Source organism: Bos grunniens, chromosome 4 (assembly GCF_055505025.1).
Source record: "Bos grunniens cultivar Pamir isolate PY7600 chromosome 4, Bosgru_T2T1.0, whole genome shotgun sequence".
Classification (NCBI taxonomy): Eukaryota; Metazoa; Chordata; class Mammalia; order Artiodactyla; family Bovidae; genus Bos; species Bos grunniens.
Window position 1 is genome coordinate 98,085,538 of NC_141168.1, and position 144,179 is coordinate 98,229,716.

At 37.2% G+C, this 144,179-nt stretch overlaps 1 protein-coding gene and 1 non-coding gene across 6 annotated transcripts; one reads left to right on the forward strand and one right to left on the reverse strand.

Annotated features, from left to right (window-relative positions):
• Window positions 1-20,374: 20,374 nt before the first annotated feature.
• On the forward strand, window positions 20,375-118,248 carry ETV1 (ETS variant transcription factor 1). Of its 5 annotated transcripts, XM_086398579.1 has the most exons (14): window positions 21,267-22,208; window positions 22,307-22,503; window positions 22,643-22,774; window positions 23,608-23,695; window positions 25,066-25,113; window positions 34,360-34,413; window positions 75,620-75,749; window positions 78,842-79,030; window positions 83,388-83,635; window positions 101,581-101,647; window positions 103,198-103,268; window positions 106,566-106,735; window positions 112,605-112,706; window positions 117,899-118,248. In XM_086398579.1, the coding sequence occupies exons 3-14, from the start codon at window positions 22,730-22,732 to the stop codon at window positions 118,118-118,120; spliced, it is 1,434 nt and encodes a 477-aa protein (XP_086254705.1). In that variant the 5' UTR covers window positions 21,267-22,208; window positions 22,307-22,503; window positions 22,643-22,729; the 3' UTR covers window positions 118,121-118,248. The 5 variants fall into 5 exon arrangements, with proteins under 5 accessions (XP_086254706.1, XP_086254705.1, XP_086254707.1 ...); XM_086398580.1 differs by lacking the exons at window positions 21,267-22,208; window positions 22,307-22,503 and adding an exon at window positions 20,375-20,684; XM_086398581.1 differs by lacking the exon at window positions 22,307-22,503 and having other exon boundaries at window positions 21,872-22,208.
• LOC147374573 (small nucleolar RNA SNORD36) lies at window positions 61,221-61,299 on the reverse strand. Its single transcript, XR_015163288.1, has one exon. It is a non-coding gene; the product is annotated as a small nucleolar RNA SNORD36 (small nucleolar RNA).
• Window positions 118,249-144,179: the final 25,931 nt, after the last annotated feature.

Here is a 144,179-nt window from a genome sequence, read left to right on the forward strand (position 1 = left end):
CAATGCACAGAAAAATTTAAAGCTTTCAAATTTGTTTTTACAAAGCCAAGGGGTGAAGCCTAACATAAAAAAAATACAGCATTCTTTACTCCTTATCTTTGTACATTACTATGCATTCAAGAGATTTGCCTCTACAAAGCTTAGTTATTTTGAGAGACAGCCCAGTGAACTTGTCACCATTCATGAAGCCGTTGTGGGAAAAAAACTCTCTTGTGTGTCAAGTATCCTAATTCTAGTCCTAGTTTCTAATTTGACATCTGCGTACTTGGTTAAATTGCCTAACTTTTTTCTCAGAAGTATTGTCTCTAGGTTAAAAAGATCATAATGAGATACTCCAAAGCTTCAGCCAGCTTGAATTTGCTATTACAATGATTATTTTTTCCAAATAGTTTATTTCCCTAGCCTTTAGCCAAATATGCTAAGAACTGCCATCTTGACTGCCATTCATGTATTAATGTTGGCAGTTAAAGGAGTCACTACAAAGATTCTCTCATCAGCTAATACTTCTAGAATTTTGTTTGCTTATGTGTTCAGAGTCCATCTGAGTTACACAACAAAGTGAATCTCATTACTGGTATGTTAAACTCATAGCAGTGTTAGAAGAAAAGCAACATTATCAACTTTGTTTCAATCACAAGATGCCCTCCAAAAGATATAAGTTGTTTCAAAGAAAATCCACACTCTAAGACTCCCCTATATTAAAATTATTCAACAAGAATATGCTGCAGGCATTGATGCCAGCTACAAAGGATGAGATCTGAAAGTGTTTTAGGTGATGGTGGTTATCTTTGAAATAAACAACATCCTTTAGTCGATATATTTAATTCACTAAATATAAGGCCTGTATGTTTGCCTTATTTGCTATTTGCTTCTAGAAATGCCCTTTTCTAGAGGCATCTGTTATGTCATGTGCCCACCACTAATAGAGAGCCGAAATATCAGGGCTCCAGCATTCTTCTGAATGGAAAGATCTAGAATGTTTGCTGGAACTCAGTTCAATAATAATACGCTCAGAATGGGCATACTTTTTTTATTTTATTTTTTTGCACATTAGCCTTTATCAAAGGACTGTTTGCAATACTTCAATGAGACTAAAATCAAAGGCATTCATTTGAAACTCTGAATAATCAGATAAGTACACAGGATTTGAGGGCAGGAAAGAAAAACTATTGGCTCCATTTTATAGCTAGGTGAAGCAGAGACATAATTTTAAATCCAAAAGTTATGGAGGAGGCAATGTTAAACCTAGAGCATAACGAATTTTTTTAAAGACGTAGAGTCAGCTACAAATTGGCACTTGCCATCTACCTCTGCAAGGATTAAATCATGTGCTGCCGCAGCTGCTGACCTTGAACATTCCCTGAAGGAGTTCAGGGTGGAGAGCAGAAATGAGGCACTCTGTGCTTAGGGATGCGGGGGAGGGGCAAGAAACTAGCAGGACAGGTCTTCAGATAGTTAGATATATTCAGGAGCCGAATTAATGAGCCCAATTTTTAGATCTCCCCATATCTAGAATGGCACTAAAATCTTTCATAGTAATGACTGTTCCTTGTGACTAACAGAAAGCTTCATGAGACTGGTAGAAACCTAGAAAAATATGTGCTTGATTGCATGTGTTCCTCCTCCCGAAAATCACACATATATACTGACCTTCCACTCTGGCTCTTCAGAACAGTTTCTCAGAGCTATCTGAGGTGTTGTCTCCCAGGCTGCAGTCCTCATTTTGCCCCAAATAAAGTTTAACTCGCAATTCTCATGATGTACATTTTTTTAAGTCAACATCAGTTTTATTCAGAAGAACACTGCATGCATTTATCAGTTATACTACCTTAATAGGTAGCCAGCAAGTCATTTCTTTTTGAAAAATTGATAACTATCAAAGACACTTAATAGAATATTGACAATGGCCTTCCTTTTCTTGTCTTTCTATTTGACTGGAAGACTGATGTCCCAAGACACCCTAAATAAAATCTATATAAGAACATTATGCTTGTGAGGCAAAAACACTACACGTTACACTGCCCTTCCTCTCAGTCAGAAGAGATTGTTGGCTGATTGTCATCTGAAGTCCTCCCATTAAGACATTCTGGAGTCCTCTTCATGTGTTAGAACCAAGATAGTAGTCTCGAAGAAAAAAAGAACAATCAATGCAGACTTCAGTTAACATGTGACATCAATAGGATTGGTGAAAATTTCAATGGCAACACCCCTGAAAATGTTGTTTAGCAACTATATTGTTGTATAATAACTATATACTTAAACACTTATCTTCCGTTGGATGAAAAGAAAGTCAGATGGGTTAATTCTGTCAGTAAAATGTTCTGGCTGTCCTTTATGCCTACCAAAGTACAAGAATATTTAGCAAATAAAGTTTTTGTCTACTTCTTAAAGAAAAAGAATAAGAATAACTGACATGAAGTAGGTAATAACAGGCGGTGGGAGGAATGCAGTCTGCCTTGTGAAGCATCTATGAAATTTTTACATCTAAACAGCAAAGAAATCTTATCTTTAGTTTCTTTAACCCACAGAAGATAAGCTAAGCACTCAGATTGTAAAAATTTGTGTGATTAGACAAACATGGCATAAATATTTTTTCCCCATATTTATTTTATTTTTTAATGTTTACTTATTTATTTGCCTATGCCAGGTCTCAGTTGAGAGACATAGAATCTTAAGTTGGCATCATGTGAACTCTCAGTTGCATCATGTGGGATCTAGTTACCTGACCAGGGTTCAAACCAGGCCCCCTGCAGTAAGAGCTCAGAGTCTTAGCCACCAGGGAAGTCCCTCATCCCATATTTAAATATATATAGGAGATCAGCCCTGGGATTTCTTTGGAAGGAATGATGCTAAAGCTGAAACTCCAGTACTTTGGCCACCTCATGCGAAGAGCTGACTCATTGGAAAAGACTCTGATGCTGGGAGGGATTGGGGGCAGGAGGAGAAGGGGACGACAGAGGATGAGATGGCTGGATGGCATCACTGACTCGATGGACGTGAGTCTGGGTGAACTCTGGGAGTTGGTGATGGACAGGGAGGTCTGGCGTGCTGCGATTCATGGGGTCGCAAAGAGTCGGACACGAATGAGCGACTGATCTGATCTGATCTGGTATATATGTGTGTGTGTGTGTGTGTGTGTGTGTATGTGTGTGTACACTCAGGTGTGTCTGACTCTTTGTGACTCCATGGACTGTATCCTGCAAGGCTCCTCTGTTCATGGGATTTTCCAGGCAGAACTAGAATGGGTTGCCATTCTCTTCTCCAGGGGATCTTCCTGACCCAGAAATCAAACCTGTGTCTCTTATGGTTCCTGCATTGGCAGGAGGATTCTTTACCACTGAGCCACCTGGGAAGCTCCTATACACACATACTTATTCAACATTCAGAAAACAAAGATCATGGCATCTGGTCCCATCACTTCATGGGAAATAGATGGAGAAACAGTGGAAACAGTGGCAGACTTTATTTTTGGGGGGCTTCAAAATCACAGCAGATGGTGACTGCAGCCATGAAATTAAAAGACGCTTACTCCTTGGAAGGAAAGTTATGACCAACCTAGACAGCATATTGAAAAGCAGAGGCATTACTTTGCCAACAAAGTTTCATCTAGTGAAGCCTATGGTTTTTCCTGTGGTCATGTATGGATGTGAGAGTTGGACTGTGAAGAAAGCTGAGCACCGAAGAACTGATGCCTTTGAACTGTGGTGTTGGAGAAGACTCTTGAGAGTCCTTTGGACTGCAAGGAGATCCAACCAGTCCATTCTGAAAGAGATCAGCCCTGGGATTTCTTTGGAAGGACTGATGCTAAAGCTGAAACTCCAGTACTTTGGCCACCTCATGTGAAGAGTTGACTCATTGGAAAAGACTCTGATGCTGGGAGGGATTAGGGGCAGGATGAGAAGGGAACGACAGAGGATGAGATGGCTGGATGGCATCACTGACTCGATGGATGTGAGTCTGAGTGAACTCCAGGAGTTGGTGATGGACAGGGAGGCCTGGCATGCTGCGAGTCATGGGGTCGCAAAGAGTCAGACACGAATGAGCGACTGAACTGAACTGAACTGAACTCTAAATTACCCATATTTTCAATCCCTGATTTAAAATTCTCAACTTTTTCCTTTCTAGACTTAAGAAATTATACACGTATATATGACATCTTTTTGCCTTTTTATACTGTTCATGGGGTTCTCAAGGCAAGAATACCAAAGTGGTTTGCCATTCCCTTCTCCAGTAGACCACGTTTTATCAGAACTCTCCACCATGACCCATCTGTCTTGGGTGGCCCTACATGGCATGGCTCATAGCTTCAATGAGTTAGACAAGGCTGTGATCCTTGTTATCAGTTTGGTTAGTTTTCTGTGATTCTAGATTTCATTCTGTCTGCCCTCTGATGGGTAAGGATAAGAGGCTTGTGGAAGCTTCCTGATGTGAGAGACTGGCTTGGGGGAATCTGGGTCTTGTTCTGATGGATGGGGGCATACTCAGTAAATATTCCAATTTTCTATTGATGAGCAGGGCTGTGTTCCCTCCCTGTTGTTTGGCCTGAGGCCAAACTATGGTAGGGATAATGGTGACCTCCTTCACAAGGGCTTATGCCAGCACTGTTATTCAGTACCCCTGACTTTGCAGTAGGCCATTGTCAACTCACACCTCTGCCTGAGGTTCCTGGACACTCATGGGCAAGTCTAGCTGAGTCTCTTGTGGGGTCACTGATCCTTTCTCCTGGGTCCTGGTGTACACAAGGTTTTGTTTGTGCCCTCAAAGAGTCTGTTTCCCTAGTCCTGTGGAAGTTCTATAATCAAATCCCACTGGCCTCCAAAGTCAAATTCCTTTGGGGTTCTCAATCCTTTTGCTGGATCCCAAGGTTGGGAAATCTGTTGTGAGTCCTAGAATTTTTGTAACAGTGTAAGAATTTCTTTGGTATAATTGCTCTCTAGTTTGTGGGACATCTGCTGGGTGGGCTCCATGGTGGGGCTCACACACTGTGACTCCCAGCTCTGCTGCAGCCAGAGGCCCTGTCCTTGAGTCAGGCCACTGCTGATCACTCAAACACTCTACAGCAGGCCTGGCTCAGTCTTTGTGGGGTCTCTGTGTCCTGGTGTGCACACAGTTTTGTTTGAGCCCTCCAAGCATCTCTGGTGCATAGGGGGTTTGATTCTAAATATGATTTCGCCCGTCCTACCATCTTGTTGAGACTTCTCTTTTGTTCTTGGACATGGGGTATCTTTCCTTGGTGGGATCCAATATTCTTGTCGATAGTTGTTCAGGAGTGAGTTGTAATTTTGGAGTTTTTGCAGGAGAAGATGAGCGCACGTCCTTCTACTCTGCCATCTTATTCTCTCTCAAATTGGAAAAGGAGTATGTCAAGACTGTCTATTGTCACCCTGCTTATTTAACTTATATGCAGAGTACATCATGCGAAATGCCAAGCTGGATGAAGCACATGCTGGAATCAATAATCTTAGATAGGCAGATGACATCACCCTTATGGCAGAAAGTGAAGATGAACTAAAAAGCTTCTTTATGAAAGTGAAAGAGCTGCCTTAAAATTCCACATTCAAAAAAAGAAGATCATGGCATCCAGTCCCTTCACTTCATGACAAATAGTTGGGGAAACAATGGAAACAGTGACAGACTTTATTTTCTTGGGCTCCATAGTAACTGCCGATGGTGATTGTAGCCAAGAAATTAAAAGACACTTGCTCCTTGGAAGAAAAGCTATGACAAACCTAGATAGCATATTAAAAGTGAAAGTGAAAGTTGCTCAGTCATGTACGACTCTTTGTGACCCTCTGAACTATACAGTCCAGGGAATTCTCCAGGCCAAAATACTGGAGTGGGTAACCTTTCCCTTCTCCAGGGGATCTTCCCAACCCAGGGATCAAACCCAGGCCTCCCGCATTGCAGGCGGATTCTTTACCAGTTGAGCCATAACGGAAGCCCAGCATATTAAAAAGTAGAGACATTACTTTGCCAACAAAGGTCCATCTAGTCAAAACTATGGTTTTCCCAGTAGTCATGTATGGATGTGAGAGTTGGACCACAATCAAAGCTGAGCACTGAAGAATTGATGCTTTTGAACTGTGGTGTTGGAGAAGATTCTTGAGAGTCCCTTGGACTGCAAGGAGATCAAGCCAGTCAATCCTAAAGGAAATCATTCCTGAATATTCATTTTAAGGACTGATGCTGAAGTTGAATCTCCAATGCTTCATTATACTCCAATATTGATGTGAAGAACTGACTCATTAGAAAAGATCCTGATTCTGGGAAAGACTGAAGGCAGGAGGAGAAGGTGATAACAGGAAATGAGATGGTTGGATGGTATCACTGACTTGATGGACATGAGTTTGAGCAAGCTCTGGGAAAGGAAGCCTGGTGTGCTGCTGTCCATGGAGTCACAAGGAGTCAGACATGACTGAGCAACTGAACTGAACTAAACTGAACTATGATATCAGTTGGAAAAAAAATCTTTCATAATAGTTTATAACTAACTCCTGACAATTATAGCAGTCATTTCCTAAATTCTATATATGTTATTCACTTTAGCAAAAAGGAAATGTCATTCTTCTTCTTTATTATTATTGCATTAAAGATATGCCACTTCATTGAGTTATAGAATTACATTGAACATAAGTCAACCATTAGAATGAAATTATGAATACCAAATATACATATGTATATTACCCTTTTTATTCTTAAAAGTTTGGGAGAATATAAGAGAAATGTATGCACGCTTAGTTGCTCAGTCATGTCCGACTCTTTGAGACCCCATAGACTGCAGCCAGCCAGGCACCTCCAGGAGAGAATACTGGAGTGGGTTGCCAAGCTCTCCTGCAGGGGATCTTCCTGATCTAGGGATCGAACCCATGACTCCTGCAATGCAGGTGGATTCTTTATCATCTGAACCACCAGGGAAGCACAAATATATATATCTCTCCTACCCTTTTCATTCTTGAAAGTGTGGGAGAATAGAAGGTAATAGGAGAGACTTACAATGCCTCCAAGTAGTCCTGTCCTCAGAGAAGGCAATGGCACCCCACTCCAGTACTCTTGCCTGGAAAATCCCATGGACGGAGGAGCCTGGTAGGCTTCAGTCCATGGGGTCGCTGAGGGTCGGACACGACTGAGCGACTTCACTTTCACTTTTCACTTTCATGTATTGGAGAAGGAAATGGCAACCCACTCCAGTGTTCTTGCCTGGAGAATCCCAGGGACGGGGGAGCCTGGTGGGCTGCCATCTCTGGGGTCGCACAGAGTCGGACACGACTGAAGCGACATAGCAGCAGCAGCAACAGCAGGCCTGTCCTAGACAAGAGGGGACTCAGCATTTAACAAGGATCCACATACTTAAATAGACATTCACTTGTATTTTTGTCCCTAAATTTTATTTTGCCCTGAAAAGATTGATTGATTTGCATTTAAACATCACTTCAGTTGTTCTTAGTAATGATCTTTTATCAGAGATTCTTCTTTATAACAAACAATATATACAGCAAATGTTGTTAGAAGTTACCCTTAATACTTACCTCTCATTGCCTACATCCCACCACTTTAGTATTTTAGTCATGGCTAAGTTGATAATACAAATTAAGAAGGGATTTGTGCTTGTGGAGATTAATGAGAAAATGGAGAGAAAGAATCTTTTCAATGATGAAAATTATATTTATACTGTAGGATTTCCTTAGTTTCATAGTTTCTTATACAGTTTGGATCAGAGGATGAAGCAGAGGACACTATGGTTTCCCCATCTATAGCTACAGCTGTCACATCATTGGAGTTGAGGCCAACATTCTGGATTCCAAGGAAAGGTGGCAGTAATAAGGGAGAAATAAAGTGCAAAACAGCTGGTAGAAAATTAAATAAAAATAATCTTTGATAGTATATAGCTGCTATTATAAGTATTAAAAATTGGTCATTTAGACTATAACCTTAATAACAAAAACCTTATAAACTGGATGTTACATTTCAGCAATGTAATAACAGGTCTTAGAGAGATTAAGCAAACTGCCTGGGATCACACAGCTGTTAAATGGCAGAAGCAAGGTTGGAATCAACAGGTATAGCCCGAGGAATTTATCTTTCTCAGTGTCCACCTCTTCTCCCATCTTCTCTATGTTCAATGCAACCTATTTCCTTTTTTTGTTAATATTTATTTATTTATTTGTCTATATTGAAAAGCAGAGACATTACTTTGCCAACAAAGATCCGTCTAGTCTAGGCTATGGTTTTTCCTGTGGTCATGTATGGACGTGAGAGTTGGACTGTGAAGAAAGTTGAGTGCCAAAGAATTGATGCCTTTAAACTGTGGTGTTGGAAAAGACTCTTGAGAGTCCTTTGGACTGCAAGGAGATCCAACCAGTCCATTCTGAAGGAGATCAGCCCTGGGTGTTCTTTGGAAGGAATGATGCTAAAGCTGAAACTCCAGTACTCTGGCCACCTCATGTGAAGAGTTGACTCATTGGAAAAGACTCTGATGCTGGGAGGGATTAGGGGCAAGAGGAAAAGGGGACGACAGAGGATGAGATGGCTGGATGGTGTCACTGACTCGATGGACGTGAGTCTGAGTGAACTCCGGGAGTTGGTGATGGACAGGGAGGCCTGGCGTGTGGCGATTCATGGGGTCACAAAGAGACACGACTGAGTGACTGAACTGAACTGAACCAGGTCTTAGTTGTGGCATGTGAACTCCTAGTTGAAGCATGTGGGATCTAGTTCTCTGACCAGGGATTGAACCCAGGTCCCCTGCATTGAGAGTGTAAAATCTTAGCCACTGGGCCACCAGGGAAGTCCCAATATATGATTATTTGGCTTCCTAGGTAAGTAGAAGCCTATTTCTATTCAGAAGAACTTCAACTGCAATATCAGTTATTTTTAAGATGATAAAATACATTGGTATAATCTGCTAGAAAATGAATGCGCCATGCACTGATCTAGATAAGAGATAATTCCTTTTATCAACTCTGTGATGGAGGTATCTAATTATTCCAATTTTTCAAAAGAACAGATAAAGGCACAGAAAAGTAAAATAACTTGCCCAAGGTCACACAGCTGCTAATTAGAGAAGCTAGGATTTGCAACAAGTCAATCTGGCTCAAGACCCTATGTTCCTGAGCAAGGCTGATTTCTCTATTAGGCACATAGACACAATGCCAAGGGCCTGCCATATTTTAGAAGACCATAAATGTGCTTTAATCTGAGTTTTTTTAAAAGAAAATAAAAAAATGGAAATAAAAATGAAGTTAATAATATCAAGTATATAGTAAATATAATATCAAAATATAATACATATAATTAATGGTTTCCCAGGTGACTCAGTGTAAAGAATCTGCCTGTCAAGCAGGAGACCCAGGTTTGATCTCTTGGTCAGGAAGATCCCCTGGAAAAGGAAATGGCAACCCACTATAGTATTCTTGCCTGGGAAATCCCGTGGATACGAGCCTGGTGGGCTATAGTCTATTGGGTTGAAAAGAGTCGGACATGACTTAACAACTAAACAAAAACAACCCAACAATAATGCGGTAATTCTGAATATATAATAATTATTTCTTATGCCAACACAATCTTAAAATATAACAATATAATTATATATTTTATTAATAATATTTAAAGGAGGAAGGACCCCATGAAAGCAAAGATGATCAGGATCCACAGAAGTCAAATTTAGCCATGTTCTTAATCACTGTGCTATGATGCTTCTCATTATAAATAAAGTTCACAGTCAAATGCTCTTAAGTTTATTTGTGGAAATAACTTTCCCCAATAGTTATCTGCCTATTATTTAGCATCCTTCATATTTATCAGCAATGATATGTCATTATCTCTTCCTAACTAAAACAAATTAAGAAATGAAAATCATCCTTTTCATGCAAATATCAATTTTTACTTCTAAACTGCATACTGAAATCATTTTTAAAAAGCAGACACAGTAAAAGGTAGCTGAGGTCAATTTCACAAAGCCTAGGAGTAAAGTCAAACAAATTATTTTACTAGGTCTCATTAATTTAATGGAGATCCAGTTTTTTGTTTGAGGGTGGACAGGTGATATAGGTTTGAAAATGTTCTGAAAACTAAAAAGTAGTTTATTATCATTTTTAAAAAACTTTTCTTGAAATAGAGTTGATTTACAAAGTTGTGTTAATTTCTACTGTAAAGCAAAGTGATTCAGTTGTCCATATCTATATTGTGCTTGTATTCTGGCTCTACAGCTTAGAAAGCTAAGAAGAGGACTCAGTATCAGTTCAGTTCAGTCACTCAGTCGTGTCCGACTCTTTGCGACCCCATGGACTGTAGCATGCCAGGCTTCCCTGTCCTTCACCAACTCCCGGAGTTTACTCAAACTCATAGAGGATAAAAATCAGTGATCAGAATGTTGAAAGGTCAGAACTTAAGTGAAAGCATAAATGAAGGAAGTAGAATTTTAGGCCTTGTTATGGATAATGAGAGAATTTATAGAAAAGCATAATAGATCTCATGTTGCCTTGAGCATGCCTCTAGTTAACTATTTATTCAGTGTGTATTTGGTGAATGCTCAGTGTGGGCCAAGTCCATTTCCAGACAGGCTTGTACATAAAATAATGAACAAGAACACCAGAACCCGCCCTACTCCACGAAACAACTAAGCCCACCGACCACAACTAAGACCTGATGTAGCTGAATAAATAAATATTTAAAAAAAAAATCCATACTACTTTCCTGGAGCTTACGTCTTGGAGTGGAGAAGGAAGAATCAGGAAACAAATAAAAACTCGGGCATATAAGTAAACAAGTGGGAACATTTTAGACAAGCTAAATGCTATGATGAGTAAAGCAGATGAATATGCGGGAGAGATGAGGTAGGGGAGACACAGGGTGAGTCATGGAGGGCCCTTCTAAAAGGCTGTTTTACTGTGCTGTCTCTGCTTCCAGCTTATGCTTTCTGTCTGGCGGGGGTGCTATGTTATTTGTGTCTTCCTCATATAACACAGTGCCTGGCACACTGTGATGATGAGTGCTGAGACCTGCTGGTAGCAGCTGCACTTCTCCATTTGCTAAACAGAGAATTTAACAAGAGGAAATAAGTTTCCACTTCAGCAGAAGGGATTTAGTTTAGTTATTACTAAGCATATCCCAATCCTGAAGTGTTAAATCCCTAAATGGTGTTGTAATTTGCAGTTCTCGATTTCCTCTGGGTCTTAGTTTGCTCAGGCTGCCACAGCAAAATACCACAGACTGGCTAAACAATGGAGACTCATTTTCTCACCATTGCAAAGACTGGAAATACAAGATGTGGGTGCCAACTTGGCTTCTCAATGTGCGCTTGAGTGAAGTACCATAAGTCCCCTACCCACAGACAAGCTTCATTCCAAAAGTGCATTTGTAAGTCCAATTTGTTCTAAAGTCCAACAAAGTTAGCCTACATACCCAGTTAACACAGTCAGCTATATAGAACTGTACTGTCATAGGTTTATAATACTTTTCACACACAAAATAAAACATTTTTAATCTTACAGTACCTTGAGAAGTACAGTAGTACAGTACAACAGTTGACATACGGGGGCTGCCGTTAACAGTCAAGAAGAGTTACTGACGAGCAGGAGAGGAGGTGGGAAATGACAAAGCTGAAGGATTGTCAGCAGTAGGACACAGGGCAAACTAACTGTCACTTTCGCCTGACATTGACGGCACAGGTTCTGGTTCCCTGGCGGAACCAGATGCACATTTCCATCTTTGAAATTTTGCAACTTGAATGTTCGAATGTAGGGCACTTATTGTAAAGAAAGTGGGAAGGGGCAAGAGAGAGACAGAATGAGAGATAATCCCTCTTTCTTGCCCTTCTTACTCTTTATACAAGGCCACTAAACTCACTGTGAGGGCCCTACCCTCAGGAATCATCTAATCCTAATTACAGAAGGCAATGGCAACCCACTCTGGTACTCTTGCCTGGAAAATCCCATGGACTGAGGAGCCTTGTAGGCTGCAGTCCATGGGGTCGCTAAGAGTCGGACACAACTGAGTGACTTCACTTTCACTTTTCACTTTCATGCATTGGAGGAGAAAATGGCAACCCACTCCAGTGTTCTTGCCTGGAGAATCCCAGGGATGGTGGGGCCTGGTGGCCATCGTCTATGGGGTCGCACAGAGTTGGACACGACTGAATCGACTTAGCAGCAGCAGCAATCATCAGATGGGGCTTCCCAGGTGGCGCTAGTGGTAAAGAATCTGCCTGCCAATGCAGGAGACTCAAAAGACGAGGGTTTGATCGCTGGAGGGGAAGATCCCCTGGAGAAGGGCATGGCAACCCACTCCAGCATTCTTGCCTGGAGAATCACCATGGACAAAGGAGCCTGATGGGCTACCATCCATGAGGTCTCAAAGAGTTGGACACGACTGAGCGATTTAGCATGCACACATGCAGCATCAGATTAGGGGTTAGAGTTTCAACATACACAATTTTTTTTTTTCTTTTGGAAGGGGTGAACATAGATATTCAGTCCATATGCTTTGTTTTAGCATCTTTAACAATAGGATGTATTTAGTAATTCCCTTAAGAGTCATTCCTCAGCTAGGTGACAGGAATACAACCATGAGTAAGAGGAATTCCTGTCTCCTGGAGCCTTGTGTCTAATTGTAGCATAAATTTGAATGTCAAATAAATGGATTCAGTCTGTGATGGACTGGGCATTTGGAAAGAGAGAAGTTCTTATAGTCACCCTCTAAGGTGGCCCCCAATGATCCCACCCTCCTGTTATTCTTCCGCTTTCTGTACCATCCCTCTCTCATGAGGTATTAGTCTGTATGACCAGTAGCCTGTGGCAGAACTGTTGGTTAGTCATTTTCAAGATTTGATTGTAAAAGACGGATTTCCATCTTGAGCTACCTCTCTTGGATTATTTGCACTGGGAAGCCATGTCATCAGCAGCTCTGTGGAGAGGAACACATGGTGAAAATCCGAGCTATGTGGCCAATAGTTACAAGGAGCTGAGATGGCCAGCCACCACATGAGTGGACTTAGATGCAAATTTCCTAGCTCCAGATGTCTGCAGCTCCAGTCTACAGCTTGAATCTCAAGAGGGACCCTGAGCCAGAAACACTCAGCACGTTTCCTCCCAGATTCCTGACTCACAGAAACTGTGAGATAAATAAATGTGGATTAACTTAAGCCACTAAATTTGGGGTAGTTTGTAACTGTGTGATAGATAACTAATGCAGATCTTTCAGTGCAGATGATTTGAGAGACAATGATCTAGAGTGTTCTTGATCAATGGTCAAATATGGAAAGCTTAAGTGAGAATTGATAAGCTCTCAATAAGCTAGAAAAATAAGAAGAGTAGCAATGGCGTTGATACCAAAATTGATGCACTATTGGCGTCTGTTTGAGCTGTAAGATTGAGTTACCCAGGATCCAAGCATTGATATCTCACATTTATGTCACGAAAGAGTCAAGTAACAAGAGCTATTTATAATGAATGTCATGGCCTTTTCCTCTGTTTTAACTGATAACACTTATTATTTTAAGAATTCTGAGTTATCAGTAGGAGTGGGTGTCAGAATGTGTATATGTAGAAGAAAGAATATCGTTGTCTCAACTCTAAATGCAAAATTATTTTTAGTTCTCATTCATATACATACCTGCTTCCTGAATGCCTTTCTGATAATGCCTTCCTTTATGGACTCAAATGATGTCTAGAGCATCAGATACAAATCTTTCCTAACAAAGGTAAGGCTCTCATCATAAAAAACTTATTTTTCTGGGTAGACTATGTTTCTCCAAAATACATTTGATAAACCTATGAGCATTGATATTATTTGACACCAGAGAAACAGGTAGTAATTTCAATTTAGAACATAAAAATGAACCAAGAATAAAAATCCAAGTTGTATTTAGAGTGTGTCTTACAGATACAAAGAAGATTTGCAGCTTTCTTTGATGTGCTCACATGAAATGCCTGTAGTCAAAGGGCTATTTTTAAACTTGAGAAGAAATTCGGGACAAAAGGAACATTTTAAATATAAAAGAGAACTCTCGGGAAGATCACAGAGAAGTGAAATCACTATTACAAAGTTCAAAGACACATTGTTCTTCAAATACCAAGAAGCTGACTTAAGGATCATTGGTGACCCTCATTCTGGGACGACTTTTCTAGCTTTTAAGGAAGTGATGGACATGAAGCTGTTCTTTTGCCCCTTTTCAGAAATCACTCTGTTTTGGACCACTTTTCTGCTTTACTTTTTTGAGACTAATCCCTCTGTTGTCAGGCAACATTTTCTGTCTCCTTCAACTACTAGGCTAGAGTTTTTGAACTCAGTGAGGAGATCCGAATTGCAGGTAATTAGCATGTGGTGTCAGGCATCAAGTTGGCCGATCATAAGAGACTAGGGAAAGGAATCTGAGGTGTCAGTCCCTGGTTGGAGCAGGAAAAATATCAGAGACCAGGAATTGCTCCCACGTCGATGGGAAGCTGGAAAATTATTTTAAAACATGGGCAGGAAGCCAGGCAGACCAGTCCCATGTATTAAGGACCATTCTAAAAGTTAGCTGGAAGGTCATAGGGATAGATCTGTGACCTCAGGCCAAGGAGGACTGACCCAGAGAGGCGGAATCTATTGTTTGATGTCAGAGAGAAGCTCTAATAAACAGGACATGAAAGGCAACTTCTATGAGTACCAACTCTGAGAGGCAATTTGAATACATTAGCTCATTTCTTCCTCATAGCAATTTTGGAAGATAGGTTTTATATCCATTACATAGATGTGGCAACTGAGACTCAGAGAGATGAAGCAATTTGGCCTTTGTTGGAGCCACCATTCATGTCCATGACTGTCTGATGCCAAATCCTCTTTCACTACACAACTTTTTATTGTCCTATGAGTGATTTTATTTAACACAGTCATTGACTAAAAATAATAAACTTAGGGGACTTCTTTCATAAGGGATCTCAAGAGCATCAAACTCTTTATTTAATGTGCTTAAAAATGAAAGAAAGGTCACAGTGGTACAGGTTATGATTCTGAATTATATAATTCAGATACTTTGCTGTTGGTCACATATCAGATCCTTAGAAATCACAAAGAATGTTTATCTGTGTCAAAAATAAAAGAAACCAATACATAGGAGAAATATATTTAGCTCAGTGCATCTTTTAATTTTCTTTTTGATGATAATTTTAAGAATTTTTATCTAAAAGCCATTTGTACGCAGGTAGTCAGTCCTTTGGAGAAGGCAATGGCAACCCACTCCAGTACTCTTGCCTGGAAAATCCCATGGATGGAGGAGCCTGGAGGGCTACAGTCCATGGGGTCTCTAAGAGTCGGACACGACTGAGCGACTTCCCTTTCACTTTTCACTTTCATACATCGGAGAAAGAAATGGCAACCCACTCCAGTGTTCTTGCCTGGAGAGTCCCAGGGACAGAGGAGCCTAGTGGGCTGCCGTCTATGGGGTTGCACAGAGTCGGACACGACTGAAGCGATTTAGCAACAGCAGCAGCAGTCAGTCCTTTTCAACTATCCAGTAAATTTTGGTTTGTTTTCAGAACAGTCACTGCCTACAACATTGCTTAGGGAATATTTGAAATGCATTTATATTTGTAGAATAAGGCAATTCAGTAGCATGGTGTCCATTCACTGGTTCACTCATCCTACAACACCTTCTATATGCCAGTAGCTGAGAACGCAATTGTAATCACAGTACGAAGAAGTTTATTGAATGAAGGATGGTAATTAACATTTACACAGTATTTAGAGCTATCAAAAAATGCCAGCTCTGAGAGGCCACAGGAAGGAATGCTCCTAATTCTACCTTGGAGTAAAAAAGCAAACTATACTTCCAGAAAGAAAGCTATACTTCCAGAAAGTACTTTGGAAAGCCCATCTTGAAAGCCTCTTCCCAATGTGTAATAACATTGATAATAAAATGATTAACTTGTTAGTCATTAGATTGTTCTAAATCAAGTTGTGTCCCAGGAGAATAAAATTCCATTTCTAAAATGGACCTTGAGAATCCCTTTTTCACTAACTTGTCTTTTATATTTGAGGAAAGCACCTCCACCACACCTGCATCTCCCACGGTGGGCCAGAAAACAACTATGAGGATAGAGACTGGTGACCTCTGCTGACACTTTACTGTTTAAAGTTATCAGTGCCATGCCTTCAAATCTAGAGGAAATGCCAGTGGTCCTCTTTCCAAAGAAAGGTAAAGGATTTATGTTTTGCTCTTTGTTCATTATTTATTTCAAAATTTACAAGTCACTCAAAGTTAAGATTCATGACTATCTAGATATATCGTTATTCTATGTGAAAAGTTCTGTGGTTCTTACAAAACTAACTATAAACTGCTAATGTGTTCATCCCTTATATGGACTAAAAATGACCATGATATGTGCGTGTTGTAATAAACCATTCCACTTGCTAAAAGAAAAATGTAAAGATCTTTTGTATCACAACTCTAATCAGACTTCCTGTAGGTACATGTAACTAATAGTAAGAGATAGGCTGTGTATTCTTCTTTTAGATGATAAAAATCAATATTTCTGGGTAAATTCAATACTTATAGAAAGAGAAAAATATAGGTATATACACTATACATTATAGATTGGCAGTGGGGCTGATATTGCCCCAAGTGTTGAAAATTGGTTCTTGGAAGGATGGATGCTAGTGTTACACTAATTTGTGATCTTACAAAGGACTACAGGATATAAACAGATAAATAGTGTATCCATAATATCAAAATTTAATAGGAGGGAAGTTAGGAATAAAAAATATCCACAAAGGCTCTTTGGGGGGTAATAATAAAAAAATGTTGAGTAACACTAGTGTATAAGTATATATACACATGTCTCATATATGTATATATAGGCATCTTTATGCTCACTATTTTTCCTTTAGAACAAAACAATATATGATATTCTGTATCTGTCCCTTGCTTTTATTTTTTAATATGCTATGTCACATATGGCAAAGAATTGATGCTTTTGAACTGTGGTGTTGGAGAAGACTCTTGAGAGTCCTTTGGACTGCAAGGAGATCAAAGCAGTCAATCCTAAAGGAAATCAGTCCTGAATATTTATTGGAAGGACTGATGCTGAAGCTGAAGAAGCTCCAATACTTTGGCCACCTGATATGAAGAGCCAACTCCTTAGAAAAGACCCTTACTCTGGGAGAGGTTGAAGGCACGAGGAGAAGTGGACAGCACAGGATGAGATGTTTGGGTGGCATCACCAACTCAATGAACGTTGAGTTTGAGCAAGCTCCAGGAGATGGTGAGGACAGGAAAGCTGGCTTGCTGCAGTCCATGGGGTCACAAAGAGTCGGACACCGCTGGGCGACTGAACAACAGCATGTCACATGTAAAGCAGGATTTACACAGGCCAATACTTGCAGGGATCAGGTAGGTAACATAAATAAGAAAAACAGGAATTAGGGAAGAGGTGTGGACGACAGCAAAACTGATACCCATGCTCCTGTACACAAGGGGGAAGTGGGATTCGGCTCCAGTTGAAGGCTGCTATGTGGGAATTTGGTCTCAGTGTTATCATATCCTCTGATTTGCCAAGCAATAGTGGAAATACAAACTTTACGTGTTGACATTGAATTTTCCAAGTGTGTCAACATCTTGTGGGTCAAGTGAACCATGTCCGAACGAGTAAACATCGCAGGTCTCCCTTTGGACTTCTGGTAGAGGTCCAACCTGGGGTTTCCCCAGATTGATTCAGAAGCCAACTACAACAAAATTCCTTGCACAGAATTTTCATGTGATGTGCTTGCTGGGCTTCAGTTCAGGTCTACTGAATCAGAAACTCTATGGATCCATCGAGGAACATGAATTTTTAACAAGGAGTTTCTTATGTAATCTCAAGTTTGATAACCAAGAACACAGCATACTTTTTAACAGATATATTACCTCCATAATTGGATGCCAAAGTAAGAAATGACCATACTGTATTAAAAACCATGTCCTTATTGGTGGGTATTGAAGTTGCTTCTAAATTCCCCCCTCTATACATAATACTTCAGTAAATGTCCTTTTGCACATTGCTTTTATTTTTATAGATTTAAAAAATCAGGATTACTGGATCTAATTAAGGTCTAATAGATATTGTACATTTTAGGGTCTAGTAGATACTGCAAATTTACTTTAAAAAGGGTGCAGAAAGTTACATTCCAACCAGAAATATATATGAGTGTCCTTATCCCAACAGTAACATCACTGGACATTAGAATTGTTTTTCTTCTTGATAGAATAAAGATTTAAAAATTTTCTTTTTTTAAATGAAAAATGTTCTGACTTCCAATGCAGTTAAGCATATTTTTAGAAAACACATGTTTACATTTTCTTTATTTGAGGAGTTTGGAGATATATCCTTGCTGAGAATAGCAGGTTAGAGTGGAAGCTAACACCTTGTATACAGTGTTAATTTTATTGACACCTTTACCTGCTTCCTAGGGTCTACCCTCTTCTCAGATCGCTGCTTCTCTTCCCACAGGGAGCCCACTATAGCCACTAATTGTCTTTCACCATTCTGGTATATGTTTCTGAGTTTTATGTTCACTTGTTCATCCCTATCTCCACTTGGCTATTTTAATAGTCTATCTTTTCCTTATTTATTTGATGTAGCTCTGTGCAAACTAGGCCATTAGCAATTCACTATAAAAAGTATTTAAAGAATTATACAGGTTACTGTTTTACTTAATAATCAACCCAATTTGGACAAAATTTTACTTAATTTCAATCATATTCACCCATTGAATCAATCAGTACCCTTAGTTTCTCTTTTTGCTTTTAGAAATGTGCTCTATTTACCACCATGCATTTTCAGTATAATGCTATAATAAGTTAACTCCAGAATAATAGTGATTTTTATTTTATTAAATAACAGCAAAGGAACTATAAAGATTTAAATAGCTTTATATGCAAGTTAAAAACTTTCCAACCTCAGAAATGGATTTTTATGGGGGGAGGGGGGAGAGAAATGGGCTTTCTCTCAAGAGTTTTAATTTCAAAACCCAAATGGAATTTCAAAATAGAAGTAAATAAATGTCAAAGCCTCTTGGCCTCTGCTCTGCCATTCTATGCCTGAAATCCTGCCAAAATGAAATTTTCCATTCAAGAAGAACTGGCATTTACTAAGCTGATGTTTAAAGACTCACTTTTAAAAGTAGTGGAAACTTTGTGCAACTTTGGACGTTCCTCTGTGAATAGAACAGCTGCCTCTGTAGACATTTTCCACAATGGTAATGTTTTCTGAAAAACGAATTTTTAGCCCTTTCAATGTCTTCAGCCACTGGGTCTACTGGTTTTTCCCAGCGCCAAGCATAGAAGATAAACAGTAACCAAACTACAAGCTAGTGTCTCACTAAGTATCACGGCACAAAAAGGACAGAGAGAAAAAGGACAGAAGAGAAAGAGAGAAGAGGGAGAATAGTCTGATAGTCCATTTGCTATACAGAAATATTTATCTCAAAACTGTGTACTCTTTCAACAAAACTGAGCTGTAGCCTGGCTTGAATATGTATCATCATATTCCATTGCTGTTAAGATCACACAGTTAAAAGCTGAGTTCGTTTAAAGAATCCAAAGGGGGAAATATGGAGCCCCTGCAATACGTAATCAAATCCGAGGATTAAGTCTCCGCTTCTGTTGGTCAATCCAGCCTAGGTGGGGAGAAGCGGCAGTGCTTTGGGGTGCCTATGAAAGAGTGAAGTTTTGGGAAATGGAAACTAAAACTGTCAGCCAGCGAAAGCCTGCAGTGTTCGTAAAGGAAACTTTAAAAAATTAATAAACTATGGGATGCATCTAAGGTAGAAATGAACATTACAGAATGTTGTGAAAAAACTGAAATCCATTTTACTGCTTGTCAGTCTAAAAGCAGTGACTTGCAGCAACAAGCAAAAGTTCCTAGTTTGTCTTTAACGCTTTCTCACACCTCTCCTTAAATTCTCTTCCTTTCCTCTTTTGCAGCTCTTCTCATATGCAGTGTACCCTGGAATTAACCCCGAGTCTTCCTTTGATTTCTAGCTCCCGCCGCACTCCCCCCACCCCACCCCCAACTCCCACCCTTTATGTTCCAAGACCCAAGCCTACTTTTCCTCATCTTCTAATATTTGTTGGTTGACGGGGCTTGGAGGAGGTAGCGAGGCAGAAAAAAGTTTTGTGGTTTGGAAAACTTGGGCCTTTGTTGTGTCATTTCCCCCACCGCTCCCCGCCCCCACCACGTGACCAAGACAGGCCGGAATTTTGTGAATGGAGCTGAAAGGTGGGTGCAAGGGAGGGAGAAGCTCCGCCTCCTTCCCTAAAGCGGCCAATCTCCTAGCGGAGCGCTGCGGGGTCAGCAATAAACAACAATGGGCTGGGAACAGACGGTACGTTATTGGCTGCGGAGAGAACCTCGCGGGGGCTGAGCCCGAAGCTCCGCCCCCTCCTGTTACCCTGGTTACCCGTCCGGCTCCAGGCGCAGAGAAGGTCTTTGGAAACTGTTGCCCAGATTAGAGGGGCTGGGCTATCCCGGGAGTGTTGGGCGGCGGGGCACGCTTGCTGCCTGATTGCACCCTGGGAAAGTACCCGAGAGCCTCACTGTGCCGGCCTTGAAGCCAGGCTGCGCCCAAACCTCTCCCTGGCCGGGGTAAATGTGCGGTTCCCGCTTAAAATACTTGTAGGTGCGCGCCTTAGGACCGGCTAACTCTGATTCACTGCTTTTAAAGAACTCACGGTGTGTGCCCTTGCTGTCCACAGTTATTGGGTGTTTCCCCAGTATTAAGGTTTTTAATATTATTATTATTAATTAAAAAAATTGACCCTTGACTTCCATGGGTCCGGAATTGCGTCTTGTGCACTCATACTGCAGTTTAATATGGCTCCATAATGTTCCATTTAAGGAAAAACTTTGAATTAGAAATTGAGAATTGCAGCACGTTTCCCAACGGGCTGAACAGCTGCCGAAAATTTCCTTTGGTCTTTAGCTCTGGTCGCCACCAGGATCACAAATGAATTTTAACACCGCTGAGTCCCCGGTGCCATTCCGCGGCCTCTCAGCCCCGGTTGGGCCGAGGCTTTCTTAAGTGACTCTTTACAGCTCTAAGCCAGGTTGGAGGGTCAGGCAAGTGGTTTCAGAATTGCAGCCCTCCCTTTTTAACGTCCTAGTCATTGTCCTTGAAACCCGACCCCCCTTCTCCCCTCGCCACCAACTCCCGGCTCTAGCAGTTTAAAAACTGGAGAGGAAGTGAAAGCGTCAAGTACAGTAAGTGACACCCTCCGCCTCCGTGTATACATAACAAAAGCTCAGGAAATGTGCGAGTCCCTAGGATATCCGAGCTACCCCAACCCATCCCTGCCCCTCCCCACCTCCACTGGGGACTCGAAACACCTAGTTGGAGTGCACACGTGGGACACATTTTATACTTTTCCTCACTTAGATAGCTCCGTAGTTCTCTCAGTTCCCCCTCCCAACGCAACCCCTTCTAAAAAGCAATTCCTCTGCTTCTCCTAAGAGCTTTCCCCACAGATCTTACTGTCCCATGAAAGACTGACTTGAGGATGACGTTTTAAAAAAAATGTTTTTGATACATCATAACGGTGATGGTGGGCGTTGAAAAACGGGAAGAGAACTTGGGCCAAAAGCTTAGTAGGAACGAGGCTGTATTGCGAGGTGGGTTCCTTATCAGGTTCAAAGTGGAGGGACTGGAGATCTCGAGGAAGGTGAGGTAGGAGACTACGGACCCACGGTCTTGGAAGATCGCGCTTCAGAGTATGTATCTGACGCGAACGAAAGTGCTTTAGGAAAGTGCTTCAGTCCGATAGTGGACCAAACACACCAGTTAGGAGAACTGGCGACTCGATACACATGGCTTCGGTGTCCCCAGGCGCCTTAACAATAAGCAGCAGGTTAGGACGGCAGCCGATTTGCTCTGTGGAGTTTCCAGGCTGTGGTCACAGCGCCGGCAGGCACAGCACCAGCTTGGGCAGAGGGGCGCGGGAGATTCACGAGAAGGGGCAGCGAGCCTCCTGATTGACAGCCCGAAATCTGATCTTGTGAAAGAGACGCGGAGCCAATGGGAGGCAGCGATCCATCAGTTTGGATTGGAGGCCCCTGGAGGAGAAGTAGAGGAAAAACCACCGAATTGAGCTCTGTCAGAGGCGCTTTCGGCTTCCAAGGGGGAAGTGCTGGGCAATAATTAATGTTTTTATTAAAATTGGAGGGAATTTTTTGCAGCCGTTCGCCTAGCGTGGCTTTCAGGTGGGTCTTTCCGACAACTTTTTATGTCTCTCCAGATAATTGCATGGTTGTGGGTTGCAAAAACTATCCTTACGAAAGAGGTGTCTCCGTCTCTTTAGTCCCGTTAGGTGCAAAGCAAGTCTCGCTGATCGCCATTGCTAGTTTTGCACACGTTTGCGAATCAGAGCTGCCCGGGGTACACCGACCGCGCAGGGAAACATCGAGAGTGAAAATAAATACATCGCCTCTTGTTCGAATTTTTGCTACTGAGGAAAATATGTAAATTGTGAACTCTCTTGGCTCTCTTTGGATCCAGGTGAAGGAGGCTGTGTAGGGAGGGTTATTTTTGTGAATGGGACTGTCGGAGGATAATTAGCTATGCAAATTCAAGAGCTTCATTCATGATTTTTTTTTTTTTTTTTTTAAAGCCTAAAAGCCATCTTGTTCCCCTCTAGGTTGATAGAAGTCCAGATTCCGAGGAAATCTCCAGCTAGATGCTTAAAATATAAAACACTGAGCTGAGATTTGCGAAGAGCAGCAGAATGGATGGATTTTATGACCAGCAAGTGCCTTACATGGTCACCAATGTGAGTGATCAGTTCGAAAGTTGCTGTTTATAAACTTGACTCCGACGGAGGGGAGAGGGGGGAGGAGGGCGAGTGAGAAGGTGGGGGGGGAGCAAGGGGGTTGGGACTGCAGATACTTTATCTGCTTTGTTGCCACTGTAGGGCGACTCTGCTTCTAGAAGCCCAGTCTTCAAAATGAGCTTACCTTTCAGTGATTTGGATAAGGCATAGTTTTGTTTTTAAGACCCCCCCCCTTTTTTTCTGTTTAAAGTGCTCAAGATGAGTGGAAGAAGAGAAGGAGGGCAGCAGCAGCTGCTGCACTCAAAGTTTTTGGCTGGGTTTGTCTGCCACATTGAAAAGAATGAAGTTGAGACAAATGCTGACACTTTTTTGTTTACATGGGTTTTGTTTCTTTTTTCTTCTTCTTCTTTCTCATTGTCTCTCTTATGTTTTTCATTTCATCACTCTCTTTTTGTTCTTTTTTTAGGGGATTATCTGAGAGAATAAACTTCAACTGTGTTTTAATCTAGCTTCGATCTAGCCTAAAAACGACTTTAAGTGTAATTGCTTAATGTTGTTTTGATGCTGAGATACCATGAATCTATGACTGATACACAGTGTATTCAGATCCGCACAGGGAAGCAACTCTCCCTGGCTGTTGAATTCTCAGCATATGCTTTCACTGTCAAATGAATGCAGAAAATGGATATTGGGATTGATACCATGGACTTTTATTTTTCTGTTTAAGGAGAGGATCCAGTAGACTTCTGTATGCCTGTGTGTGTGCGTGTGTGTGTCTGTGTGACATCTGAGGTTTACATTCTTTTAAAAGAATTTTATCTTTCCCTTTGTAGAATCAGCGTGGGAGAAATTGTAACGAGAAACCAACAAATGTCAGGAAAAGAAAATTCATTAACAGAGATCTGGCTCATGATTCAGAAGGTGAGGTTTGATTTAGAGCTGAATTCCCCCTCTTTACCTGTACTTCCCACCCTCATAAAGAAGAGAAGCATTCAGTCTTACCTTAAGAATAATAAACTTTCAAATGACTGCATTTAAGCAAGACTTGTATTTGGAGCAATTAATGTGATGTGACAGTTTGCTGTTTTATGGCCCTGTCACAAACTAATGAAAGAAGGAAATAATAAGAGTGACATCCTTCTTTTAACCATTTTGTGTTTAAATACCTTTGTCCATATGGCATATAAGCAATCCTATACACTAAGGTAACAATTTGAAAATATCCAACACAGAGGAACAAATTAGACAGCTATGCGCACAGCTTAATTACTCTTTTCTCCTCCATTAGAAGTTGAGCAATATAAGTTACTGTTTGGTTTCCCATCTCCTTACACTAAAACATATACTGTTACCAAACTTTTCAGAGATGGTTTTGATGACCACATGGTATGGTCATAATACCTTGTTTATAGGCCTTTTAAGTGGTCAATGAATCATAATTAAGACCTAATTAATAATTATAATACATATTTAGGAAATTAAGTTGCAGATTCTTTCTATGAACTATTGATAGGAGGTCAATATGTTATCAATTATTCCAGCCGTATGGGGGCATTCATAATAAACTTAATAAACTTAGATTTAATTATCAAAGTTCAGTTTGCCATTTAGATTAGGTATATTGAATTCTCAAACTTCTTCAAATCTTCATATAAGTAGGAATAAGTTACACATACCTCTCCCTCCCCAGTGACAGAATACACAGTTTTGCACTTGATAATAAGCAGGTGCCTGGGAATTATCTATTTACTTTTGTAAACCTATTAGTGTACAAATTTTCTTCTAAAATCTTGTATTTAATAGTTGTCCCTTTGAGTTCTGAAGCACTGAACATCAAAACATATAGTACTTTGAAAATTATACCATGTCCTGTTAAATCTTTGATAGAAGATTTGGAAGACAGAAATAAAATGTTATTTAGTCTTTCTGATTTTTCCCCTAACACTATTTTATCAAGAATTGAATATGTTTAAAAAAAGTTTCTGAGGATAGACACACCTTCATCTCAACCTTTTTGAGTTCTACTGTAAGTGTGTTGTTTGAGGTCTCTAGGCTTATTTATTAAGCTATGTATTAAAAGGGGGTAAAAAAGACACTGAGAAGCATTGCTTAGTAGGCATCAAAATGGGCAGGATTGTTGGTATAATTAAGTTATGAATCCTCATTTCTTTATTGATGCCTCTCCCCAAATTAAATTGATCTATAGGACTAATTTCATGACAAACATTTCTATTTAATGTCGCCTAAAAGGTTTTCAAATCTTTTGTTTATGTCTTTGACTTGTTTTTTAGAACTCTTTCAAGATCTAAGTCAATTACAGGAAACATGGCTTGCAGAAGGTAAGGCAAAAAATTGCTTTCAAAGGAGGGGAAAAGCAACTCTAGAAGGGAAAGATAAAAAAAAAAAAAAAGTCCTGAACTTGCTGTCTTAATGTTCAGCCCAATTAATTGAGCTCTAAAAGAGCCACCTCATGTGTCATGCATACATTAGAGCCTCTGATGAGTTTGTCTTTGGGGAATCTGGGACTGCACTACCCAGTGTCATCACAAATTACCAGGAGAAATTGCTTCCAGCTCACAATCACATCTGCTTTTGGCAAGAACTAATGCACCAAGACTTCAAGTTCTAAGCCTCTGTTCAGATTTTAATTGCAATTGATCAGGTTTATATTATTGTACCTCGAGAGACCTCCTAGAGCCAGAACCCGGCTTGCTGTTTCCTTTAGAGCAGCGCATATCATTATTTGGTGTTCTGGTGGAGGACTTTTCTGATGGCAGAAATTAGTTTCACTGGGTTCATCGGGACGGGATGCTTCAAGATTTAAGTGCAAGTGTCTTCTTTCCACCTTGCTCACAACACAGAACGTTAGGTGTGTATCCAATGCTAAGGATATCTATGGCTTTAAAATAAATCTTAGGGGGATTGGAAGATTTTTAAAATGTTTCTGTGTGTTACTATGATGTGATGTTTGTTGAAATTGACTTTTGCTATTTTGTTGCTTGTATTAGGATTTATTTAATGTAGCAAGGAGACATTTAAAGGCATTGCTTTTAATTTTGATTGCTTTTGGATAACATTTTGTGTTGCCATCTATTGTATCTTTTATTGTGTGAAACTTTATTTTATAGGAACAAGGGGATACTGCTTCAGTACAGCTTTATGCAACTTGAGATATGTCTAATGCTGAGGGACTTTTGTTGGTGTCTATAATTTGAAATTTTTCCTTTGGATTTGTTATGCTAAATGTGAAATAATTTTATTATATTATGTATCTTGTGGGAAACACAAAGAGAAAATTATAGATATTTAAGCATTGAGTACAGTTGTGTTATTTCTATCTTTACATTATATGGGAAACATGCAATTTTTGGAACAGATTTTTTTAAAGATGGTTCAAAGAAGAGAGAGGGTCTTTAAAATGGAATTGAGCATTGCTGTTGCTACTTTGAGGCAGACTGATGTGGTTTTTCGGTGGTCTTGCTTGTAGTTGATCAAATTGCTGTTAGCATATAAAATAAGTTTCTTTGTGTTGCTGATATCCTAGTTTTTCCAAAGAGCTCCTACAATCTTTATGAAGCTTTTAAGTTAAATAATAGCTTTTCCAGGAGCCCTTTGAAAGAGTCACTGTACTTGTATGTTAATGAAAGTTTTAGTTATATTTAAAGGTCATTTTGCTTGTCTCTGTAAATGAAACTGCAATAGATTACTTATTATTGCAACATAAACCATATATTCAAACATAACTTTCTCAGCAAAAATCTGCACAGAGGCTCTTGCATGAACTTTTGTCTGTTAAGTTTTGCAGAGTTGAAGGTTGTAAGAACATTACATTTATGAGGGAATTTATTCGCTTTTCCAAAATACCTTCTAATATCTATTTTAATTGTTCTGGAAGGTTTGTTGGTTCTTAAGATGTTTAAGTCTCACTGATTCCAAGTCAGTGCACTTGCTGGCAGATTTTGAATATGCATAGCAACTCTGTTCCTGGAATTTAAAAATGTGGAACTGTGACAGACTCTTACCATTTTATAATCAGTTTCAGTGCAGTGTTTCACTTTTGACTTGTTTTGTTTCTTTGTTACTCAGATAAGTGATTTGGTAATTTATCTGAGTTTATTTTAAAACTCTGAGCTGAATATTCTTACCTGTGATAATTAACTTAACCTATAAATTGGATCTGAAGATTTAGTTTTCTATAAAATAAACCTAGGAAGTGATTGATGTATTTGAAAGAACATGGACTTTTATTTGGAAAAGAATTTATAAGCTTAAATAAGTTCAGGGATTAATCCTTGGAGTGTTTTATTGAATAACCAGGTGGGCTCCTTTTACAAACCATGAATAAGACTGTATTTTAGAATAATTTAATTCTATGATGATATAAGCATTAACAGTAACTTGATTTTTTAAAAATCTAATAGTAAGAAGAAAGGTGAATTTTTCTTTTTATTGTTAATGGGCTGCACATTTATTTTTATTTTTAGCAATTTTATATGATATTTGCATTAGCATTTTAACTTATTCTACATCTTGATCAACATTAGCTGAGATCTCAAAGTTACATTAGTTTATTCGTTGGTAGCTAGATCTGTTCATTTATGTCCTTCTGGACATCCAGAAATTAAAACATTGCCAAGCTGTCAGACTGTGAACCATTTACTTATTTCTTTTCATAATGTTTTATCTCTAAGAAGGATACCATAGAATTTAAGGCATCTTGACCCTTTAAAAAAAAGATCATTAGCAGTTAACCAAGATTCTCCCCTGAGTAAGAATCCCATTGGAAAGTTAAACAGGTCTAAAAATGTATTAGACAGGAAAGTCAAGTTAGTTCTGATATGTCATAGGAATTTTTAAAAAAATAATCAGAGTCCCTAAATACTTGGGAAACAATACATTCTCTCAGGTTTAATTTGTTTTTTTTTTCTATAAGACTTTTTATAAAGTAGACCCAAAGTGCACCATGAATTAGTCATAAGTAGATTATTATAGATTATGAAATGTGTTGTATGTCCAAGGAAAAATTTGGGGTAGATAAAGCAGGATTTGTTTGAGGGTGAGATTGGAACCAGTCTTTTCGGTTCACTAAAGTGTTCTCCAAAAATACATACTTCCATTCCCCCCATCCTCCCACCCCCCACCGCAATTTCTGAACAGGGATCAAAAATATATTTTTGAAGAATATAACTTTATATTAGTATCACTTTTGAAGTACTAACATTGCAATTTCAAGGTTTTTTTTTTTTTTTTTTAAACATATATGCCACACTTTAATCACATCTCATTCTGAAGAAAATTGAAAAGGTTATGTCTTCAGTGGCCACAGTAGCAGTTAAAAAATGGAGAATGTGCTTATTTAAAATTTTGCCAAAGCCACTTACTTATGTTGTCATTTTCCATGTACAACTCTTTATTGATTCTTTGACTTTTGAATTAGATTGCCATTGACAGGCAATTCCAATTATTTGATCCATGGAATAATGAGTTCAAATGTCCATTCTAATAACATCTTGGTAACATGCTTTTTTAGTGGTGCTTTAAGGAAATGTATCCTAGTAATTCATCATTAAAATGGAACCTTTTATATGTGGAGGACAGAAATAGAAGGATGTAGAAGTGAGTTAAAAGAGGCTCACATTTTTAAAAGTTACTCATTAAAGCTTACCTGCTAACACAACTTAGAGAGAAATGATACATTTCATATGTAGCTAATATAAATATATAGCAACTTTTGAGTGTTATTTTTGATGTTGGTCTAGATGTCCGTGAGGTTTCCTTTCGTTAGTAGTTTTAAGGATAAATGTCAACAATGATTCGCCCCTATCAGGGCAGAATGTTTTTCAGTTGTGATGTAAGTTAAATTTCATGCTGCCATGACACTTGAGTCAAAGTTGTATCTCTAAAAATAACTTTTCTACTCTAAAGGTTATTATTACCTCATGCCCTTGTGCAGATAAGCTTTTTCCTTTTGTTTTCTGTGACCTTCCATTAATAATCAGGTTTGCTGAAAAGCAGAGATATCATCGTATCTCCTCAACTTTAGTGGTTGATACTAAATTTATATTCAAAATCATTTATCATGAATTTCTTTAAATGATATGTTGTTACTCAATGTGCATAATGTCACCCACAATACAAAGCTATTACAATGCATTCATTTTTATTTTTCAAAAATTACACTTTCTTTTTGAAATCAAACATAAATTGGATATGTACTCATAGATTTTTTTTTTTTTCCTCCATGTGATGCAGTTAGGAGAAAAGGCTTAAAAACTTCATTATTTGTGTGTTGTTTTTTTTTTTTAAAAAGAGGAATTGAGAATTAGACATCAAATTACAGAAGTCCATACTATTTCTAGTGTTGAGCAAGAGTCATTGTGAGGGGGCAAAAGGGAGCTACTGCCCATCTTTTTCTTGTACCACGAAATACTCTAAACTATGAAACAAAGACTTCTTGTTTGGACCTGACTAAGGGATAGCAGTTGGAATAAACATATTATATTTTTCAGCATTTATTGACAATATATAAATGCATTTCATCTAGAATCTATTTGCAAAATAGAAATATTTGTTAAAAAAATAAAATTTGGATCTCGTATAGCCTAGATATAGTTTTTCCAGAAGGTCTTAATATATGTTAATAAAATTACTAAGCTAATTCAGTTACAGAAAATGTGTACTTTGTTAAATTTCATAGGAAAACTTTATTCCCTTTGTTGTGCAACATTGTAATTAAAATAATAATAATAACAATAATAATATAAGTCAGCTCTCAGTACCTTATAGAGAATGTTTTGCTGACAGCAACAGCTCTGAGCTATGCGTAAGTTTTCAAACCTCTATATAAGTTAAAGTTAGGAAATTGAAGTTGATTTAAGGCTAAAAACAACTGAAAGTTACTGGTTTCTTTCTCTTTGAGCATACACAAAGCATGACTTTATCACTATAAAAGATTTTTCTGCCATGGAAGAATAGCCCCCTTTTTGGGCTGTTTAAATATATTTATACCTCTGCATTAATTAATGCTTATACATTGGTACAATCATTTTAATGTTAAAAGAGGATGTGGTATAAAACCTGGCTTAGAGGTTTCATGATTATTTCGTTCCATGGCCTGACGCTTCATTGTAGAATTAAACAAAATACGACTGTGTGAAGGTTGATTTTCTTATTGTTTTATTTAAAAGAAAAGTTAAATTTCTTCAGAGAAACTTGTTTCTTATCCTGTGAGAGGGAAATGCTATGAAGTTAAGCAATAGGCTATTATAATCTTAAAATAAAAAGAGCATTTGAAGAATAAGCAAGAAAAATAAAAGGTATTTCTTTAATGCTTTGTCATTTTTTCCCCTTCCTCTTTCCTTCCATCCTTCCTTCATCCATCCATCCATCCATCCATCTGTCTTTCCCTCTTCTTAGTTTTATGCATTCAAGTTTCTGTGACAAGTTACCCTATAGAGCAGGATGGATTAAATATATGTAAATGTATATATGGATTTCATTTTGCCATTTATTTAAACATATACCTTGATGGATCTGAGCTGTATTTGAGATAGAGCAGTAAAATTGGTGTGTTTATATTGCAAGTTCAAGTTGACTTGCCTTAACTCTCTGGAAGGGTGTGACATGAAAAGATTGCGGTTGAGCCACATGGCTCATGCTGGACTGTGTTTTTGTGAATGGAGGCAGAACTCCAGTTCTGCCTGCTTGTCTGGAGGAATTGCCGAGGAGATCAGCTGTCTCATTCACGGGCAGAAAGAATGACTCATACATCTTCCGCCTTGTTTGGCTCCAGGTCATTGTTACAGTGGATAGAACTGGTTTTAATTAAATATTAACCCCTTTTCAACTTAACATTTGTTTCATTTGTAAGTTTTCCACTTTTTCCCTAGCTTTAAAAGAAAACCCGACAGGCGCCTAGTTTGTAAGAATAAGACGGTTTTTCCTTGTCTGTAGCCAAACTTGGAAAATATTTCAACATTCACCTTTTCTTAAGTAATGATTACTGCTTTATTTGAACGTTAAAAGCAAGCACAAAAGAGAGACAAACTGTTTAAAGATTGTCTGCTCTCCACCTCACCCCCTTGCCTAGGCAATGTCAGTTAAGAAAGTATATATTAAAATTCAAAATAAGGATTAATGATTCTGTGACATCAAGGTTGTGGTTAATATTTTCATGATTTTCTCTCTTATACTATATATTGCAATGTAATAAAAAAGAGAAGGAGAGAGGGGGGAAGAAAAAAACAACTTTCAATGATAATCTAGGTAAAGCAAGTAGCTGAGAGTGCACATACTATGCTTTTAAAGCCGAAGTCCTGAGACTTGATGGCAGCTTGTCTATTAATGTGCAAGGAACTGACAGAGCGCTCCAGCTATTACCAATAAAATCCACATGCTTCATCTTCTTGAAAGCCTTTTATTGGTCTTTTGGTATATACTTTCTCTTCCCCTTTCTTACTCTTCCCCTTCCTCTTTAATTACAGAGTGTGGGAAAACATTTTCATTCCCCAAAGGTGATTATTCCAAGCATAGTTTATAATAGATAGTAGTAAAATAACTATATATATATATATATATATTTAGGTTGGCCTCTATTGTTAAATTTTCCTCTTTGGAGTGGGTATGGCTTGCCACAAATTTTCAGGCAGCTGTAGTTTGCTACTTCATAGAATTTTCGTGAATGGAGGCAGAAAAGGAAATGTATGATATGAGTGTGGCAATACTTTGTCATATTTTCCTTGCCCAGATCCAACTTGTGTTTTTCGTTAACTGCTTTCCTTTGACTCTAACTTGAAATTAGAGATAGACTGAAGCCTTTGTCTATTTAAGTGGCATGCTGCTTCATTTGGTCTATTCGGTTTCTCAAGATTAGCTTCTGTGAAACTGTGAGTCATATGTTTTTTGTTAAAATTCTGTAATATGTTCAGGCGTAAGTGTGAAGTATTTATTCAGTATGTTAAGGAGTTAGACTAGAAATAGCAATTCTTATTCTTTTTACAAAATTGTTAGTATGTAGCTATTTTCTGTCTCTGTGAGGTATAACTTCTGATTTCTTCTCTTCCCAAAGTTTTACCTCTGCCCCCTCCACTCAACAACTTCCCCCCCGCCGACCCGCACCCCACACATATGCCAATATATACTACTTATCCACCAGTTATTTTTATACCTTTCTTGCAGTGATATATATCATGGAGTTGCAAATTTGTCTTATGATAGTAAGAAAAAAAAAAGTTTGGCCTTTAGGACATTCATACCAGCATATTCTGTTACAAATATATTTGTTACTCATTTGCTATTTTTAACTATTCCTGTAAAGGGATATTACATTTTTATTAGATTCTTGTAAATGTTGGCTTTTTAAAAGCGTAGTAATTGCTGTGGTTGATAACTTCGCATCTCAATGGTTATCTCTGTTTAGCTGTGAATTTAGAGCAAAAACCAAAACGTGTAGATATGATAGAAAAAATGTATAGGGTTTGATTCTGTCTGCCCACTGTCATTTATTAAATAAATATTTAAGACATTTTTGTACTTTTTTTGGTGAAAACACTTACTCTAAAGGGCATTCCTCTACATAATTTGTGAGTCTTCGAGAAAAGTGAGGCTTACTGCAATGTCAAAAAATGATTATAACTAAGAGAATACTAATGTACAAATTTTAGCTGTGATTTTTTTTTTCATATCCAATCTAATTCATTAGAAGTAAGAATATTAAACTTGCATTATAGTAATTTGAGTAGTATTTCGTGTGTGAAAGGAAAAAAATTGTGGGTGGTGGAGGTTGGGAAAGAAGAAAATATGTAACATTTTTTGAGTATCTGATATTGTGACTGGCATTGTGTTTAAACTATTTCATTTAGTCTTCATGAAAAATATGTATTATCACTGTTAAACTGATGAGTGAAATGGAGTTCAAAGAGATTAAATAATGTTGCATAGTTTACACAGCAGAGCACAGAAAAATGATTTGAAAGTTGCTTGATTTGATTAACCTTGGTATCAGATGTTAGTGGAACCTGAAGAAAATACACCTTTTCCTCCAGTACAGGCTGGTGAAACAGGCATCAGTTCTAATTTGGAAAAAAAGTTCTTAATTTGTCTCATTTCCTTTAGTGGCAGGGGATGTAATTTATCTATAATAAACTTAAGTATTGGTGAACAGAAGAAAGTTGTTAGAAAATAGTTGAATGTCCTGCTGCATATATTTTGGCAATTTGCAAGATTATCATTTATTCTGCTCTTGAAATATAACAAATTTTTTTCAAAAGATATGTTTTTTTTAAAAATCCTATTACATAAGCTGACGTACCAGACATTTGAATTGTGTGTATATTGTATTACTTTCTTATATAGAATTTTTTAAATATCGAATTTCTCTTTATATGGATTTTTTTCTTAACTCTATTGCCAACCCAAAACTTTTTCAACAAAGACTGATTGTTTTCACAGAATAGGTACTTAAAAAAAAATTACATCTGTTTTAATATGACTTGATTAGATAAGTTTCAGGATTAGGTAATATTAGTTAAATAATACTAGCTGATCAGATTATACCTAAAGTTAACTAGGATGATAACTCATTATATTTTTGCCAAATTAAAAGTGACCCCACTTTTATGTAGTTTGTATGTGTGTAATTGTGCATATTTTTGTGTGTATATGGAAACTTGTTTTTGTAATGTTATGTCAATTTGGAGTAGGTTATTTTGATGCCTGAATTAACTGTGATAAAAATATTCTAGAAGTAAAATATATACTTCTGTTTTGATTGCTGAATACATTAAGTTCTTGCTATATTCATTGTTTTATTCCTTTACTAAAGACAGGGAAGTCATTTGATACTAAGACTGATGAAATAGTGATATTCTTTTTGTTAGTGTTGAATGGTCACCTGGAAAATATTGTGAATAAAAATATGAGGTTTATTTTTGTTAACTGTTATTTTTATGATTGTGACCATAATCATTGAGATATAATATTTTATTCCATATGACCAAAATCAATGACTGTCTTTCATGTAAAAAACATTATCACGTATTTTGGCCAAATTTAGGGCAAATGTTAATTATGGTAGTCTAGCAGTAGGTCAAACACATCAAAAACAGACATTTCTGAAAGGCAAGAGGGGTTTGTGTAATAACTGCACATCGTTTGAAAGAATTCTCTGATAAATGTAAATGGGCTGTTTAAACATCGGCAGTAGGTGAATTGAAATACTTCTTACTCCATTCTTGCAAAAAAAAAAACAAACAAAAAAAAAACACTGCAGCTAATAGAATTCCTGTAGCTGCTTTTATTTTCATGTTTTTTTTTATTTCCATGTGGCAAGTAAAATGCAGAGAAACTACAACTGCCACCATTTTATTTCTGATATATGTGTTTGCTGGTTGACATTGATGATTGCTTCTATTTCCCTTCTTGAATTTTGCTGTCAATACCATTTGAAATAGGAGCTCACTGGCAAATAATGGTAGATTTGGTCTCAACCTAAAAAAAAATCTCCCATGAGAGATGTTACTTGACATTCTTTATGCTTTGGCAGTTTCTCTCTTAATTTTTTTTTTTTTTTTCATTTTTCCCTTCAGCTCAGGTACCTGACAATGATGAGCAGTTTGTGCCAGACTACCAGGCTGAAAGTCGTAAGTACAGTATGACTTATCCCTTGGATTTGTCTTTGTTTCCTCCTTTGATTCTTTCCGTGTGCTTGGTCTCCTCTTCCAGTGTCTGTTCTTGGTACTTTTCAGCTTACAGTCATGAGGTAACTGTATTTGTTAGGTTGTACAGCAGAATTCCTCTGTGATCTGAACAGAGCTTGGGGAAACTGGCTGGACTAAAAGAGGACCCTGTTCCCTATTTGGTTAATATCCTTGGAGAAGAAACAGGGTGCCATCCATGAATGCTCAGGTGTTTACTTTCAGCTTTTCAGTGGGTCCACCAGGAAAAGTCTGAATACCGATGGCAGACAGTCAGTAGTTAAAATCCTGAAGACATTTGTTGTATGACGTAAAAATCTTGGAACAAGCATTCTTTGGCTTATTGTATTATTTTACATTAATGAACATTCACTTGCTCGGATTTCATTTTTATCTTCATTATTTGCTTCCTGGATGGACACAGTGACACAAATGAAAGTTGCCATTGGCTTCCCTTAGAGTCCCTTCATGTTTCTTTCCCTGAGCCTCATTCCAGGGCCTTTCAGAGGATGCAAGAGAACTGATTCAGGGGTTCTGCCCTCTAATCGCCCAGTGAGCATTTTGCCTGTATAAGCGTGGTTGCCTCTATTAGCAAACTGCAGCTATTGGCCTGAGTAGGAATAGTAAAGAAAAAGGTATAAATGCCATCCTGATTTTAAAACTGATCTAATACATTTTGTTCTCTTATTTATTTTTTATTTTTAAAATTTTTAAAATGAACATGGCGTACCATGCCTTAGTTTTATTTATTTTACTTTTTATTTTTTTATCATTTTTGGCTGTGCTGTGCCTCATGTGGGATTTTAGTTCTCTGACCAGGGATTGAACCCGTATCCTTTGCATTGGAAACAGGAAGTCTTAACCACTGGACTGCCACAGAAGTGTCATTTTTGTTCTTTTAGCACCATTTAAAACTCTAACTTGTTTCATTTTTCCAGACCATTGACAGTTTCACAGGAGGCAGTAGCAAGAGCAACAACAGATGCTTAATACCTTATAACTTATCAAACTCGTATTTTCACACCTAATATCATAAATCTAATACAAATACCTACGTTTCTTTGAGGAACAGATGTTTGTGTGCAATGTTTTCAACTTTTATGTTTGAAATCTTTTATTTCCCAGGTGTCAAGGGTTGTAAGTGGTTTCTTCCAGGTTCTCTCCCATTTTACATAGTTTAGTTCAGCATCATTAAAGTTCTTTTTCATTTGTGGTAAAATATATGCATTCCAGAAAATTTGTCTTTTGAACCATTTTTAAGTGTGCAGTGTGGGGCTTCCCTAGTAGCTCAGTTGGTAAAGAATCTGCCTGCATTGTGGGAGATGTGGGTTAAGTCCCTGGGTCAGGAAGATCCCCTGGAGAAGGGCATGGCACCCCACTCCAGTACTCTTGCCTGGAGAATCCCATGGACAGAGGAGCCTTGTGGGCTGCAGTCCATGGGATTGCAAAGAAGTGAACACAACTGAGCAAGTAACACTTAGGGGCAGTCACACTGTTGTGCAAACATGAACACTATTTATCTGAACTTTCTCATGATCTCTACTGAAACTCTCTACTGTACTTACTAAAAATTCACTCCCTACTTACCCTGCCTCCAGCCCCTGATAACTGTTGTTCTATCAATTTAACTTTTAATCTGAGAAAATAATGTTCTGTGCTGTTTGTTGTCTGAATATAGTTATTAGACATAGGATTTCCAGAAACCTATTCAGCTAAGATACAGACCTTCATTAGAGACTCTCAGAAATTCCCAGAAAGATGATGGCTAAGGATAACAGCTTGGCAAGGTTTCCCCTTCTTTGATAAAGTGTAGGAAGAGAATAGTCACATTTCTGCATGTCCTTTCCTGTTAGGAACTAGAGTTCTTTCTAAATACTGTACCTGTCATCTGAGTAGGAGAGTTAGCCTCATGGAGTCACTTTACATCTGAAAAAAATTGGTAATTTTAATACTCTGCTCCCTGGTGGCTTAAACTGTAAAGAATCTGCCTGTAATACAGGAGACCCGGGTTCAATCCCTGGGTCAGGAAGATCCCCTGGAGAAGGGAATGGCAACCCACTCCAGTATTCTTGCCTGGAAAATTCCATGGACAGAGGAGTCTGGTGGGCTACAGTCCATGGGGGTCGCAAAGAGTCAGATAGAGCTGAGCGACTAACCCTTTCACCTTTCACAAATGCCTAAAGATAACTGTTTACATCTTATTTGCCCTCTCTTAGTTTTTCATATCGGAGAAGGCAATGGCACCCCACTCCAGTACTCTTGCCTGGAAACTCCATGGACGGAGAAGCCTGGTGGGCTGCAGTCCATGGGATCGCTAAGAGTCGGACTGAGCAACTTCCCTTTCACTTTTCACTTTCATGCATTGGATAAGGAAATGGCAACCCACTCCAGTGTTCTTGCCTGGAGAATCCTAGGGATGGGGGAGCCTGGTGGGCTGCCATCTATGGGGTTGCACAGAGTCCGACACGACTGAAGCAACTTAGCAGCAGCAGCAGTTTTTCATATTCTTGGTTAATTCATCTTCCTGAACTCAGTTCTCTTGGTTCACAGCATATGATTATTTTTCTTTCTCTTTTTACTCCTCTGATTACTCCTCACATCACTTATCTACCTTCTCTCTCTTGCCCAGGGTTTTGTCTGCAAACCTTTCCTCTTCTGTTTCTTATGCCATGCCTGCACAGTTCCATAGACCAACAGTCTATATCTGTTCAGTATAGTAACCACCAACCACATTTGTTACTGAGCACTTGAAATGTGGCTAATGGGTCTGAAGAAATTAATATTTAATTTTGTGATTTTAAATTTATGTGAACATGTGGCTATCGGCTACTGTAGTGGTCAGCACAGTTCTGTTGAAATAGGTTTCCTACACTGCTTATTGTAGTGTTGCTCTCCAGTCTGCTCCTGTCTATTGAATATCTGCCCCTGATCCACCACTGGGGTCCTTGTGCAAATTATAACTACACAGCACCTCTGGACTCATCCCCTCCACCCTCAGCTGAGCATCAGCATAAAACACCATTTATGCAACACCCCCTGTTCTCATTGTGAGGCTTCACTGCGAGTTCACATTCCCTAAGGCCAACAGTGAAGTCTTTCATTTTTTTCTGCCCAGCATCTTTCTTCAACTTCTGTTGCCTAAGTTGATGATATTACCAGTCCAAGCTGAAAACCTTTATCTTCAAGCCCTCCCAGTTCTTTATCATCACTCCCTTAGGTTACCAAGTTGTTAATTCTACGTCTCCTCTCAGGAGTATCTTAATTTCATGGTCTCATTTCCATTTCCCTTTCACTACCTTAATTCACACCCATATCTGCCTCCACTGAACTTGTGAGTCAGCCTTTCTATGGGGGCTCTTGCCTTCAGATTTCCTTCCATTCTGCTCTCTGCAGTGATCCTGACGCACAGCCATCTGACTTCGTTAATTTTCTTTGAACTTCTTTCAACACAAAATTCTAATGTAGCTGTACAGAACATAGTTCCATGTCCTGGGCCTTGGCTACCTTTTCAGTTTTAACTGTTGCTTTCCCAGTACCCTGTCCCTCCCCATTCTCTAAACTTGAAGCTTTCTAATTTTTCAGTTCCCCCAAAGAGTGAGCTCCTTTATGCCTCTCTACCTTTGCACATGTTCATTTTGCTTTAACGTTTTTAAGATCATTCTTTGCAGTCTGGGGCATCTCCAGCTTCAGATTCAGCTGAGACTTCATCATACTGAGATCTTTCTTGACCTTTCTTTTCATCCTTAGCCTGCAGAGTTAAGACTCATGGCATCTTGTATGTTTCATTTATTATTATATCTTAGATACATGTCAGTAAGACTGTGAACTTCTTGAGGACTAGGAGCATGTCATATTTCAGTATGCCTGGCCTATTTTAGAAGCACAATAATTAAAATTGTCATAACCACGATCAGAGTCTTAGTGTTTATTTTCATTCAAGTATTTTCAAAGTCCCAATTCCCTTCTTAAGGTATAAACATATGATCACGCCTTAAAGAATATATATAGCTTTCATCTGGAAAACATGCTGAAACCATGAATGTTTAGCCAGGCATTTTCAGAATGCTGAAATTTTCCTTCAATTAGTGAATATTTACAGTTTAACAAATATGGCTCTGGGACTTCTGAATAAAGAACGTCATTATAAAGGGAAACCTATAAACACAAGTAAAAATAAATCTGAAAGAGTCTACTAAAAAAGAAAGTAGAAGTGCAATTTATTCAAGTTTCACTGAAATAAAGGACTATTGTTCTGATGATGGTGACCAGCTAATTTCAGTCTTTGCTGAGGATGGAACAAGAGGGATATAATTTTAAAAGAGGAATAGGGCATATGGATTAGATTCTAAAGAAGATTTCTGGGTGGAGAAGTTTATCAAATATTGGAACTGAAAGGCTATATTGTCTCCTAAATGCCCTTTATAAATGTTTGATACTTGTCTGTCTGGAGAAGATTAGTGGGGCAGAGGGACCCTATCTCTAGGAGCAGAAAGAAGCTACATCCTCTCTGTGTGGCCCATCTATTAATTCTGTGGGGCTATTTTTTTCCATTGTGAATAATCAGATTTCCTTACATACCTCAATCAAATAAAATGCTTCTGTTTTTGCTTTTATTGCTTTAGCTGTTTGGTAAATGTAGGCTAGATGAATGAATGGCAAATTCCTTCCCAACTTTGTATTCTAGAACATATGTTTGACTGTAACACATATAAACATATATAGAAGAGTAGTGACCAGAGCATTCAAAAAATCTGAAAAATGAAATTAAACTGTAACACTTGGGTGTTTTTCTAAAAATTTTCCTGAGCGTTCCTTATTTTGTTTATAAAGTATTTCACTCAGAAACCTGGAATTTTAATGATGTCATGCTATAGTCTGGTAACCTTTCAAGGATGCTGACTTTCTAAGCATGTATAGACATTAAAAACAAGTGAAAACAAACAAAAAACCGCCTACAAGCCCATCCTAGGAAATGAATGGAGGCTAAGAAAAACAACCTGGCTTGAACAAATTGTTTCTTAGAAATGAGTCCAGAATTCAGACATTGCTGACAAAAAACAGAATAACTATAGGATACACTTTCGTCCAGATGAAGTAGAATTATACTCTTAAGAGAATTGAAAGAGTGCTTAGAATATAGATCAACCTTATGTTTCCAAAGTAGATACAAATTTGTGTACACCTTGAATTTTTGAAAATCATGTGTTTTAAATACAATACATTGATAACCTTATATTTTAAATAAAATATTTTTACACAGCTAATCTTTTAAAATCTACCACCCCTCGTTTTCTTCCTTTACAAAGTTGTATTATTATTTTTCTAACTAGCTTGTTTCCATTTGATGACATTAGTTCTTTTTGTGCTTGCTCTACACTGATTCACACAATAGATGATGTTCACATTTACATTTTATGTTCTTCCAGAACATTCCCACGGGTATAGCCAGGATTAGGCACAATTCCCAGTAGCACAATTCCTTGTAACTATACTTCTTTCTTTTATACCTGAGAAAAAACACTGGAATGCAAGTCAATTAGAAGGATGTCATTAAAGGAATAATATTGCCTAGATTCTTCTCTGGTTTATTTATGAAAGTAAATATAAAAAGGTTGCAATTTACTTTAACTGAAATTTGTAACACAATAATACTAGTGACCCATTCAGAAAATAAAGACAAACCAGTGTGTGGGAACTTAACTGTTTGAAGTCATTATTATATGGGTGATACTTTGTGTATGTAAATTAAATTCATAGCTGCACTTCATTTCTTATTTTTTTTTTTTTTTAAGAATAGCACTTTGGATCCCTTTTGCAGTGAAGGAGAGATAAAAATACCTTAACAGATTCTTGTATAAATCTGCTTCTGAAAAAAAGCTGAAGTTAGACAGGTCTATGCAGACCCTAACTGAATAATTCCTTTTATATTAACATGTATTTCCTAGATTGGAAAGTCCCATTTGTGTTTCTTAATTTTCTTTTCTACTAAGCTACCTTCCTGCATTCTGTTCCTTTCTACGTGGACAATGAGTACTTTATAAAGTTTACTTTTTTGTGACTACTTTTGAAACCTTTCTTACCCAATTCGTTTTTTGGATGTGACTTGACAGGAAGGTTTTGTCTTTCATTTTTCTTTTACCAGAGGTGCGTACACACTCAGGCTTCCCTGGTGGCTCAGTGGTAAGAACCCGCCTGCCCCTGTAGGAGACAAAGGCTTTATCCCTGGGTTGGGAAGATCCCCTGGAGGAGGAAATGGCAGCCCACTCCAGTATTCTTGCCTGGAGAATCCCATGGACAGAGGAGAGGAGTCTGGCAGGCTACATCCATGGGGTCCCAAAGAGTTGAACACGACTGAGCCACTGAACAACAAGAACACACGTTCACAGAGGAATTCCGTTTCTGGGATTGGAGTGCATGATTTTGCAACTGTGTCCTGTCTTCTTTTTAAACATTTTCTGAGGAAAATTTGAGTATGTTGCTGTCCTCAGACTCAAACTCTCCATTTGAAGGATGAAGTGTCTCCTGCTTTTTCATCTGAGATCATCTGTGTGCCTAAGATCTCAGCCGTCTCCAGCCCTTGAAAGGTGTTTGCTTTGTGCTGCTTTTTGTTGTGGTTTTGGCTGTTCTTGGTCTGTTTGTTGCTTTGTTTTTTGTCTTTTGCTTTTTTTTTTTAAACATTTTAAATATTTTATCAAAGCAATATATTGATAGAGGAGGAGAAAAAGCGCAAGTCAGATCAGTCCCCATTTTCACAGTCCTCTTCTGTAGAGGCATAGAGGCAACCATTTTTTTTTTTTTCCCTTTGTAGTTAGCTCACATACTAAGTGATGTAATTGTACTGCAACTTATTGATTTATCAACTTTATATTTTTTTCTTTTGCCCTGTTCAGATAATTATTTGGGGTAAATTTTAAATTATTTTCCTGAAAGTCATCAGTTATATAATTTTATATGAGTACAGTAATCTTATTCTCATTTGAGTATGAACATGAATTACTTGGGAAGCTTGTTCAAATACAGCATCATGGTCCCAATCCTGTGAGAGTTTGACCTTTTAAGTCTGGAACTGAGCCCTGGAATTTCTAACGAGCTGTTAGGTGATTCTGATACAGGCCTTCCATGGAAATAAGGTTAGACATTTTTTTATCCTGTCATTTACTTATTTGTAAAATAAAGGCAGCAACATCATTTCTTTTTTTTTTGCAATTAAATTGTAAGGTGGACTCAATTCATTATGTAATAGATACAGTTTCTGAAAATGTTAACAAGTAATATTTTACCATATTATTACTGAAAATACTAGGAAATTAAGTCTATATAAAAATGATATTATTGAAGTGGTTTCTTCATTTTCATTTTTGCTTGAGTTATTTGTGTTTCCCATTTCCAAAGACTATTTTCTACTTATTTTCTCTAACCTTTAGCTGTAAGTCATTGCTGATTGTTCATCCCTGTCATCCTAGAATCAATTCTACATTAGAAGGCTACCTAGTAAACTTTGAATCTTCCCAATCTGGTTAGAAAAAAACAAACACTGTGCCCTGTCCTGTTCCAAGTACCTCCGTTAAGGTTTCTTGTTATTGGAGAGTTCACTCTGACATTGGTAGTACACATCTGCCCTATGTATGTCATTTTGGAGTCCAGCAGCCACATTTTCAGCAAAATCAATTTTTAGTTTGGTGCTTGGTTGTTTCATGCACTCAGTGTGTTTAGTCACTCAGTTATTTCCAACTCTTTGCAACCCCATGGACTGTAGCCCATCAGACTCCTCTGTCCTTGGAATTCTCCAGGCAAGAATACTGGAGTGGGTTGCCATTTCCTTCTCTATGATTGTTTCATAAGGAATATATTTTTCAAATCAAAATAGAAACCCATTGGAAAATAAGCTGCATCTTGCAATAATTTTCATTTTAGATAACCCACCAGGAATCCACTGAATTCAAGAGAAGTATATCTAAATTATACACCTTGGCCCTGTTTTTTTTTTTTTAAACCTTTATTTACTTAAACATAAAATGCAAAGAAATAATCTCTCAGGCTCATGCCACATTATGATTCTGTGACATTTTTTTCTACACTCAAGGGAGAAAAAGGAAAAGTAACATCTAAATATGGTAAATGCTTGCTTGCATTTAAAAATGAACTTTAGAAAAAGCATAATTAATGGGGAAATGTATAAATAGAAATTATAGTAGATGACTATGGACTTACAAGTAAAAAGTTGCATCAGTTTTATTAAAATATACTCTAGTAGATAGATATTTTTAACAGTTTTTGGTTTTACCAGTTTATTCTTCATAAGATAGATGGTTGAGACTCAATGCCAAAATGAAAACCAAAAGACAAAGCAAAACAACCACCCTCCAAAAAAAATTGGGGTTTTTATAGCTGACAGCTAAAATTAGGTATCACAACACAAGATTTTTGCTTTTTGTTTCTGATTTTATTTATTCTTTAATTTGGCCTTCAGCATAACAAATTATCCTAGAAATTAACTTCAGAAACACATTCAAAGGGAATATGTCAACAAATACTTTCCAGTCACCCTGCCTATAATTAGTATCAAATTATTTTGAGAAAAGTGATCTGTGCCTTCTTTGGTTGAACTTTACTCAATGTTAAATAAGTATACTGTTATGCAGTAACTGGACTTATTAGTCTAAGAGCCAAACCATATCTATTGGAAAATTTAGGTAAGGGATGAAGGTGGAAAATTATTTGCAGAACTAAAATTATGTTCTTTTTTTTAGTATTTTTAATATATGCAAGACACTTATGTATAGTGATGAATAAAAAAGCAAAAACAACATTGATTAGTAGTTACAAATAAAGCCAAAGCAACGATGAAAATAAGTACATTTTTGAGCCACCAAATTTTGTATGTAAATTTCATGTAATCAGATGTAAAGGAGACACGAAGAGAGAATCTGAGCTAAACTAGTCTATGTGAATCTTCCTGTCATAATTGTATGTTTAGTGTTTTTATGGAGTTGTATTTATATCATTCTTTTTCCGTTTTTTCCCTTTTTTAACGTTAACTGTCTGCTTAATATGCATAGTGCATATTTGCTTCTGTCTGTTATTGAATTTTCTCCTAATGAGAGTTTGTGCTGTGTTTCACTAAGTAAAAGTGGTTGATTTAATGTAGTTGCTTTTTTAAATCTAATGAGTTGTGCCCTAACAAGTATTACTGTGATTTGGCTTTAGCTGAGGCTGTTGTTAACTCAAGAATGTATTTATTGAAAATTTGTCAGGAATGGCTAAATTAAAAATCCTACTTATATAATGTCTGATTAAACTTTAAGAAAAACTACTTGTGGAATGGTTTTGTATGCCATCTTTAAAGCTTATTTAAATCTAAGTTTTAGCCAAAAATCCATTTTACTGTAGATGCTACATTGTTAAACCACTTAGGTTTGTTTCAGTTACTCCTATTTGTTGGATTTACAGTCATGTTAAGAGTAATTATTAGATCCCATGGAATAGGTTTTGAACTGTGATTGTTCCTTGATGTGTATAGGAAAATATTATACTCATATTTCTGTTTGCAAAATTGGAGTGCTTGTATATGCTTACAAATGTGAGCCATATCCATTATATTCATTTTTATGATTTGAAATATGAATAATAGATCTTAGTGGTAAACATTTTAATTTTTCCTATGAGATTTTAACTTAGTTACTGGTACACATGTCTATATGGTTTTATATTAAGGATGCTCGATGGGTTTAGTGCCTGTGCTCAGTTGTGTCCACATTTTTTGTGACCCTGTGGACTGTAGCCCGCCAGGTTCCTCTGTCCATGGGGTTTTTCAGGAAAGAATACTGGAGTGGGTTGCCATTTCCTCCTCCAGGAGGTCTCCCCAACCCAGGAACTGAATATGTGTCTCCTGCCTTGGCAGGTGGAATCTTTACCGCTAAGCCACCTGGGAAGCCCATTAAGTAAGTTTGTAAGGCACCAAAGATTTATTCATTCAACAAATGTGTTTTAAGCCTATTATATGCCATGCTTTGATCCAGGCATTGGTGATAACAGTGGTGGGAAAACCAGAAAAAATTACCTCTACTCTCATGAAGCTTTTGTTCTTACCGAGTGTAACTAATATAAAGTCTCACTCATCTCATGTTGAGGGATGTGAAGTTGTATCAGGGGTCAGTGTGTATGCATAATCATTGTGTGTTCAGACTCCAATCTGTTATGTTCTGAAGAAAATATACTTGGGTATTTTTTCAAACTTTGTTTATTTCCACAAAAAGCACTCTGCTTAAAGTGGTAGCCACTGGATTTCCCAGGGGATGTCTCTGTGTTCACACCTCTTTATTCCTAAACCTAAATTCCTGTGATGGTTGACTAAAAGAAGATATTTTTATCACTTTTTAAAGTTTATGTACTCTCATGTTAATAGCATACATTGTATATTACCATATACAATGTATTAACCTTTACTTTTTGAGATCATACTCGAAGATTCAGTTCATTTGTCCTTTATTCCTTAATTATCTTAGAATTGATGACTTCTTTGTGCTCATAGATGCTTTGTATACATCTCAATTTAAACAGGATTTCAATTGACTTGTAGAGAATGGATCATGTCCTACTCATCCTTGTATAATTCACATGTGGTGGGTATTCACTGAATATTGAACTGAATGACTAGCTTCTTGGGTGCTTAGATTCTTTTTAAAAACATTCATTCAGAGGTAGCTTGCATTGTTTAAAATCTTGTACAAATATCTGCTTTTATTTTCCTGTGTTTTATTTTCCTTTGAGGGATAATGGAAAGCTGTTCCCACTTAAGTAACATTAGAACTAAGTCTCGGTTATCAGATAAGGGCTCTCTGATAAATATTACTTAAGACTCATATCTCACAATACATTTCTCAGTAATCTTTATTTAGCACAAATAATCTTAAGTAACTTAGTATTGTTCCCATTTTATTCAGAGAGAATCTGGGATGTGAAATAATCTGGTAACAAGGCACAGGGTTGAGATTCGAGAGGTCAGACACCCTCATTCTGGCTCTCTCTGTGCAGATCTCCCTTCCCTGAGGGCCCAAATTTAGCCCACTGGTAGATTTCAAAACTGTTATTAATCTTGAAAAAAACATACATCGCAAAGAATGTTCTTCATAGGGAACATCAATATTGTTTGCAAATTCTTATTAAGGTGTGATAAGCTGAGGGAGACCAAGAGCACCTTTTTTATAGGGATTTGCAATGGCACCCCACTCCAGTACTCTTGCCTGGAAAATCCCATGGATGGAGGAGCCTGGTAGGCTGCATCCACGGGGTCGCTAAGAGTCAGACACGACTGAGCAACTTCACTTTCACTTTCCACTTTCATGCATTGGAGAAGGAAATGGCAACCCACTCCAGTGTTCTTGCCTGGAGAATCCCATGGACAGAGAAACCTGGTAGGCTGCAGTCCATGGGGTCACACAGAGTCGGACACGACTGAAGCAACTTAGCAGCAGCCCCAAGAAAGATATTCTATGAGCTGATGTGAGGTAATAGCTGGAAAGCATGGTGGGAGGGCTTGGTATTTGGGAACTATACCAATTCTCATCTAGGTTACAGTGAATTTTGTTTTTTCCTCTTCCTCAAATATTTTATCTTACTTATCTAGCATTGGAGAGATTTATGACAATATATTTTCATGTTTATGTGCAGGTTTTGACTTCAGAAATGTTTGAGACCTGGCATATTTTCCTTATTGGGGGAGGGTGGATGGGGAAGAATGGCTTGGGTAGTTAAGACAGTAGTTGTAGTTAGCAGCTGCAGAGTTAGTAGAAGTAGTACTAGTCACAGTAGTAGTATTGATGGAATTGCCAAAATAGTAGTAAATATTCATGAAGATCCCAAAGCGGCAGCTTGTGGATTAATGATATTAGCAGTCTTATTTTAAAGATGAAAAACTGAAAAAAAAATATTATTGGGATGTCTCTGGCTTCAAAAAAAAGTGTATGCTCATACTTGTGCCAAAGTGGGAAAACAGCAAGTAAAAATTATGCGAACCCAGGCACTTTAGCTTATTGGGGAATTTTTCTTTATCGAATTCTCTGTAACATTGGAGTAGAAAAAAATTTTTTCTCAACCATTTTCTTATTAAAGAAGGTACTTTTAAGTTCTGCAGACTTATTAGCACAAATATTTATTTGTTGGATGAAAGAATGAATTTTGAGTACAATATCTTTATACCAGTCTTTTGTGTATCTGCCCTACTCATTTTAGTGTGTCTGTGGTGCTGGTGGTTTAGTCACTCAGTCGTGTGACTCTTTGTGACCCCATGGACTGCAGCCCACCAGGCTGCTCTGTCTATGGGATTCTCCAGGCAAGAATCCTGGAGTGGGGTGCCGTTTTCTTCTCCTCTTAGTTTAGTATTACTTAGGCTTTTCACATTAAATAAGTATAATCAAGAATCTATAAACCACTATAAAATTCTGGATGTATTTTGATCAGAAAGAAATATAGGCCCCCCCCTCTTTGTCCAGTTTTTCCTCTGAACTTTTTAACACTGACATTTAATCCTAAAGCATGATATACTCTTCTTAGATTGTCTTCTAGCCACAGAGCTGCCAGCAGTTCTGTCAAATCCTCCAAAGGCCACTGGACTCGGTGAAAAGTGGCTCTTTCCTAACAAGATGTATGAATAACATTGAAGTAAACCCTTCAGTAGTGTGAGCTTTTTCCTTTGAGATAGTGGTCATGCGAAGAAGTTTGAGCTTTTTTGAGCTTTTTCTGCTGTTTGAGCTTGCTTTTCTCCGACTTTATGGACACAACAGCCTATTATGTTGATTTGATTTGATTCTCTAGTCCTTGGCACTGGGGCTATAGCATCAGGTAATGACTCAGTTATCTCTACTCACAGGACTGCAGGGAAAGCCAAGTAACTGGATGTTACTGCTCCATCTTTCAGGATGTTTTTGCCTTCTTCAGTAGCCCCACATTCTTGTTTCCTTCTTGGGCAACCAAACCTTGTTTTCCTTTCTGAAAGCTCTACTTTCATTCACAGTTTTATGTCAGATTAAAGGCTGGTGCATTAGGTTATCAGCTAATCAATAAACTTCAGTCATCCCATCTAGTGATAGAGCTGTTTCATTGATCAAAGTGGAAATTTAGGCCCTTAGCTTTTAAATGGCAATTTCGGAAGGTTTGAAGAATGTGCTTGTGGAAAGTATAGCCCTATGTTCTTATGTGTATTGAGAGGCGGTCATTAGAGTTTATGAACTGTGTCTGATGTGCACATAAGCAGATCCACATATAAAAATATCTATCTGGATTTTATCTAAAATATTTTTCTGATTTTCCTTACTTTTTTTTCAAATTCTAATCAGTAACTCTTTCTCTCTCTCTCTCTAAATGTATAAAACCTGTATTTGTCAGAACTGATGTTATGATGTCTTCTGAACCTCTAAGGTGAATTTTCAATAAATGCACATATAGAAAAAAAAAAAAGGTTCAAATGCTGTAATTGTGATATCAGGAAGAAAACCTCTTATTTTCCTATTAATTAAGTTATTAAATGGGTAATAGTTTAACAATCTTAAGATTTGGCATCTTTAGCCTTTTCTCTTGGTTGAGTTCCTACCATTGCTTTTTTTTTCTCCATAATAAAAAATAAGTGTAGCCAACAAATATTCATACTGTCAGGCATTATGCTAGATGCTATAGAATGAAATTTAAAAGCAATATTAGTGATAATACTAATCTCTCTTTGTTTAGCAATTTAGAATTTGTAGGTTATTTTCACACCCACATCTCATTTGTGCCTTGCAAAAGCCCTGGGATTTAGGCAGAGCAGACAACTTCATGCAGGTTTAATGAGATTCCCAGTCTCTTAGATAGTGAATGGCAGAACCAAAACTTATCTTGTAGTGTTTTCTCTTATACCCATCAGACAAATTGCAATAACCCATCATTCATTGAAATGATACCGCTGGGCAAGTGAATTAAAAACATATAAGTATTTTGGTAATATTAATATATATATACATAAATTTGTTTATATAATAAGTTAAAGGAAATATTGGAAAACATCCAAAAGTTTCTTATTGTGTATGGATGACTTCTAATTTATAACTTAATATCCAAAATAAATCATATATGGAAAACAAAGGTGGAATAGACAGCCCTTTAAGTTCCCTATTACCCTATGAAAATCACCTTCATACTTTGAATTGTAGAAGTGTGGTTAAGTCCTGTGTCTACATAAGCCTGCAGCTTCCGGAATCCTGGATGTTTGATTAACAAAATAATGAAGCGCTCCAAAGAGAATTTTTAAATTTTGATTTGGAACACTATTTCTCTTTGGACATTGTGTAATTTGGCCAGAAAAATGTTCCAATATTGTCCTGAAATTAATTGAACACTACATTTGGCATTTTGTCTGGTACAGCTTTTTTTTATATTTATTCAGCTATTTTATAGTATTAATGCTGAAGACACTAAATATATATACATATACATGGTATATGTATTACACCATGTAATATAGATATAGAATCCTTTCAACGAACCAAGTGCAGTATACTGCATGAGAGCCAGGTGTTGGACCTAGGATGCTTGGTTTCAGATCTCTGTTTACTTGGCGTGTGGTTTGTAAGCAACGCAAGATAAGACCTGGATAATAATGTTCTCATCCCCTAGGGTAACTTGAGTTTTAGGATAACTTGTGTATTTTTACGTAAAATATGTAAGTAATAATCAGTGAGTGATAAACTACTGTGCCGTTTTATGTAAGGGACTTGAGTATCAGGATTTCGGTATTCACAAGTGGGAGGAGATCCTAGATCTAATACCCTGAGGATACCTACAGAATGATTATAATATGACTGACACAGAGAAAGCCCTAGGTATGGTTTTATTCTATATACACACAAATATATATGAAATATACGAAACATACAATTCATATTATTGTTCATTTGCTAAGTGGTATCCGATTCTTTGTGAATCCGGACACCGCAGCACACTGGGCTTCCCTGTTCTTCACTGTCTCCCAAAATGTGCTCAAAATCATTGCAGTATTTCACAAATGTACTCATTTTGAATAACTTACCTTTATGTATTGTGTGTTTTGTTTTTGCCATATTTAGAAATTGTATCTACACCTCCTTACTTAAAAGGTTTATTTAAACATACTGTAAATTTGTACAAGGGTGATTTGATCTTTTAGTATGGGTTACACTAGCAGTTCAGTGCATATCCACAGTGATGCTGTCAGGAGACACTTGGAAGTGTTTGTACAAACCTGTTGTCATTTTGACCATAAGGATAAACAGAAGGTTGAACGGGAAACATTTGATACTTGAAAAAAAGGCCTGGTTATAGGATCTGTTACCATCTTATGTTTAAGATTATGGGTTATGCATTCTGGTTGATCAAGGACACCCTAATTTGTGGGCCTAGCAAAATTGCCTGCATTTCAATGTTTTTGTTGGTTTTGAAGTTGATGTATTCATTGAAAGGGAAAAAAGTGTTGATTTTTCAATTAAGATGCAACCTTTACAATGCAAAGCAATAATAATTATAGTGTTCACTCAGCCTGAAGAAAATATTTCACCAGTTAAATAGCAATAATCAAGATGAGAACTATATTAGAAGGGTGCTAATTTTATGATCATCTCTTATTTAAATAATAAAAATTAACCCCCAGGACCTTTGCTGTAACACACTGCTTGCATTGAAAGCCATATCAGCTTTAGATAGGGCCTGGGGAAGCACATTTAAAAGTTAATTGGTTGCTTAAGTTGTGAATAACCTAAGGTCCTCCTTATAAAATAGAATGAATGAATTAGCTAGGGAGTGACTGAACTTCTACCAGTCCAGTTGTGTTTGACCCAGCAATTGGGCTCTGTGTGCTAAATTTAAGAGAAGTAGATTCTAGCTGTATTAAAAAAAAAAAAAACCTGAAATTATTAACATTAAATGATTGTCAAGCACTAAGTAAAGTAAACATCTTAAACAGTAGCTGTAATTTCACAGGGTGACACAATGACTTTGAAGCCCAAATGTCTAGGTTCAAATCTTAAGTTGCACAGTTCAGTGCTCAGTCGTGTCCGACTTTTTGCAACCCCATGAATCGCAGCACGCCAGGCCTGCCTGTCCATCACCAACTCCCGGAGTTTACACGAACTCATGTCCATCGAGTTGGTGATGCCATCTCATCCTTTGTCGTCCCCTTCTCCTCCTGCCCCCAATCCCTCCCAGCATCAGAGTCTTTTCCAATGAGTCAACTCTTGCATGAGGTGGCCAAAGTACTGGAGTTTCAGCTTTAGCATCATTCCCTCCAAAGAAATCCTAGGGCTGATCTCCTTCAGAATGGACTGGTTGGATCTCCTTGCAGTCCAAGGGACTCTCAAGAGTCTTCTCCAACACCACAGTTCAAAAGCATCAATTCTTGGGCGCTCAGCCTTCTTCACAGTCCAACTCTCACATCCATACATGACCACAGGAAAAACCATAGCCTTGACTAGATGGATCTTTGTTGGCAAAGTAATGTCTCTGCTTTTGAATATGCTATGTAGATTGGACATAACTTTCCTTCCAAGGAGTAAGTGTCTTTTAATTTCATGGCTGCAGTCACCATCTGCAGTGATTTTGGAGCCCAAAAAAGTAAAGTCTGACACTGTTTCCACTGTTTCCCCATCTACTTCCCATGAAGTGATGGGACCCGATGCCATGATCTTTGTTTTCTGAATGTTGAGCTTTAACCCAACTTTTTCACTCTCCACTTTCACTTTCATCAAGAGGCTTTTGAGTTCCTCTTTATTTTCTGCCATAAGGGTGGTGTCATCTGCATATCTGTGGTTATTGATATTTCTCCCAGCAATCTTGTATCCAGCTTGTGTTTCTTCCATTCCAGCGTTTCTTATGATGTACTCTGCATATAAGTTAAACAAGCAGGGTGATAATATACAGCCTTGACGTACTCTTTTTCCTATTTGGAACCAGTCTGTTGTTCCATGTCCAGTTCTAACTGTTGCTTCCTGACCTGCATACAGATTTCTCAAGAGGCAGGTAAGGTGGTCTGATATTCCCATCTCTTTCAGAATTTTCCACAGTTTATTGTGATCCATACAAGTCAAAGGCTTTGGCATAGTCAATAAAGCAGAAATAGATGTTTTTCTGGAACTCTCTTGCTTCTTCCATGATCCAGCGGATGTTGGCAATTTGATCTCTGGTTCCTCTGCCTTTTCTAAAACCAGCTTGAACATCTGGAAGTTCATGGTTCACATATTGCTGAAGCCTGGCTTGGAGAATTTTGAGCATTACTTTACTAGCGTGTGAGATGAGTGCAATTGTGTGGTAGTTTGAGCATTCTTTGGCATTGCCTTTCTTTGGGATTGGAATGAAAACTGACCTTGTCCAGTCCTGTGGCCACGGCTGAGTTTTCCAAATTTGCTGGCATATTGAGTGCAGCACTTTCACAGCATCATCTTTCAGGATTTGAAATAGTTCAACTGGAATCCCTTAACCTCCACTAGCTTTGTTCGTAGTGATGCTTTCTAAGGCCCACTTGACTTCACATTCCAGGGTGTCTGGCTCTAGGTTAGGGATGACACCATTGTGATTATCTTGGTTGTGAAGATCTTTTTTGTACAGTTCTTATATGTATTCTTGCCACCTCTTCTTAGTATCTTCTGCTTCTGTTAGGTCCATACCATTTCTGTCCTTTATCATGCCCATCTTTGCATGAAATGTTTCCTTGGTATCTTTCATTTTCTTGAAGAGCTCTCTAGTCTTTCCCATTCTATTGTTTTCCTCTATTTATTTGCACTGATCACTAAGGAAATTGTACAGTTTACCATATTTGGGATCTTGGGCCAATTACCTTTTTTAAGCCTTGTATGTAAAGGGGAAAGTAAATGGATTGATGTAATGATTAAATGAGGTGTCTTATGTCAAGATTTTGGTATACAGGTTAGTATTTGATAACTCACACTCTGTGTAGAAGGAAGACATTATCTGTGTCTATATTCTTTTGAGGCCAGAGGATTTCTTAAGCTACCAGTGACAGTTTCAGGATCATAGGGCCAATAATACAGTTAAAAAGAATTGAAAATGACTGCATATGGTTGACATAGAGGTGAAGAATTTGGTTTCGTCATTCCTGCTGCCTACCACCTGCTGATAATATACTTATCCTAGATAGAGATCATGACTATATTATTCTTTAAAAAGTAAAGATCTCACCATTTTTTCCATTACCAACCCAAAAGGAAGGAGCACTACAGATGTAGCAGTGTTATCTTACAAAATTGTGAAAGATCCCATGCTTTCTCTTGTTTGTGTGGTAGGTTGTCTATGCCCAGTGCTTGAAGTATTTCCACTAAGAAAGACAGTGTATTTATGACTCATAATTGGAAAAAAAAGGTGGTGTGACAGATGAAACCATTTTTTTCTTAATATGTTATTTTACTGAGGTGTAGTTGACTTATAATGTTTCAGGGACACAGCAAGGTGATTCAGTTATACATATACACATATATTATTTTTGAAATTATTTTCCATCATGGTTATTACAAGATACTGACTATAGTTCCCTGTGCTATACGTAGATGGAACCATTTTTAAACCATGGTTAAGAGTCATCCTATTTTAGAAATTTTGTGAATTATTTGTACAGATATGATGCCAAGATAAAGATAGACAAATATTTAAGTCTTTATTCATATGAAATACAGTTTTTGTGCATAAAGGTATGTTAAAAAAAACAAACCAAACCGTGATCCTTGAATTCAAAATCATACTAGGAAATTTGGAAGAAGAGGGTGAAATATGTCTGGGATGGTTAAGATACAGTAGAGTGAGAAGTTAACGTAGCAACCAAGAGTGTACTGTAGGTTCTGGGATCCTAACTAGTTAGGCTCAGTATCTCAATCTACTACTTCTAGCTGAGTGACCTTGGCAAGTCACTTAATCTCCCAATACTTCCATTCCAGTCCTTCCTGGAGCTTACAAAAAGGCTCTCAGTGGTAAAGATGCTATAGATGTAGAACAAGAATAAAACTAAACAGGGTATTCATAATTAACATCATTATTATCATAAAATTAAGAAAAGTCCTGCATGACTAACAATGAAAAGAATGCTGCATAAATACTATAGCGTTTTTAAAAGTAAGAGATTATTGTAAATTGGAATAGTTAAGAATGCCTGCATGAAGAAAATGGAACATGACCTGGAACTAGAAATCAGATCCTTAGAATAAAATGACCCATGAAATGCAGTGAGCCTGGAGATTATCCACCCTTCATGTGTAGTAGTAGTGAATACTTGCTCAGTGCTCCTTGTGTGCTGGGTGCTTTTCTAAGCACTTTATATGTATATTCATGTATTATTCTGTGTTTACACCAGCCTTGTGTTCTGTGAGCTATTATCTCCTTTTATTCAGGTGGGAAAATTGAGGCACAGAGTAGTTAAGTGGCTTGTTTATCATCATAGAGTGACCAGGTTGCAGATCTGGCTCTCAAGTTTACACCTGTAACCACTCTCCTACACTGTTCCAGATAGAGCTTTGTGCCCAGACTAAGGTTACGGGGCAAGAGAATTTGCCAAGGTGACTAGTAGTTGATGCCCAGGTTGTTAGGCACTTAATCCTCCTTAGTGCCTAATTTTCAATATTTCTGTGCATCTAGCACCCTGGTTGGCTTCTCATGATGTGTATGATTTCCCCAGTCATGATGGGAGGACCCATTAGGTTAGATGAAGGCCAGGTGTTAATTTCTCTGCAGGAAATCTGAACATTCTCTGTCCCTTGGGAAGAAAGGCAGTTGTATTTGGAGATTAGGTGTCATTGGAGATAGCAGGAGAGATGGAGTTTGAAGGTCAATGTAAGTCAACATCTGTGAGGCAACAAAAATCAATCAGGTATATTTGGGGTTTATTCCTAAGGACAAACAGGCCAACTTGGAAATTTCTAAGCATGCAATTAGATGTCACATTCTTGAGGAAGAGAAAGTAGAAAGAAAAAGGCAAAGGGACATACATAATATATATATTTTGTACATAGGTTTCAGCAGATAGGCACACTGTCATTAACCATATTTTAAAAACATACATACTAAGTAATGCACCTCTGTCAGAATTGTTTTAATTGTATCAGTGGAACCTAATGTGGTAAGTCTAAGAAATGTGCAGTGGCTGAGAATTTAAATGCAAGCATTGTAACAGGAGAGGGGAATCAAGCTTTATCTGACTTAATATTTATCCTCTGCACACCCTCAGTTTACAAAGCTCCTGTTAACTTCAAAGGGGTGAGGTGGAGAATGCAAACCAGGCCTGTTGTGTTGGTGGTCATAGTTTTTTTGCAGGTGGTCTCCATGTGTTTCTCCAAAGTTCATCTTTTCTATTTGCACACATGGAAAGAGTACCGAGTCCTCTTTCATCTTCATATTTTTGTAGTTTCTTGGAGCTATCCATTACAAAAAAAGGGCTAAATAAATTCTTTGTGTGTTTCGGTGCTAATGTAAGCTGCCGAATGTGTTAGCTGGTGACAGTATTTGACACACCTTATAGTCACTTTACACCTGCAGTTATAACAGATGCATTGACAGAGCTCTGTGTACTAAAGAATGAGGTTATATTTCAGAATACAACATAAAATGGAAATCTAAAAAAGAAGTCCATTCTGCTTGTGAGTTTCTTACATTATATTATGTTGGTAAATACAGGGGCTTGAAAAGAAATGCTGTTTGTTGTCAATGTTTGTCATCCTCTTTGATCACTAAGTGGTAGAAAAATGATCATTCCTGTATAATTTGTGATCAGCAGCAGACATTATAATATTCGTTTATATTCACATGGGCTTGCTGTTAACATCTAAGCGTCTCAAAAGGCAAATTTTAAAGAGATGGTTCAGGTTGACATAGCAGCAGACATAGTTTTGACAGTTTTCAAAGAAAGCAGTTAAACATTAGAATATGTTGATTGTTTGGCTATACCACCTCATTTAAGCAGGGAGATCCATTTATATAGACTTTACATCTTTAATTTTTAAAATCCACAAGGATTCAGTCAGATGAGTTCAGTCACTCAGTCGTGTCTGACTCTTTGCAACCCCATGAATTGCAGCATGCCAGGCCTCCCTGTCCATCACCAACTCAGACTCATGTCCATGGAGTCGGTGATGCCATCCAGCCATCTCATCCTCTGTCATCCCCTTCTCCTCCTGCCCCCAGTCCCTCCCAGCATCAGGGTCTTTTCCAATGAGTCAACTCTTTGCATGAGGTGGCCAAAGTACTGGAGTTTCAGCTTTAGCATCATTCCTTCCAAAGAAATTCCAGGGCTGATCTCCTTTAAAATGGACTGGTTGGATCTCCTTGCAGTCCAAGGGACTCTCAAGAGTCTTCTCCAACACCACAGTTCAAAAGCATCAATTCTTCGGCGCTCAGCCTTCTTCACAGTCCACCTCTCACATCCATACATGACCACTGGAAAAACCATAGCCTTGACTAGACGCACCTTTGTTGGCAAAGTAATGTCTCTGCTTTTGAATATGCTATCTAGGTTGGTCATAACTTTCCTTCCAAGGAGTAAGCATCTTTTAATTTCATGGCTGCAGTCACCATCTACAGTGATTTTGGAACCCAAAAAAATAAAGTCTGACACTGTTTCCACTGTTTCCCCATCTATTTCCCATAAAGTGATGGGACCAGATGCCATGATCTTAGTTTTCTGAATGTTGAGCTTAGTAGCTAATATTTAAATGAAATTTATGGGAAAATTCAATCTAGTGGGTAATTTACTAACTGGTTAGTGCATCTATATATTGTAACATAAAGACTTGCATTGTGTGAGGATTAGTATGATTTGATATGTATTTTAATGATGTGCTTCCCTGGTGCCTCTGATGGTAAAGAATCTGCCTGCAGTGCAGAAGACCCAGGTTCAATCCTTGAGTTGGAGAGATCCCTTGGAAAAGGGAATGACTACCCACTCCAATATTACTGCCTGGAGAATTCCATGGACAAAGGAACCTGGTGGGCTACAGTCCATGGGGTTGCAAAGAGTCAGACATGACTGAGCAACTAACACTTTCATTTTTCTTTGATGTTACCACCGAATGCTTTGCCCAAAATAGATGTAAAAAGATTTTTAATTTTGAAATATTATTGCTTCCATGCTATGATTTTCTATTTCCAATAATACCTGTACAATACTGCTATCCAGTTATGCTCAACGTGTTATGCTTAATATAGTAATCGAATTTCCCCTTATTTGCAGTTAGCAAGTCAAAGTAAAAAAATATACATTGGAAAGTTGCCATGACATTATTGGCCCTGGAGCCAAATTTAGTAACTGATGAGAAATCTTGGTTCTGTCAGATGGGGTGGTTTCTTGAAGGACCAGAACAATCTTATTACATGGCTTTTCCCCTGTAATGTGGCCTCCAGAATGCCCTTGTTGGGACCCTGCAGTAGAAAGGCTCTAGAGTAGGAAATGAAGGTACATTCTTCGAGCTAGCAGCTGGGAAGTTATATCAACAACTCTATGAAGTGTAATAAAAATTGGGGGATAATTTTCAACACATTTAAGAAACCCTTCTGGAATACTGTGAAGAAGATGAAAATTAAGGAAATGTCTTAGGTGTTCAGCGTGTGTAATTAATGAATAGTTGCATAATACTTGATTTCATAATTTTAGTTATTCTAACAATTATATATCCCTGTATGTGTTAGTTGCTCAGTCGTGTCCAACTCTCTGTGACCCCATGGCCTCTGTCCATGGATTTCTCTAGGCAAGAATACTGGATAGGGTTGCTATTTCCTTTTCCAGGGTATCTTCCCAACCCAGGGATCAAACCCAAGTCTCCTGCATTGCAAGCAGACTCTTTACTGTCTGAGCCACCAGGGAAGCTTCTTATGTATCTCTAGATCATATCAACTAACTCATATTTAATTGTAAATTTATATAAATATGTCTTAAAATGAATTGGGTTGTGGGATATAAAAATCAGATTTAAGAAATTGTATATCCATGGATAAAGTCATTCTCAGTAACTGTTCATTGTGAAGACTGTGAAAGTGTACAAGAGTAACCTCTTATACTCCTTATGTAATATTGTGTACTGACTTGGTTCATTTGTGATTCATAACTACCAACTGTTACACTGATTAAAAATTAAAGATGTGTTCCTGTAGAAAAAAAATTATAATCTATCATGTAATACATTTTTGTAAGAAAAACATATTCAAAGGAAGTTATCTATAAAAAATGAGTATGTTAAAAAAATTACAGAAATCACTTATATAATGCTAATATAATTCTGAAACTCTATTCCAATAACTCTTTTCTTGGGATTATATTCTTTATTTGTAGAAATGAGATATGTGTATATACTGATCCTTTACATTTGCTTCCTGCAACATTTGAAAGTGAAATCAGCTCCTTATATACAGCATTTTATGTGGTATCTCTTGATTATTTATTCCATGACCTTGGTTAAGCCTAGCCAAGGCTTTCTTGGTTGGTCTTTTTTACTAGCTTTTGACTTGTTTGCTTATTATATTGATGAAGGCTGGGCCTGTGTCAGTAGAGACTTTTGTAGTTATTGTTTTGATATCACTCTTATGCTGCACACTTTTAAAATTATTTATTTTTTATTTCTGCTCTGCTGAGTCTTCGTTGCTGAGCGGGCTCTTCCGCGGTTGTGGCAGGTGGGGGCTACTCTTCATTGTGGTGTGCAGGCTTCTCACTGCAGTGACCGCTCCTGTTGTGGAGCACAGGCTCTCGGGCATGTGGGTTCAGTAGTTGTGGCCCATGGGCTCTCGTTGCCCCAAGGCATACGGAATTTTCCCACACCAGGGATCTGACCCGTGTCCCCTGCATTGACAGGTGGCTTCTTATCTGCTGCACCCCCAGGGAAGTCTCTGTGCTATAGATTATTTTAAGTTGATATTTATTGTTAAGAAATGGAAAAAAGGGCTTGATTGGCATCTGGAGATGCTGATGATCTTGTCACAGTTTTGAAAGCAGACACTGATACTTAGCTATGCTTCTTATTTTTAAAGAAAATCTTGATGGATTTCCATAAGGAAATTTGATCAACAATATTATCTGCTGTATGAAAAAAATATGTAGTTTTCTAAAGGTTTCTACATAATAATTAAATAATTTTTTCTTCCTAAAGATTATTTTGAGGTTAAAAAATGTGATTCCCAAATCCTAGTATTTACTTTTATCTCTCATGCATCTCCCTTTCTTGGGGAGCATTCTTAATCTGGTGCAGTTACATAAATCTTTTTCACGGTAGGCAAGATAGTTTGAGTGCAAGCTTTTCTGTAAAAATGGTCATTTCTAATGGAAAATGCTCTAGAATACATTGAATTAAATATTACAGAGCATGTTTAGAGAAAATCTCCAAATTTATTTTGGGGGAGAAGTTATAAAAATTTTGAGCTACATAGTGGTTGGTTTAAGTAAAATGTGTCTGTGGTATTTACCCGCTTTAGTATTAACAGCTGTAACCATTGAGGTCAACTGACAGATGATTTCTTCTTAAAAAGGTGTTTATTGTCAGGAAAATTGCAAAGTTTCCTTTGTAATTACTCTATCTTTGTTATTTTGGCAGCCTGTAAGTTTTATTGGTATTTACTGAAAGGTAATTTTTTTTTTTGGCTCTTGCCAGCTGCCTTTCTGTTTTTGGGCAAACTTTGCTAGCTCTGGTATTCAGACCATATTTTCAACTTTTTCTGCCGATGGGGTTGTTTTGAACAAGGAGCCAAGTGACAAATAATGTCTGAATTGTTCTCAATCATGTTTTCAGGAGAGTGACATCAGAATACTGCAGGTGTACTTCAGTCATTTGAGTCTTGCCTCCTGCTTATCCAGTGTATCATTTTGGTACTACTGCTACTACTAAGTCACTTCAGTCGTGTCCGACTCTGTGCGACCCCATAGACGGCAGCCCACCAGGCTCCCCCGTCCCTGGGATTCTCCAGGCAGGAACACTGGAGTGGGTTGCCATTTCCTTCTCCAATGCATGAAAGTGAAAAGTGAAAGTGAAGTCGCTCAGTCGTGTCGGACTCATAGCGACCCCATGGACTGCAGCCCCCCAAGGTCCTCCATCCATGGGATTTTCCAGGCAAGAGTACTGGAGTGGGGTGCCATTGTCTTCTCCGATTTTGGTACTGAAGTGGTCAATTTAAGACCAGGCAAATTACAGAATCTCACTATTTTCACATGCAGCCTGGAGGAAAAGTATGTTGAAATTATGAATCAAAAGTGAGGATTCTTGTGTATGGTGTTAGAAAGTGGTCCAGTTTCATTCACCTCCCAGAATATTGGAAATAAAAGCAAAAATAAACAAATGGGACCTAATTAACCTTAAAAGCTTCTGCACATCAAAGGAAACTATTAGCAAGGTGAAAAGACAGCCTTCAGAATGGGAGAAAATAATAGCAAATAAAGCAACCGACAAACAACTAATCTCAAAAATATACAAGCAACTCCTACAGCTCAACTCCAGAAAAATAAACGACCCAATCAAAAAATGGGCCAAAGAACTAAATAGACATTTCTCCAAAAAAGACATACAGATGGCTAACAAACACATGAAAAGATGCTCAACATCACTCATTATCAGAGAAATGCAAATCAAAACCACTATGAGGTACCATTTCACACCAGTCAGAATGGCTGCGATCCAAAAGTCTACAAATAATAAATGCTGGAGAGGGTGTGGAGAAAAGGGAACCCTTTTACACTGTTGGTGGGAATGCAAACTAGTACAGCCACTATGGAGAACAGTGTGGAGATTCCTTAAAAAACTGGAAATAGAACTGCCTTATGATCCAGCAACCCCACTGCTGGGCATACACACTGAGGAAACCAGAAGGGAAAGAGACACGTGCACCCCAATGTTCATCGCAGCACTGTTTATAATAGCCAAGACATGGAAGCAACCTAGATGTCCATCAGCAGATGAATGGATAAGAAAGCTGTGGTACATATACACAATGGAGTATTACTCAGCCATTAAAAAGAATACATTTGAATCAGTTCTAATGAGGTGGATGAAACTGGAGCCTATTATACAGAGTGAAGTAAGCCAGAAGGAAAAACATAAATACAGTATACTAACGCATATATATGGAATTTAGAAAGATGGTAACAATAACCCGGTGTACGAGACAGCAAAAGAGACACTGATGTATAGAACAGTCTTATGGACTCTGTTGCAGAGGGAGAGGGTGGGAAGATTTGGGAGAATGGCAATGAAACATGTAAAATATCATGTAGGAAACGAGTTGCCAGTCCAGGTTCGATGCATGATGCTGGATGCTTGGGGCTGGTGCACTGGGACGGCCCAGAGGGATGGTATGGGGAGGGAGGAGGGAGGAGGGTTCGGGATGGGGAACACATGTATACCTGTGGCGGATTCATTTTGATATTTGGCAAAACTAATACAATTATGTAAAGTTTAAAAATAAAATAAAATTAGAGGAAAAAAAAAAAAAAAGTGAGGATTCACTAACTTGAAACAAAATCGAATCTTTCAAGCAGTATGGGGTCATCAAATCCAAATGGAAAGATTCTTTTCAGGAGGTTAGTATTAAAAGAAGTAAGGCCCAAACATTTGAAGAAATAGAGCTATGATATAATTTTTTAGACTTGTGGGTGTGAAATATAGGTTTGGAATTTCAGTTGCCTTCTTGGGGATATTCACTTTGTAGGTTGTGTACCATTTTTCATACCTCTGGGCTTATTTAAAGACTTTTCTAGTTCATACTATTACATGTGAGATGAATTCTAAATTTAGAATTATACTGCTCTAGTTTTGAAGACCATGATAATAAATTCAATTTAAGCAAGTCTTTGCATCACTATTTATTTCATTGCTTAAAAAAGAATACTGGAGAAAAGTGGTTATATCTATACTTAATTGCATAAAAGCTTATTTATTTGACTACATGTTCTTAGTAAAACTTACAAATTACAGAAAACTGCTGGTCTTTTTAGTAATTATTATTCTAAATTGGTGACAGGCATATTAGTAATTGGCAGTCTTCTTTGGCAATGAAGTACTATCTTACTTTCTTTTTTTTTTATGTTATTATGGTCTATAGAGTAATTAATGTAAGTCGCTCAGTTGTGTCTGACTCTTTGCAACCCCATGGACTGTAGCCCACCAGGCTCCTCCATCCATGGGATTTTCCAGGCAAGAATACTGGGGTGGGTTGCCATTTCCTTCATTCTTTTCTATTGTGTATTGTCTGCTTCCTTTTTTTAATCAATAGATTTCAAAGAATATATTAACACCATTTTGAACCATTTGTTAGAGATCTAGTCTGCAGGGGCTGGCACTCTGGGGGTTGTTCTGGAGAGATGGAGGAGGCAGCAGTGCAGGATGGAAAAAGCCCACCTTGTTCTGTCCTTCCTATGAGAAGGACCTGTCTTCATGATCACACTGTAGTGAGGACAGAGCACCCTTGGTGTCTGGATATTCTGGCCATCTGTCATGGCCACCCTCAGGACTTCTTCATGCTAGACTGAGAAACACCAGGTAGTGTGGGTATCTTCCAACTCAGCTAGGAATAATAATAGATCCTGCTCAGCCTTTTCCAAAAAAGTGTTGTCCATTATTTGAAAGAAATCACAGAATTACAAGGTAGGGAAGTAATATTTATTTTTGTGATTTTATAGGGCTTAACAAGTAACTGTATCAAAGCATAGTGGAACAATTTCTGCAGAAGAGGTGTCTTCCATATTTATAAAGGTTTTAATTTGGTAATTGATGAAGGAGGGTGGTTTTTGAGGGGTGCAGGTTTGGGTGGGTATCTTGATTCAGAATGCCATTTCAATTTATTAGATCTGTTTCTCAAATAGCTGCAGCTTGTTCAGGTTTCATTCCTGCCAGCTGGATATGAAGTACTCTCTGTTTGGGCTCACTATATGGAATCTGTTTCCAAAAAAATAGTGTCGTGCTGCTTTCCATCTACTGGACCAGTAGGGGTAGGAAGATCTGATTTGAAGCCAATGCAGAATGCAAAACTGATTAGATTTGGATTGTTCTAACAGGAGGCCTTCTTTTCCCTGTTCTTACCCTTTTCCAGATGGAAGAACCAGTTTCCTTCCAGGGTACTTTCTCCTGGCAATTAGACTGTGAAGATGAGGTTCATTTAGCACTACTAGAAGTACTATTATCGTAGGATTAGGCTTTAAAATTTAGAGGAATGAATCAACGCTGTTTGTCCGAGCGTTGTTTGTCTTTAATTTTCAATTAATGGTGCTTGTAATGCTTTTAAATTAGGAATATAACTTTTTATCTTTTGATCCTGCTTTTTGTTTTATCAATATATTAATAATAGCATTACTTTCCATCATCAAGTGGAAAGTAGGTGGTCCATGAAATGCCTTTTAAAGCATCAGGCATTTTAAAATGTTAACCATATGTTCACCTTTCTAATGTGCATTAGGTACCCTCCCTTGAATATAGTGGATTACACCCAATTGTGCTTTTTCATAGTGATTAAGGCCCATTATGAATTCCAGTGACCACCGTTTGCTAAAATGCAGTAATGCCCTCAGTTATTATTGAGGTACTTAGAGCTGTGTGGCCTCAGAATGTTATGCCCTCTGAATGTCTTATGTCAAATCTTTAGATTTTTCTTAGATATTAGTGAACAGTTACTTACATCCAGAGTTACATTTTAGAACTGCAAGGTTGCTTAGTGTGATGCTTTCATTTGGAGATTAGGAACTGAAGCTCGGAGAGGTTGTACAGTATGCCTGGAGTCACACAGCTAGCTAGCAGTGGGGTGGGAACTAGGTCCAGATTACTTGATTCCTCATCCAGTGCTCATTCTACCAGGCCATGCTGTTTGCTTTTTCATTCTCTCAAGGTACCTTGCTTACAGATTCTTCTCCATGTACACATTTTTTGCTCTTAGTAAGTAGTTGACTTAATAATGTGAAATTGAAAACAAGATGAAATAGAAGAAGTAGTGCAAGTAACACTCTGATGGCTGAAGTCCTGCTCCTGTCATTAGTCACTTTACTTCCTTGAGTTTCAGTTTACCCTCTGTGAAAGGAAGTGGTTGGAGTCATAATGGTAATAACCAACATTTCCTGAGTGCCTACCATTGCCAGGTACTACTTGAAATTCTCCTGTGCATTACCTCATTGAACTCTCACACAAACTCCATGTGGAAGGTCTATGATAAGCCTCATATTATATAGGGAGAATCCAAATCTTGTAGTAGCTACCTGGTTGACCAGAAGTCCTTAAACCAGTAAGTAGCAAAGCCAAGGTTCCTCTCCATGCTCTTAGCCACCGCTGCTATGTCTCTGGATGATCTAAATGCTCTCTTAGCTGTTGTGCCTAAATATTCTGGGTTTGAATAATAACTATACCAATAGCGGATATTACTGAGTACTTACACACTGCACATAGAGTGTCCTATTTATTTAATCCTATCAGCAACTCTATGAGTCAGTTGCTGTTATCATGCCCATTTTTTATAGGAGAGTAAAGTGAAGCACAGAGGCTTGCTCAGTTTTACTACTGGTAAGTCAAAGTGGTGGCAAACTTTGAAACCTGACAGATTGAAGTACCTACTACCTTTGCAGCCATGCCTTATTGCCTGAGAAGGGTACTTGAGTACCTAAGCCTGAACGTGATATGAGTTTTATATTTATTTTTGCTGATTAGAGGTAATGTGTATGTGTCTGAGCACGTGCACATCCACATGTAGAAACACACTCACTAATGATTTCTTAGCTACGTGTTTGGTGAGGTGTAGAAAACACTCATGCCCAGTGTAGAAATGGGGGAAGTGAATTTAGTGCAGGAGATAATGGAGCGTGGAGTGGGAGCTATAGTGAGGACTGTGGCAGAGAGGAAAACACAGGTTCTGGCCGAAGAGGAAGCTGACAGTGAGTTCAGTCAACTTTTGAGGCTGGAAAGTAGAATCAGTGTTGCTGGATATTGTGTATTTTTTTTTTTCCTAGAGAAGCCAGAGTTTTGGATTTTTAAACCAGAAAGAGATTTTGAAGCTTATTTTTAAATGATCTCAACTAACTGAAATTAACTGAAGCTCCTATGTGAATCAAATAGAAACCCTCTGGTTTAGACCATCAGTACTGCTAGGTAGATGAATGATCTTCAGGTGAGAGAGAGTTGACTACATCATGGTATCACCACTAATTTTAGAAGAGAGGATGGGTCCCATATCCAGAATACTTGTCCATCCTCTTTTGTCTGTTAAAATGGCATGATGGTACACTGTGATGTAGAGAGTTGAATTATGAAGTGTACTTCTAAGAAATAACTGTCTTGTGAGGCTGTGGAACCTTGTCAGAAGGCTTTACTCTGCAGACCCCGAGATTTTGGCTTCTGATTTTGGCTCTGTCCTCAGCACTGGTTTTCAAGTCTGTAGATATCACACCTGATTCTGGATGGGGCCTTGAGGTGTGGAATGACTTCCGGGACCATTATACACTCTGTCCTCTCTTTTGTTCAGGTATGTACAGCCCCCTGGCAGGACCATTTAGGAATCCCTGCAGTGGAGTGTGTAGTCCCTATTACTACTTGGAGTTTGGTACTAGTTAAAAAAAATCGGATTGTCCCCTTCTGAGAAATGTGTGGCTTCTCTGAGATTCAGTTCTGGTTTCCAAACTGCCCAGGAAGTTCCTTGCAGGTACTGAGTATTTACTTTCGGTAGCAATGTAGGGATGGGTTAATGACTGTTGATCTTCCTCCAGCGTGCTCCTCTTAGCACAGCAAGGCTTCTAGGTGATTTGCTCACTTCTTGTCTCTGTGTTACATTTTGGTAATTTTCACAATATTTCTAACGGTTTTATTATTACTATATTTGTTATGGTGATCTGTGATCAGTGATCTTTGATGTTACTATTGTAATTGCTTTGGCTTTTCTTTTTTAGCAAAAAAAAATGTATTTTGTAATCAAAAAAGTAGCTCCTCTTTTTTATCTTTTTACCCATTTTTATTATTTAGTCACTAAGCTGTGTCCAACTCTTCGTGACTCCATGGTCTGCAGGCTTCCCTGTCCTGTTACTGTTCCCCAGAGTTTGTTCAGATTCATATCCATTGAGTCGATGATACTGTCTAACCATCTCATCTTCTGCCACCCTCTTCTCCTTTTGCCTTCAATCTTTTCCCAGCATCCAATGAATTGGCTGTTTGGAAAAGAGTCATACCCATAGGGCATTCACTTATGATTCCTTTAGCACAGAGGTTTCTGGTAGAAATATCAGCTCAGTCCCTAAAACTTGATCACATATAATGTTTTCAATTCAAGAATGCTGGGACCCACAACAAGGGGTGAAAGTCTCCCTTAGTTCACCTTTGTGATTGTTACTGCCCAGAGTTCTGTGCGCTGCCAGTACCATCAAAGGACCAACTAGATATGATGTCTAACCCCACTGATAATACTCCTTTTAAAACACAGAAAAAATACACATCAACTTGCTGTGCTATGGTCTAAATTTTTGTCTCGGAAGTATTATAGGTGAATCTATTTCCAGATGCTGCAAATAACGGAAAATAATGGAAAACGGGAATCAGGGTCTCTGTCCTTAAAATGTGTTTCAGTTTGCATTTTGATAGCGGTTTAGAAATGTTATCGCTTGTTTTGTCACAGACATAATTCACATCTTTCTTCGGGTACTGTAAACAAGAGAAATGGTTTAATGGCCCCATAAAGGCACTCTGCTGATAGCTGAGATTAGGCCCTTTAGTAATGGATGTCAGTGTGTGTATGTGTGAGTGGTATGTGTCCGCGGTGGGGGCAGGGCGAGCTTGAAAGAGGTAAATGTACTGGAAAAGAATCTATGAGAGGCTTAGATGCGGCTGAAGTGCCTGCCGATTTTCTGTAAGTCTTGGAAGATGGATTTATTAAGCATGTAACACTATTGTCTTTATTTGTACACAAACGTTCGCCTTTGCTTCTGGAATTTAACCCTGTACTAATTGAGGTCATTGCCACCCATTTATCACTTGGAATTGAAGTGATATTAACTTAAAGTGAATGCTTTTCATCTGGTGAGTGTATTTCCAACTACATATATTTATATAAAAGGCTACATGCATTTTTCATGCCATACTTGTATCTGGCCTTAAATAACCTAATTTATGTATACCATTTACTTTTTCCCCTTTTTACAGAGGCTTTTTGAAAATTCACTGCCATAACCAAGGGAAATTTTTTTTACAAGTGCTTTAGTGTCCACAAAGTGATTTGTTTTGACTTTCTCAGTTATATTTTGTAAACAAGTATAGAAAACTCTCCGCATTATACATAACCATGGTCGAAGTAAATGCTTTGAAATTCCTCAAAGCACATAAATTTCTAGTGTTTTAGAGCCTCAATAATATGTCATTTTTTTCACCATCATGTTTATGTATATCCCTGTAAATAGGCCACACAGGGCTGTTTATCTGATTTGGAGAGTCAGAGTAAACACAGGGTTAATAAAGCAAACTCGAATGTCCCTTGTTAACTAACTTAGCATATCCTAACACTAGGAGGTGTCACTATGCCATCCATCCACTCTTATATTTTCTTTTTTCTTTTTCTTTGCAGACCATAATCTAGAATAGGGATCAGAAAACTTTTATTTTTTTCCCTGTAAAGGATCAGATGGTAAATATTTTAGATTTGGTGGGTCAAAGGGTTTCTGTCACATTGTTACTCAATGTAGTCCTAGACTACATAAATGAATGGGTGGAAAAGTGTCCCAATAAAACTTTATTTACCAGAACAGGTGGGAAACTGGATTGACCCATGGGCTGTGTGATTTGCCAACTCTTGTTCTAGAATACTGTTTTTTTGTTGTTGTTCGGTCGCCAAGTTGTGTCCAACTCTGCCACTTAAGCACACCGGGTCTCCCTGTCCTTCACCATCTCCTGGAGTTTGCCCAAGTTCAAGTCCATTGAATTGGTGATGCCATCCAACCATCTCATCCTTTGTCACCCTCTTCTTCTTCTGCCTTCACTCTTTCCCAGCATCAGTGTCTTCTCCAATGAGTTGGCTCTTCGCATCAGGTGCCCAAAGTATTGGAGCTTCAGCCTCAGCATCAGTCCTTCCAGTGAATACTCAGGGTTGATTTCCTATAAGATTGACTGGTTTGATCTCCTTGCTGTCTGAGGGACTCTCAAGAAATTTGTTCAGTAGATCATTCTAAAATAGATTTTTTTTGCACAGCCCAGAAATCTCACCATCAAAGTCAAGAGATTCTCATCAAGGGTCTAAACTCCCAGCTAATATTGATTCAAAAACTACAGATGTGATTCAAAGATGTAGTTTTATTTAGATAAGTAGTTAAAAATGTGATGTGTTTCTCTTCCCAGGGTAATTGTTTTGCACTCACAGAAATTACTGCTGTATTTCACTTGCATATATGATAAGAGTTGGGAGGAAAGCAAAGTGAAAGGTCACAGCTGAGACAACTTATCATTGTATTTATGCTCACTGTCCACATAGAGAAGGGGACCCATCATTTGTGACATTTTGGTTATCAGAGTCACAGGGAAGCTTTAGTTGTTGGATAGCAATATTTTTCCTTCAGTGGAATATGAGTAGTGTGAATTTTTAAATGCCTTTGGTCCCAGCAATAAATTGAAAGAAGGCAGAATGCCTAAAAGCAAGCATGAATGCTCTGAGAATTGTTTTCATTTAGATGCAAGTGCCAAGAATATATTACTAAGGTTATGTATATAGAAATATGCATTGCATACACATGAATTAATCAAACTTGAAGACTGGATAATATACTTATTAGAACTTTTCTTAAAAAAAAAGCAACGTTATGAAGCTCCAGTTGGAGTTCTGTGAGCTCTTGATGGTAGGACTTACTGTTCAACTTCTTCTGTAACTCCACATGTCCTGTCCCTTAGCAAATGGCATAATGTCTAGGCCAGTAAATGGATGAATTAATGAAGAAATATATGGATAAAGAAACATCTGATATAATGTTACAGTGGTTCTCATGCATGATGGAAATCTTAAGTGTGCCTACACAAAGTAAATTTGAATTGTATGGTCAAGGGTTCAAGAGTTGCTGCCCAAAGCCCAAGACTTTAATTCCTACCTATAATAAATTAGTCCTAGGCTTTTAGTTAGGCATGAAGCTTAGCTTCTTTATGCCTCTTTAAATTTTTTTTTCCCAAAATTGGAATGCTAATGTCCTTCTTGTCTTGAATGATGAAAATCCAGAGTTGTTGAAGATTCTTTGGAAACTTTATAATATTGTGTAAATCTGAGTTTTTTGAGGCTTTGTAGGAGAGTTTTCTATCACTATTCCAAACTCAATGAGAGTTCAATATATTAATATTAACACCAAAGTTAAGCATATTATCTTTCTTAAATTTACTTCATGTTCACTATAGAAATATAAACAAAAACTGAATTCATAGATTTCATTGTTTATTGTCTGAACTAACATGAACCAATCAATCATAACATGGTCTGTTTTCAGTTTAGTAGTAACCAAAAAAATACTTCAGGGTCATGATTATTTAGGAAATTATTCTTCTATGAGCAAATTGTTAAATTTATTTTCTACGTCAATATTGTAGATGTTCACATATGACTTATCATATGTCTACCCTGAACCAAGGGATTTGCCTGATGGCTTAGTGGTAAAGAATCCGCCTGCCAATTCAGGAGACTCAGGTTCAATCCCTGAGTCAGGAAGATCCCCTGGAGAAGGAAATAGCAACCCACTCCAGTATTCTTGTCTGGGAAATCCTATGGACAGAGAAGTCTGGTGGGCTACACGGTCCACGGGGTCACAGAAGAGTCGGACACAGCTTTGTGATTAAACACCACCCTGAACCAAAACTTGGTTGTATGCCAGCGTTGTTGCATTTGGAGAGCCACGGGCCCTACACTCTGTGCTCCAGGAGAATTATGACAGGAGTGTGCCTCTGGTCTAAAATGTGGGCAGGAAAAAAAATGGAAGCCAAGATGATGCCTCAGAGTTCATTGTTCCAAAATGAAAACAATCGCTAATCTAGCAAATACTTTACGATGAATACCATAACCCCAAGTAAACTTTTTGAATTAAGAAGTGGTTAAGTTTATTTTGGAAGTGCATTTTTTAACGTCTTGGTATTTTGGAGCTCTTAAATTTAACCATTAGAGGAACTCAGTCATTGCAAGTCAGCCTTAAGATGTGGTTTTAAAGGTCAAGCCTCCATCAAAGCAAAAATGCAAGATGCATCTCTGGAGAGTTCTCTTGGCTTCTCCTCCTAAAAATCTGATTGTCCGGAGGAGTTGCGGGTCATAAAAGTTTGCATGGAAATGTGGTTGAGGAAGTCAGCAGATGAATGATATGAATTGTCTGAAGTCAGGGATAGAATGTAATATACATTGGGAGCCATCACTTGTTTGTAAATGAAGGAGTTAACTCTTATGATTTGATACACTTGAAAAAGGAAAGAGTCACTGTAATTAAAACTACGAACAATGCTGATGCCTGTAGCCCTCTGTTGCCAACACAGGCAGGACAGGACAGTAAGCGAGATGAAATGTACCTAGCAGCCTCGGCAGCAGGCTGGAGCCATGTTCAGTGAAAGTAATTTAATTAGTGTTGATCATGACTCCAGATGATGGTGATTTGATAAGGAATAATTTAGTACTTAACAGCCTTTTACATGCACCAACTCCATGTGGGAAGGTAAAGCAAATTGCACGAAATGAATGTGCTGCTTCCACTTGTACCCGTGCCAGCGAGCTGGAAAACTGCCTGTTCGCAGACGCTCCGACTCTCAGCCCTGTGATGAAATACCCAAACCTGGTCTCCCCTCTGGAAGGAGTCTCTGTACTACCCTTACCAAAGAATAAAGAAGTCATTTTTGAGATCCGAGATCTCCAGGAAGCAGAAGACTGAAAATGAGGAAAATAAAGTTGCTTTGGTTCTTGTGCAAAAGATTGAAGATCTCAGGTTGGCTTCTTTTTTCCTCCTCAACGCAGCAATTAAAAAAAAAAAACAACAAAAACCTAGTATTTGGCTTATGATTAGAAAAAAAAGTCATGGTTCCAAGAGCCCACAGCAATTAAGAGGCCCACACACGGAGAGAGTACGGGAGCCCTAAACCTCTTGGAGAACCTGTGAGAATCCTTGAGTGTTGGCATCTAACAAAAAGGGAGACATTGTTCAACTTCATTTTTTTTTAAAGTCTTTTCAAGTCTTGGACCTGTTTCAGGGTAGCATACACTGGATCCACGTGTTGCTAAGATCATTGTGGATCTGAAATTTGTCTGGTTATGAGAATCACCTAGAAAATTTTCAAAGATAATGCTGATCTATATGCCAGCTGTAGTGAAGCAGAGTTCCTGGGAAGGGTGTATGAGTTTGCTAGAGTCACCATTTATGTTGTTGTTTAATCACTAAGTCATGTCTGATTCTTTTGTGACCCCATGGACTGTAGCCCACCAGGCTCTTCTGTCCATTGGATTTCCTGGGCGAGAATATTGGAGTGGGTTGCCATTTCCTATTCCTGGGGATCTTCCCCACCTAGGGATCCAACCCGCACCTCCTGCCCAGCAGATTCATTACCACTGAGCACCCAATGAAGCCCAGGGCTGCCATTACAAAGTATCATAAACTAGGTGGCTTAAAAAGTGGAAATTTGTTGTCTCACAGCTCTGGAAGCTAGGAGTCTGAGATGAAAGTGTTGGCAGGGTTCTGATGGCTATGAGAGAGAGAGTGTTCTTTGCCTCTTCCCTAGATTATGGCAGTTTGCAGGCAATTTTGGCAATTCTTGGCTTGAAGAAGCATCATTCTAATTTCTGCCTTCATTTCACTTGGTATTCTCACTGTGTTTCTCTGTCCTAATGCCCTGTTTGTACGAGGACACCAGTAATACTAGATTAGATTCCACTCTAATGACCCTGTCTTTTTTTTTTTTTTTTTGTCAAATTAACTACCCTCCCCAAAAGAAAACCAACTCAAAGAAATATATCACAAATTATTTGCTAAAGTGACATCAACTAGTTTTCCAAATAAAGTCACGTCTGAGGTAGGACTTCAAGTTAAAATTTGGAGGGGACACAGTTGAACTAATGACATATGGAATAGTAGAATCCCCGTTTGTTTGTTTGTTTTCAAAATTTCCCTGAGTACTTTGATGATTGGGCAACTTTGGGGATCCTCTGTTTAGGGATCAGCTTCCCTCTGAGTACACGTTGGGTGTCCTTATGTTCTTTCTTCTATGGTTACTCCAAGAAGTTCTTAGGGCCAGTCTGAAAGCTCCAGATGGTGTATCTACAAGGATGAGTTATGCTTTTTTGCTTCTAGGCTGATATTAATGGACATTTTGATAGAAGGCTACTGTCCTGCTAGGAATCTTTCCTGATGGTACCCCAGAGTTGTCCTCCCTCCCCTGCTTCATCTGGAATTATTTATCCTGTGAGGTTAAAGCACATTATCAGATGTCTCTACTGGAACAGGAGGCCAGGCATTTTCAAACATCTCAATTTTTTAGAGCGTTGCTTGACGTTTCTCATATTTTTAAACCTTTTTTTGGAGCAAAACATTTATCTCAATGTAAAAATCTTAAGTGTAAAACTTGGTGAATTTTACATATGTATATACTTGTAATCACTGCATAGAGCAAATATAAAATATTTATAGCTCTGTAGAAAATCCACCTGCCAGTGCAGGAGATGCAGATTTGATCCCAGGTTGGGAGGGTCCCCTGGAAAAGGAAATGGCAACCCACTCTAGTATTCTTTCCTGGAAAACTCCATGGACAAAGGAGCCAGGCAGGCTGCATTCCATGGAGTTACGAAGCAATCGGGCATGACTTAGTGACTAAACATCAGCGTTAGATTACGAGATCCCTGTCTGTCATTAATACTCCCATCCACCACCGGAAGATTCTTTCACTATCAGGGTGGTCTGTTCTTCAAATTCCTTTACTACATACTCTTTTGTGCTTGTCTTCTTTTATCAGCTTACCATCTGAGAGACGTTCTGTGTGTAACCAGTGTGTTCCTTGTTATTCTTGTAGAGTATTTCATTGTATGAATAAGCCACACATTATTTATCCATTTTTCTGCTAGTGAACACTGGAATTTTTCCAGTTTTGGTATTATGAATAAAGCTGCTATGAATATGTCCTTTTGGTGAACATATTCAGTCCTTTCTCTTTGATATCCACCTAAGAGAGTTATTACTAGATCATAGTAATATGATCTTATATAAAATCTTATATAAAGACTTGGTTGATACTGCCAAAAAGTTTTCCAGAGTGTGTGTTTGTGTGTACATGTGAGTTTATACTCTCAGTAGCATATATTTAAAAGTTCTTACTGCTTTAGGTCTTCTTCATGTCAATGTCAATGCCAATCTTTAGCCATCCTAGTCGGTATATAGTATAACCTGATGTGACTTTATTTGCAGTTTCTTGATGAGTAAAGATGAATACCTTTTCATATATCTTCATTTTGTTGCTCATTTATTTTGCTATTTGGATATCTTCTTTTATGAACTGCCTGTTTGAATCTTTTGCCCAATTTTAATTGGGTTGTTTCTTTTCTCTCTTTGTAACAATTTTTATTAGGTTGAGTATGATATCTTTGATCTTTCTATAGCAAGTAACTTCTTGGTGTGTGTAGCTTAGTGTCTTGGGGAAGAGAAGTTCTTAATTGCAATGAAGCCTAATTCATAGATTATTTTCTTCTGTGGTTAATGCCTTTGCATCCTGTTCACTAATCCTTTCCTACTTCGTGGTCCCAAAGACTTTTAAAACAGTAATGTTGAATATAGTAGTCTCTGATGATGTCTGATATTTTGATAAATATGATCAACTTTGCATTGTACTACCAATTTATTAGCTTTTGAGATCTTACCCATTTTTATTCATACAAATTAGTTCTGATCTCTCAGGTATAATTTGAGTTCCTTTGATGTTGGTACTGCTTTTTCTTAGGAAAATATAAAACCCAATACTTAATCTAAAGTGCTGAACTTAAGGTATGCACATTTTGTTGTATATGTTCAAGTAAGTCATAAAGAGTTGAAAACTATTTGTTAAGAAAGCAGCAAATACATGATTAACATATTACAAGATTTCATTGTGCAATATCTGTCATTCTAAGAAGTAGCATACACACACACATACACATGCAGAGGGCAAAACATTTTCTTAAAGGATGCTACTTTAAATCCTTTGTGTTTTTGTTTCATAATTTAAAAGCATTTTATCTTGTGAATTTAGAATTTAGATAAAAGTAAAGAGAATAATGTAATGAACTCCCACTGACCCATCAGTCTGCTTTTAACATTTATCAACATTTTTCTATTTGATTCTTCCCCTACACATCTTTTTCTAGATTATTTTAATGAAATTCCAGGACTTATTTTTTTATCCATAAATATTTTATGAAGCTTTAGCTTTAAACCTTTTTTGGGAACAACTGCCATTTCATTATCACATTCAACAAAATTAACAATAATTTCTTACCTAGTCCACATTAAAATGTCTTACTCATTGGTCTCTTTTAGTTGTTATGTTCAAATCAGAATCCAAGCAAGTCCTCAGGTTATGAAGTGAATCCTGAGGTTGTTAAGCCTCTTTCATCTTAGCATTTTATAAATTATAACTTTCTGACTTGGTAAAGTTAATGAACATATGTACCATTTGCATATGAAAACATACATAATTTCCCCTTTGTTTCTGTTCCTCTGACTCTCTCTTCTCTGAGTAGGTATATTAAACACACATTAAATTAGAAAAAATACTTTGAAATAGATCACTCAGTGAAATAATTGTATTATTATTTATTAAGTTTTCCTTAGACAACTAATTTAGGTGACAAATTTGTTTTCCACAGTGCTTCAGATGTTTCTTTAATATCACTAAACATTTTAGTCAAAATTATGTGCTTATATTAACAAATTTATTTTCTTGGAGCTTGATAGTTCTTGATATCAATTTCTTATACTAAAATTATATATGACATTCAAGCAAGTACAAGTTCATAATGCTATAATGTTATGATCAAGATTGAATGGCATCATAAACCACAAAGTTTCTCTTCTTTTATCTTCGTTTATAGTATATGTACTTAATATTTTGTATTTTAATCTTAGGTTTTACAGAGTTGGGATAACTATCCACAGTGTGTCCTTCTTGGGCTTATTCTTGGGATTATTCTTACCTGTGCATATTGTATGAAACTAAAATTCATTCTCATGTCTGTTTTTCCTCTTATCTTTTTATTTATTTTTCCATTTTTACTAAAACTTCAGTTATTCTGAGGATCTCTAGTATATATTTTTTTCAGCTTCACTTAAAATAACAAAAATATATAACCTTATTTTATTTTTTGGTTTAAGAGATATGATTCCACCTAAATACACATAGTTCTTCATATTTTGTGATATTATCTTTGTATTATATTGAACATTAATGACATGACAATGTCATATGAAAAAGGAGAAACTATCATTTCATATAGAACAATTGCTTTATGGTCATAATATACAAAAAATAACTTTAATGTATTTCTCACAATGTATCTTCACACTTCTCTTAAGTAGTTAGATAAGTACTTTTTATCTGTAGTTTAATATATAACCACTGTCCACAAAGATGTTGAGTTTTTATCCTTTTGTCCAAAGTATCATTAGTTACTCTAAGAACGAAGTTCTTAGAATATGAAGAATAAGAAGAATGAAGTTACTCTTCATCATAGTTCAATTTTTATTCCATTAAACCATTACTATTGATGCACTTGAAATATTTTCCTTTCAGTTAATTCTTAAAATTATGCTTCTATTTTCAGTTAATTCTTGAATAGTCAGTTGTGTTTTTTTTTTCCCCCTGCTTGAGTTATTGGAAAACTTGCTGAAATATTTTCAAGTTTATTTTCTGAAAACTGAATTTCTCATTTTGTTAGTGTCAGCTAAGCCAGTTACAAATAGTTCATTTGACTTTCAGTAATGAGAAAGTTCAAGCGTGCATTTTGTTATACAGTAAAAGCAAACAATGAGTATATGGAAAGTATATAAGATTCTCCAGAATCTTTTCTTGCATAAAATTTGTCCAGTGTGATTTTTCTTATGTATGAGAGTTAATATGAAATGTTAGTGACATTTTAACCAAGAGGGATAGAACAGGTTAGTGTACTTAATTCCTAACAGGATTTCATTTTTGCGGGTATTTTTGTTTTCTAGTGGCTTTTCATGGCCTCCCACTGAAAATCAAGAAAGAACCCCACAGTCCATGTTCAGAACTCGGCTCTGCCTGCAGTCAAGAACAGCCCTTTAAATTCAGCTATGGAGAAAAGTGCCTGTACAATGTCAGGTAAAGTAATTGAGTGTATAGCGAGCACCTGATGGTTCTTACAGAAACACAGATTTACCATAATATAAAATCTCAAGTCGTATTTTATAAGAGTTACATCTTCAACATGTAACAAGCTAATTAGGTCATATGTTGAGCAGAACTCAAAAGGACCGTTTACTGTCTGATCATATACTTCTAGAATCATTTTAAAGGAGTAATTTTTATCCAGATCATGAGCTGCTTTTCCACAACCGTTAGGGGATGCATCCTGAGATTGTAAAAAGGGTCTTAGGTGGCATGAGCAGGTACCGAAAGTTCAGTTCTCATTAGAAAGAATGCATTATGCACTTTAGAGTTTGTAGGGGGAAAACAATGAAGCATTTGGCAGGTCTGAACAGTACATTAGTTATCTGACAGGCTTTGCAGATGATCTATAAGATGCATTCATGGACAGTTGCAGTAAAGTTAGAATTTTATAAGGCTTAGCAGAGGCTATTATCTGTTAAAAACCCAGTTGTTCCTTCTGATGATAATAAAGGGTGGAGCAGTAGAAGTACATTGTTCCTTTGTTGGAAAATTTGATAACATGTATGTTCATTAAAAACCCTTCACAGTAAATTGCATTCTGCTACTTTTCATATTGGCCCCTAATTGCATAAGGAAAAAGTTGGCTCTGTATATTGTATGTTATTACTCTCAATTACAGTAGAGACATAGTCCTTTAAAGGAGTTGGTTTAGAAACTTATAAAAATGATTACAGATATTTGCGGTCTTATAAATTATGTTGATTCAAGTTCAAGTTCATAATGCATTATGATTCAGAGGAGTCTTCTGTTTCCTCAGATTTTTTTTTTTTTTACCTATACTCTGTTTCCTTCTGCAGAATAATGTCATTTTTTTTCCCATTCTTTAAATCGAAGCATAGCTGAAGGTTAGAGGTGTATAATATAGTGATTCACAATATTTAAAGTTATGCTCCATTTATAGTTATTATAAAATACTGGCTACACTGCCAGTGTTGTACAATATGTTCTTATAGATTATTTTACTCCTAGTAATTTGTACCTCTTAATCTCCTACCCCTATATTGCTCTTCCTGCTTCCCTCTACCCACTGGAAAGCATTCACTTGTTCTTTGCATCTGTGAGTCTACTTCCTTTTTGTTACATTCACTAGTTCGTTGTTTAAGATATTTAAGATTCAAAAAACTTTGGTTTGTATAGTTTCATGGTACCGACCGGTGCTTGGATATTTCATTACTATTTGTTCTTGCAAACTTGTCTTCTACATCCTCTTTCCTAGACAGTTCACCAGAGTCTGAAATGATAAAGGTGGTTCAGTTGAACTGCAAAGCTTTTATAAGATATATCTCTTATAGAAGCCTACTATTAAAGCATACTGAGTTCAGATAAAACAGTATTGATCAATCTCAGTTTTATTTTATCACATTTTTAATTTTTGCATTTTCTCCTTATGAATAATACTATGTATTCACAGAGTAATTATTTAACATATTGGAGAATTTTTAATTAATAAACCAAATAGGTATAGAATTGTCATTGCATTTTAGCATTGATCAGAAGTGTGATTATGGAAGAACTACTGGTTTATAGACATATTTTTCAAAAATGACATCTGACTTCCATAAATTAATGGTAGAATTACCTGTGTATTTTGAGATTCTTCTCAAAGACCAATAATTCCCACAGTGATTTATTGGATTAATTCTGTTTTTTCCATTTCTATATGAACAGTGTAACACAGTATAGCATTTTATGAGAAAAAAGTAATATCCTAGGACAGAAGTTGTATCACTGTTTTTCACATGGGAATGAGACAGGTGAACCATTTTATAAAAGAAGTACATTCTCATTCAGAAATACTGGTAAAGGAAACAGGTGGAACCAAATAGTATGAGTTTGTGGACTTTGCTGTAAAGGAAGAAAGACTTATGCAGCCCATACTCCTCTACTTCTGTAGTTTCATGCGTGGATGTAATTCTTTTGTATGGATGGAGCAACAGGATAAATTATTACATAAGTCAATTTTGTTTTAAGTTTCTTTTTTAAAGAAAAAATATACTGGCAAATGCTTTTTATCTTAAAAGGAACAGAGTGTTTTAACCTAGATATTTTTTGTTCAGAAACTTAAATATAATTTGTTTTCAATAAAGTATTTTTAGATTAGAAGAATTAGTTAAATCATATCCCTGAGAACTATGCTAAAGACTGCAACTTAAATTCATAATGTGTATAAAAACAAGCTCACTCATTTTATTCTTTTGTAATTATGTTTAGAAGTTAGACTGTGATAACAGGATTTTATTCTTAAGAACATTATTTTGTGCCTAATCATATGCTCCAAGAAGGTTTAAATATATCAGAGACGTTTTAATTTGCCTCATAAATCTTTATTATCTCATGTGAGGAAGTTAATGCCAGCCATCATTTATTTTACACTAAAAGAATGAAAATAAGGCAAAAGCATTGGCTTAGAATTCTACAACAAATAAAGGTGAGTCAGGTATGATCTGCATCTCGTTAAACTGATACGACTTCTTATTGTAAAGTCTTCTGTAATGTAGAAGGATTATAATATCAGAAATATTTAATGATCTAGAAAAGACCTATGAAACTTGCTTAGGGAGACATATCAAAAACAGATGGTCATGGGGACTTCCCTGGTAGTTCAGTGGTTTAAACTCCACACTTGCAATGCAGGGAGCATGAGTTTGATCCCTCCTAGGATCCTGCAATGTCTCACAGTGTGGCCAAAAAAAAACAACAACGAAGAATAGATGGAAATAATGTCACTGCTTTTGCTGACAGAGATTTTCCTTATGTTATGTTGTTTGTATATGTATTAAAAATAGATGGTTTATATTTGTGCTGTTTCCAAGTGATAGATTATCCTATTTTCTGTTTAAGTGTGTGGCTGTTTTGATGATTACATGTTTTGGAATTGCAAAAACCAAAAGCCATACCATTCTAAGCTTCCTTGGGACTTTAGCCTGAAATATTTTTTTCTTTCCTTGACTGTTTGGGGTGGGGACAGAGTTTTAATTTTTCCCAAGAAACACACATTCTCTTTTCTCTTATCTCTTGGGTAGTGCCTATGATCAGAAGCCACAAGTGGGAATGAGGCCCTCCAACCCCCCAACACCATCCAGCACTCCAGTGTCCCCCCTGCACCATGCATCTCCCAACTCAGCTCACACTTCAAAGCCTGACCGCGCCTTCCCAGCTCACCTCCCTCCATCGCAGCCCATCCAAGACAGTAGCTACCCCATGGATCACAGGTAAAGTGCAAGTACCTTATACAAAAAATTTATTGGAATATAATTGATTTACAATGTGTGTGTTAGTTTCTGCTATACAGCAAAGTGAATCAGTTATACATATATCTACTCTTTTTTTGATTCTTTTCCCATATAGGTCACTACAGAGTATTGAGTAGAGTTTCCAGTGCTATGAAATATATCCTTATTATTTATCTATTTTATCAATGGTAGTGTGCATATGTCAGTCCCAATCTCCCAATTTATTCCTCCCTACCCCTTATCCCTTGGTAACTGCAAGTACCATTAAAAAAAAAAAACAAAACAAAGCAAAACTGTTTTTAACATTCTTGGAAGAAATTCCTTTTACCACTTCCTAGGACCTATAGTAAATTCAAGGCGAGTGTATTAATTTTGCACATCTGTGCAAAATATTTTTAGAGTTTGCTCTGTCTTTAGCTATAAATAATTTGTGGAGAAGGTCATTTGTAAACATTCCTTTATAAACATTTAAATTGGTTGCTAAAATGGAAAATTAATCTATATACTGACATTTGAACATTTCCCTTTCTCTTTGCTTGAATTAAATTGCTTCACTTAAACTTTAAATCAGATCATCCCATTTTTATGAGCATATGTGTGTACTTGAAAAATAAAGTTAGGAAACTAATTTTAGTAGATGGCTTATGGAATTAGGTTCTTTACCTTAGACTGACTGGTTTAGCTGTACATAGTTTTGCAGAAGAGAACTTATATGATAGAACTCTCTTTCCTCCTTTGCAAGTGATGGATATTTAATGTCAGTAGATGCATGACCCTGAACACTGAGAATATAACATTAAAGTGATAGAGACTGAATTAGTATTCCTTAGAAAGGAACAAGGCAAGACACAACATAGAGAACATGCTATGTCAGGTAATTCTCAACTCTTAGAGATTTAAAAATTTGTGTTTAAATAAAATATTGAAGGACCCTTAGAGGCCTTAATAATACAACTTAAAAACACAGTTCAGTTGTATACAGCATTTATTTTTTCCCCTTCTACCCTGTACTTATAGAACAAGTGGTGTGTTGGTAAATGGATAACAATAGGATCTATGGAAGAAAACCCAAAAGACTTTGATCTGTAGCATTTGATGAGTCTGTGATGTAAATATTGCCCCCATGGCAGATTCCAAGCTATCAGTATGACAACCCTGAATGTGGAATTGGAAAGAGATGTATAGTAACATGCCATGAAATAGTAGTATTTCTACCAAACAGATACAACAGGCATAATCTCGAGAGCATGGTTAGCATGCTGTTGTTGTTCAGTTGCTCAGTTCTGTCTGACTCTTTGCGACCCCATGGACTGCAGCACACCAGGCTCCTCTGTCCATGGAATTCTCCAGGCAAGAGTACTGGAGTGGGTTGCCATTCCCTTTCCCAGAGGATCTTCCCAACCGAGGGATTGAACCCAGGTCTCCTGCATTGCAGGCAGATTCTTTACCTTCTGAGCCACCAGAGAACCCCAAATTTAACAATAAGCCTGTGCAAAGGGGTTCTGACACAGCATTATAAAAATAGCTCAGCCCAGGAATCCTCCAGATCAGCAAAGGAAACCCAAAGATGGGCCACTGGCAACTTTCTGAAAATAAGGGAATACTCAGCTCTGCTTTTTATAGATTATTTAATGGGACTCAATCTCAATTTCAGTCACTCTTCTGATATGAAAGGATAAGATGAAAGCATTCTTTCCAGCATGAAACCAAATAATAATGTTTCTACCTTGGTTTCCATCCCTGTGTCCTCTTGTGCTTTGGTTATGAAACGCTGTCCATTATCTTTTTCTTCTCACCCTGTGGACCTGAGACTTTCTCAGAGTGTAATGGTATGAGCATCTGTGTAAACAGTTTTGTAAATACAGATGAAAGAAATCTTATTGCCGGGTGGGCCATTAAACAGATGCACATTGTGTAGGACTGATGGGGGCATAGAGAGGACGATGCAGAAAAAAGCAAGTTTTGTTTTGTCTACTTCTGGGGACTTCCCAGAGTTCTTGGTACCAAGCCTCTCTCCCCCTCAGACGAGGGTCAGAATTAGAGGTGGAACGGTTGGCGCTCTCTGAAGTTCTCTTTTATGGAAGGTGACTGCTAAACAAGCAGTGTGGCTGTTTTTAGGTGACCTAACTAGAGCTGCCATAGCCAAATCCATTTGAGCGTCTCTACTTGAAGTCAAATATTTGAGACTGCGAACAGCCGGCCCGGAACTGGGAGAGGGAAGCTCAGGTCTTTTCCCAGTGTCCCCCGCGGAGCGTGGAGGCCAGTACCAGCTGGCCCATCCCAGGAAAATCTCTGAAGCCGTATGTTTCTGAGGAGGATTTCTTGGAGAGCTCTCGCCAACAAATGACAGTCCCTCAGTTATAAATGGCAAATTTGCTCTGGGAACAGATCCTGTCCCCAAATAGCCCCCTCCAGCCCAGCACCCAACCTCTCTCAGGGAACACTTCATGGCCAACTGGGCTGCACCCCACTTCCTCTCCTCTGCCTCTCTCTGCTCCTCGGCCCAGCCCTTTGGCACTTTTCCCTGAACTCACTGTGCAGGAGTCCTGTCTCTTTTTCTCTGTTTCCCACCACTTAGACGCTGTTTTTCTATACCCAAGAGTTCATCAGCGTGCTCTCCTTACCCATGCACTCTCTTCCAGAAGCTTCTGAGTCCGTTTCTCTTTACCATCAGTCATAAGAACATCACCACAAACTTGTAGTTTCTTAGGAAGCATATGTGTGTTGATATATGCATGGTCCTCAGTGAGTAGCAACTGGAAGCACATTGACTCCTGCAAACAAATGGCTTGACTTTTTTTTTTTTTAAACAAAGCTTTTAGCAGAAGTATCATTAACTTCCTTGTGTGGCTTCCCAAGTGAGCAAGAGTTCTTATTTTAACTTCAAGTTACAATTTTCCGATTCACTCCTTGACAGTTCTTAATGATAATTTCTGTTTCTTTTTTTGGCTAATGAAATAAGCAAGAGAAGGGAAATGAATGCAGTGCCAGTCAGCCTAATTGTTTGGCAATATCTGAGTTTCTAAGTTGGTTTTCTGCAGGTGTAGTTGGAATTTCAGTGCTTTTCATGGCAGCTGGCGAGGCTAGAGTTAAATCACAGGGTGGAGTGTTCTGAGAAACGCTAAAGCAATCACTCCGCCATTCTTTTGCTTTTCCCTTGTTTTCATTTAACGTTACCAAAATTAAATGTTAACTCTCCAAATTAAAGTCACAGGAATGCTTTTAGAAGGGTGCAGGGGAATTAATAGGCATACATTTGCTCATAGAAATGTCGGATAGGTTATTTTTAAGCACTCCTGGGCATTTTAGAGCACTTTTAAATCTTTAATTAATCCACATCTTTGTGGTGGGTCAATGGTATTAGGATGAGACACACAGAACTGAATGATGATGTGATGAGCCAGTCAGTACGGTAGATAACCAAGAAGGAAGGAGTGTAGAAACTCACCGTCAGCCTTCTGCCAAGGCCTCGGAGCTTCCACATGACCTAACATCATGACGTGTTGCAATGCTATGTAATGCATGAATGTTCTTTCCATCTTCAGAGGTCTGCTGTAATATTTTATGCTTATTTTCATCGACCTTATATTTTGTCTGAAGCTCTCAGAAGCCAGTGTGTTCTGTGTTGCTGTTTTGACAGTAAAGAAGTGGTCTTTAAAAACTAGCTTGGATTTCATTCTCTATAATATTGCCCAGTTTAATTTCTCATTAGAATACAGTGTTCTTTAGGACATTGTTGAAGATGTAAGAGTCCCACCCATTTGAAAAGAAAGCCATTCCTTTCTTCTTTCCTCAGTAATCGATGATAAGAAATGGAAAACCATTAAGGAGGTTTTTATTTGGTTGATATTTTGTTTGTTGATTAGCTTGATAACAATTAAAAGATAGAGGATGCAGTTTGAGATCAGATTCTTTCCAGAGTCTCTGTTTTGCTTTTTTTCCCTTGTCTATAATTATTTTAACTCACTTCATAAGGAAATTTGGTGAGCTACCAAGTTGATTTCTCACTGGGCATTTTAACTGTCAGGGTATTTATTTCTTGCAAATGCTACATTGCTCTCCTTAGCCTTACTTGAGGCACACCTTTAACTTCTGGTAATACACTGAAATGGTGCTGAATGGAACTAATTAGAAGAGGAACACAAGGTGTATTATGATTAGAAAGCATATTGCTACTGACCCAGGAAGGAGAAATCTCATCTTCATTGAAGATTTACACTTTGGGTCAGTCAGCTGGTGTCATGTTCACTAACTAAGCGATTAAAAATTGTGCCAGTATTTTTAAAGGCTATTTCTTGTTACCTTTTTATTTGAAATATGCTCTCTTATTTCCCAGATTTCGCCGCCAACTTTCTGAACCCTGTAATTCCTTTCCTCCTTTGCCAACAATGCCAAGGGAAGGACGTCCCATGTACCAACGGCAGATGTCTGAGCCAAACATCCCCTTCCCACCTCAAGGCTTTAAGCAGGAGTACCACGACCCAGTGTATGAACACAACACCATGGTTGGTGGTGCAGCCAGCCAAAGCTTCCCCCCTCCTCTGATGATTAAACAGGAGCCCAGAGATTTTGCATATGATTCAGGTAGGCCTGTGCTTTAAGTTACATTTATGATATCTTTTCACTTGCTTGTCGCTTTCATTAGTGTTGGCTGCAGGTTAGGTGGCTCCTGGCCTTTTTTTGGTTGAAACTTTCTGATTTATTCCTTCTTTGAATCTTTCTCTTTATGTGAAGGGTTGGACTATCAAACTATTTTGGCATGAGTCGATGGTTGAAATAGTGTCTAGGAATGAAACCTGTTTGAGGAAAAGTACAATTTGTAAAATTAAGCTCTCCTATCTCAGGCCAGGAGAGCAACAGGATTGTTCTTTTCTAAATTCTGGGCTTGTTTTTCTATTTGCTCCTGTGGCATTATTTAATGACAATATTTACAGAAAGTAATATTCTGTACTAACTTATTGCTTATTAACTATTTTTTTCTTTATTGGTATGGCAAGATTCCAAGGCACGAATAAGAATTCTTCTATACTGGACAAAGAATAGCAAAAATAGCAATAATAAAGCTTAGCTGTTGTCTCACTGAGCCAGAAAGGCCCTGCTAAGTATGGCAAAGTGGAGAATTGGGTTACCTGGAAATAAAGAACATTTTTGTCTATTGTTAATGTTGCCAAAACCTTTGCCAATATTCAACGTTGAGAACTCAGAAAAATTACATAATCTGTATTCATTTTATTTTACAAAATGAATTGAATACATTCAAAATGAATCACATTCAAAATACACTTACGAAATGAATTGTCTTACATTCAAACAAAATGGATTTGTTTTACAAAATGAATACATTTTTCGAAATCAAGACACCTGCCTTTCAGAAATCTTGGGAATTTTGAAAAATAGTATGAAATAAAAGCTAATGCTTCTAAGAAGGGCACCAGGCAAAAAAATTGCTAACATTATTGTAAGCATGATCAATAGATGGTTGTAGACTTAAAAATATTTGAAAGCAAAGTGACTTCCTTTCATGTGGAGAAAAGTTATGGATATTCTTTATGAGGGAACAATTGCTTCTCTAGGCATAACTCTGCTGAGTTTTTCTATCAGTTCCACTTGATGAAGGAAAACTGTCTCCTGGTCTTGCTTCCTTGTCTTAAGTTAACTTCTATAAAGTTACCTATTTTATTATAAACTGATCTTAAAGCTCAGCAAGAAGGAGCCCTACTGAGAGCCTCCTTCCGGCCATCCTTTCTCATTGGACAACAAGTTCAAAGAACTAAGAGGAATTTCTGCTGAGAGATTCAGACTCTACTTCTAGAAGGTACACTAGCTACCCAGGACCCATGCCTTCCCTGCGCAGTCAGCCCTGAGTCTACTTCCAGGACCGGAGCAAGTTCATCCCAGGCCTGGTTTTCCAGGCAGAGCACATTGCTCTTGTGTATACCTCTTAAGTCCAAGGAGGGGGCCAACGGGCAGCTGTTTGTGAGAGGATGAGGATGGAGCTTGGTTGTACCCATAAGTTTGGTGTGTGAAGCTCCTGTGGTATGGAGCAGTGTGGGCTTGAGGGATATAGGAAGTGAGGCAGGAAATGGGGTGGGCTGGGGTCTGAAAACTGAAAACTGGCTCCATACCATTTTCTCTTTCAGTTCTCATTCTAGAAATTTCCCCAAAGTCTAGGTTTGACCTGGCCTTCCTAGTTGCTATGTTATCACATTTTCAAATAGGAGGAAAGAACATATTTATTTATAAGTTTGTTTGATTCATAGTTTTAAAAGTTTTTTTAAAGATGTTTTTGATATGAACCATTTTTAAAATCTCTATTGAGTTTGTTACAAGATTGCTTTTGTTTCATGTTTTAGTTTCTTGGCTGCCAGGCATCTGGGGTCTTAGTTCCCCAACCAGGGATCAAACCTGCACCCCTTGCGCTGAAAGGCAAAGTCTTAACCGTTGGACCACCAGGGAAATCCCCTTATAGTTCTAAAAGTTTAAACATATGGTGTGAGGGACTTTCTTTGAATGCTTGTCCCAGACCCTGTAATTTCAAGACCAACCTACAATGTACCATAGTGGTTATAGTTTAAAACCTTTTATATTTGTCCATGATTTATGCACATAATTAAGAACCCTGCGCTACCATCGGCTTTATTATAGATAAAGCTCATTTTTTTCTGTAAATTTCTAATCCTGTTAACTGATGTTATCCTGATTCTCCAAACCTCATTTTAATTTGCTACACAGTTTCTTGAATTCATTGTGATTTCAAGAACCTTGGCATGTAAATCATTTAAACTAGCCCAAATAATTGGTTCAGAAGGAACTGCAGGGCATAGCATTTTTAGAAATTTCTTCATGTTTTCTAGAAATGATTTTATATCTCAGAAAGATTATAATTGGAATAATTTTCTTGATTCTTTGGTTTTCCATCTATTTATATTATATGTAAATATGCATATATTTATATTAATACAACATTCTCCTTATATTTATATCATATATAAAATCATATATAACATGGTATTGAGAATGTGTAACTTTTCTTAAGAAGATGTGAACCAAATAAAAAGATTTAAGTAATCCAATGAGGGGGGAAAAAAAAGAAGAACTGATACCGTGAGGTTTCATTGCTTTAGTTTTGGGCCATATGTAATATAGAGTTCTAAGTCAGTTGCTGTTTGGCCCTCAGAGGCACAGATTCAGTTACTTATAACCAAAAAAGGATAGTCCATGCTTTTGCTCAGCCTGCTATCATCAGATACCATCAATTGGAAAGCTTAAACAGCAGACATTTAACTCTCACAGTTCTATAGGCTGGAAAGTCCAAGATCAAAACTGCCAGCGGATTCATTTCCTGATGAGTCTTCTCTTCCTGGCTTGCAGATTGCTACTTACTCACTGTGTCATCATGTAACAGAAAGACAGAGCTCTCCTCTCTCCTTCTCTTCCTTTAAAGATACTAATTCCACCATGAGGGCCCCACCCTCATGGCCTGGTCTTATTCTAATTACCTCTCCAAGCTCTCCTCTCCAAATACCGTCATGTTAAGCATTAAGGCTTCACAATGAATTTTAGGGAACTTGATCATTCAGTCCATAAAGAGTGCAGTATCCTATTTTAAAGGTACATAGGGCATCTTTTTTTGTAAGTTACCATATACCTTGCAAATGACTTCTGGAACATTTGTTTAATATTTAAGAAGTTGTTAATGTAACTTTCTCCCCTCTAAATTACATTTCAAGTTGTTAAAGTTGGACAGTACCTTTGAATTCTAATTTCAATATTGCCAATAAGATACAGTTCAGTTTTGCTTGAATAAATAGTAAAATAAATAGTTCAATAGTAAAGTTACATCTTCTGAATGGATGTGGTCTGAAGAACTGTAGTAACTGTAACCAGGGCTGATGAAAAATTAACCTGTGCCTTTCAAAATGTGTTATACTGACCACCCACTTGCGGCAATTAGGCTGACTCATCTGCATATGTCCTTCATTGCTGTCACAATATGATCTCCAGATATTTTGTTTTATTGTCTTTAGTTCTTTCATCCTCGCTAGCAATTTATTAATCTTTTTTTTAGAAAATATAATGTATTTATCCCTGAATTATTGAGTGCTTAGTTCACTTACTGATGTTGAACAAATAGCACATTAGAAAATACTTTATGTAATCTAAAGACAATGCGAGAAACATTTCATAATCCTTTTATTCAGCATCTATGATCCACAGATTGTCCTTTAAGAAGGCCTCTAGAACTCTTCATTGCTTAATTCAATATAACATAAATGTTGTGAAAATAAAAGAAGCTTTGTAAGTGAAAAGGCAACATGATTATGCTCTAATAAAGCCTGACATTAATTATGACATGGGAAATGGAAGGTCTATTAGTCATAATTATAATTACAGGAATGCAATTTCAACTGCTGAGTATTTAAGCTAAAAATTACAAAATATTATGTTAGTAGAGTAGAAATTTTTATGAAGAGAAAGGGAAAAAAACTTAAATCAGAGGACTCTGAAAAGATAAAAAACAATTGATATTTAGGGCCAATTTGATGAACCAGTACAATATGATCATGATTATAATATTAATTCTCAACAGTCCAGTACAATAATAGATGTAATTATCTATTATTGTTGTTTTCCTTCTCTGTTTCTCTAGCCTAATATCGCTGCACAAAGCAGGGACACAGGCTTTTTGTTGGTTGGTTGGGTTTTACTGAATCCAGTCTGATTTCTTCTTTTTTTGTCCCTGTGGCTGAGTTCAAAAGAATTGAGTAAGCACTGTGCTTCATATGGATACAGTGCTCTATTTAAATAAAATTGTGGCTGTTTTCCCGTGTTCATACTCGCAGAAGAGGTTTTGCAGATTCTGAGTGCCCAATGAGGTAAATATTTTAGATATTCGCAACAACATATTTTGTTAGAATTTATGTGTTCATTGACTGGTCTTTTGTTTCGGTTTTGGATAGCTAAGGGTAGTATTTTTAGGAGGGTGGTGAACACATGACACTAAAATTTAACTCAAGAAAATATCAGCACAAAATGTTCATACACTTTGATCAGCTATTTTCACTGTCAGAAAATTATCTTATGGAAGGGGAGACACATGATGAATATTTAGTGGTGGAGGAATATCACAGAGTAATTGGTAATGTAAGTTATGGCTCTCAATTGCAAATATTATGCAGTCATTAGAAGCCAGACTTTTAATAATATTTAATGAAATGAGACTATTGCGTAAAAAAATTATACACGTCAAGTGTGGCTCAGGCAAAAATAAGACCCAGTATAGAAACACTGTAGCGCTATATAGGCAGTGATAATATAGTCAGTATCTACTTTGTCTATAAAGTGCTTTGTCTTTTAATTATGCTTAGTACAGCTTTTCTAATCAGAGTATTAAATTGTCAAGTATCACCCAATTTAGAGTTGAAAAAGAAAAGTGTTCAAGTTAATCACATCAGTCCTATAAGTAAAAAGAACACTAAATAAAGAAGGACATAGTCTCATTTGTTGCAAACCTGGCTTCTATTCCTTTGTTTCCAGGGCTGCCTTAGAGAGGGAGGAGAATGCATATGATACCTGGTCGGTTTCAGGCTCATCCCTGCGCTGTGCTTGAAGCCCCATTATTTAATGCTGTTATGTTACTTTGCATTTGCGGCTGGTGACTAAAAATCTTAACCCAGTAGTTGATTGAAGAGGTGATACATTAGTAAAGTGTTTTTAACACTCAGGGCCTATTCTGTTACTTTAATTAATTTGAAAAGCTGCCTCCCCACCTTGTGTTGGAGCAGTTTTAGCCAGGAGCTGGGAATGAAGAAGGGAAAGAACTTTCAGAGACAGGAAATAAGAAAATGGGGGAAAGTGCATGCTTGTAGCTTTAGGAGAGAAGGAAGCAGTTCTAAAGGGTAGGGGCGAAAGCTGGGATCATGTTTTCTAAAGAAAAGGTTTCTGTATTTTGTAATTGTTTTTTAGGGTCATTGTGTTTTTTAGTGTCATTCCTTCTGGTACTGATGAGTCCTTCTTTCAGTTTGGAGGCATGACATATGTATGTGTTGGCAAATGCGGCATTATTTTCAATTGGGAAATTGACACAAATAGTTGTTTCATAGAATCATAAGTCTTTAAGCTCATGAAACTCTTGGGGATCACCTCATTGAAATTCCTTCTTTACACTCCACTGTAGAGATAAAATGTCCAAGGCTCATTCACGTTAACTACCATCAGTTGCATAGTTCTCCTGTGAAGCAGCCAAAACTAGAACTTATTCTTAGTGTACAGTTTACAGTCTTTCTATATAATTGTCCAAAGTAAAGTTTTTTAATTCATAATTTGTTAGATGTATTATTTATTCTTTTCTCTAATTTTAGCCTGAATATTTGCATATGATTTTGAAAAGCTCTATATGATGCAGGGCAATGAAAGCATTTGCATTAAAACCTAAGGTATGCTTTTTCTAATTTGAAGGTATTCATTTCATGTTAGATAGTCCTCAAATTTTATTCTGATTGTTAGGTACTCACTGTTGTAAGACAGGAAAATATAAAACTTCAAATGATATTTTGGATTAAAATGTGTTCTGTCTCCTTTTTAAAAATGCACCATAAACATCAAAATTTGAGATTGTCAGATAAGTGACTTTTCCTAATAGTTCTTCTGAAAAAGGATGAATGATAATTAGAAGGAAAAGTAACAAATCAGTGTCATCAGTTCAGTTCAGTCGCTCAGTCATGTCCGACTCTGCGACCCCATGAATTGCAGCATGCCAGGCCTCCCTGTCCATCACCAACTCCTGGAGTTCACCCAAACTCATGTCCATCAAGTCAGTGATGCCATCCAGCCATCTTATCTTCTGTCGTCCCCTTCTCCTCCTGCCCCCAACCCCTCCCAGCATCAGTCTTTTCCAAAGAGTCAACTCTTCGCAGGAGGTGGCCAAAGTATTGGAGTTTCAGCTTTAGCATCATTTCTTCCAACAAACACGTCATAGCCAGCTCTAAAATTCTTTGATTATGTAAACTTTGAGTTTGTCTGAGCCTTCTTTCTTATTGCACTTCACTCTGTTAAAAACACTTGATCACTTGATGGCTTAAAATACAAGAGTCATTTTCAAACTGGTGTCAGCTCAATCTATTTTTTAGTAGAAAACTTATGAAGAACTGAAATATGTAAAGAAAGCTTACATTTGGAAAAATTAGATGGGCCTTTTCTCACTTTCAATTTTAAATCCAAGCAACCCTTTCTACGTTCTCCATATACTTCTTTATCATCTAAGGACTTTAATGAAGGCCAGTAGACAAACCTTCAAATTTAGAGAATAATTATCTGTTCTTAGCATGTAGAAAAATTATATGTAGGCAGAGAAATGATCAAATAAATGCAAAATATTTAGCTCATGTTAAATATGTTAAAAACTAGAAATGTGTTTAACTTTCAACTGTTAGAACTGACAAATATATCTGGTAGTCACATAGGCCCAAGCTGGCACTGCAGTCATCAGAGTTAAATAGTCTTGGGTTTCTGAAATGGTGAGAGAAAAATTTTATGTTGTAAATGTTATTCTATGTTTTGCTGTGTTGATGGGTACTCATCTTAAATAGCAAAGAAAATAGTGAAGTAATTCCTAACACTGCTCTTAGTGAGCATTCTTGGAATTTTTCTTGTAAAATTTAGAATATGATTTTAAATTTATGGGATGAAATCAATAGCTAGTAGAGCAAGAAAAAGATAATTATTTTCTGCAGCCATATAGAAATATGAGTAAATAGTGCTTTATTTTGGGTTGAAGATGATTTGTCAGGGCCTCATCAACTGGTTCAACTTGCTCAAAGTTAAAAATAGACAATTCAGAAGGCTAAATTTACTCAGTAGTTTATTTCTAAATTATTACTATTATGATTGTTACTACTACTACACTACTACTACTGTAGTAATATCTCAGGAATTCTGTCATCAGGATATCTTTTTTTTTTTTAATGATTCCTGATTATTTACTTTATAAGAGGAGATATGTATTTTAGGGAAATTGGCCTCATATATGTTTTATGATAAATATTCTTACATGCTTAATGAACAATTGATCCATACGTAAGTAAACAACCAAAAATATTATCCAAGAAATAACAAGGAGTGGAGTGAAGGCAAAAGAAAACTGTTGAAAATGCTAATTAGATTTAGATGGAACAGTAAGAATAGAAGTAAGGGCTCCTGATACTCGGAGAAGGTAATGGCACCCCACTCCAGTAGTCTTGCCTGGAAAATCCCATTGATGGAGGAGCCTGGTAGGCTGCAGTCCATGGGGTCGCTAAGAGTTGGACATGACTGAATGACTTCACCTTCACTTTTCACTTTCATGCACTGGAGAAGGAAATGGCAACCCACTCCAGTGTTCTTGCCTGGAGAATCCCAGGGACGGGGGAGCCTGGTGGGCTGCCGTCTATGGGGTCGCACAGAGTTGGACACGACTGAAGCGATTTAGCAGGAGCTCCTGATACTTATTTTACACTTTCAGGTCTGCCATAAAGCTTTGTCATTTCCAAAATGGAAGGCCTCAAGACAGATAATTATAATTCTAATTTTTAAAAATACGAAATACGACGTTTGTAAATATTCAGCTTTACTTCATCATTTTTACTTACCTATCTTTGAACCACCATGGAAACTAGTTCTAGATACTGAAGTTTTTTTTAAACCTTGAAAAAAGAATATTATTTAAGAGTTAGTAATTGAATATATATTGACTCTTCAGCAGTCTTGTTCTGTTCTGTATTTCCTGTGGATGACATGTTGTAGGTTTCCTTATCATCTCTCCTGGCTATGTCAAGTATGCTAATTTTAGTTCAAAGTTAAATATGCTGGTAACTTTATTTATTTACTATCATTTTATTTGGCAGATATTAGAAATTAGAAGATAAATATTAAATTATTATAACATCATATTAGCAAATCTTGCACACATTTAAAACCAAAGACCATGCATTTTTCATGTTTCTTCTCATTCCTTCTTCTATAAGCATAGTGAAGATTCCTTGAGAAATCAGTTAAAGATCTACCCAGGGATTGTTGACTGCAACCACTTCGCAAAATGGCTTCAGGTCACTGGAAGAAAGAAGTATTTTCTTCCCTTCAGGGTCAAGGACCAAGTTACAGATGGCTGATAAAACCCACGATATGTTTTGACAGTATTTGGTAGTGGACTGGGTCTTTACAAATTGTTCCCATAATTGCTCATAAATAGCTTTTTTCCCTCCTAAAAACTCTAGATATTTTTAAGTGTTACCATCTTTAGTAATTTCCAGTGTAGTGATGATTATGGTTCCATGAACTTTGGCTTTTTGTACCTGATATTTAACACTCCCAAAGGCCAAGCGTTGGCCCTACTCCATGACAGAGCATCGTTTGCTTATGGTCACATTTTCTCCTGAAACAAGGCAACTGTTTTTTTTTTCCCTCTTAACATTAAAACTGTCACTTGAAGAATTGGAAAATCACTTGGGAATTTAAAGGAATGAGTTATTGGATTGTTCAGAAAATGGTAACATCTTACCTGTTTCTCTGACATCCAAAGATAATTTTCTTTTATTCAGCCAGTAATTTGTGGATTAGTAGGTCACATAATCTCTGATTTTTAGGTGCTTCAAATGTGAAAAGTGATGGTGATGTCTTCCTAATTGATCTTGTTATTATAAGAGAGGTCATGGATTGGCCTCACAACTTGACATTGCCTTTTTTTGCTTATCAGATCTCACATGAGTTTTCCTATTTCAGTTCTGAGTGAAAATAGCAAATCTCTCCAAGATTTGGTCCACTCTGTCAGTTTTTCTAAGAAATACTTCAATATGCTCTAAATCTACAGTTACAGTAAGTGGCATTGGCTAGTGATTTGATTTGAGAATTGAGACCATGGTCTGGATTTACTCTTTATGCATTAACACAGGTCAAATGGACAGGGACTGCATTTTAAGTCAGTAATGGAAGGCTGAAGGCTGTTTTAAACCAATCATATCAGTTTTACCCATGACTGATTGATCCCTAGAGGCAGAGCCCTGTAAGCATTTCTCCTACATGAATGGACTCTATAGAGCCTGGAGTTTCATTCATAAAATGGAGACTGAAAGGAAAAACATACAGACACACACACACATACACACACTGACTCTCTGGAATGTCCATTTATACAGAGCTGAAGGGTGTAGTGTTCCATCAGCTGCTGCTTTTGCCAGTTGCCTGGAAGTAATGATTAATGCTCATTGGTCCTGCCTGCATGTAACCTGACCCTATGTAGGGCCGTGCAGTGTTCATAATGTATAGTGAACGGAGAAGACAACATTCTCAAATCAGAAACATAAACAGGAACTGGTGGGTCTGAATTCCATTCAAATATGTCATTTCAGCCACACAGTGTTTGTCTAACTTGGATTTTACAGGCAGGAAAGGGGGAAGGGAGGGATAGTTGGCTTGTGAGCTGTACTAGCGTGAAAAAAGGGAATTAGAATGGGGAGGGGAGTGTACTTTTTTAGGGTGGGATTTTTAGTTTCTTTTTAGAGAAAATGACCACGATGCTTAGGCCCAGAAATGCTTATTCCAAGTGGGTGAAATGAATATACAACTGTTTTCATGTGTGCAACTTTAAGATTTGCAATTAAATGAGACAGTTTAAGGATGTACATTTGAATCTCTCCCTGTGTGTGTGCTTCATGAAAGTGAATAAGAGAGGGAAATAAATATTTTTTTTACGAGTGTATATATCTGAGTATATATTTTCAGGTTTAGAATATTGTTATAGAATTTTTTATACTCTATCCTTTAGGGACTTAACTATTTTATAGTTTAGAGAAAAAGGAGACTTTATATTTCATAAAATATTTTTACCTAACGTGTATAACTTAATGGAAATCTTTTCAAGGAATTTTTGTCAAATAGCTGATTGTTTTTGTTATCTTGTATATGCATTTTCTATTGAATTGCTTCTAATACAGTCTTGGAAATTTTACAAAAACAGCTATTCAAAGGCACATGTGAAAAACAGAGCGAGGCAAGACTAAAAGAACGACATGCATGTGTCATCGTGATGTATTTACTGTTCTCTGAAGTTTAGAAAAGTATCCTTACATGTTCCATTCTGCTAACCCTTCCACTCACTGTGGGCGCTCACAGTTCACTGTTTTCATTCACTTGTTTTTATTATTCTTAGTGTTAAAAAATAAAACCACCCACTTTGTATGACACTGGAAACATTATACTAAAGCCTGGACCTGTTAGCTATTTACTAACTGGTGTCATTTTGAGCGGGCGTCGTTACCTCTTTTGTCCTCAGTTGCATCATTCATAGAAAGGGACAAATGATCCCTATACTTTTGTGTTTTTGTGCAACAGTCCATGGGGCCGCAAAGAGCTGGACACGACTGAGCGACTGAACTGAACTGACCGAAGGATTCAATATGACTATGCTTGTAAATGTTAAAGTATTAAGGGTCCAGGCAATTATAGTAAGGATTTCTGTTGGTATGATTTTTATCTCCTAGAGATTTCCTCAAAGACTGTTGCTAGTTCTTGAATGAAATGCCAGTGTTACATCTAACAGTTACAAATACACTTTGGTGCTAAAGGATAAGACAGAATAGAGAAGTTCTTACGTTAAAGCAATCATGTTGTGTATGCCCAATAAGATACTATAGTATTAGGATGTTTCTAATGTAGTGAAACAATCCTACTCAACTTACTACTAGGACTACCTGTGTTCAAAGCAAGTAGATGAAATCATCTGAATATTGTGGTGATTCAGGGAGAAATGAAAGTGAGAAGACAATTCCTGGTGTATTTGTTTCAAATCACGTGGATTCCAGAAAGGGAACAATTCAGTATTGAAGCTCATCATAAAAAATTCCCCCACCTCAGAAAGTTTGGAGGGGCTTGTTTGGGCAACTAATGGTATCTTTTCTTTTAAACTTCTACTGGTTGTCAGAGTACAGTAATATCTAATATTAATAAATAGTCAAAGTTAAAATTGTACTTATTTTATGTAACTGTATTTCCTATCATTTCAGCTTTATTTTCAACTCTTAACAACAAAACCTCCACAGGCTTATAAAACTTGTAAAACAGTGAGCCAACTAGATCACAATAAACCAATCCTGTTTGAAGGTGGTGGTTATTTGTGTAGGATATTGTCCTCACCCTAAAAAGAGATGCTTCCAAGAGAAGTCTGTGGTAAAAGTCTGTCCTGTTATTTTAGATATGTTGTTGTTGTTCAGTCAGTCAGTCATGTCCTACTCTTTGCCACCCCATGGACTGCAGCACTCCAGGCTTCCCTGGCCTTTAGTTCTTTTAAATTACGTAGCCTTTAAGATTTAAAAGCATCTGACTGCAGATAACTGTTTAAGCTTTTTTTTTTTCTTCTCTTTTTTAAAGCTTTGCAAGCACTATTCTGGGCTTACAAAGACTGACATAGTTCTCTTTCTGTCCTCAAAGTATGTTAGCAGTAGATTCAGTACATCTGAACTGTGACAAAAGAAATATCTCTGCAGATTTTACATTATTCATTTTTACAGTTTACTAAAAATCCTAATGACAAATTTCCCATCTGAGTGTGAATGAAGTAAAACTCCAGCTTTTCTGCCTTCTTCACATGAGTTTCAATGACTAAGTTATTACATTCACATACAGATTTTGTGAGTGACAACAGATACCTCTTATAAAACTCAACATTTTAGCCATCACACTTGATTTTGCCACACTTTAATTCAAACATACTGATACTGGGCCTTATTTTTAGAACTAATTATTTTCAGGTTTGTTCCATAATAGAACGACTGTATGGGTGTAAAAAAAAATTTCTCACATTAGCATCTTTTTCAGGGAACTTCATAAAATATGTTTTCTTGATCACCTATAAAAATCTATTCACGTGGCAAGTGGATATGCAGAGGCAAAGGATGATACACTAGTATGTATGTGAATAGTTTTGCTTTTAAATACATCCTTACGAAGTTTATGCTATTTACATACCCTGGAAAACCTTTGGATTTTAAATGTTAAACTGTGAGTTTGCCAGGAAATGAGTAGAAACAAAAAAATTAAATTTAAGACAGACAAAACTTAGGCAAGATCTGTCATAATACTCAAGTTTCTTGAATGAAATTGATGCCATTATTTCTTGGTACAGCTCAATATTTTTTTGGTAAATTTTTTTGCAAAACTTATTTAAACTCCTATGTTTACATTGAAATACACACACACAGAAACATATTTCTCACCAAGTACCTGTTAATTTCTGATGTATGTCAATACACTCATTTTGGCCCTTCGCTTTTTTTTTTTTAATTTTTAAACTTTACATAATTGTATTAGTTTTGCCAAATATCAAAATGAATCCGCCACAGGTATACATGTGTTCCCCATCCTGAACCCTCCTCCCTCCTCCCTCCCCATACCATCCCTCTGGGTCGTCCCAGTGCACTAGCCCCAAGCATCCAGTATCGTGCATCGAACCTGGACTGGGCCCTCCGCTTTTAATGTGCCAAATTTTCCACTGTCATCCTTATGCATTAAACAAATTTAGGTGGACCTGATTTTCTCACATCACCTCCTCAAGGAGTTAGTTAAGTGTGTAATCAATCCATTCCTGCATTGCACACTGATATGAAAGTAAAAATCACATTAAAATACAACATCCAGTGTATTCCTATTTTACTGGGATTTCTCATTTACTCTTTGAGATTTGTATGCTTGATTAAGTTATCACACTGATTATTTTTTTCAGGAATTTAACTACAAGCATCAAATGAAAGCAAGGTGCTTTCTCCTCTTAAATAGAATTTGCAATCTGGAGTGTTTTCAGGTTTGTACACTATTTGATAACAAACAGTTTCAACACATTGTAGGGATGTCTCATACAAATGTGGCAGATAGTTCCTCTCTGATCTGGCCTGTTCAGCTCCTAGAAATTTTAGGCAAACCATGCCCTGAAGAGGAACCTTCATTCTGTACTACAGGGTAGCACTTAGGCAAACCAGAAAAGTGCCTGGCAAAAGCACAACTGCACTTTGTGAGCAGATCTTTGGTAAAGCTTCCCAAATCAGTATTATATTTCCCAATACAGCTGTAAAATGCAGGTCAAGAAACAGAAACTGAGTTTTTAGTTTCATACCTTCACATCTTTATTTAAAGGAAATTTTAACAGTATTACTAAAGGTGAAGATTTAATCAAATCAGGTAGTTTAGGGTGTTAGTTTACTCTTAACTTCCCCCCACAGTGTTTAGGGCATTAAAATAACAACAGTGTTTTGCTGCTTTGAGTTTTTGCAGCATATTAGATCAGCTTTCATCACCATGAACTCATCTGTGACAAATTATAAGCAGTTTAGTTTCTGCAAGCTGATTTGGTTGTGTCTTTATGACATGCTCTTTGATCCATAAGTTTCAAAATTAAAAAAAATTATTTATCCTAAATTAAATATACATGATTCAATTTACAGACTGAATTTAAAATTTTTTAAATGAAAGTCTAAATATAGCAACAAAATTGGGGGATAATACTGTAAAAAGAAAGCTTAAAAGAAGTACCTCCAAATATTTTGAAAATATAATGGAGCATCTCACTTAAACCTTATACATCATAAATTTATAATGAATTTAAAATCAATATTTTAAATATCACAGGTTAATATATTTATGAAGAATATTATGAGTAAGCATATGAATAAGCAATGTCAGCCATCTCAGTAGAAACCTTATATAAGAATAGAAAATTAAGATACAAAAATAATTTTGATACATAATTACTTTTTGTTGTAAGTACTGTGGTTCACACACTTTAAATACTTATGAGATTCACTTAAAAATAGATTCTGTTAATAATAAGTACCTTGTATTAAATTCTTAGTGTTCTCAGAAACTGGGCATAATGTTACCCATGGCTTGTTCCATATGGTCTTATCTTTGAAGGAAATCACTGTGATTCCCATTTTACAGATGTGGAGGTTGAGAGAGATGTTAAATAAATAACAAAATGTTTTACTCTCACAAAATATCAGAACTGAGATTTCAAAACCAGGTCTTAGATGACAAGGTATATGTTTGTAATCACTGCCATACTAATGGTCCTAAGATTGTAATTATAGATGCATATTAAGACAGTGTAAATATGCAGTCGCCTTAACATTTGTGCATAGGCTAAACTGCAGCTTATGATTGTCATTGAATTATAGAAGTTTTATTTCAGGAATAAACATAAATGAATATGTATGAAATGCCTCTATTCCCTGCTACAAAACATTTGCCTTTGAAGTCGCCACTTGGCTAGTTTGGATCTGAGTTGAACATTTAGCAAAAGTTAAAATGTAATGCCAAACTTCATTGGTTGGATTTTTTATTAGATAAGGTAGAAATGAAAGCAGCAGGCAATTTAATTAGCAGTAATTTTTCTGGGCAAGTCATTACTTTGATGAACTTCAGAGCAATGTTTATGGCTCCTAATTAACCATGTTAGTCATTTGATTGAATAATCACTTTGGAAATGTTTCTACAATTTGATTAGAGTCTGACCCACTCTGATGGTCATAAATTAACTGATATCACTTTAGGATAACATGACTTTAGTTACTTTAGGGAAATAAACTCCTCTTAACCATATTTTTTTCAGGCTTCTCTTTTCTGTATAAAGGATGCTGAATTTAAAGACAGACTGAATTTAGACAATGCAGCCAAGTGTCTCAATTTCAAGAGCTAGATGTTAATTTTATTTACCCTGAGGTGTAATAAATAGTATAAGAGCTGGCATAAACACAAATATATTCTCATATATGCATTTTTTTTTTTTCTAAATTGCTGTTTGATGCTTTTTTTTTTGGAACTTAGATCATAAGTTGAGCCTTTGGAAATGTAATGGAAGCCTGGCATCAGGTGTATTTTATGTCATTAATTTATGGCGAATTTTAAATTAGTATACTTTATACATCATAGATTAATAAGGAGAATTTATGAAGAATATTAAAGCACAGCAGAAAACAGTAAATCGTCCAGTTCGGTAAATACCTGAGTGTTCGTGAAATTACCCATCGAATCCTATCTTTGATGTCCAATGTCTAGTTTTCCAGAATATGCTTATTTTGTGTGATGTTGGAGTACTTTTATAAACTGGCCCTTCAACTTTCTCAGAAATGCTTAAACTTCTTTTCTCCCCCTCTGGGGAGGAAGGGCTACATTTAGTTCCTCTTATATATAATAGAGTTTAACCTGTACGTTTTCTAGCTGCCTCCAGAGCCAGCCAGCTGTTTTTACAGCCACACTCCAGCTGTGCAGCAGTCAGTAAAAGTATTTTGTGGCAGGGTGTCAACATCAGTTCAACAAAATGCTTGCCTCTAAGCAGCTGCTGAGCTGATGGCAGAGTCATTAACACAGTCCCTTCCAGGCCCAGCTGCATGAGGGACCTTATGCCTTGGCAATAAATCAAAATAACATTAAACATTAATTTGAAGTACCATTGGTTAAGAAGTTGGGATAAAATGGATTGCTAATTATTTGGTGACCCAGAAGATCAGCTCCATTGCAACCCTATTATAAGCACTGATATCAGAAAACAAGGTTTAACCCTGCCTTTTATAGGGTTAGAACTATAAACTGCATAATACTTTAAAGAAGGCACAGCACAATAAAATGTTTGAAAATGAGTTTGACACTATTTTCAGCTTGTAAACTATTGATTGCTAGATGCTTTTCGACGTTATTGCTATTAGGGATCGCCATTAAGATGTTTTTGACTAAGATCTTATAATGTATGCTTTTTTTTCTGTGAAATGATATCTCATATTTTGGTTGACATTTATCACCAGGCAAATTTTTAGAAAATCAGATAGACTATAAAAATGGAACATTCTGGACCTAAAAAAAATGACATCTGGACTAAATAATGGTCATTATCTGTTATAGCATGAAAGTTTATAGACTGATAAGAGCCTTTAGATTCCAATTCACTTAAATGCTATTACTTGTTCAGAATTACTACAAGGGGTGGAAAGGAGGTTGTATTCTTATATTAAATAGCAACCTGTCATATATATTTTAAACATCTAATTTTGTATGTGCTCAGTTGCTCTGTCATGTCTTGACTCTTTGTGACCCCATGGACTGTAGCCTGCCAGGCTCCTCTGTCCATGGGGATTCTCCAAGTAGGAATCCTGGAGTGGGTTGCCATGCCCTCCTCCAGGGGGTCTTCCCAACCCAGGGATAGAACTCAGGTCTCCTGCATTGCAGGCAGAGCCACCAGGGAAGCCCTTTTTTTTTTTTTTTTTTTGTATATGTTTATTTTTGTAGATGTTGCTTTAAAATCTTTAGTAATACATACAGAAGATAGAATCAACGTAATCATGTTTATGCATTTCTGTGGAAACTGTGTATGTTATACTCAGCTTTGGACCCAGGTTTTAGTTACCTAAAACTTATAAAATGTGGAACCTGAAAGAAAAAGTAAATGAAATGGCATATACAAAATTAGGCTTAAGGTCTCAGCAGCACTTTTGCACGTGGAGGGTCTTGAGGTTGAAACTTCAGTATTCACCCTGAATTGACCTCTTGTTTATGTGAGTGAACTTCCAAATTCAGAGTCAAAGAAGAGCAGACTCAGATAACATGTGACCCCGTCCTCTATTTTATATAAACTTAGAAAATAACTTATCTAAAGTCATATAGCTTTATTAGTAGTAAATGAAGGACCTGAATTTTTATCTTTTGTCTCTTAAATCTGTATTTCTTTCCCTTTCCCCATATCTAGGCTGCTAAACACATTACATACACAGCCATCACTATGACTCAAGTTTAACCATTAACCAAGTTTTGTTTTCTCAGGAATGAATTAAGTTGGTCATACAAGTAAGGCCTTGCTTTTAGGGTAGCAATGGTGTTTGCTATTGGATTTCTGCTGTTGGATTTGTTGCTGTTGAATTTGTTGCTGTTGGATTTCTCTTTTATAGCCTCACTGGCTTTGAATATGGCCTGTGGGCTTAATAAAATGAAAAGTCAGTCTTGTTTTTGTCTGAAGAAAAAAAAAAATAGCAGTCATCTTACTAGGCTGAAGTAATTATAAAAGACATAACAATTTTGTCTTTCCATCATGATTTCTAGCCAATGTTCATGAAATAAACTATGAACGAGTCTTGTATTGACCTTTGCTTTGGTTGCCACTGGGTAAACAAATTTATCCCATACGTGTCCTGAAATGTCTTTTAACTCATGATGCTGTTTGTTTTGAGGACTCCATCACATTTATGTGCTGTTGCTTAGCCTACCTTTAGTTTAGTCAGGTTGGTGTGGGTAAAACTTCGAATTCACACACCTGTTCAGGGGAATCACTGCTCACCATGGTATGGTTCTCAACCTTCCGTCTCTAGTGCAGGCCCTACCTGCAATGTTAACCATGTGTTGACAAGTTCCCCTCAGGAGACTCGTGTCTGTTTCTGTTACTTTCCTATCTGCACTCCGTCCACTGATAACAACATGTTTTCAGCTCCAGACATCTCTTTGACCGATGTTGTTTCCTCTTTCAGAAGTGCCTAGCTGCCACTCCATTTATATGAGGCAAGAAGGCTTCCTGACTCATCCCAGCAGAACAGAAGTTAAGTTTTCCATTATTGAAATTCTTGTAAATACTTGTCAACATAATCAGCCATCTTCAGGATGCTGTCACATTATCATGATATACGGGAAAAATCACTTAAGTCCACTAAACCATTGTTTTAAAACTTTTTGAAGTAAAAGTAAGATTTTTCAGGTCATGATCTCTTATATTCTGTTAACATGAGTCATGTGCATATAAACAGCTGATAAGTGGATTTCTCTGTTCTTTTTTGCCAACAACCATATCCTTTTAAAATAGAACATGTGCTTTATAGATCACCCACCTTACTGCTGTCTGCTGAAATGTATCTTCAAGGAATTTTCAGTTTTGCTTGAGAGAGCTAAGTCATTGTGTTGACATAAAATGCAGTTGATTTAAATACATTCACATTTAAATATCCTGGATTTTACATTTTGGGACAAGTAATTGTTAAGCCTCACATAAGAGGCTTAGAAAAGGTGTTTTTCTCATGGGTGTGTTATAGTAACTGAGGTGGGAAAGTTTTGTTCTAATGGGCATGGTATTTGCAAGGTCATGTATGAAAGTTCTTTTATCGGGATAGACTAACCTTTAAAGTATTTCCTGAATTATGTGCACGGTCCTTGATGTCAACAGTCTGTGTCATCAGTGAAACGACTTGGATCCATCCTTCTAGGTTGAGTCTAACATTGGTTGTTTTGCATAAATGATATCAGTAGAAATTAACCCCTGTGTTTAAAGGATAGTAAAATGAGATGGTAAATCCAGAATATACGAGACCAAAATTTTGCACAAATGCAATTTAATTGTTGTTGTTGTTAATATTATGTACCTACCACAGAGACCAATACTTATGAGAAATAAAACTGTGACTAAATTATGTGAAATTTCTTCCTAGTAATTGAAGATAATAGCAATTAAATGAAAGTCCCACAGTCAAGGATATTTGGGGGAGAAAATGATTGTAGAAAGCCATCAATTTATTTTGCATTTTTTCTAAGGATTTAGCAATAAAGGAAAATTCTTTTTTTTTTTTTAAATCTGACTTGTCTATTGAAGATGAAATCATGAAAAGGTTAATGCAGCTAAATATTTCTGTAAAGGAGTGAGGGAATAAACTGTATTTGTTTCAGTTCATCAGGGTCATAATGCAAGATAAATGTCAGTAATTCTCATCTGTTTGAATAATGAAACTTGGAAGAAAACAAAAAAGAAGATAATCTGTTTTACATCGCAGGTTTGCCAGTGTTTACATGAGCATTATTGGGTTAGTAATAATATCTATAGCTAACTTTCATATATTACCATGTGCTAGTCACTGTTCTAAAGTTGCATATATTGAACCATTCAATCCTCACAACAGCCCTATAAGATAGGTGGTTTATTTTCATTCCCATTTTATAGATGAGGAAACTGAGGCAGAGAGGTCAAATAATCTGTCCAAGGTCACAGAGTGGAAAAGCAGAGAAGTCCTTTTCTGCCTCCATTTTTGCATTCATGGTTATATTTTGAATTGTTTGTGAGTTTTATTTCTGTCATGAATAAATGTATCCCATTTCCCCTCCACAGGCTGCATGTTTGAAAAGGGCCCCAGGCAGTTTTATGATGATACCTGTGTCGTCCCAGAGAAATTCGATGGTAGGTTTTTCATTGTGTATCAAGTGTTGATTTCTGTAAGAGGCTGTGGAGAGATACCCTTACCTCTCCTGAAAGCAGTCAACATTGCTACTTAAAGATTTTCATGCTCATCACTTACGGTGCACTCAAGTCTCGCTAAACTTTGCCTCTTATAAATTCCCTTTCCTTTTCCCATTAAGAAGCTTTTCTCTTTTGTCCTATGAGAGATCCCATTTTTAAAGACAGACAGAGTATCATTCTTGCTGAGCTTTATGTAGAATAAGAGAGGGCCCTTTCCATTGCCCGACTGAGTACATGCAGCTTGTTGTTTGAGATGTATTGAAAGCTGATCCCGTAATTAACAAAGCGGAGCAGAAAGCTTGCTCCTGTGGACGCACAGTTGACTAATGTAGCCTCTTGCCTTTTATTGTTCATGAAAAGATGCATTATGGAACACAGGAGCAACATAGCTGCCCATTTAGTTAGTGATTGTGCATCCTCTTTTTTTTTTTCTTTGGAAGATGTTCATTACTAATGCGACATTAGTTTGTAATTGCTCCAAATGGATTTAGGAAAGCATTACCTTTTTAATATCACTTGCTGTGGCAATGAAAATGAAAACATCACCCCCACATGTTAGAAAAGGGTAAGGGGTGTCAAGATCGAGAGACTCTTCTTCTCTTGACAAAGATTGCAAACAGTCGGCATCTAGAAGGAGGCTTGGGTAAAAAGCAAACGGTTGATTGACTTAGTGGTTCTTCAGAGTGGTCTCCCTATTTCCTGCTTTGATTGTTTAACAGGAAATGAGCAGGGGCCTTCTGATTAGCTGATTGCACAAACTTTCAGGATCATGGCTGTAATGACTTGGTAGCTCTTGGGAGTTTTAATTGTCATTATTTAAACAGCAAAGGATATGCACAGATTACTCATCTATCTCTAATTAGTTGCTTGAAGACTACTCTGTTCTCGATGCTTTTGCTACTCTTAGACTTATCAGACAGGATGACCAGTCTTGGGAATATCTGTTTCCTTAGCCTCCCTTTAAAATGCTAAATTCATCTCAAGGTCATGGGTTAAACTCTAACACAGATCACCTTTTCAGTTTTATTCTATAATAAATGTTAGTTTTAACCTTTGAGTTTCAGAGGTGTGATGTGTGTTATTGTATTTAGCACCATTAGCAGAGTATCAAAATGCTTAAAATCTAGTTTTTTTTCTCTTGAAATAAAGCAGAAGGTCTACTTTTTGGAATAACCTTCATCAGTTCCTTTCATAGTCAGTGAGTTAACTTTTTAAGAAATGACGATAATTAGTATGGGCATGCAAGGAAGAAAAACAGTTCAAAATATAGACAAGATCAGGGTGTAATCTAACAGGGCAAAGACAGAGTCACACTTGTGTTTGGGGAAGCTAATTGTCTTGATTATTTTTTCCCTTTGATTTTTAAATACTTCTCAGCTTCATACTAAGGAAATATTTTGGGCAAAATAGTATTGGGCTTACATTTTATAAGGAAGAGAGAACAAGAAGAAAGAAAATCAAAGAATTTTTTTTTTCCTTGTGCAAGGCGAATATGATCAGTCAGTTTTATAGGCAGAAGCAATCTAAAGGTTAGAACATTTCATAGTGTTTCATTCCATCTGCAAAATTATTCTTTTGCCCCCATGAAAATTTCTAAATCTCAGAAGGAAAAACTAAGGTAAATAAAACTATCACTGAACAATATGAAGAGACACTTCCATATTCTATAGCTTAGACCAAAACAGCATAATGATTTTTAGCAGCTATTGAGTGAAAAATTTTACTTTGATTTTTTTTAAGTATTTTTTCTATCATTATTTCAAGAGGTGTATTTCTGTCTTCTGACCAAAGGAAAGTTTTAAAAAGCTTGTGATTTGGGCTATTTTATAATTCACTCTTCATGTTAGTATATCACCTTAAGTATATTCTGTCTAAATTGTTTCTAAACAATTTCCCTCTGCATGAAGGAGAGAAATTCATGCATTAATAGTGATATGCTTATAGGGCCTTAGACATTCAATTCCCAATGTGATTGGTTCCACATATTTTTGAGACAGTTTGCTGGACCTGGAAATGTATAATCAGTAGTCATGAAACTGAGTTGTGTGTGTGTGTTTTCTTTTGTTCATTCGTTTGCTTTTGGTAAAACCAAAATATCTGACCAGATTTATACCAAAGAATTGGAAACTGACACCTTTATTGCTGTAATCTATTTAATAGACTTTTACAGTTTGTATGTAGCACAAACAATCCTTTCTTGTTTAAAAATACAGCTTTACAGAAAACTCTGGTGTGTTCATTTTTATGTGTATATGTATTTTTGAATTGGACTCTCAGAAAAAGAATAACAAGCTAAACTCAAATAAGTGCAATATAAACAAGAGATAAGGAAAAATGAGAGACTTTTCATTTGCTGCCAGCTGAGCAAAGCATGGTGGCAATATGAAGGTGTGGTAGAAAGATAGCATGATGGTAATCCAGTATGCCTTGCATTACCCATGATATTTTCCTGATTTTTACTTAGCTCACAGAGTTTAAGCTGCTATTAAATTTGCTTTGAAACATTTGCATTTAAATTTTCAATAGTTTGTCACATGCAAATCAATGAGGTATTTATAAATTGTAGTTTGCAAATTTTAATTTGTATAAATAAAATGCCTGGAGCTTAAAATTGATTACTGCCTCTCCACTGTTGCTTAGAGTAGTGTGTGTGTGTGTGTGTGTGTGTTAGTCACTCAGTCATGTCCGATTCTACGACTCCATGGACTGTAAAGCCTGCCAGGCTTCTCTGTCCATGGACTTCTCCAGGCAAGAATACTGGCGTGGGTAGCCATTCCCTTCTCCAGGGGGATCTTCCTGTCTCAGGAACTTAACCTGGATTTCCCACATTGCAGGCAGGTTCTTTACCATCTGAGCCACCAGGGAAGCCCTGCTTAGAGCAGTAAGAGATGGCATTAACAATGAAGTAAAGAAGTAGGATTAGATACTATAGTTTTTAAAATGTATCTGAAGAAAACAAAAGATACAGCGTTTTTATAAGTCAGTGACATCTGTGCATTTATTTTGCCCTGCGTGCATTTATATTGACCTATGCGTAGTTATCTGTAAGTTTGTAGATTCCTGGTTTATATTCAACCATTTAACTGTGTTAAATCCCTATTTAATGAAAAAGATATATTTCATAGAAACTCTTAAATTAGTTGTGGTTTAACCGTTTTTAGTGATTATTTTAATATAAATTTTATATAAATGTCATAATAATGCTAATCATAGAAACTTAAAATGTTTTTAATTTAGGAGACATAAAACAAGAGCCAGGGATGTATCGGGAAGGACCCACATACCAGCGGCGGGGATCACTTCAGCTCTGGCAGTTTTTGGTAGCTCTTCTAGACGACCCTTCAAATTCCCATTTTATTGCCTGGACTGGGAGAGGCATGGAATTTAAACTGATTGAGCCTGAAGAGGTGAGTTTCATAGCTTCTATTTAGGGAAATCAGCTATGTCATAATAGAAAGACACATACTTGATTAATATGCCAAAAATTCACTTTTTAATTTTAAAACTTTAGGGGAACATTTTGAGTGAAAAGGTAGTCCAAAGGAAAAAAAAGCAAGCATACGTGTAAAATAAGAAATGAACATGTTACAGGCTTGTTCCAGTTGAATACTATCCTATAGAACTGATGTTGAAGAAAATCAACGGGAACATTACTGTGCATGCGCGCTAAGTCACTTCAGTTGTATCTGACTCTGTAGGGCAGGGCCTGGGCCTTCTCTAAAGGTGCTTCTAAGTTGGGCTTGTTGAATGGTCTTTGAGAAAGAGAGGAACGTGCATCAAGTTCAACTCATTTTAGGGAGAGAGGAATTGTTCTTGAGAATTAGAAGCTATTAATTGGACAATCTTGATTTTTGGCAGGAGGGTCGGAGAAAAACATTTAGAGAACTAAGTCATGTGTAAGAGGGCTGTAGGGGAGACACAGCTGTGGGAATACAGGCACTCAAAGGCCATAGTGGGAAATTCTCACTCCTTGGGTGTCTCTTAGGAGACACGGACCCATAGGAATATTGTTTCCCTTTGATTAATGGTAATACCTGTTTTGGATCAGCTGGGCGGTATACACTCCATTGGAAGGTAAGAATAAAGTTTAAAATGTCACATGATACCTAAGAAATTGCCCAAATGAGAGGACTCTGGATAGAGATACAATGGGTAAATGGAGCTCCTTTCATTCTGTTCAGTTGTCTTACCCCCTTCCAGCCTGCCCTTGTGTACATACAAGTGGAGTATTTTCCTATAAAACTTCCCAGTTCAATGTTTATTCTTCTCGGGAGTAGCTTTAGATTTAAGGCTACTGTTATTATTACAGTGTAACCTACCAAATAGCATTTGGACCTCAAGGGAAAGGCGACGTTTTATATTTATTTACACTTTTAGAAGAATTTTGTCCGTGCTGGGTCTTGGTGGCAGTGTGCAGTCTTCTCATGTGGTAGCTTGTCTTGTTGTGGAGCAGGGTCTCTAAAGCACAGGATCAGGGGTTGTGACACGGCAGCTTTAGCTGTCCCTCAGCAGGTAGAATCTTCCCGGACCAGGAATCAAACCCAGGTGCCCCACATTGGCAGGCAGACTCTCAACCACTACACCAGCAGGGAAGTTTGAAGGGCCAACTTTCATTAAAGTTTGTGTCTTTTCATGAAAGATGCTTTCTCTCTTTACATTAGCTGAGAAAGCATTGGGAGACTTTTAGCTAACATAGCTATGACTCAGATTGGCTGTTGTATCTTAAACACCCCAGAAAAGTAAAAAAAAAAAAAATTCAGAGATATCTATTTTTTTTACCTTAAATTAATTCGTTTCATGTAGATTTGACATCTACAACCTAGGCTAATGGGCCTATGTACATCTTATATTATCTGCTCTGTGAGTCCTTGTATTCAGTCATAATCAGATAATATGTCCTAATTTGATATCCAGAAGATAAGATGATAGTACTTGTAAAGATTTAAGGGATTTATCTGATTCGAGTATGGATTGAATAAAGTATGAAATAAGAAGAACTAATGAGCACAATTAAGTCTACTCCAGGTTATATCAGTGAGAGGGTATGTTTCCATCTTCTTTAGCTCCACACCAAGTATACACAGATACATGCATAATACCTACTCACACACAGAGGGCTCAGGATCAAAACTGTAAGTATCCATTATCAAGTATGGGCTAAATGTTTGGGTAGTTGAATTTTGTATTGTGTCTAAAACTTAATTTGGCTGTCAAAGGAAATTCATCTTTATGTAGATGTACTTAAATAATGTAAGTGAAAGAACCACAAAAATGTGAAGCACTAAAGATTGAGGCTAGAATCACTTAACATAAAGTAATTTGAAAGCTTGTTAAGTAATGATGAGAATGTGAGCTCTTCATCTCATGAAAGATGTTAATAATCACTGCAAGAGTTGGTTCATGCTAGACCTTAAGGACATCCAGCAGGGATTTATATCAGTTACTTCTGTCCATCTGTGATTAAAGTGAGCAGAAACAGAATTTTTTATTGTTGCCATGGGCTTCCCTGATAGCTCAGCTGGTAAAGAATCTGCTTTAAATGCAGGAGACCACAGTTTGATTCCTGGGTCAGGAAGATCCCCTGGAGAAGGGAAAGGCTACCCACTCCAATATTCTGGCCTGGAGAATTCCATGGACTTGGAATTCTCCAATACGTGGAGAATTCCGTGTATTGTCCATGGGGTCGCAAAGAGTCGGACGGCCTTCACTTTCACTTTCATTTGTTAAGATGGGGGTATTACTGAATTACATCAGTGATTATTGATCCACTTAGAAGTGTAAAAATTCTTAGGCTAGTGATTAAGTTCTTTATGTATTGATTTTTAAGCTGATTGTGTTGAAACAACTAGAATAGGAGACTTGACCAGGGGACCATTATGTTACATCAGATTGTGAATCTCTGTGACTTTTTTATTTTTTTAGCCTAGAAGGAATACAATTATATCTGTTCTTATGACAGACTAGCATTTAGATACCTTTTCTGTAGCAGACTCTGAAAGTAAAAAAAAGAGCTGAGGAATTCAGAGAGTCGGCGGACCATTTCCAAATAGTAACTAACTCCCTGGTAATAGGGAAGTAAGCACTGAACGTCTCCGAAGGCCTTTTGTTCAAAATGAAACATTCCATTTCTGATTGCTGCATTGCTCACTGCTGCAATTGCTTCCATCAGGCAATGACTCTGCTGTTTATGTTTAAATTTCTTCTTTGAGAAGTGTCTGTGAAATTCCTTTAGTCTCCGTGGCCCCCGGTCACCCTCTTCTTTCAATCACACAGCAGTTCTTTGAGGGTCTGCGACAGCGCAGCTCATGAAAGGTGGCTGTGAAACCATCCTTGTTGGAATTACTTTAAGTTCCACTTGTTTATATTCCATCTTGCAGTTTAAAATGATACTGAGTGAGATTTCAGTCTTGCACTGATCATCTGCTCTGTGTGTTTAGGATAACTTCAGCAAGCGCATAATCTTTACCTTCTCTTCTTTGAGATATTTGAAATTATGGGATCTTATTTTTGAATTAATCATGGGTTCAGGGAACAGTTATTGACATAGCAAAGCATCTACAGGACACAGCATGCTAAGTCATTTCAGTTGTGTCCGACTCTTTGCAACCCCATGCACTATAGCCTACCAGGCTACCTTGTCCATGGGGATTATGCAGGCAAGAATACTGGAGTGCGTTGCCATTTCCTCCTCTGGGGGACCTTCCTGACCCAGAGATCAAACCCACATCTCTTATATCTCCTTTATTCACAGGTGGGTTTTTACTACTAATGCCACCTAAGTAGAAGTCTTTTGGTAATATTCAAGATTGTTGAGCTGGAAGAGTTATCGAGAAGTCTGATAGCCTGTGGTTTCTAGGTTTACTGTTGCATATTCAAGCATGATTTTTTAAAATAAATTGAATAATATTAATAATTGAACAATTACATTGTCCTATTTAATTCATTTGACAATAAGGGTAACTGCTATAGATCGTTCCACTCTCCTCATTGACAGCCAACGTGTTCATTTGAAAGAATGTTATAAGGAAGTTACTAGAAGTATTGTTACCGTTGTACATGCTCCATGTTGAAAATGGTCCTTTGGCTGGATATAGTGGTGATTGTGATGGGTCATTCGTGAGGGCTGGATGGACTTTATTAGTTGTTGGATGGTCTAACCTGTCCTGGAAGTTTTTATGTTGTCTGTTCATTTTAAGTTTCAGTCTTTTAGAACGATTTTATTATGATAGGAACACAACATGGGATGTATCTTCTTATCCAGTTTTTAAGTGCTTGGTCCAATATTGTAAACTAGAGGCACAGTGTTAAAGCAAATTTCTAGAGCTCATTCCTTTATCTTCTATAACGTGTCTACATCTCCTAGGCATATGGGTATGTCTCATTTTCTTCAACTTTATGATAAATGTGATATTGAAATAGCTCTAAAAATAAATTTGATTGTTTTAATATGTCTACTGATACCCACAGTGCTGTGAATTAGCTGGCATCAGAAAAGTCAAACTCTGCTTACGATATTAAAAAAAAGGCATCTTTTTCTCCCTAAAGACCTCCTTTGGGGAGAGAGAAAGTTGTTGTTAAGTTTGTCGCAGGTTATTTTGCTTTCTAGGTATATCCTGGTGAGCTAGAAAAAAATTATTAAGAAATGCCAAAGTATTCAGAAATTGTTGTTCAGTTTAAGGAGATACTGATAATTTATTTTCACATCCCCTCCAGGTTTGCAGGCTCTTCAGTTGTCCTGTGTGTTAAAGATTCACTGATGTCCATTGTTAGCTGTTTAAAAGATGTTTTATTTAGAAAGTATTGCTTTCACTTATTATTGCCACTTGCCCATCACACTATTGCTCCCAACATTTACATTAAAATTAAGTTTATCTTAATTAATGAAATTAATTAATGGGTTGATTAATATTAATGGAATCCATTAGTTAATCCATTAATTAATGATATTAATGTGTGCCTGTCACTGTGACTTTCTATTTGGAGATACATAGTCACAGGGATGTGACATCTCATATTTCGCTTTTAAAAAGTATACTGATGTATGTGACTAAATTACATTGTATCTTCATTCAGGAAATAGAAATTAGTGAGAGAGAAAATAGGAAAGATCAGTGTTTTTTAAAGAAAAAAAACAAACCACAGAGAAAGGTTATTGCTAATAAAATAGAGTATTTCTGCAAAGCATTGTATAAGATGTTGCTATATGACATACAACAACTTGGAATTCTGAGAACTTGAAGGAGAACGCTAACCCAATTAGAAAATGCTCTCTCCGGGTTGCCTAGGTATACACGGGGGCTGCAATTTCTGGTCAGATGAAGCAAAAGTGGAAATTAATGAGGATGTGACTTTGACTGGAGTCACAAAAGCAGGCTACCCTGTTCTGGATCATCTACAGCTAGCCCAGGGTCGTGGGGAGGGAGGGGATACAGATTCATTGAGGAAGGAGGTTTTGCTAAAGCTCTATTGAAGAACTTCGTCTTTGCCAGAAAAGTTGCACTTCCAAAGTCGTATTATAAAAAGCTCGGAGATTGTTCACAAAACCACAAAATGGATATTCTGCTTTAGAGATTTTTGTTTGTGGACTCGTATACATGGTGACCTTTTTTGCTTCCTTCTTATTTTTAGCATCTAATTACTGTTCTTTAAATGAATGCTTAATTCCACCAGTTTAGTATTGACTGCACTTTTTTTATTTTCTGATGCTGCTTCAGGCAATAAAAATTATGTACAGTTCAGCTTACTAATTTGTGCACACTATGCCACTTGTCTTTTAGCCAGTGTGTTTTAGCCAGTGTCAAGCAGGGTATCTTTTTTCCTTTGACTTATCATAACCTGAAAAACACCTTTACCAAGAGATCTTTATTTATAGATAAAGTTGCTCTTGATCTTTAGTTTTTAATCTGAAAAAGAAATAAGAAGGAAAAAGCAGAAATGAGACCTCAGAATGGGAAATATGCCTCATTTTGGTGAATTGCAGCCTGTTCAGTCCCGTTGTAAACACATTCCCTTATTTCCATTTAATTTTGTATCCAAAACAATAGTGACAATGAATTCTATTGTGATGTTTCAGAATGATCACTTAGTGCCTGGTTGAGAAAGCAAACCAGGACCCAGGAAATGCAGATCTTGATAGCTTTTGCCTCTTATACGTATGCCATCGATTTGGATATGTTTTAGATGGTTTGGAAGTAGTTAATGAATTAACTTAATTTTTATGAAATATGTTGATAAGATAATACTTAACACAACAATGTGGTTCTGTCTCAATGGCAGGTGGCCAGGCGTTGGGGCATTCAGAAAAACAGGCCAGCTATGAACTATGATAAACTTAGCCGTTCACTCCGCTATTATTATGAGAAAGGAATCATGCAAAAGGTGAGCAGCTAACACAGCATTAAAATTTATTGAAATGTTTCACATTCATCCGCATGTCATACTTCAAAGCCACATATCATTGCATTGTTGAAGCAAGGTTTTCGCTCACTTTAACGTATGCTTAGCTGTTGGTTTTCCTATTACAGGGCCTTCTGTTTATAAATTTATGAGCATTATAGGCAAATATGTAATACAAAATAGATTTTCTGAAAGTCCCCACTTTGCTGTGTTTGGTTAAAAAAAATCCTGCTTTAGTACTAATATGGCCATATATGGCAATATATGTCCCTAAAAGTTGTTGACATTTTGCTCATTCTCCACAATTATACAATTTTGAATATTAGCTGAATGTTTCCTTTCCCCCTCTTTTTCTGATTCTTAAAACAGTCAGAGCATTTCTTGTTCTCATTCTGAAAAACATCTTTTCTTGGCTGATTTCATTACTTGACAGCTTAACATCTTAAACAGTTGATTTGAAATGAGTATTTAATCTTATCTTGTTGGCATAAGGACATTAAATATGCTTTATTTCAAATCAGTGTCTTAATATTTCAAGGTAGCTTGTTTAAAAAGTGTGAGATAAAACAAATGAATTACACTTGGGACAAAATCTAAAATTTTTGAAGAAGGTAATGAATAAATAAAGATAAAACATTTGGGCATTTGTTATTATTAATATCTTTCAGCCTTGCATTGTACTCAATCTATTAGTCTTGACTGTGAACGGCGTTTTAGGATTTATCCATTGTGAACGTTACATTATAGTTTCATTATGTGTCCTTTGTTCATTTGTGGAAACATGAACATAGTTACATATTACAGATCATGACATAGTTTTATGTCACCATGCTGCTGCTACTGCTAAGTCGCTTCAGTCGTGTCCAACTCTGTGCGACCCCATAGACAGCAGCCCAACAGGCTCCTCCGCCCCTGGGATTCTCCAGGCAAGAACACTGGAGTGGGTTGCCATTTCCTTCTCCAGTGCATGAAAGTGAAAAGTGAAAGTGAAGTCACTCAGTCATATCTGACTCTTTGCAACCCCATGGACTGCAGCCTACCAGGCTCCTCCATCCGTGAGATTTTCCAGGCAAGAGTACTGGAGTGGGGTGCCATTGCCTTCTCCGTAGCTATTCTCTCCATAGCTACTGTCACCATAGCTATGCCAAGAAAAACTATACCAGTTGGTCCATGACAATGGTAAAAGAAGAGGGGAAATAGCATCATTTGGGCTTTCTGGACCAAAGGCAATCTGCTGTCTGGTTAGCCAGCCAGTAAGTTAGAACTTCAAAGAGCCTTAAAAGATAAGGCTGAATGGGATTCTTAATTGCTTCCTGTTTCCCTGAATCTCACCCTCAAATTGTAAAACCAGTTACTGTCTGCTCCGTCTTCTCCATCTCAGTCCTGGAGTCTTTTTTTTAATTCTTCCTTTCTTTCACCAACCACTCCCGTTCACAGCCAACCTTTTTCAGATACATACCATCCTTTCAGTTTTCATCACCATCTTCATAATCGGGCAAAGGAAGTAAACGGGCACAGTAGGTCTCTGCGGGTCCCCTGCGCAGTGGTACACAGCAGTAACAAATGCAGTCATGACTTTGGTTTGCATGTTAGCGTCGTGTGAGATGACTGGTTTTGAACAGATTCTTCTGCTAGTAAGCAGCAATATTCTTTCCTCATGAAGCTGCTGTGATTGTTAAATGAAATAATATGCTTGAGACGCTTGCCTTGTACCTGGTGCAGTGAAAGGCTTCAGCAGATGGTATCTGTGAATAAACCTTGCACCTTGAAGCCAAGACATATTTAGCTTGTATATCTTGACTAGTAAGCCCTTTAATAAAGGGAGCAGTCACAGAGGCTAAAAAGTATCTCAAAATATCTAATCATACCTCAACTTTTACACAGTGTTTAAAGGGGTATCTGCAGGATGTTATGTCTGGTCTTAGATATTCTCAAAGGTATTCAAACTTATGCTTATTATTGATATCATTACTAACATATTCCCATTTATTTATCCAGTTATCACACATCCCATTTGTTTACCTCTTATTTTAAGAAAATAATAAGGCAAGATGCTTTCAAATGATCAAATGATAGCATAGATGTTGGAATACAGAGAAAAATGTTGTGGCTCCTCATATTTTCCCTATTAGGCTGTAATTGCCAAGGTAAACTATTAGTAACTATTTATCAGCCAACATAGGATAGCAAAATGTGTACTTAACAGGCCTTTTGGGTATCACATATGATACAAGGAAGAATAGACCGTTTAAAGGTGAAAATGCAAAAGTTGAAGTGTACTTATAACTAGCACAACAATCAAGACTTGACAGTTTTTGCAGACATACGTATTTACTCATTACACATGTTGAGCCGGTCTACTTGCTGCTCTCTGATACACCTGTGGCTTTCTCATTGCTTCATTTTCTCCCTGATAACATAATGGATAAGTAAGTCCTAAGATAGTCATTCAGAGGAAAATTGTGCAGTCCTTTAAAAAAATATGAGGTAGAATTACATATTTTAATGTGTAGGGGAAAATGTTTATCTGATGATGCTTGTATATGAACTTAAAATTCTGTGTATATGTAGTGTATGTCAATATTAAGTGAAAAATTAGAAAATACAACCAAAGTGTATCAAAACATGAAAGAAACCCTAATTATTTCAGTAGCTATGAAGGAAGAAATGATGAAGTAATGATTATTTTACATTATAGACGATACATGTATGTTTTTACTTCAAAATTTAGAAGTGCCTAAATAAAAGTATATATAGACATTTAAGTATTGGTTATTTCTGAATGATATAATCAAATTATTATTTCTTTTGGCTTAATCTGTAATTTCAAGTTTTCCTCCAATATTACTGTACTATTTTTGAAATTTTAAGAGTTAACACATAATTTAAATAGCTAGCCTTTCAAAGCACAGTTCAAAAGCTAACCTCCTTGTTTAATTCTGATTCATCTCTCTTGCAAAATTAATGTTTTACCTGAGCATTACTATTTATATATACTCAATGTATAACATTGTCCATATTGTAATTGTATTACTAATAAGAGGATTCATTATGTTCCTTGGTTGTTTATCAGACCTTGTTCTAAACTCTGTGGCATTTAACATAATCCAATAAACAGAGTAGTAGCTCTAAATATGTTTACTGAAAGAAGAAGTAAAACAGTGTATCAAGGCAGGGTCCTTAAGAGATTTTATAATGCTGATTGCATATCATACATTTTAATTCCCCACAATAATTTATTAAATAATTTCTAATTATAACCACTAGCAACAGGTTGTACAAAAACATTCCAGTAGTCTAAAGCAAAGCAAATGCCTCCTTCTCAGTGGCCACAAGCAAAACAAAGCCAGTTATTAAATGCTCTGAGATATGCTGGCCAGTTACTTCATTTTTTTCCTCAAAATACTTTGAACAAAGGAATAACGTGAAAACTGGGATTTAGTATCGTTGAGCTTTGTTTCTGATAGGGCCTATTTTTACTTTTATGGCAGTTTCACCATTTCACCTTTATGAACTTAATTTCCTTTTTATAAAGGGCTAAAGTGAATAAACTTATGCCAGACTCCTCTGTTTGCATGCCCTGTGCTAGAAACTTCCATCTCAGTCTTGTAACAGGCTTTCCAAGAAGCCATCGCTGCCTCCATTTCATCAGAAAAAAGGGGAACCGAGGGTGGTTTAAGAAACTTGTAAGTGTTGGCTGTTTTCAAGCCTAAGGATATTCACAGTATTTGAATTCTCTTGAATTCTCGAAATTGGTTTCTCTTATAGGGTAAAAAAAAAAAAAAAAATCCAGGGCAAAAAACAGTCTAAATCTGAGTCTAGAACAACAGTGCTCTTTGGTAATTTTTTTCCTACAAACAAGCACAGACAGTTTATAAACCTTGAATTCACCATTCCCCCACGTTTCAAAGCAACTAGTAGAGGTGTTGACTGATTTTCACCTTTCTAAAATTACTGAACTCAACATACACACAAAGTCAGTATCAAACTTAATACAAAGAACTGTATTCATCCACTCCCACTCCCTACCCCAAACCCTCTGGGCTTTTGAGAAGCTCAGCATTGTCTATTAATGGCAGCGGGGGAGGGCTGTATTTGTTTCACTCAATTGTTTATAATTTCCTAGAGAAGCATTACTCTTCAAAATTTAACTTTGGGACGTGTCATTTCCTACAAATTACGCTACTTCTCCTTTATTTCAGGCAGCTGTCACATTTCTTTTTCTCATTTCCTCCCTATGTATTGTATATTTTAAATTCCTTTCACTTTTTTTACACCTCTTAATTCAATTTGACACTATATACACATCCTTAACGTCTGTCTAAGGCATCTTGCTTTCATTTTTAAAAGTGATGTACCCAGGATAATACTGCCCTGTTGATCCATCTTTCATTTAAATAAGGCTATGCGTCTTTCTTTTTTCAGATGAGACTATACAGCAAAAAAGAAAAAAATTAAAGGAAAGAGAAAGAATAGTTCATCCTGCGAATCAGTGAAGCACTAGTCTAGTCTTATTAGGAACACAGTCCATTTTTTTCTTTTAAGGTTTGAAAGTTTAGCTTTTCTATAATTTCAGAAATATAATGTTAAGAGGGAAACACTACACTTTAAATGTCGTGTTATTTTATAAGTACAAAACCTTTTCAAACAGAGGGGAAAAAAATTTAATGTGAGATGCCTGCATGAAATCATTGATTTTTTTCCCCCAAATAACAATGTAAGTTTACATTTATATTAAAACAACAAACTGCTAAGTTTCCAGTTTTATCTAAAATGAATGTAATTATCACTCAAGGTCAGCATTTTGCATTTCCCTCGCTTGAACTGTAATTTATCCCACAAAGTGAGGAATTTTTTTTTTTTTCCCTATCTGTATCTGTTAATACTTGATTGCCTTTTCTTTTGTTATCCATCCTTTCTGGAGCATTAAACCATGTTTTTTGTTCATTTCTCTCCCTGCATTCCCCATTTGGAAATGGTGAAGATGAGGTTGTGTTTGTGTGTGTGTGTGTTTTAATTGAGGTGTAATTGACGTAACAACCTTGCATTAGCTTCCAATGTAAAATATAATGATTGGATATTTGTATCTCTTGCAAAACGCTCACTATTCTAAGTTTAGGTACCATCCCAACATCCCACATAAGGATGGGCTTTTTCTTCCATGTTTCCCTCAGGTGGCTGGAGAGAGATATGTCTACAAATTTGTGTGTGATCCAGAAGCCCTCTTCTCCATGGCCTTTCCAGATAATCAGCGCCCACTGCTGAAGACAGACATGGAGCGCCACATCAACGAAGAGGACACGGTGCCTCTGTCCCACTTTGACGAGAGCATGGCCTACATGCCGGAAGGGGGCTGCTGCAACCCCCACCCCTATAACGAAGGCTATGTGTATTAACACAGTGACAGTCAAGGGCCTCCTCGCGCTTCTGCTCTTTTGCAAGATGAAGAGAATCTCTGAATTCTCTTCAATATTTGATTTTTGTCATTTGTATTTTATTTTTAAATAATAATACACAAAAAGGGGCTTTCCTGTTGCATTGTTCTATGGTCTGCAATGGACTGCGCACTTTATTTGAGGGTGGGTGGGGGTAACCTAAACATTTATTCTGTGTAACAGGAAGATAATGGGCGAATGGGAGGGGGGATTGGGGTATTACTTTTTACTTAGGCTTGGGATGGGGTCCTACAAGTTTTAAGTATGATGACGCTATATCATGTTGATTTGATTTCATAACAACCTAGAAAATGTTCATTTCCTCTGGGTATCTATGGTACAGTTAATTCACATTGTGTAAATATCCACTTGGAGACTATCTGCCTTGGGCATTTTCCCCTAGCATTTCTGTGTCTCCGCAAGGTGTACAAAAAAAAAAAAAAAAAAAAAAACTACTGTAAAAGGCAGTTTAATTGTTAAAAATGACTGTTTTTGCACCTCTTGTAAAAAGTTATTTAGAGACTGCATTTACTGTTTTTTTGTTTTGTTTTGCTTTATGTATGACTCCCAGAGGAAAACCATACAATGGGTATTCTCTCTGAAGCTGAGTAATCACCATGACTGTAAATGAGGGGCACAATTTTGGACTCTGGCTCCAAACTGAGTCACAAGGCCAGTAGCAGTACACGTATCTGGTGCCACCTTGCTATTTAGATACAGATAATACTGTCCTTTAAATATTTTGAAACCCATTTCAGTTACATAATGATATTTTTCATGGTCCTTTGAGATCTTCATTTAAATGTTAAATCTGGGATCGCAATGAAGCAAAAAATATCTGTCTCCATTCACTTCCTTCAGTACATAAAAACATTATTTAATCAATAAGAATTAACTGTACTAAATCACATATTATGCTGTTCTAGATACAGCAAGCACTTCTTAAGAAAAATATCCAATACACTAAATAGGTACTATAGTAATTTTTAGACATGGTACCCATTGATATGCATTTAAACCTTTTACTGCTGTGTTATGTTGATAACATATATAAATATTAGATAATGCTAATGCTTCTGCTGCTGTCTTTTCTGTAATATTCTCTTTCATGCTGAATTTACTATGACCATTTATAAGCAATGCAGTTAACTACAGATAGCATTTCAGGACAAAATAGATGACTCAAACCATTTATTGCTTAAAAAATAGCTTCTGCCATGCTATGCTATAAGCAGCTTTTATGCACGTTGACAAAATGAAGAGTAAGCTTCAGCTTGCTAAGGGAAATTGTGGAAACTTTTGGTGAAATGGAAAATTATTTACAAACTGTTCAAGAATATGAGCAAGTTGCTGTATGACATAGTGCTGGCACTGATATTATCCATCATCTTGTTCTGGACACTTGTGTAAATGTGATTGGATTGTTTGAAAGATTTAAAGATTTGAAGTTTCAAAGGTTTTTGTTTTGGTTTTGTTTTGCATTTGGAGGAAATAGTGAAAGCAGGGTATGTTGTTCTGTTTACCTTGACAAACCATAAGTAAATGGTGTTATAGTATGTCTGATTAGCTTGCTAAAATGATTCAAGCAAAAAACATAAATTTTGTTCACTATCTCAGAGGAAAAAAATTTTAGAGAGTCAATAGCAAAATGGATTTTTTTTAAAAATCCTTAACACAAAGCCAAAATCAACTTACAAAAGATTTTCATGATGAACACAGGAAAAATTGTTGAAAGATGATCTCCTGGCTACCCATTTTCCAACATGACATTGATCACAGTTCATGTCTCTAAACTCAACAGTTATTGGGAAACCCACATAACATAACCTATACTTACTCACATTTATTCCTACCAAAATAATTCTAATTTCAACATATTTATGTAACCTGTGATTTCAATGGTTGTTCTACATTTACATTATATATCATTAGGCCCATTATGGGTTAACAAATATGCCTTAAAAATCAGAATCCCCCCCTACCCACTATGCTCATGTGGCCATTTACAGTTCTTAGAACAAAAATGGATTTTAAAATATTCAGCTAAAATTTTATTGGAAAGAGAATTGACACATTTGGAGAAATTGAAAGTAGGTCTTTAAAATATGATCCAAGTGAAAATTATATTGAGAATACTTTTTCTTTTTTCTCTCATTTTCTTTTATTCTTTTAAAAATTCTAGTTTGATAGTGAAAAAGAATCGGACTATGAGCTATTTTAAAGAATCAAGGAAGAATTGGTATTGATTATATAGTATTTAAGGACAAATTATATATTTTGCTGTTTATGGTAGTAACTCACTGAATAAAATAAGTAATTGGCCAACATTAAGTATATTTCCAACACAGAAGGGTTCAAAACATTACATTATAAACTCTTTTGGGAAATGTATCTAAAGGGTTTTTTTTTTTAAGTTCTGTTCTTATTCTACTTTTTGTTTGGTTGTATTTTTATTTTCAGATAGATTAATAAATCTGGCAGCTGATTTCTGCAAGATTCTTGTGTTTTGAATTTCTAATTGAATTGGCTATTCAAACATAGAAATCAATAATGTAACATTTTCCTTCAACTTGGTAAAAGAAACTAAAGAAGTATCTCCCCTCATGTTTGCTGCCTCTCGATGCCAATACCCAAGGGGTTAATTACAATAAAGAGTGGCACCTCTCAAATAAGTAATGAAAAATGACTTTCCTTAAGTTATGCCTATAAAAATGCATAAAAATAAAAATTCACACAGCTGACAGTGCAGAGCAGTTTCCTCAAATTATAGAAAGATCTTGGAGGTCATATACTTGAAGCTCCTTTTTACAGATTTTATCAGTTTCATGTTGATGTCATAACAAATTGCCACAAATTTAGTTACTCAAAGCAAGCAGATTTACCCTCTTATCATTCTAGAGATCAGAAGTCCACAGCGAGTCTAAAGGGGCTACAGAAGGATTCAGGGGACAGCCCCACCCTGTTGTCATTTCTGTCTCCTGGCTTTGCCACTCCAGTTTCTGCTTTTGTGGTGACATGTCTGTCTTTCTCCTCTGCTGTAGTCAAATCTCCCTCAGCCTATCTCTTGTAAGGACACCTGTGATTACATTTAGGGCCCACCCAGATAACCCAGGGTTATCTCCCTATCTCAAAATCTTTAACTTAATCACATTTTTCAAGTCCCTTTTGCCAGGTAAGTTATTCACAGGGATCAGGGGGCGGATAAAGGATATGAGGGGGAAAGGATGGCTGTTATTCACTTTACTACACAGAAGAAGACATGGCGTATTAAAAATACTGATTGACTTAACGTATGGACAAAAATGTTTTATTGATCTAGGATTGGAAATTACTAAAGATCGTTGGGTTTTTTACCATTAAGATAGTCTCACTATACTCTTTATAAAAGATAATGAGAACATCTTAGGTTAAAGTTCACCTACTCTAATAGTGTCTGGTAATCACATAGAGCTTAGATTATTTAATCCCCTCTTGTGTAAACATTATGTAATGAGAGAGAAAAATTAAAAAGTGATAATTACAGAGTCGTAGCAGAATGAATTAGATTGCCCAAGCCAGATCATATTTTGTAACAGAAACTTCTTTTGGTGAGATTATGAGTTATTACTGTACAATCTTAACATATACAAGCTATTACTGTTTAAGAAAGAATAATATATAGAATATATCTATTACTCAAAAGGACAATTCTAAAATATGAGTCAACTCATGTTTATTTGACAAGGAAGAAAATATATTACCTGGTGTATAGCCTTTGGCCAGATCATAGATGTTTCCAAAAGGCATATCCTTATCAGGCAGCATTTTCAGGCCTTATAATGACAAAACATTACAGAAAGGAAGACCACTTGAATGTTTCTTGGTATCTTAGAAAAACTTGAATTTGAAAATAAGAAATAAGTGATATTTTCCAGTTGCAGTTTGATACGAGGAAGGGGAAAAACAGAATTGCAAGAAAAAAGAAAAGGTAAAAAATAATAAAAGGAAGTTAAAAAAGGCGAATGAACATATTAAGCAATTGTGATAAGAATTGCATAAAAACTAAGTTTTCCTAAGACACCAGTGTTGGACATGATAATTGGTTCAATTTATTCAGAACTTAACTAGTACTTGTAGGACTTAGCTGTTATTTTTTTTTTTCCTTTAATGTGAGATTACTTTAGAAAAATGTATTTATTTTAAAAACCCAGTTTATAGAAAAATATAACTTAAGAAAAGGAGAATTTGATCAGGGTAGTGGATGCCTTTATAGAAAAAAAATACTGATGATTTTTAGAATGTTCTATTAAAAGTATATATAAAATAGCTATGGTTTATAAACCCAAGTAAAATAGGATTATTTTCTGTTTTTGCATATAGACTCCAATATTCTTATTTAGTTCTATTCTAAAATGTTTCTATGGAGAAGAGAATTTTAATTCACTTGGATGTATTAAAATTACACGTACAGTTTGAGAAAACATTCTATGAAATTTATGTGATTATAGCAAATAAATATGCTCAAATTTTAAGTATAAAATAAAAGCCCAGAAACTGAAAATATTGCAGTATCGTGATCACTCTGGAAGGTGGCATATATAAAACTGATAAATATTATCTAAATGTTTGACTTGCTTTTGAATCATTTTAATCATTTAATTTATGGCCACGACCCTTGAATTCTGTAGCTTCAGTCCTATCCAACTCTTTGCAACCCCAGGGACTGTAGCCGTCAGGCTCCTCGGTCAATGGAGTTTCCCAGGCAAGAATGCTGGAGTGAGTTGTTATTTTCTCCTCCAGGGGATCTTCCCGACTCAGGGATTGAAACAGATTCTCCTGCATCTCTTGCATTGCAGGTGGAGAAGACCAGGGAGGCCCTTAGGTCCTAGGACACCTGATATATCTTTTTCTTGAACTGTGTTCTATCTCTTTAAATGCATTTTTTCTCTTAATCTGTTCAACTATATTAGGAAGAAATTCTGGGAAAGGAGCTGTCTAAATTATTTCAGTGACTCTCATGTGCCAACCAGCATGCATGCATGACACATGTTACAGCTTTCATCACATTGGCTTTGTCTGAGAAGCTGAGGCTAACGACAAAACCAGAGTCTTTGTGTTAAGATATCACAGGCAAGTGATCACAGACAAGTTTATAAACCCTTCTTTTTTCTGTAATCTTAACCTAGCTACTTTCTTGACTTAAACTTTAACAAAAATGTATGTAACAATGATTCACATTTTGCTGAAACAGGTTTAATTAAAATGTATTTCATTAAACATTTTTCATTAGTCTTTATAGAAAATCTGAAAAAGAAGTCAAGTACTACTTAAACAATAGCAATATCAAAACATGATTTTTTTTTTTTTTGAGTCTTTAAGCATTTAGAAATCAAAACGATTGAAGTATCACTTTGGTTTTTCCACTGGAGAAGGATACAGCTTAATGATTCCAAAAGAGACAGGTCAACTTCAGGATGTTGTAAACACGGCCCCCATAACTAATGCTGTTAGACATAATTTCTGAAAGTAATAGATTTCCCAGAAAACTTTTAAAGTGTGGTAAAAGTCATGTGATTTGTAGTCATGTGATTCAGAAGATGCAACAAATGAGTGGAATGAATTCGGAGATTGAGATTGTAATACAACAATACTATGCATAAAATACATAACTAATGAGAACCTACTGTATAGCACAGGGAACCCTACTCATTGCTCTGTGGTGGACTAAATGGAAAGGAAAGCCAAGAAGGAGGGGATATCTGTATAGATATGGCTGACTCACTTTGCTGTACAACAGAAACTAGCACAACACTGTAAAGCAACTATGAGAAATGAAAGTGTTAATCGCTCAGTCGTGTCTGACTCTGTGACCCCATGGGCTGTAGCCTGCCAAGTTCCTCTGTCCATGGAATTCTTTAGGCATGAATTCTGGAGTGAGTAGCCATTCCCTTCTCCAGGGGATCTTTCCAACCTAGGGATCAAACTCGGGTCTCCTGCATTGCAGGCTGATTCTTTACCAACTGAGCCACCAGAGAAGCCCTAAACTCCAATAAAGACAAAGTAAATCAATACAACACAATTAAAAAATAAAATAGAAAGTAGAACTGAAATCACAGCAGCTATCTTTTCAAAGCAATCTGAATTTTTAAAAACTATCATATTGTTTCAGAGGGGACTATGATATCTTATGTGTGTTTAAATTTTGTGAACAGCCCATAAAACTATTTGTCCTGTAGAAAACTTTTTGTGAATTTAATTGAAAGAAGAAAAATATGGCATCAAAAAAGTGGAGAAAATAAGGTAGTACATGTGGTATTACAGTTTAAATTGCAAAATGTTATCTAATTCTCAAGAAATATTTTACTTTATACTTGAAAATATTTTAAAATTTAAAAATTCTTTAAACTTTTCCCATTTAAAAAAGTTATAGTAAAATATATGTAACATAAAATTGACCATTTTGAGTGTCCACTTGAGTGATATTAATTGCATTCACAGTGTTGTACAATCATCACCGCTAGTATTTCCAATCCATTTAGATTATTTTATTCCTAAAACATTGTTTAAAAATATATGAAATATTTTGTTATATATTAAAAATGTAAAAATGCAATCTTATGCTTTCTAATAATTCACATGGTATAGTTCCTTTATTAATATGTTGGCCTTGATTTCATACTGTGGTTTAATAACATTATGAAAGAAAAAAAAAATCCGTATAAAGACTATTTCTAGTAGCCAGGACATGGAAGTAACCTAAATGTCCATCAAAAGAAGAATAGATAAAGAAGATGGCATGAAGGGGGTATAAATGTATACATCTAGCTGATTCACTTTGCTGTAGAGCAGAGACTAACACAACATTGTAAACAAATATATTCCAATAAAAAATACTATGTCTTCAAATTCTCTCTGATTGCAGGGAAAAAAAGTTCACTTAGATACTGAGTTTATTAAATGTTTGAAAATAACTCAGTAATTTATCTCTATATTAACAAGTAAAACAGCCCAGCACTTTAAAACAAACCACATCAAACAGAATTGACAGGTTGCACTCAAGCTTCTTTAGTTTGAAAGGACAGATCTGATTAACAGATCATAAAGACACAAAGATACAAAAGCTACACTTAAACTCTTTAATACAGTGATAGTTTCAGATAAAAATTTTTAAGGAAAAAAATCCCAAATAGAAACATGATAGATTTAACAAAAATGTATTTTATTAATGTATAATCAGACTAACACAATACATTGGGCACCATGCCACCATCCTTCACAATATTTTTAGTTTAAACACTAAGAACTTGCTAAATTAAAACAGAAATTGAATATTTTTCTGTGACTTTTAAAATCTCATAGATTCCTTTCAAAACCTGTCTTCTGAAATATGGTACTTAATCACAAGATGACTTGTTTAGAATCATTCACTTATGGATTAAATTTTGCTTTATTATTGAAAAGACAGCATCTGAAAACAGAAGATTCTATTATTCATTTTTTCTCAGATATATAATATCAGGCCCAACTGTGATAACATTCCAAATTTGTTTGTTGATTTTTGTTTCATGAGGAGCTTGCCTTGCAGGTATAACAAATAACCCATAATATTTCCATTTAAATTATTTCATGAGCTAACCTCTGAAATTCAGTATCAAGAAAACTGTGAAATAGAATCAACTGAAAAAAGGAATTCTTCCCTAGAATTTACTGTTTAGTTATTTTCATAACAATTTGTGATTGAGTAGAAACTCTGAGGCAGTGTTTCTAAAACCAAAACAAGGAGAAATATGAAAATAAATACTTGAATAATTTCTATCTCAAAGGAGAAATACATCACAAACTGATTTATTCATTGAGTGAATATTAATTCACTCATTAGAAGAGATTTTGAGTTATTCATTTCAATTTGTTCTTTGTTGGGAAATCTATTGATTTAATCCCTCAAAATTACCAATTATGAATCTTCTACAAACTGATATTAAACACTGCTATCAAATCAGTTGGGCTTCCCCAGTGGCTCAGTGGTAAAGAATCCACCTGCCAGCACAGGAGACACAGGTTCAGTCCTTGGATGAGGAAATGGCAACCCACTCCAGTATTCTTGCTGGGATAATCCTGTGGACGGAGGAGCCTGGTGAGCTACAGTCCATGTGGTCACAAAGAGTCAGACAACTGAACACACATGCACACATAAAATCAGTTGGTTTTCTACTTTGTTGTTATTGTTATTCAGTGGTTAAGTCTTGTCCGACTCCTTGTGACTGCATGGACTGCAGCACACGAGGCTTCCCTGTCCTTCCCTGTTTCCTGGAGTTTGCTCAAACTCATGTCCATTGTGTCAGTGATGCCATTCAACCATCTCATTTTCTACCACATGCAATTTAGGTATACCTCCCCACAGGAAGACTCTATAGAAGATATAGTAGGTTTATAAAAGTGATCCTTTACTTCAAACTAAATAAGACTAACCCATGTGAATCCAACCCATCCTTAGAGAACTGCATATGGTGTATCAATAATCCCTTATTTAATGCCTACACTCTATGGAAAAGGAGTATGATTTTAAAAAGTGGACTTAAGAATGCTTGTGACAGTAGAAGCAGGTATACTTTTATTCAAATATAATGTGCAAGTGCGTGCATGCTAAGTCGCTTCAGTTGTGTCCGACTCTTTGCGACTCTCTGGACTGTAACCCCACCAAGGTTCTCTGTCCACAGGAATCTCCAGGCGAGAACACTGGAGTGAGTTGCTATGCCCTCCTCCGGAGGCTCTTCCGACCCAGGAATCAAACCCGTGTCTCCTGCAGCTCCTGCACTGCAAGCAGATTCTTTACCACTGAGCCACTGGGGAAGCCCAAAATATAATGAGTGTTTCAGGTCAATAGTGCCTGTTATTATAAAATGAAGCATTCAATTAATCATAGACTTGCATGCAGTCTGTGTGGCCCATCATGGAGAAGAATACTGAACATTTAACTAAAAATCAAGGCAGACCAGACAACTTATTTCATTAACTTCTGGGCTTCCTTGACCCTGAACATCTTGATTAACAGCATTTATCAAATGCCCACTTGCTGTTTTATGTGTACATTCCTAGTAGCAAGAAATAATCATCAATCTATTCAGGTCACCATTGCCAAAATCCATGATTACCAACTGTCTTTCCATTCTTGCATTACTTTACCCAAGACTCAGAGTCCAGGAGAGCACAAGGGTTTGCCCTTGGATTATGTCCTCACTCCTTGCCTGTAAATGGGCATAGATCATACTGTCCCATCAAGCCCCTGAATGCTGGATGAGAAGTAAGTCCCTCAAGTAACTGGCAACTTAAGAAGTGAAATTGCCTGCTGGTGTCGTCTTTCTCAAAGTCCCCCAAAATAACATTATTATCATCATCCATCTTCAGAATGGGAAAACTGCTGAATATAGCTTGTCCTTTTTGTTCTTCCATTTCCTTCAAGAGTATTTTGATTCCTATGGGTTTTTAAAGCCTGCTGACATGGTAATGTGCATAAAAGCAGTGAGTAACAATTACTGGATGTCTTTACCAAGTTCTCTAAGAGTATAAGAGGAATAACGATGAGAGCAAAACAATATGAGTTTAGGATGGGTACTAGTTTACTGAGGCCACCCGAACAATGTATTTAGTACCAACAGGGTGGTTTAAAATGCAGAAACCTATTTTCTCAAGTTCTGAGGCTAGACGTCCCAAATCAAGGGTTTTTGCAGGATTGGTACCTAGGGCTCGATCTGTTCCAGGTCCCTTTCCTTGGCTTGTAGCTGCTCTTCTTTTTCCCATTTTTCTTAATCTTTCCTTTGAATCTGCCTCTGTGTTCACTTTCTCCTTTTTCAGAAGGATACTGATCACACTGAGTTAGGGCTAACCCCAATGACCTTATTACTTACCCAAGACCCTGAAACCGTGGTTAAATCCATTTCACCTTCCTTCACCAATCAAGGTTCATTAAAATTTGCATGTTCTCCAAGCCGCACATGGCCTAAACAATAAGATGTGTTCCCGTGTTGTTATCTAGGAACTTGGAGTCAGCTCTCCCTCGATCAAACTGCTTCTGTTAAAGCCTGATTAGGATCACTGACCGTACATCTAGGCACGCGCTAGCTGCAGACGCCTTAGCTTAGTTACACCTGCGCAGAACCACACACCTTTCCTCCAATCACCTCTCCTTGCTTTCCTATGGGGCCTCAAACCATCCTGCTTTCTTATTTGTTATCGTATCAGTACCCAGGACCCCTTGCGTTGGGGAAGGTGGCTTTGATACTTTTCTCCTGTCTCCTTGCTGGGCTGCCTTGCACATAAGCCCTCTCTTGCCTGCAAACCTGGGCGTCTCCCCTGCTTTGACTTGACAGGAAAGGCAAACCTGGCTCAGTAGCAACGTCATCTCCAAATAAGGTCACTTTCTGAGATGTTGCGGTTAGGACTTCAGGTGTCTTTTTCAGGGAGGACACAGTTAAACCCATAGCAGGTACTTAAGTTAGGCTTGAATGAAAGAATCCATTAAAATGAAATGATTATTATCCATTACGTGTAAGATTTAAGCTTGAGAGAAATTACAACTGTATGTGTCTTATATTACATGACTAATGTAGACAAAGATATTGCATAAATATAACTGAGGCATTGCCCTTTATTCTTAATGAGAATGTTTAAAATAAATTTTATTCTCAGTCCTCTTCCTTTTACCAATGAACACTTTTCCTAAAAAGATGTTAGAGGAAAATAGAAATGAAGGGATTACTCACATAATATAATGAAAATCTAATAAGGGATTGTAGGGATAATATATGGGAAAAAGAAATCATATAAAAACAAAAAGAAAACAAAAAGGGAAAGTGGTAACCCTAATAATATCAGTACACTGCTTCTGGTCTCTGTTTTTTAGGACCTATAAACTTCCTATGTGCTAGGAGAAAAATCCATGAACAAAAACACTATAGGCTTTTCTGAGCTAAAATGAGAAGTTAGATGAGGAAATTTACATTGAGCACTACTTATCATTTAAGCACCATTGAGCAATAAGCAGCCTGGGTTTACAAAGAACAAATCATGCCAAACAAACCTGATTGCTTTTTTTATTGAATTACAAGATTAGTGGATGAATGCAATGTGGGAGATGTAATACATTTGGGTTTTAGCAAAACATTTGATAGAGTATCTCATGAACTCTAAAATGAATTTAAAGAGTCAGGAATATTAACACCATGATAAGGAATGGAAATTAATGAAGGATTGCAAAGAAAAAGAAAGAATACTCAACCATGATGTGGCAGCCTGGGAACACATCATTATAAGGTGCTCCAGTGATCACAGGATTTATTCAGTCCATATTAACATTCACACAGCTTTCTTGGGCTTGATAAAAAGAAATGGAATGAAGAATTCAGAATGCACCTTTTGGTTTCAGGCTGTATATAAAGTCAATGCAGATTTAAGGGAAGGAGAAAATAGACTTGAACTCACGTATTTTTGATGGCTTTAAAAATATGTGTCACTGGATCATTGAATTCATGTAGTGCTCTGAGTTTTGTCATGATGCTATTCTTTGATCTTTTTTCTGTGTCTCAAGACTAGCCCATTTTTTATGTCATCCATCTTCTTATATGGGGTAAATCATACTATAATTTACTGTAAGTCTGCCTGGCCTTATACTAAAGATCACTGAAGACAACACAAGCTCTCGGTTCCCCAACTTTTTAGTGTTCAAGTGACTCGAATCCCACCACTCTATCTGGACTTCATGGTAGATACTGCCCTTAAGGTGCAAGTTCAAAGGATACCTATTAAATAAATAGAAAGTAGTAGAAGCATTCCCTCTTCCTGTGGGAAGCTGGCTGGTTGGTCTACAGGGTACGATTCCTGCCTGAGGCAACGAGAGGTCCCAGATTCAGGTCCCGGATGAGCCCTTTTCTTTGGGGCTTCCCTGGTGGCTCAGACAGTGAAGAATCTGCCTGCAATGCAAGAGACCTAGGTTTGGTCCCTGGGTTGGGAAGATCCCCTGGCAGAGGGCATGGCAACCCACTCCAGTATTCTTGCCTGGAGAATTCCAGGCACAGATGACCCTGGAGGCTACTGCCCATGGGGTTGCAAAGAGTCCAGCACATCCAAGTGATTAACATGGGGCCTTCCAGGTGACTCTAGCAGTAAAGAACCAACCTGCCAATGCAGGAGACAGAAGAGATGCATGTTGGATCCCTGGGTCAGGAAGATCCCCTGGAGAAGGAAATGCGACTCACTCCAATATTCTTTCCTGAAAAATCCCATGGACAAAGGAGCCTGACAGGCTGCAATCCACAGCATTGCAAAGAGTCGGACACGACTAACTTAGCACACACAGAAGCATTCCAATAAAATCCGTAGTTGATACTAAGTCGGGAGGTGCTGCTAAAAAGCAGTAAGACCAGTAAAATTATAACTGGTGCCCTGGCACAACTGAGAAATGTATATGTCAAATGCCAAGTGCAAGAGTCACTTGGAAAGGAGAAAGACTTTCAGCAGTGAGCCGGAGCATGCCAGGAGGCGACAGGAAACAGCAACTTGCGTGTGAGTTTACAATATCCGATACCACCCAAGAGACGTAACAGGATGTTTGATCTACTAGATGAGTTTATAAAAGATCCATCAGTTTCTAACACAATGCTCAAGTGCCTTCTGGAAGACTGAGTTTATTCCCTTTGGAAACATCCTTTCCAGAGTAAGAAAAAGGTACAGAGAGAAGCAGAATACAGCAACAAAAAAATGATTATGAAGTAGAGGATAGCCTCACAATGAAAGAAAAAAAAATATATAGCATTATTGAAAGGGAAAGGAATTTTATATATATATATATATATATATATATGTATAACATCTGTTAGGCTGAGTAGCAAAAGAAAATATTTTCTAAAGAGAAGGAAGAATACTCAACTTAAAAAACTTAGAATTAGTAAGTTTATAGCCACATTAATAAAAAATAAAATCCTGAGAAAGGGAGATACTATATGTCTGAGAAAGTCTTTAGATTTTACCCTTTGATTAAATAATTGACTTGAGAATGTACCAAAATGTACCTTTCTTTTGAAGTATAGTTGATTTACAGTGTTGTTAATTTCTGCTGTATAGCAAACTGATTCAGCAATACCTATATAATAAATGTATATACATTGTTTTTTTCTTATTCTTTTTCATCGTGGTTTATCATAGGATACTGAACATAGTTCTCTGTGCTATATGGTAGGACCTTGTTGTTCAGTCATTCCATGTATAATAGTTTACATCTGCTAACCCCACCTTCCTTCTCCATCCATCCCCTAGCCCCCTTGGGAGACTGATCTAAGAAAACAGTGGTATGATATATGTCAGGGTATGTTTCACCTCTATTGTCTTGGAAGAGTTTTATGGTGTTATATTTAAGTCTTTAAGTCATTTTGGGTTAATTTTTGTGTGTGGTGTGTTCTAAGTTCACTGATTCATATGTGGCTGTCCAGCTTTTCCCAACACCACCTACTAAAGAGACTGTCTTTTCTCTATTGTGTATTCTTGTCTCCTTTGTCTAAGATTAATTGATGGTAGGTGTGTGCTTTGTTTCTGAGTTATGTATTCTGTTCCATTGATCCATGTCTGTTTTTGTGCTAATACCATGCTGTTTTGATTACTGTAGAGAAATGCAATGGCTTTCTGAACAAAGCTTTGCCAAGAACTTAAGAATCTTCTTGACAAACTGATATATTCAATAATTTACTTGAATAAAAATTCAAATCCCAGTACATATTTTTTATATATCCATCATGACCATAACTGTTGGATCTGCATGCCCCTTCCTTCCTTCATTCCTTTTTTTTTTTTTGTATGGTTAACCTGTGTGTTTCTCAGTGGTTTGTCTGGTCCAGTGCTTTACTAGCAGAACAGTTGGCATTTGGGCCAGACAATTCTTGAGCAAGATTCTCATGCTTTGTAAGATGTATGGCATCTGCAGGTCCCAGACATTACATGCCAGTATGTCCTCTAGTAATGATAACAGTCAAACCCTTACATACGCATACGCACAATTTCTAACTGCCCTTAACATCACTCTCTTCCCAGAAAGTTAAAAAAATAATTTTTAAACACTCACCATAGAAATCTCAGTAACTAAGTTTTCCATATTTAAGGGTTTTGTCATACTTGCTTGGAGAATTCAAGAGTCTAGTGTCACAGGAATCTTGCTTGTGTTGAGTGACTTACAAAAACAAAGTCTATTTTTCTGTTCAGCTGCAGTCTCATCCCAGAGTTTTTTTGATGGTGCAGTCTTACGGCAGAACAGTGATGGTTCTTATAGGGAAGAAGAACATAGCTCTTGGAGCTTCTGCTATGAAGTTACAGTATCATTTCTGTTCATACTCAGCCAAAGAATGTCACTTCCCTAAGTTTGAGTTCCAAAGAGTAAGAATGTACAGCATTTCTGCTGGGGGAGGGAGGGCATTTAATACGAGTAAATAAACTTTCTTTGGCTCTTAATATTCGTTTTGAATTTCAAGGAAAATACCATTGGAATTCATCATAAAATTTCCCAATGGGAAAATGACATCTTTAAACAATGTGATGGTTGCTACACTGATATTCATAGTAAAAATTTTAGGGAGTCATGGAATAGAACTGCTTTGCATCTGGCCACACAGAGTTTTCTAGAGATGAGAGGGTCAAAATTGCCACACTAGAACTGGTCTCACTGACTTTCTTACTACTGTTACCTGAGATATTTGGTTTGTTGTGTCTGTAAAACAAGAATTCTTAATTACTTCAACATATATTTATTGAATAAGCTCTGAAAATGACAAAAAGAAAGAAGCTTCCTCTCTTGAGGAATTCAGTCTTGCAAGCAAGAAAGACACGGATCACTGACTATAATTCAGTGTGGGAAATTTTGTATATGAATATCTAATAAGTATCTGAGTACAGTTATGAGAGCAGTTAATCTTGCTTGAATGTGAATATGGAGACATCTTTATAGATGAAATGATATATAGCCCAAGCTTATAAATTTGGTGGAAAATTTCAAGTAGATAACAGGGTCTGGCAAGTGAGAAGAAAGAGAAAATCTAGGAATGTCAGAATCTTCTTGGAAACTTTCTTAAGCCATGCATCCCCATCCCCCAACTCCCATTGACACAACAGACAAAAAGCAGGAGACTTGCTTATGCTGATAAAGTTTCAAAGATAATTCTAATGAATACACAACCCATACAAACACCATGACCACTCAATACTTTGCTCTACTCTCTAGTAGGACAACAACCTACACAACTGAGATCTTTAACACTGGAGTCACTTGGGACTTTGATTTAAAATAAAGATTCCCAAGTTTCAGATTCAGTAAGACTGGGATTCTTGTTGTTGTTCAGTTACTAAGTTGTGTCTGACTCTTTGAGATCCCATGGACTGTAGCACACCAGACTTCCCTGTCCTTCACTATCTCCTGGAGTTTGCTCAAATTCATGTCCATTGAGTCAATGATGCTATTGAACCATCTCATTCTTTGCCACACTCTTCTCCTTTTGCCTTCTATCTTTCCCAGCATCAGAGTCTTTTCCAATGAATCTTAATCCCATGTGATTCTACTGTACAAGATCCATCAACCTCACTTATATGGGATGGAAAATAGAGGAAGTATACCTAGAGTTGAGGTTATTGGGAGAAGCTGAAACTAGAGCTTGAAATTCTCCTGTGGAAAGATAAGGGTTCATACAGTCTGTAAGTATGGGGGTCCACTATTCTGCCTACCACAACATGTAGGCATTGAGCTACATAAAATTCATATAATTACAAACCAATAGGAAAATCTTTAATTTTACTGTTTGTTAATTTAATTCATAAAATATCAGTCAAATTAAGAGGCTCAAGTGATTATTTTTTTAATGGGTTTTTAAAAAAACATTTATCTGATGCAGCCATTAAAAAAAAAGTTAAATAACCTGAATATTCCTTTTGAAACTGATAATCTAACTTAAAAATGTAATGGGTGTTTTGTAAGAGTTAAAATTCCTTTTAATTATTAGATTGCAGCATTTTTTTTTTTTTTTGCAATGTTGCACTGAAAACTGAGACCTATTTTTCCTCTTGTGTATACGTGGTTTAAAAGAGACAGTGGCTAGCTCTTTTACTTACTTAGATTTTTACAAGAGATACCCCTCTACCTGAAACAGATGCATTATCTTCCTCTGAAAAGCAACATTTTTAAGTTCATCATTATATGTGGAATTCTGGCGCCATCCTTTCCTGACCCACCCCCATCACCCTCAAATCCAAGAATAAAATTTCTTCCTTGCATTATACACCAAAATACACTAGCACTGGCAGTTTAAACTTCCAGCAGCTGTGCTAACTGAATGACTCCTTACTGGTCAAGCTAATAAAGACTACCATGATGTCCATCATGGCAGAACAGCGGTCTTGATCTTAAAAGTTTTATCCTTCTCTCAACCTATAAACCTCAGTACTATGCTGAATATAAGCTTCCCATTTCTCTCTCAATTTCTTTTGCCAACTTAAAGAATGTCTTTGACTAACAGAAGATGAACGTATGTTCAAATATCTAAAATCCTTTAATGACCTGACTGCATCAGAAAAAAAAATGTCTATTTTTCTTTAATTAAAATTTTCATCACTTGTTAAGAACATGATGGATCTGAGTTAGGTAAAGTATTATTTTACCTGCTGTTATACTACCACAGACTATTGGCTTTTAGTTTCCTAAAGAGAAAAATTGCCTTTTTACTAGAAAGCCTTTGTGTATTGCCAATTTTTCTGTTTGGGAAAAATATAAGGATTCGCTGTGGTTACTCTTACAGATGAAATGTGGATTTGATAAACTAGTGCCTATGATTTTAACTTATGTTTGATATATAGTAGTAAGGGTTTTATGAATGTTGATTATTTTTTTGTGCCAACAGCCCAGAATTGTCACTTATATGTGAGCAGAAGGCTATGAGCTCTGCTTCCAAAGTTATTTAATTTTTCAGTGTTTGAATGTTATTTTTTTGTAAGTGTGTTAATAAAAGTGTAAAGAATTGGAAAAATATAAATATTCTTAACTCAAAAAAAAAAAACCAAACATTTATTTATTTGGCTGTGCTAAGTCTTTGTTGTGGCACGCAGGACCTTTTTTTAGTTGTGGCATGTAGGATCCAGTTCCCCTACGAGGGATCAAACCCAGGCCCACTGTATTGGGAGTTCAGGGTCTTAGCCACTGGACCACCAAAGAAGGTCTCATATGATTGTTAATATAAAGCAAATTTTAGAAACTCAGCTTTTGGCCAAAGTGAGCCATAAGAGTCCCTAAACATAAGTAGAAAGAGGTTGCTGCTGCTGCTACTGCTGTCACTTCAGTCGTGTCCGACTCTGTGCGACCCCATAGACGGCAGCCCACCAGGCTCCCCTGTCCCTGGGATTCTCCAGGCAAGAACACTGGAGTGGGTTGCCCTTTCCTTCTCCAATGCATAAAAGTGAAAAGTGAAAGCGAAATCGCTCAGTCGTGCCCAACTCTTGGCGACCCCATGGACTGCTGCCTACCAGGCTCCTCTGTCCATGGGATTTTCCAGGCAAGAGTACTGGAGTGGGTTGCCATTGTTTAAAAAAATGTTCTTTTATAGATATGTGCAGATATATTCGAGGATGCAGCATGGAGACAAGCTCATCAATTAGAATGCAGCTAGCTGAGTCAAGAGATAGGTGAGGATCATAATTAGACCCTAGAAGCTCATTTTCTAGGGACTGTGAGCTCCTCTGGGAAAAACAAGAGAGAAGGGTGCTGGGTTTATCTTCTCCCTTTCCCCTACCCAACAGTTGTGTCTGCTCTCCATGTTAAAAACACAAGAAAATTGTGAAGAATACAAAGTTATCATCTTCACATCTGTTCACAAGAAGCTTAAAATCTGGCATTCCCAAATGATATAAAGAAATAAACCTAGAAAGAAAGGGTGCAGTGGAATAGAGGTGAAGAAAGGGCATGGATAACAGTGATATCCTGCTGTGGAGAGATTGCTTTTAAATATTCAGTACTTTACAGGTAATGCTGGGGAGGTCAGCATCACGCTCACATCTGCACAAGTTGGTTGGAAGGTCTTTTACATTCTGCCCCAAATTGCAGCTCAGTAGCAGCATCCTGCCTCATTTATAAATGTCAGAAGAGACTAAAGGAACAGGTCTAAAAAAAAAAAATAATAAAGGAACAGGTCTATCTGAACAATTTTTCAGTGTTGCCACTTGCTGCAGAATACTGTGTGAGCTTCAGGATTGGAAATTGAATGGGTGTCTTTAACCCTTCAAAATTCCAGGGTGGGGTTTTGGGGCTTCCAGCTTGAGAAAGTGGACTTTTATGCATTACTGAATAGAGTGTCTTGGAATGTACTTGAATATATATATGTATTTAGGCTAGTGAATCAACCTGGCTTCTATTACCAATGCTCCCACTCACAGGTACTAAAGAGCAAAAGATTGAAAACAGTTAAAAGAGCAAAAATAGCTCTGTCTAGCTCAGGCCTCCATCACTTAGGGCCTGTTAGAATAACTGGCACTGAGAAACAGAGGGTAGTTGAAAACTTTTGATGCCAGTAGAAACCACAGAATAGGTAGACTCTGGTCTGGTAGCATCACAGCGTGAACAGGAGTGGATGGGGACTGGTCAAGGGCTGAAAGAAAGTGGAAGAAGTAGCTGGTCAAGGCCCATCTTCATGGTGCATGCTAAGTCGCTCAGTTGTATCCACCTCTTTGAGACCCTACATACAGTAGCCTGCCAGGCTCCTCTGTCCATGGGATTCTCCAGAAAGATTATTGAAATGTGTTGCCATGCCCTCCTTCAGGGAGTCTTTCCAACCCAGAAATCAAACTGGTGTCTCTTATGGCTCCCACATAGGCAAGCGGGTTCTTTACCACTAGTACCTCCTGGGAAGCCCTGTCTTTAAGGTGACCAGAAACCAATTCTACAGGAAGGATCTTAACAGGACCTAAAAGGTTGAATACAGTCAGAGTCAACACACATATCAATAGGTAGCCTACACCAAGGAAAACTGGAAGGAACCTTCTTACATGCAGTAGATTCTTCTGATCAGAAGAGGTAGTTTCTCCCATGCATGTTATAGTGAAAATAATGCTAGTATTTATAGAAATTTGAGTTCTAGGTTGTCTTGTAGGGGATTTAGAGACAAATAAAGCCTTTTATTGGTAGTAACACTTGGCCACTATCTCTATCTTTAAGGCATTTCCAGGTATCGTTCTGTCTTGCCTTTGTGGTCACACCTGTCAGTCTCTAGTGTATTATTTTTGCTCTGCTAGCATGCTTTGCCATTTTCTAGTGTCATTTTGTGGATTCTCCCTGGATTCTCTCTTTGAAGCCTATCGTTCCTATCACCTCTTATTCTCATGTATTCTAGAAATCTAATATGCAACTCCAGCTCCAGATCTTAATTTCAAATTTACTACTGGACATCTCAACCTGGATATTCCACTACACTCTTGAATGGAATGTGTCCCAAACCAGCCCAGCAACTGTCCTGTCACAGGCCCTTTGTTCTCCTGCTGTGGCCCTTCAGCTCACCCTATAAACATTTACTCTGGAAAATCTAAAACTCACCCTCCACCTGTATTTCCTTGCTTATTCTATGTATGTTTTGTATTAATGTCTCATGGCTAATTGAAGTAGTATGTTGTTTAAATTTGACCTTGTGTGACTTGTTCATTTCAGTTCAGTCACTCAGTCATGTCTGACTCTTTGCAACCCCATGGACTGCAGCACGCCAGGCTTCCCTGTCCATCACCAACTCCCAGAGCTGACTCAAACTCATGTCCATCAAGTCTGTGATGCTATGCAAAACCATCTCATCCTCTGTCATCCCCTTATCCTCCCGCCTTCAATCTTTCCAAACATCAGAATCTTTTCATATGACTCAGTTCTTTGCATCAGATGGCCAAAGTATTGGAGTTTCAGTTTCAGCATCAGTCCTTCCAATGAATATTCAGGACTGATTTCCTTTAGGATGGACTGGTTGGATCTCCTTGCTGTCCAAGGGACTCTCAAGAGTCTTCTCTAACAACACAGTTCAAAATCATCAATTCTTTGGTGCTCAGCCTTCTTTATAGGCCAACTCTTACATTCGTACATGACTACTGGAAAAACCATAGCTTTTCTAGACGGACCTTTGTTAGCAAATGCTGTCTAGGTTGGTCATAACTTTTCTTCCAGGGAGCAAGCTTCTTTTGATTTCATGGCTGTAGTCACCATCTTCAGTGATTTTGGAGCCCAATAATTAAACAAACACTGAATCAATGGGCCTAATTGCTGGTTTGATAAATACTGCAAGGACGATGGGGCAATGGAATTCCAAATATCTTATATCCACAGACATGAAGATAACCATGGACATTCATGAACTGGGCAGTCTAGAGCCAAACTGGACCCCATGTGACCCAGCAGGGCAGTGTCCTCTGTCTCTGTGCTCTAGAAACAGAAGATAGAAGCCATAAAGGTCATGTGCAGAATCATACTGGACTGTGTTGACTGGGTGTATCAGACCCAGAGTAAGAAATCCATATAAACTCAAGTTTTCCTATCAAATCTGGGAATAATCCTAGAATAATAAGTTTATAACCTGATATATTGAACTGGTTGACTTTCTGTTTCTTGGGTATAGCTGTCTATTATAGCTTTTTAAAGTTATGTAATGCTTAATTGTAGGAGCAACCCCACGTCCAAGGAGCAGTGGCTGTGTGGACACAGGAGGGTCGAGAGGACCTACTCCATGTTCAAGGTCAGGAGGGGTGGCCGTGAGGAGATACCCCTTATCCAAGGTAAGGAGCAACAGCTGCACTTTGCTGGAGGAGCCATGAAGAGATACCCAACCTCCAAGGTAAGAGAAACCCAAGTATGGTGGTAGGTGTTGCAAGAGGACATCACAGGGCAGACACATTAAAACCATAATCACAGAAAACTAGCCAATCTGATCACACAGACCACAGCCTTGTTTAACTCAATGAAACTAAGCCATGCCTGTGGGGCCAACAAGACGGACGGGTCATGGTGGACAGGTCTAACAGAATGTGGTCCACTAGAGAAGGGAATGGCAAACCAGGTCAGTATTCTTGCCTTGAGAACCCCATGAACAGTATGAAAAGGAAAAATGATAGGATTCTGAAACAGGAACTCCCCAGGTCAGTATGTGCCCAATATGCTACTGGAGATCAGTGAAGAAATAACTTCAGAAAGAATGAAGGGATGGAGCCAAAGCAAAAACAATATCCACTTGTGGATGTGACTGGTGATAGAAGCAAGATCTGATGCTGTAAAGAGCAATATTGCATAGGAACCTGGAATGTTAGGTCCATGAATCAAGGCAAATTGGAAGTGGTCAAAGAGGAGATAGTAAGAGTGAACGTCGACATTCTAGGGATCAGCAAACTCAAATGGACTGGAATGAGTGAATTTAACTCAGATGACCATTACATCTACTACTGCAGGCAAGAATCCCTTAAAAGAATTAAAGTAGCCATCATGGTCAACAAAAGAGTCTGAAATGCAGTACTTGGATGCAGTCTCAAAAATGAGAGAATGATCTCTGTTCATTTCCAAGGCAAACCATTCAATATCACGGTAATCCAAACCTATGCCTCAACCAATAACGCTGAAGAAGCTGAAGTTGAACGGTTCTATGAAGACCTACAAGACCTTTTAGAACTAACACCCAAAAAAGATATCCTTTTCATTATAGGGGACTGGAATGCAAAAGTAGGAAGTCAAGAAACACCTGGAGTAACAATTAAATTTGGCCTTGGAGTATGGAATGAAGCAGGGAAAGGCTAATAGAGTTTTGCCAAGAGAACACACTGGTCATAGCAAACACCCTCTTCCAACAACACAAGAGAAGACTCTACACATGGACATCACCAGATGGTCAACACCAAAATCAGATTGATTATATTCTTTGCAGCCAAAGATGGAGAAGCTCTATACAGTCAGCAAAAACAAGACCGGGAGCTGACTGTGGCTCAGATCATGAATTCGTTATTGCCAAATTCAGACTTAAGTTGAAGAAAGTAGGGAAAGCCACTAGACCATTCAGGTATGACCTAAATCAAAACCCTTATGATTATACAGTAGAAGTGAGAAATAGATTTAAGGGACTAGATCCGGTAGACAGAGTGCCTGATGAACTATGGATGGAGGTTCGTGACATTGTATAGGAGACAGGGATCAAGACCATCCCCATGGAAAAGAAATGCAAAAAAGCAAAATGGCTGTCTGAGGAGGCCTTACAAATAGCTGTGAATAGAAGAGAAGCAAAAAGCAGAGGAGAAAAAGAAAGATATTCCCATTTGAATACAGAGTACCAAAGAATAGCAGGAGAGATAAGAAAGCCTTCCTCAATGATCAGTGCAAAGAAATAGAGGAAAACAATAGAATGGGAAAGACTAGAGATCTCTTCAAGAAAATTAGAGATACCAAAGGAACATTTTATGTAAAGATGAACTTGATAAAGGACAGAAATTGTATGGACCTAACAGAAGCAAAAGATATTAAGAAGAGGTGGCAAGAATACACAGAAGAACTGTACAAAAAAGAGCTTCATGACCCAGATAATCACGATGGTGTGATCACTCACCTAGAGCCAGACATCCTGGAAGGTGAAGTCAAGTGGGCCTTAGGAAGCATCACTACAAACAAAGCTAGTGGAGGTGATGGAGTTCCAGTTCAGCTATTTGAAATCCTGAAAGATGATGCTGTGAAAGTGCTGCACTCAATATGCCAGCAAATTTGGAAAACTCAGCAGTGGCCACAGGACTGGAAAAGGTCAGTTTTCATTCCAATCCCAAAGAAAGGCAATACCAAAGAATGCTCAAACTACTGCACACTTGCACTCATCTCACATGCTAGTAAAGTAATGCTCAAAATTCTCCAAGCCAGGCTTCAACAATATGTGAACTATGAACTTCCAGATGTTCAATTTGGTTTTAGAAAAGGCAGGGAACGAGAGATTATTCCCAGCATCTGCTGTATCATCAAAAAAGCAAGAGAGTTCCAGAGAAACATCTATTTCTGCTTTATTGACTATGCCTAAGCCTTTGACTATGTGTATCACAATAAACTATGGAAAGTTCTGAAAGAGATGGGAATACCAGACCACCTGACCTGCCTCTTAAGAAACCTATCTGCAGGTCAGGAAGCAACAGTTAGAACTGGACATGGAACAACAGACTGGTTCCAAATAGGAAAAGGAGTACATCAAGGCTGTATACTGTCACCCTGTTTATTTAACTTATATGCAGAGTACATCATAAGAAACTCTGGATGGAGGAAGCACAAGCTAGAATCAAGAGTGCCAGGAGAAATATCAATAACCTCAGATATGTAGATGACACCACCCTTATGACAGAAAGTGAAGAGGAATAAAAAAGCCTCTTGATGAAAGTGAAAGAGGAGAGTGAAAAAGTTGGCTTAAAGCTCAGCATTCAGAAAACCAAGATCATGGCATCTGGTCCCATCACTTCATGGGAAATAGATGGGGAAACAGTGGAAACAGTGTCAGACTTTATTTTGGGGGGCTCCAAAATCACTGCAGATGGTGACTGCAGCCATGAAATTAAAAGACGCTTACTCCTTGGAAGGAGGGTTATGACCAACCTAGATAGCATATTGAAAAGCAGAGATATTACTTTGCCAACAAAGGTCCGTCTTAGTCAAGGCGATGGTTTTTCCAGTAGTCATGTATGGATGTGAGAGTTGGACTGTGAAGAAAGCTGAGTGCCGAAGAATTGATGCTTTTGAACTGTGGTGTTGGAGAAGACTCTTGAGAGTCCTTTGGACTGCAAGGAGATCCAACCAGTCCATTCTAAAGGAGATCAGTCCTGGGTGTTCATTGGAAGGACTGATGCTAAAGCTGAAACTGCAATATTTTGGCCACCTCATGAGAAGAGTTGACTCATTGGAAAAGACTCTGATGCTGGGAGGGATTGGGGGCAGGAGGAGAAGGGGACGACGGAGGATGAGGTGGCTGGATTGCATCACCGACTCAATGGACGTGAGTCTGAGTGAACTCCAGGAGTTGGTGATGGACAGGGAGGCCTGGCATGCTGCGATTCATGGGGTTGCAAAGTGTTGGGCACGACTGAGTGACTGAACTGAACTGAACTGAATGCTTACTTGTATAGGTATTCTATGATGTATTTATCCAGTTTTTAAATATGGATACTTAGTTATTTCTAGGGAGTTTTCTCCCCCTGTATTTTAAAAATTTTAGATAGATTTATCTTTGTATGTTTATCTTATAATTTTGTTGTTTAATTCTTAGGGGTGAAGCCCCGGGTTACAGAGTGTGTTGTTGTAGCATTATTTTAACTTTTGCTGAAGTTTAATCAACCAGTAGGAAATCCATGTCAAGGTCACTTTTGAGAAAATAACAAAGCCATATTCCTGAATAAAAGGTAACCATGCAAAAAGAAATCAATGAAATTTTTTCAGTTAAGGTAAGTGACTAGAAGTTCAGTGTAGTTAATTGAATTTTAGAGTAGTTGACTAGCTACAGGGAGATGTAAATAAACTTCAGGTTAGGAAGAACATTGGAAAAGACCTAGGAACATTATCTCCTTTTTCTTTCTGAAGAAAAAAAAAATTTTTATTATAGTGAATAAATCTTATGGCTATTGTATCATAGAATCCTAAAGTATATATATGCAAACCTAAGGCAAAACTGCTGACATCAAAAGGGGATAAACACAGTACTGTAGCTATTTATAGCAGGAGAAAGGAGGAAACACCAAATCTATATTTAGATTTAAAAGATGCAACACAGGGAAGGAATAATAGGAGAAAATAGTAGAAGGCAACAAGACAAAGGAGATACAGAAGATAGATAATCTACCATGGTACACAAAAGTTTAGAAAGTATAGGATTAAAATGAGTGTGGATAGTAAAGAAGATTGTAAATATCCAACATATTTGTTAAATTGGTTAAAAATATTGAGATAATTGATCAAATTTGAATATGGACTATATATTATATAATAGCATTTTATTGACATTAGATTTCTTGATCTTGATTATTAGGTTATAATGTGTGAAAGAATGTCCTTGTACTTAGAAAATGAGTGCTGAGGAGGGAAAGGCAATGATGTTTGCAACATACTTTGTGATGGGTTAGAAACATAAGTGCATATACACATAATGAACAGTATGATAAATTTTTAAATGTGACCAAATGTTGACAATTAGTAAATTCGAGTGAAGGAAATAATGGAATTCCAATAATTTTTATGAAAATTTGAAGTTATTTCTAAATAAAAAGTTGAAAGAGAAAATAAGAATACTCTCTATTCCCTAAAGTTATTAAAGGATGGCTACAATCCATGGGGTCGCAAAGAGTCAGACACAACTGAGCGACTTCTGTGTCTGTGTCTGTGTTAGTTGTTCAAGGATGAATTTATAACCCCAAATGGACCAATCATAACTTTTTAATAGCTCTACTATTCTGATCCAACATCAAAATCTGTCTTTGAGGGTCATGTAACTGGAAGATGGAAGTTTAGAATTTCTTATGTAGTCATATGGCACATTTAATTGGCAACTTCCTCTGCCCATGTGATTTTAGTGGGGCTGTTATCGAGTTAAATATTTTATCCATTTCCAGCCCTCAGTGTTTAATTGAGAGATTAACATGAGACTGAATCCAGGTTAGTCAGAATACTCCCCATATTTTTTATGAAGTACCACTGCACCTGGAGCAACAGGCAAATTTTGGCTGGAGTACAGAATGAAGCCAGGCAAAGGCTAATAGAGTTTTGCCAAGAGAATGCCTTGGTCACAGCAGACACCCTCTTCCAACAATACAAGAGAAAACTCTACACAGGGACATCACCAGATGGTCAACACCAAAATCAGATTGATTATATTCTTTGCAGCCAAAGATGGAGAAGCTCTATACAGTCAGCAAAAACAGGACCCGGAGCTGAGTGTGGCTCAGATATGAACTCCTTATTGCCAAATTCAGACTTAAATTGAAGAAAGTAGGGAAAACCACTAGACCA

Bases quoted from the DNA above. Each gene is read 5' to 3' on its own strand.
- ETV1 (XM_086398578.1), top strand. From the start codon at position 23,033: ATGAGTGGAAGAAGAGAAGGAGGGCAGCAGCAGCTGCTGCACTCAAAG. The intron at 23,696-25,065 runs GTGAGGTTTGAT...CTTGTTTTTTAG, and splicing joins TCTGGCTCATGATTCAGAAG to AACTCTTTCAAGATCTAAGT. The intron at 79,031-83,387 runs GTAAAGTGCAAG...CTTATTTCCCAG, and splicing joins AGCTACCCCATGGATCACAG to ATTTCGCCGCCAACTTTCTG.